Source organism: Anser anser, assembly GCF_964211835.1.
Source record: "Anser anser genome assembly, chromosome: Z".
NCBI classification, from domain to species: domain Eukaryota; kingdom Metazoa; phylum Chordata; class Aves; order Anseriformes; family Anatidae; genus Anser; species Anser anser.
Window position 1 is genome coordinate 68,947,535 of NC_139723.1, and position 124,049 is coordinate 69,071,583.

Sequence of the window (124,049 nt, forward strand, 5' to 3'; positions counted from 1 at the left end):
AACTAACATTAACCAACATTACTGGGGATAACAAAAAAGAAAAATCTGAGGGACGCCAACATCACAGAATATGATCAAGTCAGAGAAAGGATCTGGGGAAAATGTTGGTTTGGATTTTGAGTTTCTACTTTTTTAATAACATTTGATGTGGTGTTTCTGTAGTGAAATGCACTATATCACCTAACACATCGTCTATTTTAACACCAAAGTCAACTTTGGTCTAAGCCAGTAAAATGCCACAGTTCGAACATCAACCTTTCATTTTCTAGTGTCTATTCTTGGTAAAAGCAAATTGCCAGAAACATAGTTTAATAAGAATCCTTATCAGTTTGTATCAGTTCTGCTATATTTCATCTGCAGCAAAACCCTCGCAAAACTCATCTGCTGACAGACTTCGTCTAGCCTGATTTTCCAACCAGGAGTTGAACTCTGTGTTCTAGTGCTTGGAAAGGCAGAGACAATATTAGAAAAGTTTTTGAACTAAAGCTTTCACTCAGAGGTGGTGAGGCACTGGGGCAGAGAAGCTGTGGATGCCCCATCCCTGGAGGTGCTCAAGGCCAGGCTGGGTGGGGCTTTGGGCAACCTGGTCTGGTGGGAGGTGTCCCTGCTCAAGCAGGAGAGGTTGGAACCGGGTGATCTTTAAAGGTCTCTTCCAACCCAAACCATTCTCTGATTCTAGGATTCTAAAATTTTATTCTCAAATCAAATCTGTCTAATTGAACATTTTTTCAAATCTAGTGTCCAAATATTCTTATGTGGACCTGGCTGCTGGAACATGTCTGTTTGAACACCAATTACAATATTATATGAGAGCAAGTGTACGCACAGAAGTTATACTAAATCAGTCATTCTTTTAAATATGTAAAGAGCTTTTTTCAATCATTGCTTTCTTATTATTACATATCACTGAGAAATACTATTTCTTTTTTTTTTCTAGAAACTGGAGATCTACTGTGCATCTTATTATTTACAACTATTTTCTCACAATAATAGACTATCTTTTTCTTCCACAGGTAAAAACTTTCAACAGAAGTCCATAGGCCAACCCAAAATAAAAGATCTTTCTCCAGTACGGAACAGCCTAGCTCCTATATCTAACCACTGTGCTCAAAAAAGTAAGTACAACCAAGTCTCGTCTACGGTATCATACTGTGTGCCTCCATAAGTGGCAGCTGAGTGCTTGAGGGAGGTTTCTTGGAAGGCACCACGGGAGATTGTTCAGTCCAAGCCCCTGCCCACAGCAGGGCCACCTGCAGCAGGTTGCTCAGGACCACATAGGTTTTGAGTATCTCCAAAGATGGGACAGCACAACCACTCCAGGCAACTTGTTCCAGTGTTTGACTACCCCCAAAGTAAAAAGTTTCTTCTTATGTTGAAGTAGAAGTCCCTGTATTTCAGTTTGTGCCCACTGACTCTTTTGCCTTCATAGGTTACCTCTGAGAAGATCCTGGCCCCCCTCTTTACTTTCCCCAGTCAGGCATTTATATGTATTGGTGTAGGGTGTTACTCCTCCCCAGGTCCAGGATTTTGCATTTCCCTTTATTGAATATATCATGAGTCTTGTCAGTTCATTTCAACAGCCTTTCCAGGTCCCTCTGAATGGCAGCACTTCCATCCTCGGTATCAGCCACTCTCCCAGATTTTGACTGTTTGCAGAGTTGCTGTGCACGCACTCTGTGTCATCATCCAAGTCATTAATGAAGATGTTAAGCAGTACTGGCCGTGGTATCAGATCCAGGGGTATCTCAGTAGTAACTGGTCCACCTCCAGCTGGACTTTGTGCTGCTGATCTCAGCCCTTTTCTCCAGTGAGTTCCACAGAGCTGATCTAACAGATATGATCTAAATCAGCAGAGAGGAGAGTCTGGTGTTACATTTGTTTTCCAGAGCAGAGGCTGGAATTCTCATAGATATGGGATTTTTCACTCTCAGAAAGGTTTGTGGATGCTATTTCACAGGGGGTACGACATGATCTACCATGGTGACTTGCACTATGTAAGGAGTCACTGGAGATGGATGACAACATCCTCAAAACTGCACACCGGAGAAAGGCTGGATATGTGAGATGAAAGCCAGGATAAGGAATGACTCTTCTACAAACAGCATGAAAAATATCATAACAGACACTGATTTTTTCATCCTTTTGCTAATGAATATTAGAGGAAAGAGGATAAGATTGAGGTTATCAGGTTTCTGAAACAGATGATCCTTGATGATTTTCAAGACAGACCTCACTCTGTCCTAAGCACAGCAGCTGGACCAGCTCTTACACAAGGATGGGAACCATTCGCTTCTCTCATTCTAGCACGAACTGTTTTGGGAGCTAAAATAAAGGGACTAAGAGAGCATCAGCCTTTTTCTTCTGCACTATCAGCCAGGTCCTCATTCTCAAGGCAGTAAGAAGCAAGATCCCGAAGGGCAGGTAAAGCCTCACCCTGCTCCAACAGCCCAGGAGGATTGTCAAGACTTAGTGAGTGTCCCAGGCAGGATGCACATATAAATTTCACATACAAACACTACTCCTGGCAGTGTCCTGCCCTCACACTCTTGTGCTCCACTAAGTCCAAATCCCTCCATGTATTTTGAACAAGGATTTTCAGTTTGCTATTTGCCATCCTGCAGATCAGCCAGGTCCTAAAGCATTGAAATTTCAGAGCTAAAGATTCTTTGCCTCCTATGATCTGAGCTTCTGAAGCCATTCTGCAGCTATGAAAACATTACTAAAAATGAAACAGCAGAGGTAGCTTTATAGGGAACATCAGACTGGGTAGGGGAAATGCAGAATCCTCCACTGCTGCTGCACAGTAAGTGAGAAAGGAAGAAGAAGAATATGCAGAATACTGAGGTGGTATTGCCTGCCTCCTCAGGAGAAAGAAAATCTTCTAACTGCTTTGAAAACCCCAGCTCCAAATCTTCTTTTTGTTTTCAAGCTTTCTATTAACATTCCTTATGTTTTCTATTTAACATAGTTGTAAGCAAAATCCTAAAAAAAAAAAAAATAGATTTCATAATCACTGATGTTTTTGCAGAAATTCACACAGACAACAAGGATTTTAGTTCTAGTCTCATGCCAAAAAAAAAGAAAAAAAAAAAAGTACTCTACAAATGAGATATAACTATTATAGTTCATAATCATCTTGTAATGAACTAACATAGCACATTTATCCAGGTGTCATTACTGCTTGAACATCAGTTCGAGCTAATAAACGAAAAGGAAAGTTATTTGCAAAATAGATTACGTTTCTTCTTTGTTAATACAAATGACACATTTCATCCTGGAGCTTTCCAAGTAACTGTTTCAGAGCCAAGATTTCAGTCACCATCCAGCCCTAAAAATATTACTGTTCCAGACACAGCCGTTACTCAGGCATATGGTTCCAGCAAAGAAGTTTGAGTACAAACATTTTTGTTTTTCTAATATTTTCTTTTGTTACACTAGATGTGTGCTAAATACATGCAACAAAACCAGTGGAGAGAAAAAAAAAAAAAAAAAAAGGCAACCACGGAGTTGGAAAGATAAAATAAGCATAAATTAGAGAGAGAACTGAAACTTGTCAGAAATAAACAAAAAGAAGAAACATCTCCCAGAAAAGGAAGGGCAATGGAAAAAAAAAAAAAGGAAGAGATGCTTTCACCTCCAAGTAAAAATATTTAAAGATACAGGTTAGGAGGAAGATAATATGAATGATATGGTAGCTTAGGAAAAGAATACTTCAATAACTTTAAAACATAGTTTATAAACTCTCACACTCCAGATGTTCCCAGGGCCAAAGGGGTACATCAAATGTCTTCGTGAGTAGCCTTTTCATGACCTGGCATCTCTGTTATGCTGCGTGCTGCTGCTCCTCCACTCAAACACCCCTCCTACTTCATCGTGCAACTCTCCCAAGAACCCCTGGATAGCAAACTCACAGCCATCACACAACACTCACACAGTGCCAGAATCATTTTCCAAGCAAATATGGAAATTCGAGAGAACTCTCTGCTGTTCTCACTTCTTCATGTGGCACAGAAGGTCTGAAGCCACACTGGGGTTATTACTTGTTGAGCAAAACAAAAAAAAGATCTATTTCTGCAGGTCGTTTAACAACAATTTCTGGGGATCAATAGTCACTTTTGCCTTTATTTATCATGACTGGAAATTTCTCCTTTCCCAAGTTAACAGTAAAGGATTCCATGAAGCACCCTCCTCTCTGCAGAGGGTCACCATAATCCATGCATTAGGGATCCATGATCCATGTTAAGGGAGGGAGTCTAAGACCATCCCCTCTTCTGGGTTGCACATAATATTTTGGCAGTGCTTCCCTGACAGCAGTATTCTGGTCTCTGCAGTTTACAGCAACTGCTCAGGAGTCACTGCTGAGCGAAAAAGGCTCACTGAATTAGTAGGTCTTACAGCATCACTCTCTTTTGGGTAACCAACTCTGCCCTCTGAACACAAATATGAACACAAAGTGGTGCTTTTGTTTTATATAGCTCCTGGATGTAAAGCAACCTGCCTGAAGGGTTCTGTCTCTCACAGACGCCAGTGCTGCATCCAAACTCCTGTGTTTCAGTACAAATAATAATGTATTATTTCAAAGTCATCTTTGTCCCAGTCCTGAGATTCTTACAGAACATCCTAAACCAAAGGTCCTGAGTATAGTATGTGGGCAGTATGGATGTCTGGCTGATGTTTTTTCCTTCTTTCAAGGAGTACGGGTTTGTGATGGCATGGAGGTGAAATCAAGCTAAACTGCTTACACCCTACTTAAACCCACCATTAAGGGCTTATCTAGTACATAAAGTGTTCTGGAGATGTTTCACACAGGTGTAAACTTTGAATGCATGAACATATGCCTATGCCCCAAAGAGAGAAACAACTGGCCCTCTCAGTACGCTTTTGGCTTTCATGCCAAAATTTTGTGAACGCAAAGCTTTTTAATCATGTGCCAGAAAAGATATAGGCTAATATATTGTACTTACCCCTGATTCACACAAAAAAAAATATAAACTGAAGCAAATTATTAATGGTGTTTTTTTGTTGCTGTTGGAAGCAACAACTAAACCATTTCCTGAACTTCTGAACACAAATGAATCTTGAACATAATCAGTGAATTACATTAAATTGACAAGGGACAAGGAGGTCTGGTACAATACTGCCTGGTCTGGCCATCACAATTTGAATTGTACTGAAATCAGCCTGAAAAGAAAAAAATCTTCCAAATTTTTAAATCCTCTCTGTGAAGATTCTGCTCTGCCCCTGATAGACATCTGGTGAGTCTTAGAGAATTACCACCCCTGATAAGTAAATAAAGAAAGCTGAAATGCGTCTATGGCATGTAGTACAGAGGAAGATGGCAAGGAGAACTCCAGCCTCTGTCACAATGAATATAGTGAAAAAATACACATCTACAAAACTCATCTACGGCCCACTAAAGACATTAGAGAGGTTCATTTGTGTTCAACAGGACAAATTTCTGACTCCTTAATTATACACTAGGTAAATCTACTAGCACTGAAGCACTTGCATGACAAAACTGTTGTGCTTCTGCTTTACTGTGGCACAGAAGCTGTGGGGTTTCTGTTTGAAACTTTGCAGTTTTATTTCCGACTTGGGCACAGACTGTATCCCCAGTTAGCTGTACTACTGTTGCTGACCCAGCCAGCTATTTCCCATTTTTCATGTGTACTTTTGGTGGCTTGGGTTGTGTTGTTTTTTTTTCTTTCTTTCTTCATTTGTTTGTCCTAAGTATAGCAGTTTGCATGTTGTTTTGCTGAATTTCATTATCTAAATTTCTTACCATTTCTCCAATTTATCAAGGTCATTTTGCACTGTAAACCTGTTGTCCAGGAAATAATTACACCTCAAGTAACTCTTTTTGATGTTGTTTGATGAACAGTGAGAAGGTTGACTTCGTATGTTCAAAGACTCACTTCTGAGAAACACCAGCACAGACAGGTTTTTATGTATGAAAGTTAGGTTAATATATCTGAAATCCCGAAGACCTCTTTTTTTCTGTCTTTTTAATCTACAGCCTTCAAGACACTCTACCCACTATTCTGTCTATAAGTTCCTCAAGTGTGTTTAATGTTTAGTTTGTCTGGGGGGATTTTTTTTTTTTTTGAGATTAAAATTCACTTGCAAGGTCCAGCTTATTACAGACGCATTGACTGCAGTACTTACTCAGTTCATACCAATTGATTATTTGGCCTGTTATTTCTAATAAGAATGAGTTTATTTATCATGATATTCTCTATTCAAACAGTAAAAGTCTAGATTAGCTTCAGATGTTTTTCTGAAATTACACATGATTTTCATAGCATTAAGAGAGGATACTTTTCTCCATTCCTAATTTGTGTAGAATTTCTCTCAATTTGCACCAGGAAAATTTCTCACTATGAAAAAGGAATAATCAAAGGGTCTGCTGGGAACAATGCAAACAAGAATACTCAGGTTTTCAGTGAGGTTAACTAGGAAATGAAAGGATAACACCTGGCTGAGAAAGTCACCTTTTGAGCAAAATACTTTATAGCAGAATTCTTTCTGCATGCAAAGAACCAGGACACCAGCATGATACCAATCAGAGAATGGCTTTTAATACCTAACCACTAGGAAGCACTTGTGGCTAATTTCAAAGGAAGAGCTATCAAAATGGGCAGAAAATCCAAATAACCTTCTGGAGGCTGCCATGACTAGCAGCATGAAACATTTCAGACACAAATGTTGATACTGTATATTCATCGTGATAGGTGCAGATGGAAGGAAATTGCAGATGGATTGAGACTGCAACCAAGGAAAAACGAATGTGAAGAATAATGAGGAAGGATCTGTAACCAAAACAGATGTTAACTCTTGTTGGGAATCCCTGACATGGCTAGACTGAAAATAAATAAATAAATAAACAAATAAATTGCTAATAAAAAAAAGTTTGGCCAAGGCAAAGAGCGTGTGAATTAAATGGTGAATAAAATGAATAGAGTCTAATGTAATCCACAATAAAGTCTAAGGCAGAGATAAAGAGGTCTATAATTAAGGTTTTGAGTCCTCCTTTTAAAAACTTGTGTGATTAGTTAACGAGTTGCCTGACTGAAAGAGCTTGAGGACAAGCTTCTTTAGAGAAGGCACAGAACTGTACTAACCCTAAAGCACAAACACTGTTACACTGCTGGTTGTGAGGTGGAGGTTAAGGGTGCTCTAAATCCTCAGTTTCTCACAAGGCTGTTGACAAGCACAAGACATGCAACAGCTGTAGCTCTTGTGTTTCAGCGTGGGTCTTAAGTGTGCTGTAGGGTATTGGCCTGCTCTTGTGGCCTGTGACACGCAGAGCAGATGTTTGGACCTACCTTCATGATTGACTGTGCCTAGAGAAACCGAGACATTTTCCCAAGCTCTTCCATTTCATTTTCCTAATATTTTTACCAGAATTTACCCTGGATTATAGACCACCTACCACACACAAAAGTTGTGCTAAAATTAATATATTCCCATGGAGCATTTCTGTTTCAGTCAAGCCTATGTTTTCTGAAGAAAAAATGTCTTCTGGAAATCTCTCTGAACAGACCAAGTCTCGTTCAGACAAACTACAGATTCTGTGCTTATCAAAAGTAAACCTTTGAACTTGTTGGGTCTTATGGATCACCAAACATGAAGTAAATCTCTTGATACTGGAATTATTTTCTTCAGCTGAAGATTAGCCCTGACAGGCTTTAGGGATTTTTTACTCATATATTTATCACATCTTTCAAATGCGGGTTTATTTATACACAACACAACAAAAAAAAATGAACAGTTCAAAGAAAGCAACAAACATATCATTAGTAAAAATGTCATGCTTCTCATTCTTGTGCATTCTTTCTCTCTCTCTCTTTTTTTTTTTCTGTAGTTCAGCTACCATCTCAGGGTGATAAGAAGTTTAAGTCCCTGCCTTTAAATTCCATAAGGACTGGTGCAGTTATTCTCCCACCAGCCCCAACCTCCAGATCCCAGAAGAGGGGACATTCTCAGAGTCATATGCTGTATTCTTTCTTGCCTGGTCTGTCAGGAGAACCTCTGAAACCAAGCCGTGTCCTACCTGCAATCCCAAGCCAGAAGAAATCCAACCCTGCAGAAGAGCTTGAGAAATCCCTCACCAACCAAGACGATGAAAATTAACTCATTGCACTGGCATCAAACACATCAGCTGAAATACATCCAAGAGCTTGTTACAAGATAAGTATACAGTAAAATCTCATTAATTTGCACTACTGATGCTCTTGTGAACTCGAGTGTAAAAAAAAAAAAAAGAAAGAAAAGGGTAGCGCATCACAAAAGCTGCACTGTGTATTTATATAGGCATACTCATTATAGTTTTTGTTATGATGGAAATACTAAAGCTGTATTTAATGTTCTGTAAATCTATTTTGTGAATGGAGCCCTCATAACATGCAATCTTGTTGCAGCACTGTGCTGTTAAGCGTTCCGCAGAAAACAGGAAGAAAGAGTAAGATTTTCTGTGTGATTTAAGTCAGAATTAGAGAACTACAAATCAATGGGGATTCTCTGCAGATTGTAAATGCAAAGGTGCTGATTCTGAAGCTGTGTGCCATCAAAATATCTTTTTAAGATAAAAAATATAAGCTCAAAATAAAAGGCAGTTTTATCAAATGAGCTTTTTTTGGCTCTTTATTTTTCACATATTTTCTACATTGTAAGTGTGTGGATTTTTTCTTCTTTTCTTTCCTTCTACAAGCTAAAAAATTACAATGAAACACTAATCCTTGTGGGACAGGCAGGGTTATAGCACATGTTCAAAACCGTGCCTTACATTGAAAGATATATATCTCTTTCATTTATTATTTTATATTTCTCAGTGACAAAAATGGAGTTGTTCATTGACAATTTCATAAAACAAGGATTATATGGTCCTGAAAAGTTAGGCATTATTTTATCACTTTTAGCCACAAACTGAAGGAAATCTAACTAGACTGCTGTTTCATTAAGAGCCTTGGCAAGTGCTGCAGCCTCTGACTAAACATTTCGCAAGGCTCTCCTTTCCTAGAGGCTGACAAAGATGCCAGCCTCCTCTTGCTTCAGGATTCTTATCTAAATCTCACTGCTATTAGCCAGGAGGCGTTCCATGTCTGATTACAGGGGACGTTGTTAGGACTAACCAAAGACCACTGGGGAAAGCACACTGTGGGCAGCAAGAGGGGGAGGACAGCCCTCATTTATCGCCTCATCTGTATCACCATTAATGGTAAACCTGTCTTACATTAGTCCTACATCAAAAGCTCACCCAACGAGGATGTAATATTTCTGTCTGTCTCTAGAAAAAGGTTTTATTAGCTGTACAAATGTTTGTTTTGCTGTGTAACAGTAAAAGACAAACTTAGCATGAAAGAGAAGATAATCTTGTCCACAGAGCTGCAGTTTCCAATTGCCTTGTGGTAATGACTGTAAACAGAAGTATGGCTGGTGGTTGTCACAGACAGCCACTGAGAGCAAAAAGCACAGATATTCTAATCCAAATAGCAGGGTGTAAAGCTCAAGTTGAGTAAGCGCCATAAGCCCCCAGCTCCTTGCTGAAATCCATGACAGTAAAAAGTTCATGTGCTTCTGCCTGATAGGCAACCTAGTCCTCGAGGCTAGATGGAAGAAATACTGTACAACAGAAGCATGCTTGATCAAAGGAAAAATCAGTTCTGGTGTGCTCTGTCTTTGCACCTGACCGTTCCTACTCAGTCCAGATTCACTAAAAAGTCCAGAGTCCCTCCTGCAGACTTCACTCCACTGCACAGAGTCACTGCCTGAGCTGCACTGCTCTCCACAAGCCCTAGGCTTCCATGCCCAGGAAGCCAACCAGCTGCAACCCCCAGATTCTCTATTCTGATGCCAGCCTCTTGAAATATCCTCCAACTCACACAAAAGACAGGGGGTTCATAAATCACATTCAGATGTCATAGAATCATTCAAATTTCAGTGCGCCCCTTAAAACACTAGCAAAGCTGAAAAATCAGTTTTGCAAAACGGATGGTTTTGAGGTAATGACAAGGAGAAAATGGCTGCAATGATCAGAAGGAAAAGGTAGTTCGTGCAGCTTTGTCTGGCAGCAAATAGCCTCCATGTTAACTTTAAATGTCAGCATAGGCATTACCATTGTTAATGTACCAAGGGTGTACAAAACTGACTAGTGAACCATTTTTGATCAAAGATAATACTGTCTTTCAAACAAAATTCCTCAGAAAATGCAGAATTTCAGGTGCAGTCTCTTACCACTGTCTCCTCTCTACACAAACAATTTGTGTGAGCAGCTAGCAGAAGACATCTGTTGTCTGATCTTTTCTATCCTTTCCCCACCTTTTTTTCTTAGTCTTTTTCTAGGAATAAACAATTTTTTCTTCCCTGAGTCTTTAACCCAGGAAATAGGCTTTTTCAGAAAAGGAATGCAAAACTAATTGCCTGTTCAAAGGTAAATGTAGACTACAGTGTTTCCCAGAACAGAGACAGTCTTAAATACATGGTAATCTGAATGGAGATCCAGGTCTTTTTTCTAATGCATTTGTTACAGAATCATAGAACATCTGAGTTGGAAGGGACACATAAGGATCATTGAGTCCAACTCCTGGGTCTCCAAAGGACCACCCAAAAATCAGACCACATGTTTGAGAGCATTGTCCAAACCCTCCTTGAATTCCGGCAGCTCAGTGCCATGACCACTGCCCTGGGGCGCCTGTCCCAGTGCCCGACCCCCCTCTGGGTGCAGAACCTTTCCCTAACCCCCAGCCCGACCCTCCCCTGTCCCAGCTCCATGCCGTTCCCTCGGGTCCTGTCGCTGTCCCCAGAGAGCAGAGCTCAGCGCCTGCCCCTCCGCTCCCCTCGTGAGGGAGCTGCAGGCCGCCATGAGGCCTCCCCTCAGCCTGCTCTGCTCTGGGCTGAACAAACCAAGTGACTTCAGCTGTTCCACATACATCTTCCCCTCTAGACCCTCTACCATCTTTGTAGCCCTCCTCTGAACAATCTCTAACAGCTTTATTTTCTTCTTATAGTCTGGCACCCAAAACTGCACACAGTACTTGAGGTGAGGCCGCACCAGCGCAGAGCAGAGCAGGACAATCACTTCCCTCAACCAGCTAGCCATGCTGTGCCTGATGCACCCTAGGGCACAGTTGGCCCTCCTGGCCACCAAGGCACACTGCTGGCTCATGTTCAGTTTGCTGTCGATCAAAACTCCCAGATCCCTTTCTGCAGGGCTGCAGTCCAGCATCTCGTCCCCCAGTCTGTATGTATAGTCAGGGTTGCCCCTTCCCAGGAGCCAAATCCAGCACTTGCTCTTGTTAAACTTCATATTGTTGGAGATTGCCCAGCTCTCTAATTTGTCCACATCTCTCTGCAAGACCTCACCACCGTCAACGGAGTCAACAGCTTCACCCAATTTGGTATCATCCACAAACTTGCTCAAAAAACCTTCAAGTCCTTCATCCAAATCATTTAGGAAAACATTGAAGAGGACTGGTCCTAAAATTGTGCCCTGGGGAACCCCACTAGTGACAGGTCACCAGCCTGATGTAACCCCATTTACCAGAACCCTCTGGGGTTCACAATTTACCAAACATATATCTTAAAAAAAAAATAATGCTTATAGAAAGCACTGAATATTATTCTCAGAAATGTTCCCACCAGAAGCTATTTTTAACCTTGGGCTTTGATAGCCAAATTCTACAGTAAATAAACATGTCAAACAATGTTGAAGTCTTTCACCTTCAGAAGAGTGCAAAGTGTTCACTGCAGCACACTGCACTAAAGATAACAAATGAACCAGTACCTACTTAAACTACATTGACCTCTTGCTCAGACCTTTCCTGGAAGATAATGGCAGGATAGACAATACAAGGCTAAAACAGTTGATTAGCAGTTGCCAAGAAATGCCTGGTCAGTAGGTCATGACACAGATTTTCTCCCTCTGCCTAGGGATTAAACATCTCTGGCACATTCTCCTGTGGCACTAGCTGAGTGTTAATTCATACAGCGTTGCAGTACTCAGTTGTCTGGGGAGTTTGGCTTGGCACACAGAGCTAAGAAAATATATGTACATACAGGATACATTTTCTGAACAAAACACAATATACTTCCTTACTGGAACATGCTCTACTTACCATATATCATTCTTATAAGTAGAACTTGAAAATATATTTGAAAACAGTGTGGTCTTTAATCCAGTGGACTGTTTACTTATACGTTGATACTGTATTGCATGCTTCCAGTAAACTGTGCAGGAGGTTTGCATTGTTCTCTTATTTCAGAGAGAGAAAAACGTTCACATGTAAAACAAACAGTTGTAAATATTACGGGGATCTTTAAAAGGCTATTCTATTGATAAGCAGCGTATCTGATGAAAAAGCCTACTCTTCCAGTATGAATGCCTAAAGAGGAAGTTACATCCTCAAAAACTCGGTCCTATTAGGACATTTTTAAACCCTCTACCAGTGCCGAAGCTGGAGATCTCTACCTCTTCACCTCAAATATTGCATTCCTCTGTCATCACCAAAGGGAAATATGTACAATCTATATATACCTTTACTGCAAAACAACAGAAGCATCATAGTTACTACTTCAGGGCATAAAAGAATAGCGACTTTTCAAAAAAAAAAAAAAAGCTCTAAGAGCTTGTCTTATCACAGAATCACAGAACCATAGAATATCCTGATTTGGAAAGGACCCTCAAGGATCATTGCGTCCAACGCCTGGCTCCACACAGGACTACATAACAATCAGACCCTATGTCTGAGAGCATTGTCCAAGTACCTCTTGAACTCTGGCAGCTCAGTGCCATGACCACCTCCCTGGGCAGCCTGTCCCAGTGCCCAACCACCCTCTGGGTGCAGAACCTCTCCCTAACACCCAGCCTGACCCTCCCCTCTCCCAGCTCCATGCCGTTCCCTCCGGTCCTGTCGCTGTCCCCAGAGAGCAGAGCTCAGCGCCTGCCCCTCCGCTCCCCTCGTGAGGGAGCTGCAGGCCGCCATGAGGCCTCCCCTCAGCCTGCTCTGCTCTGGGCTGAACAAACCAAGGGACCTCAGCCACTCCTCATATGTCTTGCCCTCTACACCCTTCGCCAACTTTGTATTCCTCCTTTGGACACTCTGATAGTTTTATGTCCTTTTTATACTGCGGACCAAACCTGCACACAGTACTGGAGGCAGAGCAGAGCAGAACAATCCCTTCCATCACCTAGCTAGGAATGCTGTGCCTTGTGCATGCCACGGCACAGTTGGCCCTCCTAGCTTCCAGGGCACACTGCTGGCTCATGCTCAACTTGCTGTTAACGAAACCCCCAGATCCCTTTCTGTGGGGCTGCTCTCCATCCTCTCATCCCCCAGTCTGTACATGTAGCCAGGGTTGCCTCTTCTCAGGTGCAGAATCCAGCACTTGCTTTTGTTAAACTTCATGTTGTTGGCCATTGCCCAACCCTCTAATTGGTCAAGATCTCTCTGCAAAGCCTCTCTACCCTCGAGGGAGTCAACACCTCCTCCCAGTTTAGTGTCATCTCCAAAATCTCTTAGTATATCTTCAAGTCCTGCATTCAAGTCTTTTTTGAAAGCATTAAGTGAACTGGCCCTAAAATGGAGCCCTATGGAACCCCACTAGTGACCGGCTGCCAGCCTGATGTAACCCTATTTACAAAAAGCATTCGAGCCCAACCCATCAGCCAACTGTTGACCCATCATATTATGTACTTGTTGAGCTGCTTGGTGGGCTTTTTGTGCAGTAGGATACAGTGAGAAACAATATTGAAAACTTTGCTGAAATCCAAAAAATTACATCAGCCGGCTTCCCTTGGTCAACCAGGTGGGTAACATAGAATCACAGAATCATAGAATGTTTTTGTTTGGAAGGGAGTCTAGTTCCAAGCCCCCTGCCATGGGCACGGATACCTCCCACTAGGTCAAGTTGCTCAAAGCTCCCATCCAACCTGGCCTTGAACACTTTGAGGGATGGGGTATCCACAGCTTCTCTGGGCAGCCTGTGCCAGTGCCTCACCACATTCACAGTAAAGAACTTCTTCCTTATATCTAATCTAAATCTGCCCTTTTTTACTTTAAAGCCATTACTCCTTGTCCTATCACTACAATCCTTGATGAAGAGTCCCTCCCCAGCCTTCTTGTAGGCCCCCTTTAGGTACTGGAAGGCCCCTATAAGGTCTCCCTGGAGCCTTCTCTTCTCCAGAAGAGGACCCCAACTCCCTCAGCCTGTGTCCATAGGAGGGGTGCTCCAGCCCTCTGATCATCCTCACGGCCTTCCTCTGGATTTGCTCTAATAGATCTCTACCATTCTTGTGCTGGGGCCCCATAGCTGGGTGCAGGACTCCAGGTGGGGTCTCATAAATGGAGAGCAGAGGGTGAGAATCACCTCTCTTGATCTGCTGGCCATGCTTCTTTTGATGCAGCCCAGGACATGGTTGGCTTTCTGGACTGCAAGTGCACATTGCCAGCTCATGTTGACTCCTCATCAACCAACACCCCCACGTCCTTCTTCTCAGGGCTGCTCTCAATCTATTCTCTTCCTAGCCTATATCTGTGCTTGGAATTGCCCCAACCCAGGTGCAGGACCTAGTGTACTTGGCCTTGTTCAACTTCATGATGTTCACACAGGCCCAACTCTCAAGCCTGCCCACGTCCCTCTGGATGGCATCCCTTCCCTCCATCATGTCAACTGCACCACACAACTTGGTGTCATCAGCAGACTTGATGACGATGCACTCAATCCCACTGTTCATGTAATTGACAAAGATGGTAAACAGCACTGGTACCAATACTGAGCCCCGAGGAGCACACTCATTACTGATCTCCACTAGGACTTTGAGCCATTAACCGCAACTCTGGGTGTGACCATCCAGCCAATTCCTTATCCACTGAGTGGTGCATCCATCAAATCCGTGTCTCTCCAACTTAGAGACAAGGATATCATGGGGAACAATGTCAAACGCTTTGCACAAGTCCAAGTAGATGATGTCAGTTGTTCTTCCCTTATCTACCAATGCTGTAATCCTGTTGTAGAAGGCCACCAGATTTGCCAGGCACAATCTGCCCTTAGTGAAGCCATATTGGCTGTCACCAATCACCTCCTTATTCTCCATATGCCTTAGCAGTTTCCAGGAGGATCTACTCCATGATCTTGCAGAGGTGAAACTGACTGGCCTGTAGTTCCCCATCTCTTTCTTTTTTCCCTTTTTTTAAAATGGGGTTGTTTCATCTCCTTCAGTCAGTGGGAACTTCACCAGACTGCCATAACTTCTCAGATATGATGTACGGTGGCTTAGCAACTTCATCTGCCAGTTCCCTCAGAACCCATGGATGTATCTCTTGAGGTCTTATGGATTTGTGCACCTTCAGGTTCCTTAAACAGTGTTGAGCCTGATCTTCCCCAGAGTGGGCAATTCTTCATTTTCACAGTCCCTGCTTTTGCTTTCTAGGACTTGGGCCATGTGGCTATGGCTCTTGCCAGTGAAAATTGAGGCAAAAATATCTTTGGGTACCTCCCTCTCCATATCCCCGGTAACCAGGTTTCCTGTTTCCTTCCGGAGAGGGCCCATAATTTCCCTAGTCTTCCAAACCTAATCATAAAAGAAATTAGGTTAGTTAAACAGGACTGTCCCCTCATGAACCTGTGCTGGCTGTGATCAAAGACTGTGTAGTCTTTCAAGTATTTTTCAATAACTCCCAGAATAATCTCCATAATGTGATCACACTGTCACCATCAGTCATCAGATCTGCTACACGGCATCTGCGCCATAATAACAGTTTTGAAGAAGACAGAAGTATTGCAATGATACATTATTATGCTGTTGTGTTCTAAAGAGGATTTTTTCTCTCATTATATTTATAGTGTTTGCTTGTGTTCCTTGGTTTCAGAAAAAGCGAAGATTTTCCTGTGCTGTCCCTGTTGGTGGAAAAGCTCAACATCACCACAGAGACAGTTTAGACCAGAGTCTGTTAGGTGTCCAGTGTCAATGCAAGCTTTGGTAGTGAGCAGTACTTGATATGAAGCAGCTGTGACATGGAGCCAAGAAATAATCTCCAGGCACATCAGATAAGTGTTCCCTGCCTGCTAGCCTACATTGTCAAGGGCCTGTCTTCTATAGCTGCTGCTGAGTCTGGTATAGTCTGCAGAAACCTACATGCTACAGTTCCCATTCCCCATGTCACTGTTTGTGGTGCTCTAAGGGTACTTGGCATCATGTTCTGTGACCTTCTGTTGCACCACAAACACCAAACATAAACAAAAAATAAAAATAAAAATTAAAATTAAAAAATATATATTAGATGTAATGAGAAAGGCTATACTAATTATATACGTACTAAGTATACAGTTGTACAGACTGCATTTTCAGTTTCTAAAATTTGCCAATCATATACTGTTTCTAAAGTGACTATTTGTTGTAGACTCTGGGAAATAAGGTAGAGATCTACCGCTAAGAACAACTACACCAAACTCTTAAAATGATGAATTAACCCATAATGAGACTCTGTCTCCCATTCTGTCCAACTCCTAGCACCAGACAGCTGTACTTTGTTCTGATCCGAAAGTCTGGAGCTTCTTAAATGATCATTCATCCTCCAGCTGTTGACTGAAGACATCCTGTGTAGGGAATTTATCAGAAAGGGCTTGGATGGTTTTGAAAATTGTAATGCTTGAAACTCTAAAAATATTTTTGTGCTTTGGCCTTTCCTGTTACAGTGTCTAGTGTTTTTTCCACAGTTCATTATGTTGTGATCTTACTCACAGCAATTTTTCTTCCATTGTTGATTTAGGTGTTTTTTTACGATGTCCTAGAAACTACAGACTAAAGCCACTTGAAGTTTATCATTGTCCCTGCGGTCTTTGTCTCTCAGATAAACATTTTTAAAAGATTGATTTTCCTGTAAATGACATTGACATCTTATTTTCCTTGTGGGTTCCAGGACATATCTTACAAAAGCTGCTTTTGATTAGCCATTGCTTAGGTTTCTTCATGAGATGCACATTCATGGGTTCATGATAATTAATATGCATGAAAATTTCCACTCAGAAACGTAGGGACTCATCAGTGGCATAGGCTGTTAGGAGCAATGTGTGCCCTTGCTGTCATTCTACTGCTTTCTTTTCTGTTTGGTGATTTTTTTTTCTTTTTTTTTTTTTAATGCCCAATGAATTTACATTAGGATTTTATTGTTTTCATTTTTACATATATGCCTACTGTACACTTAACCAAATGTTGCAGTCGTAGGTACTTTAAAAGCAGAGGTGAAGCCAATCTCATACTGTTCCTCATGCAGAGCTTGACATACTTAGTTTCAGAAATAAAAAAATCAATGTGTCAGGACTTAGAGCTTGAGAATTCAGACATCACCTTCTTAACGACGGTAATTGTGAATTCTATCAATACTGTCAGATCTATCACCATCAGTTTTCAATGTTACTTTTGTAAATGTAAGATCAGCACCTGTCAGAAAAGTGTCAAAAGCAGACTCTAAAGTTGCAGCAGAAACTAGTGTAAATTCTTTATCTAAATGGAAAAAGCAAGCACCAGCTTTACATGCTTGTGGTGCTCCCTGGTAAGGTGGTAAACAGGAAGACAGTCTGCTCTCACAAAGGTTTTATTCTCCTCCGAGCTTTTATGTGAGGATAACATCTGATAACCAAAACTGTCAGTGAACTTGTAGCAAGCTGGGGTTGTGTGTTGGTTGTTTTTTGTTTGTTTGTTTGTTTGTTTTTTATAAATTCTGATGAAATTTTGCCCAGTAGGCTAGTAAATAATATCATCCTAATGTTACATATTAGGAAACTAAGACAGGAAAATTAGACACTAAGCTTGCAGTGGTGGCTTCTGAGGACTGCGGTAGTAAAGCCGTCTTTTAGTGCCCAGGTGTTAACCATCCAAAGCATGGCTTCTTTTATCCCGCCTTATGGGAACTTGTTTGTGAGTGTTCAGTATTTATGACAATCCAGGTGGAAAATTACAGGAAGCAAATTAAGGTCTGAAAAAATAAAGATTTTAAATGGCTCCCCTCAGGGCATAGTGCAGAGAGTCAGAGTCTGACAGTAGATCCTGGCCACTGGTCTGTGTTTGTTCTTGGCCAAAAGCCACCTTGGCTAGTCAGCCAAGGCAGCTCAGCTGCAAAGCTCCTGCTGGGGAGTGTATAGTAGTCACAGTGCTGTCACTGACAGCTTGAAAAGCATCATTAACCACATTTATGGATGGTTCACGCAGGATGCTGGGGATCCAAGCCAGGAACCACAGCCCCAGAGCGGTAGTATAGGACTAAGAAAGAGCCTTTATCTTCAGGAAAATTAAGTGACAGCCTTCTTCACAGCTGTTACTTTGTGTGATTACTGTCTGGTCTAGGAGAGACCTAGAGCTGCGTTGGGTAAGTTATCTGCCAGCTCAAATTAGCTCTTCTTACGTCTCCTTGATCTCTTTGGGGGATGGAAGAGCACAGGCAGACATTTTGGAGTCACAATTCAACTCTGCCATTCCAAATAACAGAAAAGAGATTAAACAAGTTAATATCTACCAGGCTTGTTCAGGCTGCTCTCCTGCCAGGTTTTGTGAACTCTGTCTGAACTCATCACATAACACCTACAGCAGCTTTCCTGCAATAGTCACTGAACAATGACTGTTAACCACACAGGAGACCTGTAACCATTCTCACAGAGAACAGCCCTGTTTCACATCCTCTAGCTGATCCAAACTGAAATGCTGCTGCCCTCTGGTACTGCCCATGGAGGGACACCAAATATAGTGCACGATGTCAGTGCAACCTCTTCTGGGCAGCATCACTCGGTAAGTATCTCTGGACATCATTTTCACCCAAACACAACGGTGGGCGACCAGCACTCAGCAATTCAGAGCTGTATTGACAGGTTAACCATAGGAAAGTGCTGGAGAGGAGGGGGCTGTCATGTTGTCGTTTCGTAACAAATGGAAAATTCCCACAGTGAAATCTAAATCACATGTTTCTTTGCAGTTTTCTTTGACTTGTCTTTAAAAGTTAAAAAGCCAGTTCTAATAATGCTTAAAATTGCCTTCTCTGAGCTGAACAAAAACCATCAACTCAAACAACTGAAAAGCTATAGGATGAGTTCAGTTCTTACTGACTCTCCATTTCAACCAGCAGTCGATTTTGAAAAGCTTCCTGTTTTACTGTGCCACCCAGATACATGCAGCCATGGAAACAAAATCCACATTAGTGTAACTCCCCTGTTTAATGTTCTAAAATCTATAATCCTAATTTAGTAATCCAAATGTTGGGCTAAATTCAACAGTTGGGTCAGTTAAAACTAACAAGTATGAATTGTTTCAAGTGATGACTTAACTTGCTCTAATTTAAAATATGAATAAAGCCTGTAGACTTTGCTCTCTGCACTAACCTTCATTTATTTATGGTCTTCTTTGAATATGCTATTAAATGAGTACAAGCGTTACTTATTTTCTGACCATTCTTCTCAACGCTGCCAGATTATGCAGCAAATTCTCACATTCATGTGCATTTTTTGAAGTTTAATATCTGCAGAAGCGTGACAGATTCTGCATTCCACACAACAAAGTGTTGTTGTTTGTTGTTTTGTGTTTTTTTTTTCTGTTGGTTGCTACATGTAACCACATTGTATTATGTAAGACAGTTAAGTATACTCTTCTATTCCAAATGTTCCTAAAGAAAAAAAAAATAATTCCTCAGCTGCCTACAGCTGAGAGATGTCAGATATATTTGTCAAAACATTCTCTTTATTTAGGACCTTCAAGAAGTGCTGCCACAGGTGTGAACTACTTCCTTTCGAGCACATCTAACAATCTCAACCCTAGAGATAGTCTGAGAAACAAACTCTGAAGCTATTTTTAAATATATTTTCAGAACAGAAATCATATCTCAGTTCAAGAGAGACTTTTTAGAGAGAAAAACACCCTAGTGACCTTTCTGATTTGGCAGTCATCTGGATTTCTTCAAGAGCCTGAATTCTCCTCGGGAGTATTCCATTTTTCGTGTTTATGGGAAGTCCTTGAGAGTAGTCAGCACTGATCCTCCAGCTGTTCAAATGTTACGCACACAGTCAAATGAACAGTGTTAACTCTTCAGCCATCAACACACATTAGCGTGATACATTATTGGAAATAATGCACATCTCATTTTATGGACTCTCAAACAGCTATGTCATCAAGCAACATCAAGTGGCTGCAATTAGTTCCAGTACATCTGGGTATGAGGTACTACCTCAGAGTAATGCCATATATTTGTCCAGGCATTATTTTTAAAACTGTCAGTCTCTCTGATGATCTTTAAGGTCCCTTCCAACCCGAGCCATTCTCATTTTTAAACCGATTACCCCTTCTTGATGGGCAGTTCTCCCAGGGTGTGTAGCCTTGTTTGTATACTAAGAAAACACTGAATAAGAATAGTTGGTGATGTGTTTGTGTTGTTTCTTGGTGTTTGTTTGAGTTTTTTTTTTAGGGGGGGGGGAGGACGGGGGTTGTTTGTTGTTTTGTTTTGTTTTGATTTTTTCTTTTGGTTGGTTGGTTTTTTGATTGTTTTGTTGTAGTTTGGGTTTTTTTATTGTTTTGTTTGTTTGTTGGTAAAGGAATGTCAGCAGTATGGGGACATACAAACTCTGGGAAAACAAGAACAGCTATATCAGATGTACTAGTTAAGTTCTGTTGTGTATTCTGAAAATTTTTCTTTACAAAAAATAGTATTTTACTTTCACTTATTTCAGTGAATTTCTCAGTGAATTAGTAGGTAAAATGAATTCTTTTTGAACCAGAACTTGCTTCCTGAGGCTTACACATGCCTCACCAAACCTCTGTGAAGAGGAAACAGTAGTGCCTAGTTCTACATAACAGAAGAGCATAGCAACAGAATGGAAAGAAAGATGAGGATGTGTTGAGGTCTGAGTACACACATGCCCCTAAGAGGCACTTTGGAAAGCTGTTGACAAGGAGGAAGAGAGGAACTGGGGAACAACCACAAGATAACATGTTTCCAAGGTGAAGCTTACTGTGGGGTTTTGAGCTAAACCAAGTGATCTGAGGAGGTTTTCACAGTAGCTGTGTAAGCAACTATTGTTACCAGATCCTAAGTAACTAGCAAATAAATCAAAATAAGATATTCACGAGAGAAACAGCATGGTCTCTGACTTCATCTGATTATTTTTCAAGAATATATGCAGGGTTGTTTTTTCTGTATGCAAAGAAACAAACACCATTCCAGCTTCTACATTCAAAAATGGGAACCTGCTTTCCAGACAGAGCTCGAGCAGTTCATTCCTTCTGTTTCCCAGTGTCCTTTTTCTTTTGGATCTCTGTTCACCTTGTTCATATCGCCAGTCCCCCTGAATCCCTGGCTCTTGTTTTTTAGTAACTCTGTAGGGACACTTTTCTTAGTCTTTGTGCTTAATGTTTGTGGTTAAGCCTTCTGGGACATGTTCTCTATTGTTTCAGCTCTTTACTCCATAAAATAGCTCTCTTTCTTCTCTATTTTCTACAAATGAAAGGTAAGGTCCATGTTTACAACTGTTCATACTGTCCAGCGCAACATGGCTGAGGTACTGCCTCAGGAATGTGGTCTATGTACCTGTGAACTGCCTAGCGTCATACAGCTTTGGCATATAGTGCCAGCACTGGGCTAACAGTTTCGACTTTCTGGGAATACTTATCTAATTTAAATTAAGATCTTACTGGCAAGTACTCTTAATAGCCTCTAGCAAGAATTTAAGAAAGTCACCAATAAATACGTTTATGAGAGAGTGGAATGTCACTGAGCAGCGGGGCACGTGACAGTAAGCTGCACTGGGATTTATAAAAGAGAAACCATTTAGGGTGTGATTTGTGTGGCTAGCTTAAACAGCAAAAAAAATGCAAATTCCATTATGCAAAATATTCTTTCACTTCACTGTCAGCATAACTGGAAGTACAGCTTGTGGCAAAAGTCAGCATTGCATCAGACTGCATCCGTCCTCTCCCAAGCTGCACAAAAATCTTTTGCTATTCATTCTTATTCCATTAGACTCTAACTGAACTAAAGCTCATCTGTTATATGTAAGATGTGACTACTTATTAAACTGTGTATAACTTGTTTACTCATATCAAAGTAGCACCTAGAAATTCCAGTGAAGATTTAAATCTCTTGCTTCCTACTGTGCTAATACACTACAAGAAATATACCCTGCAAACCCAAAATTTAGAATTGAAATAAACAGACTAGCAGACACAGAGTAGCAAGATTAAGAGCAGCATTGAAATGAACTAATTTGGTTAAGGTCATACGACAAAGATATCTTGGTTGATTTCTTAATTAAGCCACAAATTTTGTTACTATCTTTCTAAAACCAAAAATATAATGCCTGTTTGTATTTAATACCTGAAAATTATTGTATTCCCATGTCATTATCTTTTAGTATCAGCCGCTCTGGTAGTCAAAATGGCTCAGGAGGAAATGAAGCTTACAGAGTAGCAGGGAGTGGTTTTCCCTTTTATCTCCTTGTGTCAGCTCCTCAGCTGTAAAAGAAAGATATGTCATTTGGGCCTGACTCCGCCTAGTATGCACTGTCTCGCATTTTAGAAGGAGAAAGGAAGGCTAAGCTACCCATTTCTGATATCCATGAATTAGAAAGGACACTTACTGATGGCATGTAGTAAAATTTGCCCGTTTCTCCATGCAACTATGTCATGAAAACCATAAAAGTCACGAACTTCATCCCCCATTGTGTTTTCTTTATGTGAGCTCTGTGAAAAATCATTCAGGAATGAAATAAATGGTGCTTTAAAGGACGCTGATGAAACCACTCAAGCGAGAGGCCTGCTTTCTCTTTCTTACACCTCTTGTTGTTGTTTTCTCTTTAGCACTACTCTCTTGGGGCCTTTTACTTCTCAAGTAGACTGAAACCCTTTGTACCATTCTTTGCAATGCAATAGGTCTTCCAAATAAGACTAAAGTCCTTGCTATTTGATTTTTGTGAACCTATATTGTTATGTCCTCATTTTATTCTGAATTTGGGATTTTAGCAGGGTTTTCCATACATTGCACATACATTGCCTTTTCTTCCTAGTTATGTACTACACATGCAACCTCTATTAATACAGATCTATACAATCCTTGTACTGCCGGTAAACCCTTTTTAGCAGTCACTGTAGAAGGGACTGCATTGTAGCAGTAGATAAAATATAATCATCCTATAAGCATAATTCCTTAGGCTTTCTCTAAGTATTAGCTATTTTTAAATTAATGGTAATAGCCTGTGTCTCCCCAAACAAGTCAGCAATGTACATTAACTAAGAAACCAATGTCCTTTCTCATATATCCCAGTGTCTTGCCAGTCATGTTCTTGCAAAAGTTACATTGTACATTGTTCAAATAGGTTAACTCTTTCAAAGGACCTTTACAGAGTGCACTTTAATCCTCCTGCAGAGCCTCTCTTACCCCTTACCTCATTCTCATTACTATTTTTAGAAGCCAGAGATTTAAAGATGATCTCTAAAATGAAAGATCCCATTTGGTGTGGGACAGGCATGGTAAGGTCAGTAGAACACCACAGCTGTTTGGATTCTTCTGTAGGCTATTGTGAAATCACTGGAGATGCACATTGGGCCAGTCAGAACTGAGTAAATGACTTAGCTTCAGATGTCGCAGCCTATTAGAAAAGAACACCTGCAGAGCTCCTGGGACGCTGTTCTGTATTGACAGCAAACCATACCAGCCAACACGAGGGAGGGCTTTTCAGTACCCTTTTTATCTCATGTCACAAGAGCCTCAAGACCAATTTAATATAAATTTTTGACTTTTTTTTTAGTATTACAAAGCATTTTAAATGTTTTTTTCCTAAATATTTTTACTTTAGAACTTTAGAATTCTAAAACTTTTTTCTTTTTTTTTTTTTTAAGATCTCACCTATCCTCCTAAGGTGGAAAGGAATACAATGGTTTTGGTTTGGGTTTTTCTGGAGGACATATGCCTACTGCAGAGCAACTGCAAAACAAACCAGGCTCAGTTGTTCATAGAAGAGACCGCTTTACCAGGTCCCTTGGGTTAGGCTTTAATAACCACAAGAACCCTTCTATACTTCTTCTCTTGAGGTTTCCATGATCCCAACTGAGTCCAAAGGACTTCTTTCAGTGGCTCAAGGAGAGCTAGAAACAGGTCTATACTTAATTTGCCTCCTTTTATTTTTTCCCACTTAGGTGTCCTAAACAATAATTGTACACTTTTCAATTTATTTCTAGATGTGACACTAAGTCAAAGAGACCTTGGATTTCACTCTAATCTCTACAGCTCTAGGAAGCTTCAGTACTCATATATGTTATTAGGAAGATGAGATACAGACACAATTATAACCAAGTTTTACCGAGAGTTCCCTAAAAGCAGCATCAGTTATTTTCAGTTTTCAGAATTCATTTATATTACTATTCATTTAAGTTGCAACCTTTATAGCCTATGATTCAACAAGTATTTAATATTTTCAAGTGATTGATTAAATATTTTACATGAAGCTTTAAGCAAATGTTTAAATGCTTTGAGGAGTCCAGGAGCTGATGTCTACAGTCTTTTAAGCATTGTGCAGACCTAAGGAACTTCCCTGCTCTAATGACTAGACACAGTAATCCATAGGAAGAGGTTTCTCCGCCTGTGTGTCTCCAGGTACTGCCCTGAAACATTTGCCTGCATGGACTGAATTGCAGGACAAAGGTGTGAATACCTAAAAAAGGTGGATATAGAATAAATGCTGGAAAGTTAGTGTGAGTGTAGCCAGTCTGTGATTCTTTTTTAACATTTGGTCAGGTCTTAATCTCTTTTTCTTTCTGCCCTTCTCTCAGGAGTCTCTTCAGGAACACTTTTTTTTCAACTGTCAGAAACAGAAGAAGAAACTCCTTACTCCTACATGACTGATACATTTGCAGCAATGCTTACATGAGTGTTTGTATTAGAGAAGACTATTACAAGAAGGGAAGAGGAAACACTATAATCAGTACCAAAAATCTTTGAATGATTATTAATGTAGAAAGTGAAAATAGAAAGCCAAACATCTTTCAAATATCTTTTTCACCAAGTATTTTTCTTCCTCTTTAGGACAAACTCTAATTTGTATCTGAACAATATTTCCTATTTAGTGCAAGTGTTTATTTCAAATATATATACATGCATATATACACATATATTATATTCCCTGGTGCTTTCAGATAAAAAGTTTGTCTGTCACGCAGTTTGAGGCTTAAGGCCAAATAGAAAGTGTGGCAGCTGCTCCATGACTATTTGAGGTGACCTGTAGACAGAGGTACTTTTATACATGAAAATTCTCCCCTCCCTTTTCAAACCAGAAAAACAGGCAAGATGCCAGGAGCTACAGGCTAGGAGCATATTTGTGAAGGGGGAATACACCTGCCAAATCATGAGTTCCCTGAGGACTGCACAACCCTCCATACCCTCCATGCCCTCTCCTCCACTGTGCAGCATGAAACAGCTTCTGCCTGTGTTGAACCGGGAAATACTGAAAACAGTGACCTATTCCCAGGGTCCTTCCTTGGAGTTTCCCTGCTAATGTTATTTGAGCCTGTACTGTATCCTGCATAATAGTTCTCTATTCACGTACAGCTAGCATGTAGCTACACTACCACTGCCTCTCTTACCACAGATTTAAAAGGTTCAGAAACCCCTGTGAGAGTGTTATAAACTACAGCGACTTCAGCCTATTCAGAACTGATATAACACCCGATATGGATGAATTAGCTTACCAAAACAATAAATAATTAAAAAAAAAAAAAAAGGAAGGTGGAATTGCAACTACAGAATTATTGAACCACAAAGTTTAGATTAATGTTTCTATTTTTTTTCTTATCTGTACTTCCTAGGCTTGGAACAGAATTGTTTCACTGCAGTAGTAGTAATTTGGCTGCTGAGAAAACACTCTTTACAATAATTTCACCTAGGTACAACTCAAAAGTGGGCCATAAAATTTATAATAGAAAGCAAAAGTTTTACTTTTTCCTGAATTTACATTGCAAGAGTGAAGTACAGTGCCATCCTCAGCCCCCTTAAGAGCAAACTAATTCATTGTCAAAATTCAACGTAACTAGTAACAAAGGGCCTCTTGCCCCATGCAGCACAGCCCCAGTGAGATACTATGCTCTTAAAAATCTTGTCTTAACTGATTTCACAACATTGCCAACTGCACATGAAGTTTGTGCCTCTCAGCCTTCCAACGGTAATTATTAATATACTTAGAATATAAATCTTATACACTGTACCAGAGAGTGTGGAATCCTGATCATGGATAAAAAGCACTAGCTAAAACATAGTTAGTCTTTATAATTTAAAGCTTCTTAAACCCCCACAGCATGCAAATTTGGCATTCTGCCAAACCAAGAGAAGAACTAGGGATAGCGTTGTTTTGTTTCGTGTTTTTTTTTTTAACAATTCTTATTATCTTGGAGTTGAGCACTATTTAGTTCTTCTTGTAAGCTGAAGCAGTTGATTGTTTTCTAAATTGTTTTTGTCAGACATGGTTAACATGGCTTTCATGAATGCAGAACTGTATGAGGTAGTGGAGAAGACTTGGTGTATTTCAGCACAGACTGACGCTCCAAACTATACTTCTTTTATGGCATAGCTGAAACAAAACAAGGTAAGATGATGAATAGTGGCATCTAAGAGATCTCTGGGATCATCAAGAAGTGCAACCACCAAAGAAACCTATTATGAAACATACTATTCCAGTGGTATCTTGTTCCATTATAGCCCCCAAAAAAAGAAATCAGCATTCTTTAGAAATGTGCTGAATGTGAGGAAAATGGAACATTCCTCCTCATCTGCTGGAAATACTCTAAAGTAAATAAGGATGCTAAGAACTGGGCAGAAATACTGGAAGTAATTTTTTAAAATAACAAAAAAGCAATGCCAATGGAGGCCCCTAGTCATCCTGCTAGGCTTAGCCCTGGAAAGAAATTATAGTTCGGGAAACTATATCTACAGATAGCTGCCAGATGGTTAATCATGGTTAGTGGAGAACACAAAGGGCTTTGCTTGATGATCGGGCTTAGCGAAATAACATGTCCCCAAAAAACTGAAAATTTTACAGATTTTGAGAGTTCTGAAGCCAGTAAATTCATACAGTCTGGCTCACTAAGTCAAATCCTTCATTTTAATGTATGTCCGACCTCACTTAAATGTTGATTCTTGCCTGGTTGCCAGGAAAAGTCTTAACAGGCTTGTATCTGAGGGGAACAGTTCAGGGTTTGACTCTACTATCTGTATGCCATGACCAACATTAGACTAAGATGAGAAAACAATCAACTCTCCTTCTTGTTATTAGTTGCTGGGCTGGGAAGCATTTCCCATAGACAACATAATGTTGTTACCTGTGTTTACTATTGTCTTCTGGGGTCTTTAGATACTTTGCAAAAGTAGGAGAGTGTTACTATTTGCGAGAAGAATTCAAGTAAATGACCCAATAAATATAACACATAATAACAATAATTAGAGAAATGTGGGTGCTTTTGTCACAAGAGAGTGAGTTGCATACCCATTTTACAAATGTAATCATAAAATGACAGAAACCCCAGAGGTTTTAGTGCAAGAAACAGAGAAGACTGAAATGTTGAAATTTAGTGGAGTTTTTAAGCAATTTATTGCTTAAAGCAACTGATTTAAAACAGTTTATATCACTTTCCATGTAAGGTGGATAATAAAAAACATATTTTCCTTTTCTTACAGAAGCTGAAAGTTATACTCTACACAAATATGCTTGGCAGAGCCACATTGTTCTCCGTGTCTTTCCAATAATCTCTTGTTGCTTGCCTTTTCCTCCTCTTTACCTTGAGAATTTGCAGTCCTTTTCGGACAACTTACTTTGCTGTTATTATCTCTGGTTCTTTTTTTAGCACTATGGTTTGACTCAAATAGGAAGTGGATTTGCTGTATTTCCTTTCCTTTCAAGCTGTGTGAATGTCTGTCAGTTGAGCAGTAAGCATCCTGTCCTTGTTTTCTTGTTTTTCCATTTCACTTCACAATTATATTGGAAATCCATTTCACAAAGGAATTGACACTAGTGGTACCATCCATGTTCCAAAAAATAAAGATATGTTTCAAAAAACAGTAACTGAAAAAGCACTATAAAAAATAGTAGAAGATCATTATTACTGTGGTATTTTCTTATATTTTTGGTTAGATCTCACTCACCTGGGCAGCCTATTTTTTGGAAAATTGAAGATGAAAACTTAAAAAAAAAAAAAAAAGGAAAAAATCACATCCATGCAATCAGAATTTCCTTCTAGTCCTTCTTTTAAACATTAAGTTTTTCTGAGGAAACTATTTTTCAGTCTTCATTTGTACATGGGCAACTTTCACAAAATATTACATGGGCAGTACATATTTTGTGCACAACCAAATGAAATCCCCTTGCAGAAAATGAATCCTGTCTGCCAGAGGGAGTTCACTTTTTTGTCTGTATTTTAGATTCAGCTGCAACACATGAATCTACAGAACTATCACCTATATGTCAACCTCATGTAACACAGATAAACTGCACTAACAATATAAAATCTCATATAAGGTTGCTGCTCAAGTAAGGACTTCTCCCACCAGAAACACGTCTGATACATCCTAGGAAGCTTTTTCTTCTCAGTTAACTTTAATTGGGGTTGGGGGGAGGGGGAGGGGGGGAAAGGATGTTACTGCATCTTGAGAATAACTTCTCTTTTGATTAAGAGTATTTTATGAAGTTGCTGAACAGTTCAAAATACTTTCACAGTGATCCTCTATGTCTGCAGGTAATGCAAAATGTCTTTTCTGTTATAATCATAGATAAGCATTTAGTTCTTATTAATTTCCTAGACTCAATCTGTTTTAAGAGCATATTGACAAGTTTATTTCCACTCAGTCATGAGTCAGAGTTTAGTCCTCCATAAAGTTAGTGGAAGTCAGCAGAATCTTGCCACATTTGACAATGGGAACCCAATTCAATTACTGAATTCGACAACAAATTCCTATTAATTTAAATCAAATCAAAATTAAGATCAATACACCCTTATACTCATGCTTGCTTTTTTAACAGCGGCTGAAATTTTAATTCCTCAGAGAACACCTTCACCTTAAAGGGGTCAAAATAAAATACTCATTAGCCTTGCTAGTCTAGGATTTTATCAGTAAGTTTAATTTTACAGCTCAGGAACAGAATCACTTAGCCTTTGATATGACAGAAAATTGTGCTTCTTTGTTATATTCATGCCATCAAGATGAATATATGTTACTACCAGTAAGAACATTGACAACATACATGTGGAAAAAAAAATAGTTATAATATTATTACCAGTAGAACTTTTTTTTTTACAGTAATTATTGGAGCATTGTATCAGATTACATTCCTTTTTTCAAGAAAATCATAATTGATTAATGAGCAGGCAAAACATTGTTTCCTGAGCAGACTGGAAAAGTACCTTCTTACAGCACAGAACATACTCACAAATGATACAAAAACAAACAAACAAAAAAAGTAAATCAGTTACCACTTTAGAGCTATCGAGCTTACAATGTGTGAGCTAATAAGCCTAAACTTGTCGTGGATCCAGCTTTGGATAATTAACTTCTTCCTGCCTGCAAAATCCCCCTACATAATCAGCTGGATATAATTTAGGGCTTCACATTATTAAATAATTGTTACATTCATCCTAGACATGGCTGAATTCAGTCATCTGTAAAAAAGATTTCTTATGCATAGAAATGCGACTAAACTGTCTGTCCTCATCCCATTTTTTTTTTAATTTTATTTTTATTTTTTAAGGCTGTGGACAAAGAATTACTGCTTACAGGAAAAAAAAAAGGAAAAAAAAGAAAAAAAATGTGTGAACACTGAGAATAGTTTACTCTCATCCCTCAGATACAAGGGTCAGCAACTTGTCAAGGATTATATGTCAGATTGTATTTTTCTTTTCTAAACCAGTGGCTGAACTTTCTGGAAGGAACTCAGCAGGCGCCAGGAACTGCTGCTTCCCAAGGGGTAAGATCCCATCACCATACCGTCAATAGCCTGTCTGTATGTGAGGTACCAGTTTCCAGCTGACACCAAGTCCTAACTCTGGAGGCTGTAGGGGCAATAAATGCCTTGTTGTAAGTGCCACAGCTGCCAGCTTTGCATCCTGAGAGCGAGCTTGTTAATCACACATGCCTCTTCTTTCCATTTCATATCTGATCCTAGGTCACAGACCGTGATACCAGCCCACTCTACCAAATTTTCCTCCTGACACTGAGACGTGATCTGGAGGACACCAAGTAAAGCCAGAGGTGAAAGTTAGGAGATGGAAATGTGGCAGAGCAAGCAAGAAAATTAAAAATAAAAAGCTACAAAGGAAAATGAGGCAAGAAAGGAAAGCCTGACACCTAAACACCGCAGAAGAACAGAGACAGATACTTCAGGTTATTCCTGAGAGCACTGAAGGTTCTAAAAAACCTTAACCTACAGGTAAGCTTCAAAGCAACTTTAGACAATAATTTACACACCTGAGAACCTTTCACAGGGGCAGGAGTGGTTCACAAGACATAAGAATTTATATGCATTTCTGAGATACATGTATTCACACTGCTAAGGACTACGTATAAAACATGAGCACTGTGAAAATGTTAACACCTGTTGAATAAACCAGCACTACTCAATGAATTAGTCTTACACATATTGATTATCACAGTCATATAATAAAATTCAAATAATATGTTATGAAGTATAACTCTGGAGCAAATATTAGCACATTCTTTCTTACAGGATCTATTCAGAATAGCCACTAAAAGATGAAAAGCCTATGTGCTTCAGGATGTATTGATACTGACATGACTTGAACTTCACCTTGAGTACACACATATTTCCAAGAAGATTCACCTATTGCCTCCCAAAATATATACAAAGCATACTTCGGTCAGCATTGAATTGAGTCAGAATTGTCATTCAGCTGGCTGAATGGCAAGTAGTACCAGTCACAGAAGAAAGGAAAGGCAAAAGAAAAGTGACAGAAAAGTGAGAATGAAAGCAGTAGACAATGATATTGCAAAGACTGAGGGAATGTTAGTCTACGATTATCCTAACAATTTGGTTTGCGTGTTACATCTCTCACCAATAACATTTGTCTGTCATTTTCTTTAATCTTTTAGGAGCCTTGGTTCTGTGAGAAGGTCTGTATCTTACCACATGTTTATAAACCAGCAAGAAAATGAGCTCCTTGTCCAGACTGGGATGTTTGAGCACTGCAACAGAAGGAAAAAAAAAATCACAACAGTGATTAACTGGAAGTTGGAGTGTCAATTTCTGAACTGGGGACTTGCCTCTAGAAACAACGGTTTAAGGTTCAGTGTAGGAGATTCCTTTAGGCCATGATTCTTATCTCCCTGACTTACATCTTAATACAAGTTTTCACTGCTGTTGGTACTAGAGAGGATTTTCAGCACTGGGAAATTGGGCTTGATTTTTCTATGCCTTATGCATGACCACCATAATTATTGTTCGCTAAATTCTGACTGCAAAGCACTTGGTAATGCAGGTAGTGAGATGAGACCTAAAGGAATTCTCTGTAGCTTCAGATTTTTAGCAGAATTACAAGAAAAATCATGTTTTGCCACATACCTGAGTGTGAGGATAAATATGGCACACAAATGTTCAATTAACTTTCTCCCTACAATGACACTTTAAAAGGTGCTATTCTAAAGGAATGATTCTGAACAAGCTGTGAATATAACAGCTGTATAACAGCTGTATTTAAACTAATGTCAAAGAGAAGAGAGAAAACACGAAAGTAAGACTGGCAATGGAAGAGGAGAAAAAGAAAACACCAGAAGATAAATGAAAGAAAGAACTCTTAGTAAATTGTGAGTGCTAATGGTATAGCAGAGGAAGAAGAGAATATAGGTCAGAGAGATCAGAAAGGTAAACTGCAAAGTTGATTGTCAAAAGTAGTGAAGCATGTGGGACAAAAATGTTTTCCTCTTGACTTTATACCAGATATGCAGTTGCAGTATGAATGGGATAATACTGATCATTACTGTTTCTTATATTTTCCAAAAAAAAAAAAATGTTTCCTACGTACCTAAATATAGCTTTCACTTTAAATTGTTTAAGAGCTATAGCCGTCAGAAGCTATACCACAGTCTAGTATGTCTTAACAATGGGAAATTATTACCAAAAGCCTACTCCTTAGTTCCCTTTCATTCTGTTGCTTATTTCATTCTATACACAACCCTTTTGTGCTACAATATCGTGTACAAATTCCTACGCTCCTTCTTGAGTCTTTTATTTACACATTCACACACACCTGGTGTGCTGATTTTTATTTTTTTTTTAATAATTTCTTCAGTTGTTCCTATCCTCAATTCTTCTTTCCATTCCTTCATTACATGACATTCCTTCTCTCTCATGAATGCACTCCTTTCTGGTGACATTTCTCTAGCTGTAAAACACTTGCAGCTGAATATATTTTTCTACACACAGCCTTACCTGTTCTGAATAACACCAGTGTAACTGTAGGCAGCCATGAATGAGGGGCTCTCTAATACAGAACTTTACTTCAGTTTTATGGATGAGAATGTGTTTCCCCACAACTCTCAAAACCTTTGCTTGTAGCAACAAGCTCCATTCCCTTTGTGTTTTGTAACAGCTCAAGCAGAAAACTTCAAGCACAAAGCTGTCAAGATCCCTTTTTTAATGCTTCACTTTAAGGCAATTAACTGTATAACATTGCTGATGCCTTTCTTCCTGGAAATCAAGTGCTATCTCACTGTATTGATTTCTGTAGGTATAGCAAGGAAAAAGAGAAGAAGAATTGCCAGCAGTTTGCCCGTAGCAGATATCCCCTTTATAAGCTCCATATACCCTGCAGTATCAGGAAGCCAATCTTTCCAACCATAACAGCTTAATGCATACCCTGCATGCTACAACAGAATAGACCTTCAGCAGCTGGGTGTTACCCTGAAGTGTGAATTCATAGGAAGCAAATTTATGGTTGTTAAAGCAAGTCATGCTGCACTGCTTTCTACCGCATTCAGGTTCTTTCACCACAACAATCCTGCTAAGTGCTTTCCAGCAGGACGGAACATTGAGCAGCATGACTAGCAGTTACGAAACAGCACAACTTAAAGCACAAGGCTGTTGTTTGCTATAACATCTCTCCGTGCACAGGAAGGTACGTAGTAGGCGTCTTGTACTAGCTGGTACCTCATTGTCTTTTAGATGTGGTAGGCTTTTTTTGATGTTGTGTCGCTCTATTATCCTGCTTTCCCTGTGCAAAATAAGAAGTATTTCTTTCACCACCTTCTTCACTCAGAGGGCGGTGAGGCACTGCAGCAGGTTGCTCACAGAGGCTGTGGGTGCCTCATCCCTGGAGGTGTTCAAGGCCAAGCTGGACAAGGCCCTGAGCAGCCTGTCCTAGTGGGTGGCGTCCCTGCCTATGGCAGGGGAAGTGGATCTGGGTGATCTTTATGGTCCCTTCCAACCCAAGCCGTTCTGTGATTCTGTGATGTGCTAAGAAGTAGTGGGATTATCTTTCCTACTTGGCCACAAAGATTTACATGAGCAATACGGCCAACAAGAAGTATTCCAGGAAATGTAGGTCAGTTCTCCATTGTCAAAGCAATCTAGTATTCAGACATGGTAGGGTCATGTGTGAAGAACAATAAAATGAACCTAAATATCATAGAATTTCCTCCTAACATCTAATCTAAATCTCCCCTCTTTTAGTTTTAAACCATTCCCCCTTGTCCTGTTATTGTCTGCATGAGTAAAAAGTTTCTCTCCATCTTTCTTTTTTTTTTTTAAGCTCTGTGTAAGTATTGGAAAGCTGTAGTAAGGTCTCTTTGGATCATTCTCTTATATCTATCTCTGTCAGCCTGTATCCACAGGAGAGGTGCTCCGGCCCTCTGGTCATCTCTGTGGCCCTCCTCCCTCTGACCCACTCTAACCGCCCCACATCCTTCCTGTGCTGGGAGCCCCAGACCCGGATGCAGCACTCCAGACGGGTCTTCATAAGGGCACCATCCTCCCCTCTTTTATCATCTTCTGCTATTTCTAGTTAGGCTTTCTTGTCCACTAAGAGTTCTGCCCCAAGCAGAAGAACGCATCCAAGGACGCATCTAGACTTCGGTTTGTATATGCAGAATCACAACAAAGATTTTTAGTAGTTACCAAAAGCATTTTAAATTCAGGAGCAGCTCCCACATGCAGCAGAAGTGACTGCAGCATGTCATAACACCTTCAGCTCATCTCAGCTACCAGTCTGAGTCAGCACTTCCTTGCAGTGAACTGCAAGTTCGCTGTATTACTCATCCAAAGTTAAGCATTTTCTCTGTTTGATTAATTCCATCCTTTTCAGTATTTCTATCTTATCTGCTATTTCTTATTTGCTTTCTTTGATTTAGAAGCCTTTTCCTTTTTCTGTCTTCACTTCTGGCCAAGTTCCTCCAGAGAAGGTCGGGCCCCTTTTTTTTCTGACGGTCCTGCCCACTGTCTTTTGGGAAAAAACACAGCCTAGCAACATGTTCCACCAGTCAAAGCTTCCAGACTAGGTCTAAAACAACATTAGCTTTACAATTTCCATCCTAGAAAAACACGCGGATTGTTTGGTTCAGCACTAGTCTGTCATATGTGCCATTATTTTTCAGTGATCTATAACCAATCTTCTTCCTAATCCACATGCCCTGGTGCAGCTTCATGGTATTGCCATTCCTTTTCCTGAGCATCAAGGAGTAATTGCAACAAATTATTGCTCCAAGTTCACTTCAACAACCCTAAACTCCCCTGACAAGTTTATCACACGCAGAGGAGTCAGCTATTCCCATTTCCAACGTCTTCCAAAGATCACAAGTCTTTTCCTGAACTGCTGAAGCCTCATTACAGATCCCAATTAAATTTTGCAAGACTTTGTGCTGCGTCTCCTATTTCAGCAACCTACCGGGCATAAGGGTACTGAAGAATGGGACCAGCTCATTCACTGTGGCAAATCCTGATGCCACATGCAACATCCGCTCCTTGGAGTAACAAGTGTTATCCAGTGGAGGAGGCTGAACATACTTGGTTGGTTGCAACTGTGGCTGCTTGGCTCTGTGAACTTTTATCCCTTTGTCACAAAGTCTGCAAACACCTAATTATTCTAGGGAAAAAGCAGCATCCTCTAACCTCCCTCAAAAGCAAGTAATGAATTACTACAAAGGCTGTTTTTTGCTGCCACTAGGCAGCTCGTGCTTGTTAAGTTATGAAGCTGGGAAATGCTGTGACTCTCACTAAATCATTTCCTACAGTTACATCACCAGTTTTGCCTTGCTGTTGACTCTCAGCTTGCCTCCTCCCTCCTCCTTCAGGGGGCCTTACCCTGACTTCGTGACTTCGTGACCTACAAGACTATGTCTTCACCACAAGAGTCTGCTCTGTCTGGCCACCCAGGCCAAAGGACTGGTCACTTCACTCCTGGGGGAAGAAGTGGCTTCTCTTACAGCCAAACGATGTCAGAAGGCAGAGATCCATCTTGAGGGTAAGGACACTGAACACCCTACTTGCAAGTTCAAGTGCAGGACAGTGACACAAGCCGAGATAACACCATCACTTTAGCAAGAGGTCTGGATGTGTCACTGAACCTCCCAGATGAATAGTTTCACAGAGTGATTCAGCCCTCTCACAGAAAATGTCTTTGACAAGTTGTGGGTCAAAACACCACCATCAGGGGTGTTGTTGTTCATTATCTCATGACTTTGAAAATCACTCTCTAAATCCCAGTTTTGGCAGCAGCCCATCTACAACAAAACCAGACGTATCCAGGACGAAGGAGTCCTTTCACACCCCAGTGTATCTATGAGATGCTTCATGTCCTTATATCAAAATAACAAACAGATTTCAGAAAGACCTTTTCTTCCCTTGAATACATCTGTTGTAGGATTCAGTAGATTTTGCATTGACTGCAGACCTTGTCACAACCTGCCAAGAAATGGCTGAAACAATCCATTTTGAATGGTACAAGTTTGGTCCTAGGCTTTCTTTACAGCATCTCTAAAATTTGTTTACCCCCACAGTCAAGCAACTACGTAGAAACTTCTGCCAATCCCTGAATGTTCTTCAGGGGATATTGCCCATCTCCATACTACCAGTCTACCCCTTTCTCCCTGGGGCTGAAAAAAACAGGGTGTGAGTGCACGCGCCATCTATTTTCACCCTAGCTGTGAAGCATGCAAGCTTGGAAATGTCCTGCAGAGCCCTGATCTGAGCGATGTGTTGCAACACAAGCCGCGGTGTATATGAGCAGATGGACGGTTCATCCCAAAGACCTTCCTATTCCTGAAAATTAACTTCCTCTTATTCTTGCCTCATACATTTAGTAAATGTGATACATTAACTTGTTTCATAGAATGCTTAATTCAGTATCTAGATTAAAGTGCAGGTTTGCAGGAACTTTTTTTTTTTAATGGCAAAAAAAAATAGTAATAATTTCTCTGGGTATTTGAAACTTGAAATTAGAGGTGTTCATATTACCTATATATGAGCACTCTAGTACATACACAGCACAGTATACAGCAATGTATTGTGTATTAATAGGGAAGAATATAATGCAATATACTAAACTAAACTGAGTCTTTCAGGAAATCACCCATGTGCAGAAGAGGCCCTTCACAACACACTTGAAGGGCCTAAATGTTTTCTTTCCCTGAGATCCCAAATGTCCTGAGTCTATCAAATGCCACCCATAATGACATTAACCTGTTTTTACCTGTTTGCACCAGAAAGCATGCCTAATGAAGTCCTAAGAACAGCCAGTTTCTTTGTGTTAGAGAAAGCCAGCCGATATATTTTAAAAGGCTACAATCCCGAGAATTTATTTTATATTCCCAGCTACAGGGCCCTGTGCCAGCATTACAGTTCCTACAGACCATGTCGTTCACACCAGCAGGATCTCGGCACCCTGTGTAAGACCAGAGTCGCGAGTTTCATCTTCATCAACAAGATTTCAAAATGAGCATTTATTACTAGAGAGGATGCTGACACAGAACTAGAAATCACTGCAACGTGAACAACACCCACCCACCCCATTAGATTGAAAACTCAGGTTTCAGAAGAATAAAAGCAAAACTTCACCCATCCAGCGATGTAACGTAATTGCCCACAACATTCAGTCCTGCCCGTGAAAGAAGATTAATATGAACCACCTCTGGGGTAGATGGTAAACATTTAAGGAAAATATACATGTTACCACATTTAATTCCATTTACTTCCATTTGCAACACAGATGTCAAATTATTTCCTCTGAGTAGCAAAAAGTGAGTCAAACGGCAGCCCTGACCAAAAATTTCTGGGCTGAGAAGACAAAAAAAAACCTGATCAACAGAGGCAGTTGAGACTGTGTCCAGGGCACCCGTGAGGACAGTGGCTTACACCAGCATCCATGCCACAGCTGCAGTTACGGCTGGTGTTAAATAAAGGGCTGATTTGTGCCCACTGTCTGACACTGTAGAGAAATGGGACTCAGCCTGTTCATGAGACTATTTCCTTACAGTTTTATGGTATTTTTCTATACATCTAGAGTTGGCAGAAGGTTCTGAAGAGGAGATAAGGTATATAGGCGAGGATGCCATCATTAACTTTGAAACCTGTAGAAAATCTTTGGGAAAGCAAATCTTAAAAGAGATCACATAATACTGAATACCACTACTAACTTGTTACTCTATTAATCGCAATTTGTACCAATACAAAAAAAAAAAAAAGTACAATTACAAACAAATTGTTCGTCTGTGCAACTTCAACAATGTGGAAATCATTTCACACCAAGTCTATAAATCGCCTGTGAAATATACCAGTTCTTGCTTATTTGGGGAGTTACAATTTATGTCAAGTGAGGCCTGATACGGGATTGCATTTGAAGTGTGTGGGGGGTGTTGTTCTACAAGTTCTGGAAATAAATCAAGAGTTGCTTCAGGCTATCAGATTTCGGAATGGGAATGTCACAAGAGGCTTTCTGTTGGCTAGGGGAAAAGGGGAGACTTGAGCCTCTACTCCTGGAAAGTCTATTTACCAGCAGAACTGTAATGATCTTACAGGACAGAGGATATGCTGGAACAAGAAAGAAAAAAATACAGTATTATTGCTGTCCTTCTAATTTGAGTCTGTTTCCACTTAACCTTTTACTGCCAAACACAGATTTATTTGTTTTATTTTATTTTTGGAGTATTCTGAGGCAGGGATATCCATAAAGATACTAATTTAAATATCTACAAAGATACTAATACAGAACGCCTACTAATTACACATGATTCTCACATCACCACAAGCACAAACACATCTGGAACCACAACCTGAAGAGAAAGCAGAAAGTGACAAATCTTAACGCCAAAGTACTTTTCTTCATAATGAACAAACTGTGCAACGTTGTGCAGAGGTCACTTGTCCTGATACTTTAGGAAGGGTATGAACACCCAAAAGCCTGCATGAGGAGATGGAAATTCGGTTAAGTGCAAAGACAACCAACGGGAGAAACAGCGACACTACAGGTATATGAGGTTGCTAGAAAGTGTGCCAGCTGCGGATAGGGAGGTGAAGTAATCAGTTTAAACTGCGGGTTACATAAGTACCTATCAGAAATGACTTAAGGATAGCTGATTTTGTCTTGAGGAAAGGTGGAGGAGCTAAATGACCCCTTGAGCGCCCTTCCAGCTTTACTTTCTGCTGCATATGAAATGTACAACAGCCACAGCGTTAATAACAGTGATGTTCCTGCTGAGGGTAGTAAACCATTTCAGAACATAAAACTAAGACCGGTATTAAATCTGTTTAAAGTTTCAACCTGTGAGAACATGTGAACACGTCAGAAAAAGGTTATCTCCCGCTATCCTTCCTCAAAGTTCTTAATCTTTTCTCATTAGCAGCTCATGCCAGCCAGCATTTGAGACAAGGTATTGCTGTAGTTACCCTACTTGTCAGGCCAATCCGCATACTCCCCGAACGACGTGACTAAAAGCGTATTATAATCCACTCAGGCCCAAAAGTTGTCGAAGAAATACACAGGCACAAGGCTAGAGCCGTGTGGCAAGACGGAGCTCTGGCATGCATCATGGACGTCTGGTACGCTCCTGGGTAGAAATGGCTTAGTTTGAGGCTCTCGGCAAGGCGTAAAGTTGTGGCTGTGGCACTGAAAATCGTGGCTGCGGCATTTAAATGTCTTTTTTTCTCGCTTTGGAAGGGGAGAAGAATGACCCGGGCTCGGGATGGCAGCCCGCAGCCCCCGCCCGCCCCGCTGACGGGAGCCATTTTTGGATCCGCCGACCTGAGGAAAATCCCCGGGGTCACCCCGACGCTCCCCGGCCCCACACCGGCCGGAGGACCTCTTCCAACCACCCCAAGCAGCCGCCCGCACCGTTTACGGGGACCTTCACCGACCCACGGGCTCCCCGTGCCCGGCTGGGTGCCCGCGGCCCCTCGGGACGCCCCTCAGGGGCGCCCGCCCCTCTCAGCCCCCCCCTCCCCTCCGCCCTTCCCGGGCTCCTGGCAGCGGCGGGCGCGTTACGGGAAGCTCCGCCCCCTTGTCCCCCCCCCCCACACACACCCCCCCCTCCCCCCTCCCACCCCGCGGCGTCACGCGCCCCCCGCGCCAATGGCGGCGCGCGCCGGGGAGGGGCGGGGGCGCGCGCGCGCGCTCGCGCAGCGTAACGGGCGGCGGGGCCGCGCTCGCGCCGCGTAACGGGCGGCGGGGCGATGCCGGCGCGCGGCCGGGCCGTTATTTAGGGGCGCGCGGCGGGGCGGCGGCGGCCGGCGGCAGGTAACGGCTGGGCGGGGGGGGGGGGGGGAGGAGGAGGAGGAGCGGGCACCCACACACCGGGGCCGCGCCGCGCCGCGCCGCGGGGGCGGCCGGGCGAGGCTCCGGGCTGAGGCGCCGGGCTGAGGCGCCGCCGCCGCCGTCGTGGGGGTGCGGTGCGGTGCGGCGCGGCTGTTGTGGGGACGGGGAACGGCGGGGTGAGGGGGGCACGGGGGGCACAGCGCCCGCAGCCTGCCGCCGGGCCCCGCGGAGGGTCTGCTCTGCGGGAGCGGCGTGCCCGGCTGGTTGGGGGGGTGGGAGGGAGGCACAAAGGAGAGCGGCTCGGCAGGCGGGCTGGCGGCGGCGGGGAGAGGGGTTCGTCCCGTCACGGAGCGGGCGAGGCTGGGAGGGACCCCCCGGGGACCGCCTCAGGGACACCCCCGCCTCCCCCCCGGGGGCATCGCCTCGGGGACCCGTAGAAGGAGACTGCGCAGCCTCTCTGGGCGAGATCCGTGTTCCAGGCTGTCTGGGTGGCTGCTTGCTGCTGCTGAGGTCTCTCTGGAAGAGCAACCTGCTGGGGGAATGATGTGGCGCTGTGGTTTTGTCGCCGGGGAGGGGGAAAAATAAAGGTCTGCAAAGTGAAGAGGTCAGACGCGTTGGGAAGCGAAGAATTTTTTTTTTAATCCTCTTTGCCCTTATAGGACATAAAAGTAATTACGCTTCTCTTCCTAAACGCTGTTGCTTGCTGAGGAATAATGAAATATAAAAGGTATCATCTGTTGAAAGCGAGTGATTTCTGAATTTAACCAGCTTAATAATTTGAGTGTTGGTATATTGCAATAGGAAAGTGAGAGAGGGAGAGCACAGGAGGACATACACTCCACGAACCTCCTGGATTTCTTGTTGGTGATGGTAACCTCTTTCTCCAAGTGCTAGAGGAGCCAAGGAGGAGAAGTGCTCTATGGACCTCATACTCCTCAGCAGTGAGGAGCCTGTTGGGAACGTGAAGGTCAAAGGCAGCCTTGGCCGCAGTGCCCATGAGATGGTGAATTCAAGATCCCTGGGTCAGGAAGGAGGGTGGAAATCAACCTCCACACCTGGACTTCAGGAGGGCAGACTTGGGCCTCTTTAAGGATCTGCATGGAAAAATGCCTTTGGAAAAGGCACTGGAGGGAAGAGGGGCCCGAGAAGGCTGATTAATACTCAAGGATCACCTTCTCCAAGCTTAAGAGCAGCGTATTCCAATAAAGAGGAAGTCAAGCAAAAATGCCAGGAGGCCTGTGTGGATTAACAAGGAGTTCCTGGCAAATCTCAAACATTGTAAGGAGGCATACAGAGACTGGAAGAAAGGATGAGGAACCTGGGAGGAATATGGAGACATTGTTTAAGCATCAGGGTGTTGGGTTAGGAAAGCTAAAGCTCAAACGGAATTGAGTCTGGCCAGGGATGTCAGGACAGGGCTTATAGAGGCTAAAGGCTTCTGTAAGTACATTGGTGACAAAAGGAAGACTAGGGGAAATGTGGACCTTCACTTCACTGTGGCCTTTGGCGCTGACCCCATAAGATCCTTATAGGCAAGCTGTTGTATGGGCTGGATGGGCGGACAGTGAGGTGGGTTAAAAACCGGCAGAACAGCCAGCCCAGAGGGTAGTGTCAGCGCTACAAAGGTTGGTTGGATGCCACAGGTCGATATTGGGTCTGTATGCGTTTAACATCTTCATTAATGGCCTGGATGATGGGGCAGAGCGTAGCCTCAGCAAGCTTGCAGATGACCCAAAACTGGTAAACTGGCAGAAGTGGTAAATATGCCAGAGGGTCATCCTCTCTTCCAGAGGGATCTCAACAGGCTGGAAACGTGGGCTGACACAAACCTCATGCACTTCAATAGTAAGTGCAGAGTCCTGTGGGTGGGGAGGAGCAAGCCCAGGCACCAGGACATGCTGGTGGTCAACCAGCTGGAAAATTGCCTGTCAGGAAAGGACCTGGGGGTCCTGGTGGACGCCATGAGCCAGCACTGTGCCTTTGCCATGAAGTAGGATAGCAGTGTCCTGGGCTGTATCGGGCAGAGTGCTGCCAGCAGGCTGAGGGAGGTGATCCTTCATTCTGCTCAGCACTGGTGAGGCCATACCTGGAGCGCTTTGTCCCTTTCTGGGTTCCCCAGTCCAAGAGAGACCTGGAGCATCTGTCCCATGAGGAGAGGCTGAGTGAGTTGGGACTGTTCAGCCTGTAGGAGGTTCTGGGGAATCTCATCAGTGTTTCGTGAATGTATTGGGTGTATTAGAGCAACTCCAGAGGAGGGCCATGAGGATGGTCAGAAGGCTGGAGCACCTCTTTTGTGAAGACAGGCAGAGAGAGTTGGGGCTGTTCAGCCTGGAGAAGAGAAGGCTCCAGGGAGACCTTACAGCGGCCTGCCAGTACCTAAAGGGGGCCTACAGTATAGCTGGGGAGGGACTCTTTGTCAGGGGGTGGAGTGATAGGGCAAGAGGAATGGCTTTAAACTAAAAGAGGGTAGGTTTAGATTAGATACAAGGAAGAAATTATTTACTCTGAGGTTGTCAGGCAGTGAAACAGTTTGTGAGAATCTGTGGGTGGTGTCCCTGCCCATGGCAGGGGGTTGGAATTAAATGGTCTTTAACATCCCTTCCAACCCAAACCATTCTGTGAACGTGCATAAATACCTGAAGGGAGGATGCAAAAAAGACTGAGCCAGGCTCTTTCCTGTGGTGACCAGTGCCAGGGCACAAACTAGAACACAGGAGGTTCCGTCTGAATATCAGGTTCCGACTTCACTGTTCTTCACTGTGCAGGTGAGGGAGCCCTGGCACAGGCTGCCCAGACAGGCTGTGGGGTCTCCTCCTTGGAGATCTCCAAAAAAGCCCCTGGATGTGGTCCTGGGCAGCCTGCTCTGGGCGTCCCTGCGTGGGCAGGGGTTGGGCCAGATGGACCCAGAGGTCCCTGCCAAGCTAAATGGTTTTTCCATCCTGATAGGAGGTTACTCTATAGTGTTTGCATATAGGTGTCTTCAATATGAAGGTGAATTTCAGAATTGTCTGTGTCTATGAGGTTATGCAACATTTTCAAGTGATCGTCTTTGAAAATGTATGAGTCTCATAAATATTTCCAAGAAGGAAGTAAGCTTGAAGGAAGGAAGGAAGCTTGCAGATGAAAAGCTCTTGATTAGAAAGCAGTTACAGCTTGAGTAATCAAAATTACTTTAGGATAGGTACAGCTTTTGGATCAGTTCTAAGTATTGGCCTGTTACAAAACCTCAAGCAGTAGCAGCTATTTGCCGTATCACTCATATGTACAGTTTTCTTGCTCGATCTACCTGAGTTATGTGGCTCTGGATGAGAAATTACCACTTGAAGCTGCAAGCTTGGCTTTTAGTAATTATTTTGAGGAAATTTCAGAAGTCTGTTTGCCAGCAACCTTGAGTCTTTTGTGATTGACCTGGTGGTGAGCCTTAACCTAGACCTAACTCCTTCCTGTGATGGTCCTGATATTGTTTCTGCTCCCTGATTTGCAAGCTGGCTTTGCTGGCAAGAAAATTCCATTTTGCTGCAGTTTGTTTAACTGAAACTGTCATTTTTAGGTCACTCAAATGTCACATTTTTGATGTAGAGAGGGATAGCTCATCATATGACACATAACCTGTATTCATTTGACTGTTTTTTTTTTGTGACTTATGAAATAAGATTAAAATCACAAGTTTTCTGTTACTTGAGATAACTAGAGCCATCCCTTTCATATGAATGTGTGAGATATTTTTTCAAAAACTGATTTATCATGAACCCGTGATAACAGAATGCCGTTGTTACTTCATGCTTATATTGCTCGACTTCAGGGGTGTTTCTAGGTTTCCATAGAGCACTGTCTGAAGCATTGGTTTAAAGATGCAGGTGAAAAGGCTTAGTGATTTCCTATCAAAATGGAAGCGGGACATAAAAAATAACAAGTACTGTATGATTTGGAGTTTAAATTGGGTGGTCTCATGGCATACGTGTTTCACACATCTTTCTCTACTGAAGTAATCTCAGCATTTTAACAGGGTTTTTGTCCTCTTGAAGGTAACATATTCTGAGAGCTAAGGACTGTCACTAGCAGTAGTTCTAAATTGATCGTGTTGTTTTTACTGTGCAGTATTTTGACAGACTTTGATCCCTTGCCACTTTGGCAGACCCAGCCGTGAAAGTAGCCTGACAAACTTCCAACATCAGTTTTTTTTGTATCTCCCTTTCCTTTCACTTAGCATTGTACCTAACTAGGCTTGGCTTGGAAAAACTGTTGTACTTAGTGGTCCATGAGAAGTGCATAGTCTAGATAAATTGTTGATTCTGCTTTTTTTTTTCCTTTAAAAAAAAAAAAGCTTCTGAAATGACTGTCTTTGTCAATGTTAGTTCAGCATCAGCTTGAACTTTTACCTTACATTCCAAACAACCTGCGCTGGTTTGTAAAACAGAAGATTTCTGGCTGCGTTGTGTAATTGCTGAGGCTAACGAGTTTTCTTTTGTCCAGACTTGCAACTTGTCTCACTTAGTCATTGACAGTGAACAATTGGTGTTCAGCAGCATTTCTCTGGAATGATGGCACTGTCTTGTAAAGCTTCGGTATAGCTTATATGCAGGGTTTCTGTACCATCAAATCTTTGCATGCTTAGATTAGAAAACACAAGTTTCCATAGAAATCTCTTCCATGCTCTGATCTAAAGTATGGCTTCTTGTTTTGTTAGGTATTGGCTCCACCATTTATTTTACAACTTCTAGGCAGGATGGATGGAAGTGCTTAGTGTAATTCTGGTTCTTTCCTCTAGAGTTAATTTCCCGTAAGAATTAAATTTCCCTTAAGAATCAATCTCATAAAAGCTAGAGGAACTAATGTTGTTTTTGTTGTTTTTTTTTTTTTTCAAAAAAAAAAGCACGCATTAGAAGACATTGCAACAGCCCATTTGTGGATTCAGAGGTCTGTGCCTTAAATCTTGTAACTGCATTGATCAGTAGGGGGGGAAAAAGTAAGCTACATCAAAAGAGCCTAAAAGCAGATACATGCTGAACTGTGGTTTGATGTTTTTTTTTTTTTTTGAAGCTATAGTCACATCTGCTAGTGCCAGCAAGTGGTGTTTTCAGTTAATTCTTCCATTGCAGGTGATGGCGTCTCAGTTTTACTGCCTTTCAGGAGCTGAATACAGTGAAATACAACTTTAAACTGTGTAAGATTTTTTTTTTTTGCTCCCTCAAAACAGAAACTAAGTTCCCAAAAGTGCGAACTAGTAGAGAATTGGACCTCAGGTTTCTCATCTGTAAATCAGTTCAACTAAGGCTGGAAAACAGTTGAAGCATGTAGAAATGGCATTTGTTTAAAAACATGAAGTCATCTGATTTTATTTTAATTCAAAAATATTACACCTCAGCAAAGATGTGATATTCTACCATTGTTTGCTTCTGAGTTGGTTTTTTGCTTCTTAAGTTTTAGCTCTTGTGTTCCTTCAAGCAATTCAGAGTATGTTCCTTTTTCTGATCAACCTAAGCCATACTTAACATGACTTAATATGACTTAGAGTTTTTTGATTAGCTCTGTGGATTTATTTTCTAACCTGAAATAAGTCATTATTGAAAAGAAAACCAGTAAGTTTGTAATGATGCAATACTTAGCTTAGGTGACAGTGCAGCTATTCTAATGTGGCACCAATCATGATGGCAATTTTTTTTTCTGGGAGAGAAATGCTATGTGTATTCTTCTTGTTTTGGTTTGTTTTTCCTTTCTGCCTTTTTACTTCTGCTTCACTCTTCTTTCTTCAGCATAGAATTTGCGTCTGCTATTGTTCAGCAGCTTTTGGCAATTAGCAGGAAAGTGAAGCTGCTCCCTGCTTTCCACCTAGCTTATATCTGGCCACAGGGTTCTCAGGAGCTTCAAATCCTGCACCGCATTGTTCAAGTTTAATAGGTTTAAATGAATCTTGCTTAAAATAGCAAATTGTAAGGTCTATGCTTAGAGTGCAGCAAGCTTCAACAAGGTAGAAAGTGGTATTTCTGATAAATATTATGGTAAGTCAAGACACTGAAACAGAGCTTAGGACCTAAACCAACAGAATAATTCTCTGATGTTGGTCTCGTTCACCATGTGGATTTACTTAAATTTATGAAACCAGTTGGGATTTTAAAATGCAGAAAGGAGTGTGTGAATTATGTAAAGGTGTTGTATCTGTAGTGAGCAGAGGTCAGCTGGTTTAGTTCTTACTGTATACTTTCAATTAATTTATCTAAAGGTGTATTGACCGTAAACTATGTAATAGTTTGCACACCCAGTCCAGTTACAGCATATTATTAAAAAAAAAAAGATTCTGAAATCAATTCATCAAAACAAAGTCTGATTATAGATAACAGTACTGTTATTTAGTAGATAAATAAATCTCTAATGACAGTTGTAAGTGCTTGTTAACCTAATTGCGGAGTATTCTAATCAGCAATATTCCTAGTATAAAATTTTTCTGTAGTAAATTTTGGTGGGCTTTGAGTAATGAACTCTGAAGTATGGATGCAAGAAAAATTCTACTAAATGCCTCTAGCTGTTTAGTCCAAACTGAAAAACACTTATGTTGGTGAGCCTATAAAAGACACTGCTGTAAAGTTTTGAGATGGGCATTTGTTGGGTTGTTGGTTTAGGATTCCTGTGAAAATCAATTTTCTTTATATTATTTACCTTCATTTTCAAGTCAAAAAGCTTAGATGTGCTAATACCTAAGGAACGTGATTCTAGCTTGATATTGATACATTGGTGCTGAAATGACTTATCCAATCTAATCTTAGCATGACCTGTATGAAATGTGCTTTGCATCTTCATCGTCATTATAGAATAAACTACAAGCAGTCAAAACCAAGGAGCGTTTTCTGTCATAAGCTGCAGTTTCTTTTTTGTTTTGTAACAGTAAATTCTGTTTTAAAATTTTCTTTAAATTTGGAGAAATTTTAAAATTTAAGAAATTTTAAAATGTCTTTTCTGAACCTTATGTAAGGTGCTTATATCAGTGTCTTTAAAAGTGAAGCAGTACAGTAATCATGATTGAATTCTTAGAACTCTATTTTAAAACCCGAATAATGGTGTTACACTCCGTTTTAATTGCTAACCTTTTACAGAAATACCAGTGAATTTTGTTTTTATGCATGACATGAAAAACTTAAGCCGATGCGTTTCTTAAATTTGTAACCTAAGAGACTTTCAACTACATCATTTGTCTTAAACAGACATTGGAATTTGTTATAGCTGTAAGTAAAATGGAAAAAAAATGCCCATTCTTTTTCCAGAGTGAAAAGAGATTGTCAGGGGAAAAATAGCATACCTGAGAAATTGCCATAGAACAAATAGAAATTTGAATCTGTTAGTGATCTGAAGTGAAGACTAATAGCTAAAATGGAAAAAAAAAATCTTTGTCTATTACAGGAATTCTGAGCAGCATGTTTTCTGGGTGGAACTGGGTGGCCCGTTGCTTATACTTGTTTTGGAATATTTGTTCCCTTGAAGGTAAGGCTTCTGTTGCACACATGAGAGACTTGCAGGAAGTCTTTAATTTGATGCTTGAAGCACATACCTGCTTTTTGTCTAGGTAACTGTTGCAGGTGTGGGGCATAAAATAAGGTTTAGTATGATTAAGAGACCCGTGTTATGTTGTTAATCTTATGGTAAGGTAGCGCAGTGTTAAACCAGTACTCACCTCTGCTTCCATTCCTACAGAATTGTACAGAGCTAGTGAAGCTGACTTTAATCAGTGACAGGTTGCTTTGGTTCCACTGACATCACTGGAGCTAGTCGGCTGTAGCAGACTGCAGTGGTGAATTTGGTCTTACAGTGTGATTTCTTTAATAATAAAAAAAAAACTTTGAAGCAATATTATATGATTTAATTTTGCATATGCTAAATGATATCTCAATGAAAACCTAACTTGGTCAGACTAAACAGCTGTTAAAGCAGTAAGCTTCCAATGAATTAGTGTTGTAATCAGGGTGGAGCCATGGGCAACTTCACTTGTATAGGAAACAATCATCCTGAAGCTGTTTAGTATGGCTGTTGAATCAAGGCAGCATTTCAGTCTGCTGATGTTTGTATGCCTTGCTAGCAGTAATCACAATTTAATCATTGTGTTGATGTTCCTTTGTAAAAAGATTACTACCAAATACAGAGAGTTGGCCCTAATTCCCCAGTGCTCTTATAATATACATATTGAAGATTCTGAAGTGGATGACTCAAGTGTTTAACTGTCTGCATGTGGTTCTTCTAAAATTAGTCTTCCACAACAAAGGTGTATATGTCAGTATTTTGTTAGCTTTCTCAACAGAAAATACCTTTAACTGCAAGAGTAACCTCAGTTACTTCCCCCTTCAAAATATACATTCAGTCCTTGACTCTATTCTCACTTTCCCTAAAGACCTTTGGTTATTAGTTGAGCTTTACTGGCTTCATAAAATGTTTTTGCAAAGTCTGGGGAATATTACACTGGTTTTGTCCCTTAAATCTGTACTTTGTGATCCACTAACACACTCCAGTTTTGTAACAGACAAGTAAGTAATTTCCTGCTTAGGCATATTTTGTAATATTGTCAATAGTACAGTAATTTTGTACTAGCAATTATTGTGGAAAGCTCTGCTTTTTAAAAAGATGGTATTGTCTTTTTTCTTCCAGTTTCAGGTGGACTTGTACAGTCATGTGGTCACATCATCCCAGAGTCTCCTGTATTGGCCCTTGGTTCCAATTTCACAGCATTATGCATTTTGAATGAGAGTTGTCTTGACTTTGGCAATATATATGCTAATCAAATTATCTGGAAAATTAAGAATAGAGTGGTACCTAAAGAACAATACCGTGAAATAAACAGAACAGTTTCCAGTGTCACATTTAATGACACTTCTTCGCTAGCTACTCCTCTGACATGCAACGTTCTAGCAGATGGACAGATTGAGCAGAACATTTATGGAATTACGGTTACATTAGGCTGTAAGTACTGACTTTCTTGAGCTTTATTCTGGTTTAAACACTAAAAAAGTTGTTTGAGAAACAGGTACGGGAATGAAAACAATGAAAAGTGTGTATATCTTGAGATGTTCTTTTTCATTCTCTCAGCTCCTGCATAATTGCATAAAAATACTGTCAAATAGTATGTCATCAAAGCCAGTGAATATGCACAGAATAAAATATTCTAAAAAATAGAGAATACCCTGGACTATTTAACAGAAAAATGTTGAAGCAAGAAGACTTAAGTTTCCTAAAGAAGATGTGAACTTAGCTGAAAAAGATCGTAGCAAAAAAATCAAACTTTCCTTGGTTCTTTCTGCTGTGCAAGGAAATACAATAAGGTCATAAATCCTAGTTTCATAATAGAATTATAAGATTACTGTTTCCTTCATTAGCAGACTTAGAAATATCTAGTCCATCTGTACCACTAAATGAAAACTGAACTGCCTTAAGAAGAAAACATGCTATTTGGATTATTCAACACTTACATATAAGAAAATACCTCTAGTGATTTATAAACTTTCTTTTTCCAAGCAGGATAGCTTTTGCATAACTCTGAGCAAGTGCTCTTCGAGACAAGACTGAGGTCTTGAGAAAGTGTAATATGAATGACTCAATATATTACTGTTTAATTGGTGGACAGTTCATAAAATGATGAATGTGTCCTTCCTTCCTGAGTATAAATAGCTGGTGAAATACGTTGCCTCCTAATGTTGGTAAAAGGTACTGCAATTACTATCTGATTTATATGAAAGAAGCTGCTTTGGGTTTACCATCAAACTCATGTGACTCTATCATGAGTTACAAAACAATTTCATAGAAAAACGGTTATTTCAACTTGTGATGAGTAAATTTCTTTTCAGAAAAGATGGGATAGACAATACATGGAAAGGTGAATATGTAGAATATCCTATGATAACTTAAATGACCGTACAGATAGTGTTCTACAGTTGTAATTTACATGTGAATCTTGAGGTGCACTTGTATTTACAGCTGCTGTTTTCATTCTATCAATTAAAATGCTATAACAAGTGAGAGCAGCATGTTTCAGAACAGTACAGGTGTTTAGGAACAAAGCTATGAATCTGTTCATAAGTTGGTAGTTCTGTTTAAAATAGCATTTCTGCTCGAAAAGAAATAAGATGCTTTATATTACACTGATGTAAATAGTGATTATCCTAAAAGCTAGAAACAAACTCAATGCTATTTTTGTATGATATGATTTGAGTTTAAGAAGAAAGAAAGTTCAGTTGCTGTCTGAAAGTTTCTTACGTGCTGAAGTGTACTGATGAAGTTCCCTTACCCTTCTTGTAGATGTTTGTCTAAACCATCCCTCCTCCATAGATGGAGTGACGGAGTAGACCTATCACAATTGCTTCACATATCAGGTTGTTGGCAAAGTCAGTACATGCCATTGCAGTTGTGCTGCTCAGTAGCATTTCCCCCCCTCTGCCACGTGAGTTAAAATAGGTTTAGTACAGTAGATGAGAGGTGGCCAATACCCTTCTGTGCTGTTTCTTACTTTGTCAGGTGCTTGTTCCTTATACCGACTGCCTACTGTATCTCAGAGCAGCTGGTTAAGCTTACTGACTTCTGCTGCTGGATGGTCCCTAGTGCTTCATGCCTCCCTCATTTAAAAAGGCATGTAACTAAAAGTACTTCTGATGCTTGCTGAAATTGCTGTAATGGGACATCTCTCGTGATTCTTACTGAATTGAAAAGTGTATATCAATTAATTATCACTAACTTTTCTGTACAGTGCCCCCAGAGAAGCCCAAGAACTTAAGTTGTATTGTGCATCAGCTGTCAAAACTCACATATCCTATGACTTGTACCTGGAACCCTGGAAGACATACATTCCTGGACACTCATTTTAAGTTGAAATACAGGTGGTAAGTAGCTCTCTATAGAATATTTTAATCATTTTGAAGAATGTTTGTAGGCTAAGCCAAACTTCCTTGCAATTCTTTAATATTTTGGAAGAGTTTTTAAATTCAGTTTTCTGAAACATTGCTGCCCATTTTGGGAGGGAGGGAAAAGTTAAAGAAGTTCACATCCAAAGTAATTAAAACTAGGACTTGAAATTTAGTTACTATGTCTGTTTTACAGTAACAGCCATCTCAATTTTTCCATTTTCCAAATACATGACTAGCATGGTTAGGGTACAGTACACCTAATCATGATGTGGCTGGACCCCAAATATTTTGATTTTTGTGCTCATGGTTCTATCCCATTCTAAGCAAGTGAAGAAACCAACATATTTTTTGTGAGGTTTTGTGAGGTGGTGTTTGCTCTGTATTTCTTAAGTACTCAGTAGTTTGTTCACAATCTAATTCTAACGTGAAGCTGTCAGAAAAAGTTTTTCTCATATGAAATCAAATTGATGTATTTTTCAAACTCTTTAAATGGTCTTTTGTCATTTAAGGTCATTTAAGATCATTTAAGATAGAGTGGACAGAATTACTGCCACTCTCTGAAAACAGGAATAACTGCCAACAACTTCCTGTCTCCTCTTGTTCCTCTACAGTGTTTTGGTAATGACTATAGTAGAAAGTATGGGTAGCTAGAAAAAAACCAATTCTGTAAAGGAAACCAAGCTTACTGCTTTATTACCTTCTTTTTTTTATTCAGGCCACGGGAGAACTTTCCTGACTGCATACCAAAAGATGCAAATAATTCCTGTACCATCTCTGATGTTCAGTTCTTTGTTAACCTAGAGGTCTGGGTAGAAGTGGCAAATGCTCTTGGGAAGAATGAATCTGATCGTCTTGTTTTTGATCCCATTGAGATTGGTAACTATATGCCTCTTAATACAGTTCTAGTAGTACGTAGGACTGCTGCTCCTGTGCATATTACTGAATTGATATGCAAATTTTTTTCACTATAAAAATTAACATTTCCAGAGTGTTGTTGAGACTAGAATTTGAACTATGCTGGACAAAATTTATAGAAATTGAGAGATTTGATCACTGTTCAGACTGTGAGTTCTTGTTAAATAGTCTGCTTTAGACATTAGTGTGAGATAGCAGACATTTGTGCTCATGAAAAGCCTTCATGGCAGTGTTGCAGCACAGTGTGCCAACTGCTAGATGCATGGAAAAAACAATGCAGTTGCATAGTTGACTGTAACTTCTCTTCTAGTCAAACCACTGTCTCCACATAACTTATCAGTCAACTCGGGAATACTACCTACTGTTCTGAAGCTTTCCTGGGAGAACAGGATTTCAACAGCTGTGATGAAACTGAAATTCAATATTCGCTATAGGATCATTAATGAAACAAACTGGATGCAGGTAACACAAGTAATGTCTCCTGCCACTCTTCTGCTATAACCTGAACTTTTTGATCAGTGCCTCTACAATCTTCCTTCTCTTACAGGTTCCTTCTGAGGATACAGCTTCACCAAGAACTTCATTCAGTGTTCAAGGCCTCAGACCTTACACAGAGTATGTCTTTTCAATTCGATGCATGAAGGAAGATGGAGTGGGCTATTGGAGTGACTGGAGTGAAGAAAAAACAGGAGTCACAACTGAAGATAGTAAGTAATGTATGAAAGTTGGTCCCAGACTTCCAAAATAGCTGCGTGCTGAGCAGTTTGACAATAGCCAACTGAAATTGTACATCATCATTTGAACTGCTCGATCATACATGTGACTGCAACAGAAGTTATCCTATATGTATGAAAGTTTTCAGTAGGCAAAGAGTGCCTTATTTTTTAAACAATGCAGGGTTTAGGAGGCCATCGAATAAAGTCATCAAATAAAGCATTAGGTGAACCAACATCACTAAGTATGAACTAGAGATTTTTCTTTAAAACACTGATAGGAAAAAATATGCATATGGAAGTATAGTCTCTTGTTCACCGAAGCATCTAAGTAAAACACTCTTGTTTAGTCTTACTTTTCCTGAGACATTCTGCATCTGCAATGCTCTCTTGCTTGTCACATTATTACTTACAGACTGGTTTTCTAATGTCTTGCACCCATTGGTTTACAATATTCTGCCCCCAGTTACTAAGAGTCTCACTGCTCATCCATTAATATGGGAGGTATTAAGAAAACACCGTATATAAATCAAAATCACTGACTTTCCACAAGACTGAGCCTGTGTGGAAAATGGTTTGTCTATGTATAGTCATAAAAATTACTGCTTTGTTACAGTTTCCCTTCTTGATGATGGTCATTGGGATTGTTGCCATGTTACAGATGTGAACTTAAGGTATACCTTCCCTTTGCAAAAAAAAAAAAGTGAACACTGAATTGCTGCTATCATGACTTAATGAGGAATACTTTTTACCAGCAGCAGCTGTTTGAGGGCAGTGTTCAGGTCATGTTTAGTGTTGCGCAAAAGGACTTGTGAGCAGGATGTATACAACTTCCAAATATACACCAATCATTTCACAATTAACATATACAAAAGATAGGTTAGGACACAGTAGACCACTGGGCTGAGCTTTAAGTTCACAGCCATAGTAAAAAAAAAAAAAAAAAAATTTAAACTGTTGAAGAGCTTCAGTCAAGGGTCAGTCTCCAGTGCTTTGTGGAGCAAATCTTCAGCATTGTTCTTTCTTTTTTAAGTGTGCTTTAGCCTTTCCTACTTGCACTTTTCTTGGTCTCCTTTCTGCAGTATTCCATCTGTTCCTTAGTGCATTCCAAGGCACCTTCTTATTAAACAGTCTGTACAGTGTAATGTTTCAGTGCATCTGTCTCTAAGCAGAGTTAAACCACTAAAGGATTTTGCTGTCAAAGCACCACCCTGTGCTTAGAGCTCAATATGCTGGGTCAGAAGTCCTTTCTTATTTATCCTAATAGAGCTCCCAGTAAAGAAGTATTTTGAGTTTTTCTTATATTGTAGCAAAAAGAATGAGTGTAGATATAACCTACTTATTTAAGCAAAATGGAATTTGTGTACAAAATGGTATTGCTTCAGCTTTACTCAAAACTTATTTTCTCTGGGGAAGGTATTATAAAAATATTCTTTCAATGTTCTAACCACTTCTTTTCAATTCCTAATGACATTGTTTCTGCTTTCCGTGAGATGGAAGAGGCATGTGTTCTGTGGTTACTATCTCAACCAGAGCAATGAGGATTTCAGGACTTCCTGCTTACTAGATTGCATTGTTGTTCTGCTGTGGTGACTTGCTCTGCAAAAATAATGCCAAAAGTGATCAAGTATCAATGTCTTATTTTAGTCTCAGAACCAAGGTGTTATGATAGGGAAGGAACATGAGGCAGGTCATGTTGCATTTGTGACCTATATTAGGTGAGATGTACAACTGCTTCTGCTTCATACGAATCACAGGTACGTACTCAATGAGATTAAGAGCTCGCTTGGCCTCAATTCACAGTTCTTCCACTCTGTTGTAAAGCATAAGAGACAAGATGTACTCTCTGGGCTTGACATTGCTGCTTAGATGTTATACTGCTGTGCCTCTTTGTGATTAATGCTAAAAACACAAGAATTCCTATGGAAAACACAGTCTAGCAAGATTATAAATGTAAATACATTTTTAAGATCATCTTTCTTTCTGTTAAGGTTAAAGCCCTTGCAAAGAATTGGCCTTTTTTTTTTGCTTCATGCACAATAATAGATTAATTCATTTTATTTTGAAATTTGCAGTGGAAATACCACTTGAATCTTTAACAGTACTGACACCAAACAGTATTGCAGTGTTGTGCAAAAGTACCGTAGGTTTAATACCCTTTTTAGAATAAACTGTTTGGGAAATTTGGGAACTTTCTTACAGGTTTCCTCATTAACTCTTCTGCAGTTGTTTTTTTTTAGGTGACTTGATGTTGAGGGGTAGGATTACAAACCATAGCAAGAACAGCGGTATAAAGAAGTGCAGTACTGTGCTGCACGATGTAGATTTGACCATGCTTGGTGCTGTCAAGTTCAACACATTATCACTGATGCTCAGCGTGGTGGTGCTCAGTAACTTTGATATTGTGCATTAGAGCAGAACTGGTGTTTTGTTCATCCCATCAGGAAATCTTTCCATAGAGATGTTCCACTTAACATACCAAGCATTATTTCCTTCCAAGGAAATAAGGAAACAATTTTTGTATATGTCTTTTAAAAAAAAAAAAAAGGAAGAAAAAAGGGCATGCAGGTAATGATAGTCAAATGATGAATTCAAACATATGAAAAAATGTCTCTACTCTTAAGCATTGTTTCTTTCATCAGAACCGTCTAAAGGGCCATCTGTATGGAGAATCATTGATGCATCTTCACCAGCTTCTTGGACTGTACATCTGATGTGGAAGGTAAAGCAATCTGATAAACTGCATAAATTCAGCATTCTTTTAAAAACATGAGTTTAAGTGGGGGAAAAAAATTACCTCAACAAACTTTCCTAGATAACTGGGATAGAACATGTTTTAGTGATGCAAAAAGTGACTTTAATTTTTAATAACTACTTATAAGTGTACAAAAAGTACACATGTAAATGCCATGAGTTAACTGACAGAAGTCTGTAATGCAGAAGGTATAGAATCCCCTTTCGAGTTTGCAACTTGCTGTCCTTAAGGAGTCTGTGGAATTGGAAGCTCCCTTGAACAAAGTGAACATTCTTTATGCCTTCTGATGTGTGCTAAAACTTTTGTAACACTGACTGTACAGGAATTCTCCAGCTGCAAAATCCATTAAGCCTAGAGGCATTCCAGAGACCAGACTTATGAAATACAGCCCTGTGTCTGCATGCAGTAGATAGATCACTGTGCCTAGTTGACTGAAAAATCTGAAGCTGAGAATGTGAATACAGTTATGTCATTCCCCATCTCCTGATTTCTTCTGGTCTGTGAACTTTGTCACATTTGACCTAGCTGTCTTTTACTATTTTCCCATTATGTGGTGAAGTATTACTTGGTAAAGGCTTGGGTGAAGTTACCTGTATAGTGATCGTTTTCTGATGAAACTCATATGTCACATGCCACTCTGAAACTACTAGCTTAGTGTTGGAAAACTGCTGTTACTAAAGCTTACCCTTTTAAACAATTTTCTGTTCCCTAAATACTGATACTGTTACAGATAATATAGATAAGAGTATTTCTGCATGTGTAATAAAAGAAAATTGCTCATGCCGTGTTGCATTTAGGCTCAACCCAGGTTATGAGGGTTGAGATTCTTTTGGTGTTGTCGTGTTGTGAAGTTGCACAAAGTGTAGGCTTCTTCCACACATAGTTTACAGTCTTGATAGAGCATTTGCTAGACTACCATATAGGGTTGTAAGAAAAAGAGGATTTAAACAAGAAATAATTCTGGAGACAGTTTTACAGAAATGAGCTCTAAACTCATTTGCAGTTTTCTTACGTTGTTTAATCTACGTAATCTGTCTTGCTCTTAGACTTAAGACTTAAACTACGCTTCAAAGACAGTGAAGTTTAAGTCACTTTTGTTCAGTATCAGTCTAATAAAAGATGCGTTTCTGACAGGCACTGGAGCCATTTGAAGCCAATGGAGTAATCTTGCGGTATGAAGTGACTGTCCGAGCTAAACCACCTCCCTTCCATCCACCATTGAAGTACAACGTTAATACAACCAGCCTTACATTAAAGCTGCCGAATAGAACTTACGAAGTGACTGTGATTGCCCACAACAGAGTCGGTGCATCCCCCCCGTCAGTTCTACTTATCCCAACAAGTAATTCAAAAGGTTAGTGTCGTAGTAATGTCCCTAATTTACAAATGTGTGGAATAATAGAATCTGCATGGCTTTTCTTAGAAGAAATTTTAAGCATTGTAAAATTACACTTTTTACTCAAACACAATTATGCTGTTGAATGAATCTCCACTCTTACTCCTTTTAATTATGCCACCATTTGTATGTTGAGGAGCATGCAGACTTCTGTATTCATGGATTTATATGAAGCTGTGTGTGCTATTTCACTGTTCTTTTTGATTCTTAGAGCTACTGTGCACTGTATTCTCTATTATATTTTTCTTAGTATAGCAGATATTTTTATTTCCTTTTTTAAAAATAAAAGGGTGGGGGAAGCAAGTCGTTGTTCTAGTCATTGTTCTTCTTCCTTCTGCTTTCTCACATTTTTTTCTCTCCCACTTTCTTCTCTTGTCCCAGTGTTACCCTCCAACAATTCCAATATCTTACCTGGGTGCTTTCTCCTCTGCTTACACTGTTTCCATAGTGTTCTTTTATCATGTTCCTTTTATTGTGCAGTAGTAGTAACTACAGATTGATTTATCCTTATTTGCAACTTCTGATGAATCTAACCTCTTAGACAATCCAAACATTATCAGGACAGGTAGCAAAAATAAGTATACTGAGAGGTGTGATGGTTTTAGTATAAATGCTAAGTGAGAGTCACAAATTCTAAAGCTATTAGATGAGCTAACTAAGGGTATGTTTTAAACAGAGCAGCATTGCATCCAGAACAACTTGGTAAGCTACATGAGCATGTTCAGGATTAGAATGAATGTTTAGAAGTGTCTGAAAGTTTGATTTCACACTGAAACAGGCAACTTATGCAGCTTCTCTGTTAAACGTAGTATCACTTATGGCTTTTGAATAGCCTAGTATTTGGTAATTTGGATCTCTGATACAAATTCATATGTAAGCTTCCAAATTTAAGAAAATGGCTTTCACATTTTCTTAGTTTCTGTCAAATTGTTGCCATTGCAATTATCAAAATTATCCACATTTGACAAAATAAGCTACCATTATGAATATCTAGTGGAAGAAATGCCAACACTTAATACTCTATTTTCTTTCATCCCAGCTCCTGTGAAGAATATTAGAACACTACCTAAAGATGGCAAACTGTGGGTAGGGTGGACTGCTCCTAATGGTAATGTTCTTAAATATGTGATTGAATGGTGTCTGCTGTCCAACAGCTCAGACTGCATCATGGAATGGCAGAATGAACCAGGAAATATTCAAGGAACATACTTAAAAGGTACTTAACTCACAAGCTTGCAAATATGCAGAACACTAAGGACCTAATGAATATTCTCAAAAGGAAGAATATGCTAACTAGATTTTTTTTGTAGGATAGGAATCTGACATAATGCTGAGGCTTACTCTTACTTTATTATGAGTGCATAGAAAAGTCTGTATTTTTGCCAAACATAAAACTAATCTTGCATTTTGAAATTCATGTTATCTAGCAGCAAGGTTTTTATCTGAGTTTTGTTTTCATTCTTGGGAACTATTAAAATAGTGAAGAAGCTGAGTTCCTTCAAAATCAGATTCTCTCATCCACGTTTCAGTTCAAACAATGAAACTTGATCAGCTTTATGGTTCTTTTCAGATTATAATCAGTAGCTCAAATCTATAATTTTGAGGTTCATTGTTGCAGACAAAGATTTTATTTTAAATAAATAAGGAAAAAAGCCAAAGACTTCTTTGAAGTCTGATTATTACTTTATTGAACCATTTTGTTCCTTTTGTTACTTTTTTGGAGTAACATATCAGTGAGCTCTTTGGGGGGGGGGAGGGGGGGGAAGTCAACTGCATTAGGTATAAGTGCATCTAACAAAACAGCCAGTATCCTGTATCTGAAGTAAATGAGACAGATGGTGGGAATTTGATTCTTTGAAACAACGTATTTTGTAATTCCTTTTATTAGGTGATATAAAGCCGTTCAAGTGCTACTTGATAACTGTGTACCCTCTATATGCTGATGGTCAGGGAAGTGGACAGTCTGTGAAGGCTTATCTTCAGCAGGATCGTAAGTACAGAACTGTCACCTTGGAGCACATGAAGCAGCTGTCTTGGCTAAAATAATGAGGGCTTTGCATTCAAGTGGACTGCATAATAAAAAGTGGTCCTACACATAAAGGTCACTTGACATAACTGGTTTTGTCCCTTCCATTAACATCTGCTCTGCTAATATACAATGTTGAAGAAGTTAAACAGGCCTGTAGAGGACTTTTCCCTTTTCCAACTTTTATTGGATAATTTGGCATGGGATTTTGTTACATTATTTGTATGGTAATATTTCTGTGCTGATTTATTTTAAATTTCAAGTATGAAGTTGAAACTAATTAGCTTCACTTGAAGATTTCATGTAATCTGATCTGCTGATTACCGTTTTTCATATATTTTTCTAGCAATTTCTCTTAAAGTATCTTTGAAGTTGCCGTATTGCCTGAAAATAACTTTGTTAGATGAGTTAGTCCAGCTGTTCTACTGAAGTTTTTATGAAGTGACAGTTCAGTGCTCATCAATACACTGTTTCTGTGTATGTGAGAGTCCTCAACAGAAACTAATCTTCATCTCCCACTACAGGTCCTTCAAAAGGACCAACTGTTCAGACAAAAAAAGTAGGAAAAGCTGAAGCTGTTTTGACATGGAACCATCTCACAGTGGATGAGCAAAATGGATTTATCAGAAGTTACACAATATTTTACAAAACTATCGATGGAAATGAAACAGGTAACAGAAGGCAGAGATGTACTTTGTGGCATTGAAGTACTCGATCTTTTTCCTTTCTAATACCTATTCCTGAAAAACAAGATACAGACTCAAGTGTGTTTGACAGTTTTACACTGATACCAAGCTGATATCTGATACATTGTTCTCCTACATTGTGAATAGGAAATTCCCAAATAAAGAATTAAGAACGCTCAGTCTGTGTTACAGGGTACTGAGTCTGGTTTCTGCTTAAGCTAGTAGGGCAAGTTACTTATGCTTATCCTACTTGTCATTTCTAGTTAACCATGACACTTTGAGTTATTAACTAGTGTTTTCTAGCTAGCCATATATCTTGTCTATTAAAGACATTTAAGCCTCTGTTTTACTATCAGTTTAGTTTGTAGCTACTTTCTGAAAAACAGTAAATCCACATATGAACTATCGTCAAAGACTAAATTAATTAAAGCACTTGAACAGAAACAAGCGAATCTCAGCATTCCTTATACAAGTTTGTAGTCTTTCTGTGTCTGTATTTTCCATGCAGCCTCTCGTACTTCTCAAACCATCTTGTACTTCTTAAAATGTGATGTCTTAATGCTACTGAGTTTGTGGAGAACTAATAAGTTACTACAGAAAACTACTGTCTCTTTCCTTCCTTCAGCTGTGTCAGTGGATCCTTCCAAGACAGAGTATACCCTCTCTTCTCTAACCAGCGACACGCTATATACTGTGCGGATGATGGCATACACAGATGAAGGAGGCAGGAGTGGTCCCGATTTTACATTTACTACACAGAAATTCGGTGAGGAAGAGTGGCAAAACTAATAGAAGTAGGAAGTAATGTTGCAACAGTGTAGCAAGGCTCCATTTAGGATCTCATAGCAGAGGGCAGTGACATTATTTTAAAAGAAAAAGCATCTGTTACACTCTTATACTCACATGCAGCAAGACACATTATTCAGGTAGTCTGTCTCAAGCACCAGGAGGTATTTGTCCAGGTTCACTCAGGATTCTTCTCGATTGTACATGGGACAAGGGATACTAACTGTCCTCTGCACACTTCCTTAATTGTTTTCATGTTGGCAAACATGCAGGCTTGGGATCTGTTTCCTGTGCAATGATTTGCAAACAGTTAAATTTGGGTGTACAGCTTTAGAGAGCTTCCTGTTTGTAATGGTAAGAGTAGCAACATTAACTGAATTTTGTTGTGGAGAGCACTTTTTTAGGTATTTTTTTCCTATATGTTCCCTAAGCATTCTGTAAGATTTACTTTAAATCTTCGTATCATTTAGGAAGGAATGCATACCAATACTGCAGCTTTTAAGTGTTTGTGGGCAGAGCATATTTTCATCTGCAGAATAAACGGGCATATAACTAGTGACTTTGCTTACATTAGTCATTTGGCTGTGATGTTGATATGGCATCTGGCAGGCCACTGAAACACCTGGACCACAGTTGCCTTCATTTCGGTGTTGTGTTTGCCTAAATAAAAAAGGCATTAGATTGTTTGAACAGAGTTTTTCGTGTGTTTATCAAAAGACTATTTTCATACAGTGAAAAAGTTCTTTTGAAGGTGGATCTTAAGCTGTGTGTGTTCGGTTTCAGATTCTCCCTGTATCTGTGGGAATGTGTGCTGCTGCTGAGTTCATTAAATACCAGAGGGCTATAACTTCTTTGTTTCTTTTTTATTTCAGGGAGAGGAGAAATTGAAGCTATAGTAGTACCTGTGTGCTTAGCATTCCTATTGATTGTACTCCTTGGAGTACTGTTTTGCTTCAACAAACGTGACTTGTAAGTATAAATGAAGCTTCTCTCTTCTGCTCATAGTATTGCTTCTCCCTTCTGCTCATAGTATTTTTTGGCATAACATGAGACTTGGCAATAATCATTAAGTAAATGTTCTACAGTTAGATTGGAAAAGAAAGTAAAACACATGCACTGATAATAAACATACTTGTTTTCTTAAAAAATCGGGGGCTTTTTTGATACTGATTTCATTTCTTACTGTTAATGATTAGCACTGAAACTTAATGTCCTATGGATTGATCCTGCAAGGAAATTACTTGCTAGTCTTGGTTAGGATTAAGTTTGTTAGGTTTTGATGGGGGTATACTGTCTGTTTTCTGAGTCCTCTTATAAGAGGAGAATGATGGTTGTCATCTTGTGAAGATGACAGAAGAATGTTTTGTATTTGAGTTGTTCAGTTATGGTATTAGCAAACTTTAAGCACTGTAGCAAATAAATAATTGGTAGATATGTTATTTTTCTGCCTTGCATAACCTCAGTCATACTTGGTTCCTATTTACTATCTGCGGGAAAACATCCTGTCTTTCTCCTGTTCCTTCTACCCCAGGGCTCTTGTCTGTAGCTTTAGCTGAGAGCTTATTGCTGAAGTGTTTTCCCTGGCAAAGAGTAGCACCTTTTACATGTCCCCAGTTAACTACCTTTTCTTTCTGGTTAAAAAGAGCACTTTTTGCCCTGTTCCTTCTGACCTCCCTGCTGCTTCTAAGATCAGGTTTTAATGGGCTTCTGTTGAAGTTCATCTTGCAACATGCCCTGACTCATCCTATGGAGAATCTGTTCTTGGAGCCTGTTTGTGGAGTATAGAGCAAAGTAGATGTATAAACTTGAAAGTAAACTTAAGAGTATTTTGTTTTATCTACAGAAATTGCTAAACTCTTAATTAGCAGTTACTACATTTGTGGATTAAAGAGTTCAGGGCTGCAAAAGACCAAACAAGTTTTTGCTTTAAATATTTTAACTTTATTTTAAATTCTGAACTTTGCTGTGATATTCATAGTTATTTCAAAGCAGCAAGTGTATTTTTATACTAATGTAGATCATAGTTTCTACCTAATTGCTCTGTAGCTTCTAGAGTGGTATGAATTTGAAAATCCCTTACTACCTCTTACCATTTGTTTGTTTGCCATGTTTTATGGCTACATTTTGTGGGAGAGCTGCAAGTGCCTTGTTTTTCTCAGTAATACAGCTTCTTACAAAGACACAAGGAAGGGCAGGAAGTACTTCTGTTGGAAAATATACTCTTGCAAAGTTTCTGTGTAAGGGCCTGGTGTCCTGGATTATGCAAAACTTATCAATATAGGAATTTGGGAAGTGCATCTTGTAATCTTTTTTCTAATTCTCTGCAGAATTAAAAAGCATATTTGGCCTAATGTCCCTGATCCATCCAAGAGCAACATTGCTCAGTGGTCACCTCAAGTTCCAGCTAAGGTAATACTCGCCTTTCAGCATCTTTATTTTCCTAATCCGTAAGGTCTCTAATGAACTAACAGAGGGAGTCTTCTCCCTTCTCAAACACACAGATTTCAGGGGGGAAAAAAAGACTGGATATTAAATTCAATGATGTTATGATATGGCTAGAAGACTTTATTGTATCAGTTACAGTGTTAGAAATATGTGGTCCTTGGGCATAAACTCACAGTACAGAGATGGCTTTAGCACTGTAAATTATATTCAGTTTACTAGTTTGAAGTGTCAAGGCCTGATTGTTTGACTCATTCACAGGAAATCAGTATTAAGTAAACAGCATTCATGATTTGTAAAACCTTAAGTGACTTGTTTGTATAGTTAAGTGGTGCGTGAGAAAGCTCTAAAGATGGATGAGGTGAGTGGCAGCAGAATTTATGCCCCATGTGGGGTGGATAAATGACGTTCAATAAATTGTGGTTAACTTCTTGTTAGGCTCTGAACATGCTGTTGGGAGTAGTATGTATGGTCTCAGTACAAAATGTTCTGTGCTGCACAGTGAATGGCTTTCTGTTTACAGTTTTTCAGGGTAAGTAAAATTAGAGCAAAGCTTGCACGCCCCATTACAGTTAGAGTATTTATGGAATTAAGATTTTGTAGCGAAACAAAGCTATAGTCTTTATTTTGTAATGTACTTGGGAGATATTGCAACACTTAATGAGGAGGCAAACTGTGTGAAGAATCTTGATGAAATTAACAAAACAAATATTCAGATATTTAATGTTTTGTTTTTAACTTAACCTTCCTCTTAGGCAACATCCCTCTCTTTTTTTCAGCACAACTTTAATTCTAAAGATCAGATGTACCCAGAAGGCAGCTTTACAGATGTAAGCGTCGTAGAAATAGAAGCTGATGACAAGAAGTCTTTTTCAGAACAAGATCTAAAGCCTTTTGATTTGCTTAAAAAGGAAAAAAGTACTTCAGAAGGGCACAGCAGTGGTATTGGAGGATCCTCATGTATGTCTTCTCCTAGGCAAAGCGTCTCTGACAGCGACGAAGGTGAAACTACACAAAACACTTCAAGCACTGTACAGTATTCGACAGTAGTGCTCAATGGCTACAGAGACCAAACGCCTGTACAAGTCTTCTCAAGGTCTGAATCTACTCAGCCACTGCTAGATTCAGAAGAGAGATCAGAGGATCATGGTGGAGGGAGTGACAGTACAACACAGAGGCAGCAGTATTTTAAACAAAATTGTGGTCAGGATGAAAACACTGACAGGCCTTGCTTTGAAATAGCAAAGCAGATTATTCCTGCTAATGAGGAGGATCTCGCTGGATTTGCACAATTGCAGATCTCAGGGCAGAGTTCAGAGCCTCTGGGTCTTGGTCTAGAGAAAAGTACCCAGGAAGCTGCTCTGTCAGATGTTTTACAGACAAGTACTGAAGGACAAACTGTGAGATATGAAACAGTAGAAGGAAACCCACCATCAGTTGATGAAATGCCAAAAAGTTATCTCCCACAGACTGTGAGACAAGGGGGTTATATGCCTCAGTGAGAGAAGAGACTGGCTGTATTAGGCCTTCATTAGTGCCTGTTCACACTTCTTCCTGTGTTCCTGATGAATTAAGCTAGGTATTTTTATCTGAATGCAGATAGAAATATTAAAATTAGGTGAAGAATAATTTGACAAAATACAGTAAGGACTGTGTTTCTGTGGAAAATTTGCATTCCAGACCTTCTGGAGACTTACTTTTATGCACTACATGAAATCATATTTGTCTGAATAGCTGAACAAGCCTTTGTGCTACAGTGCTTTTTGTGTCTTGTCACATCAAATTTACACATGATTGAAAACAGCAAGTTTCAGTTAATCACATCAGCCAACAGACCTCCTAGAAGAAATACGTTGATTTGCAACAGTGTACAAGCCTAAAAAGCCAGCTTTGGTTGTTTGGAGCATATTTGTACTTAAATGAGACTGAGGTTTAGTACTCCAATGTGGGGAAAAATACTATGTCATACACTTTTCAGTAGCTTGATTGACTCTGAATTTTGATGTGGCCCAGTGTCACAGTTTCCAGCTTGTCAGACTTGGTGTGCAAATCATGCATCCACATTTAATAATTGCATAGAACTTTTGATGGTTTGCAAGTAACAAAATGCCCTTATTGCTTGACTGAGTGTTACTGTAATAATTGATATTATGCATATATTTAGATGTGTGCACATGAACTATACAATAATTTGGCCTAAGAATGTGCCTTGCAACTTGATGCACAGCAATTCAGTCTTCATGTTTAAAAGTTAAAAATCTGGATGAAAACACAGATAATTACTTATTTAAAGCTTTTGTACCCAAAACACTGTCTGATTATACCACACCTCTTTGGTCATATTAATAGCCTTTGTATATAATAAGTGCACCTTTGCAGTGCCTAGCTTGAGAGGCAAGTAATGAGCTAAAACTTTTCAAAGTTTTTATAACTACTTAGGAGAAAGGGGATGTCAGGGGATCTTCCTGAATGACTACAATGACTAGTGTGCTATAACTTTACTGCTAACACCACAGGACCTCCTTGAAACTGAACATAGTAAAAAGAAGCATTGAAGTCATTGAAGTGCTCAGGGAAAAAAAAAAAAGAAACTATACCCTGAACTTTCAAGTTCATGACTATATGTATCTATTATCTAGCATGAGCCACAATGTTTGTGGTGGCTAAAATTCTTTTTTTTCTTATGTCTCACTTCTATTCTGTATTTTATTTAGAAGGTACATATAATTGCATTAAAATTAACCTCTTCCCAAGTGATGAAATCTTATGACACTTGCAGATTTATTTTTTTTACCTTGACTCAGCCTAGTCAGCTTTTCTAATCTGACACTAATAAAACCTTGATTCAAAACACTACATGCTGTGTTGTGAGAATAAAACAAGGGTTTTATTTCTCCTTCAGCAAAAGAACTGAGACCTCCTGAAACTTTTTGTGATGTGTGGTGCTGCTGTTGTGCAAAGCACTTGGTAATGGCCCTTGAAGGACAGGTATAATTTTTGTGTCTTTTGCTTCTGCTATGAAGAAACTCAGTGCTAAAGTAAACTCAAAAGATTACCATTTGAAGTCTTTCTTGTTCAAAACAAAAACAAAAAAGAAAGAAAAATGCTGAATCTTTACTGTCTTATTCAGTGTTCTGCAGTTCCTTTCTCCTAACAGTATTTTTCATATGTGTGCTTTTTAAGACTAAAATGCTGTGTTGCAGGTTACTGTAACTATACCTTTTTTCAAACCAGACCTCCTCCTATCTTCCCTCAGCACCTTCAACCTCCCCCCCAGAGAGCAAAGGCATAATGAAAACTATACTGTCACCAGATGATAGAGGACATGTCTGTTTTTTCAGAGGTCAAAGGAGCTTTCCGTTTTCAGAACACATTCCTCTTAGAAAATAACAGCAGTGAGTTTACTGGGGGATGGGTATGTCTTCTGTATGCAAACTTCATAGTGACTGTGGAAACCACAAGTAAAAGGGAAAGTTTCTGGTGAGCAGTGTGCATGCCTATTAAAACTGCCCTGCTAGCCACATGCTCTCTAATCCAACCTCTGCTAATTGATGAAATAGTATGGGTCACAAGTTTCTGGCCACGATCTGGCTGCTGAGCTTGAACGTTGCTACAAAGTCCTGGATGTTTAATTAAAAAAAAAAAAAAAAGCTGATAATCTTTTATTTCCGATCCAGTAATACAAACTTGGTAGCATATGTCATGTTTGAGGGACAACTTCAGTTATTCTTAAAGTTACTGTTCTCCTTTCTGTTGTGTAAAGGGAAGGCATTTTGTTCTCAGTTGCTGTTAATCATGAACCATTTCCAAAGTTCAACTTTGAAGAGATTTCACCTGTTTAGGGGATCTGTGCTAACAAGAGCTTTGTCCTGTCACTCCTGGACTTTTACTTTATGGATCAGTGGTTGTAAAGTCACAGAATTGTGCAAGAGTATATAGTGGGAAGACTTCTATCTAGCATATATATTTGTTCTGTCTTTCTGTCTTGTGCTTGTAGCTAGGGCTAAAATAGTAAAGACTAAGCAGGGGATGCTTGTGGGTGAGCAGCTTATGGAAGCCACGGTAAATCTAAGTAACAGGCTTACAACTTGTTCATAAACCTCTGTGCCAAAATGCTACGTTGTACAGCGTTCAGCATTTAACTTGGTTTTGTACTTTGCATCACAATCTAGTTACATCAAAAAGTTGCACACAGGTTTTAGAGTGTATGTAATATAATACGTTTTAGCAATCCACTGAAATTTTCTGAACTTGGCCTTAACATCATAGTTACCCTCACCCCCAATAACTATGGTGCACTTTACAAAATAAAGGCATTAGCAAAATAAAATTACACTCTACTATTGATGCTTTCATGCCCGTTTTGATTACCTGGACTGGAATTTTACAGCAGGGTGTGGGAGGCTAGTTGTGAAGAGCTTGTTGGCTCTCTAGCAGAGAGGGGTGGCTAGTAGAAGTATTTTTCTTCACCCTTGAAGATGTTTTTAAGTGCAAGGCTAACTAATTTCTCCTCCGTTCACAAGAAAAGCATATATATTTATTTCTGTAGTGCTGTTAGAAGAGGGGGTTGGTTCTGGGGCTGTGTGGAGCCAGGTGCTCCCCTGGTTCTGTTCCCCTCCTGCCTCCCCAGGAAGAGGGGAGAGTTTGCACATGAGGGCTTGTGCCACTTCTCGGTGGCTAGAAAAGCCCTATTGCCTGCCATGGGTTTTGCAGTTTCAGCTTTGACTGCAAACTGTGAGCACCACCAGACGGTTAAAAATTACATTAGCGTGCTAAGGATGTAGGAGTCATTGTTCTGGTTTAACCTCAGTAAGTCAACTTATTTAATTAATGCCAGGTCTTGAATAACTAGGACCCATATCAATATATGCTGCTATAGTATTGACTTCACGGTAGGATCTGAAACTCCAGAGACACAGAACTCTTACAGTCAGCCTTGCTCCAGGACACACATGCTTTAGATTGTAATTTATATGCATTAAATTGGACTAAATATACCAGTTTACTTTCTGTCATTTTGATGCGTTCTTTTAAGTACCTTAAAAAGTTCACGTGATGGCTGGATCATAAAATGTCATTGCTCCTTTAATAAATGCCCATCTCTTTGCTAGGGTGGATACATATAGCCATTTTAAATTCCAATAGTTGTTTCTAATGTTATTCAGAAGCAGTTTAATAACAAACAAAAATGTTGAGCATCTTGTTATGAAATAGCCAGTTTGTAATTTCAGCCAGCTTCAGCTCGTGGTCCAGAAGACGGCAGTAAGGTGGGGAATTCAAGTGCAGAAGTCTGGAGAAATGTAGAATTAAATATCCTGCAGCTGATTCACCAATTCCCCTTCCTCTCTCTCTTTGTTAAAAATGAAAGTACCGGTTAGGAAAAGACGAAACTAGGATGCATGTGTTTGCTTTCTCTCTTGTTCCCTTTGTACTAGTTGTGCAATCTGAGCCATTCCTAGAAGTGAAAGCAGCGCTGACTCAAATGCACAAGGATGCATTTTAAGGCCACAGGATTTGTTACAGATTAGTGACTAAGGGGCAGATCTCGATGGTTATCCTCTCCCCCCACCTTGCCTTTAATGCAGAGCAAGAATAGGCAATAAATACCTCACAGCACGCAGACCGTAGTCAAGCATTGCGTTTATTTGAGAAGACAACCTTAGCAGTGGAGACGGGCAATAAAGTCGCTGCTACTCCTGCAGAAGCACATTCCTGTAACAACAGATGAGAACCAAGCGTGTGGCACGCCGTCTGCGGCCTGCTGGGAAGCTCAGCTTCCTCCTGCGTGGTGGTCTGCCGCGGCCGTGGTGGTGGACGCGCCCTCGCTGCAGGAACACCCATCACTGCTCCTCGTAGCAAAGCACATGCGCTGACGGATCCGCTCACCTTGCTGCGTGTGGCTTTTAATAAAGCAGACCTGTTCACGGCGTCACGTACAGCCTGGCGTTTTGATGCGGCGATGGGTTGTCTGGTAGCCAACTGCTTTTTATTTGGGGAGAGGGGCTACGGAGCTCATAATCAAGGCCACTCGTCAGCAAGCGTTACTGTGCCAATATATGCACCTAGGTAAGTGTAGTCATGGGACATGGGGACATATAACAAGGAAAGTGCCTTGATGCTGAATTGAATGCCTAGTGAATGTAAACATAAAATCAAGTTTTATTATGTACTTAAAGTAACTATGGCTGACTAAGCTACTGGTGATTTGTATGCCTGCTTTGAAGGGCTTGCATACTTCAGCCAGAGGTTAAATCTGCAAATTGCTGCATAAGCTGTCTCTATATGGAAATGTGTTTTAATACCAGTACATGATCTTCATTCTTTTGCAAGCTGCATGTTTATTGTCATATAAAATCTGCTTTATACAGTTTACTTTTTACTGTAAATTTTGAATGTCTTCCTCTTTGTTACCCAGCTGAGCCTGAATGTTGCATTTGTCTACTTCACAATATACAAAAAGAGAAGAAAAAATTCCATACTTACTTTGTGCGTCAGAGTGGATATTTTTGTTACCATAACTTCAGTGACCACAGAGCTGGGGCACTACCTCATAGGCAAGGAACAGAGAAATTCCCAGAGAGGTGACTGCGGCTTACCTGTCCGGGTATTATGGGGATTTCATGTGGAAGGTGAGCGATGGCTCATTCTCCCCTTTTAATCACGCTTGTGGTTGCAACTGGCTGAAGCTGCAGTGGCCAGGCGGGTCACGGGGACCAAGCCTGTGCCAATTTTCTTTGTTCCTGGGCCTCGCGCTGCCCCGTGCTGCTTGGAAGCGGTGGCTGTGTCTGGTGGTGGCTCTGCGCTCTGCAGATGTGCTAGTGGTGCTCCAGGCAGCCGCGATGGGAAGAGGTGTCCAAAAAAAAAAATCCCATTCCAAATAACCTTAATGGAGGAGCGGGGTGTAATGCCATCTATTTGCACAGCCTTGTTTCCAGAAAAGATGTAGTGGCTACCTCCAGCATTGCCCTTAGTCTCACCTGGATTTGGTTGTTTCGTAAGGATGGAGGACCCTCACAGCCCTTTGGGGAGCCGGATCTCTGTACTGAAATCACAGGGGGATCTTCAGAGACTGGTCAGCAAGGCCTCAGGGCAGCACCTGACAAAAGCTGGCTTCCCCTTCCTGCCTGGAGAGGGAAACCTGATGGTCCTGTAGGCTGCACAGCCCCCCCTTTAATGGGGGCAGACTCAGTCTGACATATACATACAGGGGTTGCGTTGTGTGCAAGCTGTGGCAGCAAAAATTACTGCTTTTGTTGCCACAGGGGAGCAATCCAGGCTTGCCAAGCCAGGTGCCACTTTGCTGTAAAAACGCGCAGAACTACACCTTTTTCATCAGTGAGTGCCAGCACACCGAGCTGTTAGCTCGCTCCACAGTTTTACTCGCCAGTTTCACACAAGGCCCCTCAGGTTTCCACGGGCTTTCAGTGCACCCTCCCTGCCTGGGCACGAAGCTGCAGGGCAGCAGTGCCGGCTTTGGGGCCGCAGGGCGAAGCAGTGCGCGAGAGGCGTCAGCGGCTTCACCTTTCTGCTGTCCGAGCCAGGCGGCTTCCTGTAACTGTGCAAGTAAACAAAGGAGAGGAGCGGGGACAGCGAATGACGGGAACGCCGTGCTTCCCACAGGAAGCACATACTTGTGCGGCTTACACATCGGCACGCCAGAAGCCGCCAGGTTCCTGGGGATGCAGGCGAGGCCGGGCGCTGCGCAGCCTCTTAGCAGCCAGCGGGCAGGAGGCACCCATGGGCGCCCTGTGCCCCTCGCGGCGGCATGGCCGGAGGGCTGCTGGGATGCCTGCCGCCTCGGTTTGCCTGCTGGTAAGGAGAGTAAAGCTGAACCACTCTGCAAAAGCACCTCACATCGGTTTTCCCAGGGGTTTGTGCTGTTCCTGGTACAGCCTCGGATTCCTGCCTCCCCACTGGTCTCCAGCTATCGTGAAACAACAAGCAGAGCCAAAAATCTCCCTCAGGCCCCCGCAAACCGCGAGGCTGCGCAAACGAGGAAAGGCCCGGCTCGGGCGGGGAGGCTCTGCTTTCACTCAGCCTGACACCCCCACACCCTGCAGCTGGACAGGAGGGACCAGCAGGGCTGGAAAACCTGGTGGGGATGAGCGAGGGGGTTCACGGCCATGCCGCTGCAGCTGGAGCCCCATCCACCCACCCGCCTCCTCATCTCGGAAGGGAATATCCATCTGAAGCCCTGCAGGGCCGTGCTGCTCTGCCTCTCCTGCAACGCAAGAAGCTACATGTGAAGGACCAGCCCGATTTGCCCTGCTGTGGCCATGGAGGGAGGGAGAGAGGAAGGGAGGCAGCAGGCACAGCCCAAGGGGAGGCAGGGAGCAAAGAGCAGAGCCTGCCAAGCTGCTGCTCTCAGCCTTGGGCCAAGCAGCTCTGTCTGGCCCCAGCCCAGCTTCAGCACCCACGGGAGCATTCGGCCACGCCGGGAGGCGGCAGCAGCACATCGCGTGCGGCTGCTCCAGCCCTACCCACAGCTCGCCTTACTTGTGCCTTCTTTTTTTTTTTTCGGTTTTGGATAATTCTTTTCTGAGGGTTTAGCAACACCCCTTGGCTTTTCTCCTCCCTCCCCCGTTGTCAGCAAAAGAGCTGAACCCGGCTGTGCAGTCCCATCGTGATACGGAGCAGACATTAAATCCAGACCCGACATTAAATCCAGACCCACAGGCGGGCTCAGTGCCCACATGCTCCGGGGCAGGTCAGTGTCTCAGCGCCTTCTGGCCCTTCTGGTGGGGCCATGGCACAGCTCATCCACACGCAACAGGCCCTGCCTCCCTGTCCCTGCGTGCTGACGAACACAGGGGGTTGCTAATAGGAAGCTGTTCTCATGCATTGCTCCAGCCTGAATCACGGCACTGCAGCATCCAGGATCAGAATTACCGCTGACCCTTGTTTGTTACCAATACACATTCCCACGCAAGCACTTTGGGAACAAACAGCTCTCAGTGACTGGTTCTGATCCAGACTTGGGCAGCAAGACTCTTCCTGCTTGAACGGATGCAGCTTTTTCCCGTTTTAAGGAAATTTATCACAGCAGAATGAGCATGCACCCAAGAGCCACAGGGACTGCCTCCCTGTGCGTGCATCGTCTCTCCTTCACCACCACAGGACCGGGTTATGGGTGAGACTAGGGTGCTATTTTGGTACCAAGACAGATTCTTTCCCGGAGGGGGGTACCATAACAAGCTCCAAAACCTACTCCAGCTGCTGTTTATGCTGGATCACATGTGGCTCACAGAGCCCCAAAAGCCCCCTGTGAGGGCTCCAGGCTGCCACCTGAGGAAGCAGCGGCAGGGAGGACAGGGCAGGGGCTGGCAGTGGCTGCCAGAAGGATTTGACCTTCAACGAGGCCGAGCAGCCACAGGCTGCCCTGCGACAGGGCCTGGCTCCATCAGAGCTCTGCCCCCACCACTCCCAAACTCCATTGGCAGCTGGGGGCCACCTCAGGGGATGGGGCTGTCCCCGTCCCCCTCCCCACTCCTCACCTGGCAGGCCCCACAAGCCAGGGACATCCTGCTGTGCACTCCGAGCCAGCAGCGCTTTTCCCTTGGCACCTCCGCAGCGCCTCACCTGGCTTTGTCACCTCGGGAGTCCCCCACCTCCTCCCCCAGGCGAGGTCTCTTCCAAGAAAAAGACAAAAAAAAAAAAGAGAACCACAAAGCCGGGCAGGCGAAAGTTGCAGGGCCAAGTGCCGTGACCTGGGCCCTGTTCCCAGGCTGGTGCCGGGCAGGGCTGGCCGTGAGCCCGCTGCCTCCTCCCCTGCACCAGGCCCACACCCCTGCCGCCCTGCCCGGCTTCCTCTTCCTCCTCCTGGCCTCAGCCCAGGGGGAAACGCTGGCTCTGGCCTCTCTTCCTGCACATTCAGTGATGCACAGGGCCCACCGTGGCGTTTCCTGCCCTGAAAAATCTTCAGGAGGTTTTGTGCCACGCTGCGAGACAGCACCAGCTGCTGCAGCGAGAGTCCCGGCCCTAAGACGCAGGTGTGCAAAGGCGCTCGCAAGTAGGCCAGGTGTTAGCAGAGGTTTATTGAGTGCTGGTCTAACTCCTGCAAGACCTGATATATGGAGTTTTGGTTTCCTAATTCAGGGTGATCTTTTGCTCATCTTTTTCCTGGATGTCTTCTTTTATAAACAGCAGCACTCACAGGCTGTAATATTTCTGTCTGGCAGAGAGCTTTTTCTTTCTATGCATTTATATAAATTAATGTCATTTCAGAACACGAGTTTGAAATTAGGCTATTACTCTTTTGAGAAAACAGAATAATCCCTTGTTACTGGAGTAGGTAGATGTCTGTACATGAAAGCAAATTGATTCATTACATTAGTATGAAAAATACTTGAAATCACTCCTTAAAACTAGCCTGTAGACATCGTAGGAAAAAATCAGACTCTGTCAACGTGCAACACGTGGAGTAATTTAAATAGAAACACCACAAATAAACCAACACTGCCACAGCACAAACTCCTTTAAAGGCAGGAAACCGAGACCCATCCGCAAGGGCTGGAGCAGGCAGAAGTACCTCATGGCACGAGCGTCTCTGCCCGCAGAGCTGCACTCGGCCCCGTCACTAAAGAAGAAATCCATCACCACGAGAGCCAACCTCGGCGGTGGGGGCAGAATGAAGACAAGCGAGAGCCGAGGCAACCAGCAGCCTACCTGCAGCACAAAATGGCTGCCCACAGCAAGCACAGCTGCTCCCATCCCATGCCTGTGCTCCTGTCCCTGCGGGGCCAGCACAGCCTGCCCACCTTCACAGGGAGCAAGCGACCTTAAACTCAGTGACGGAGAGCTAGCGGGACTTTATTGTTCACAGCAAAGAGGCAGTAGAAGCATTTTCCAGCTCCTGCTGGTTGGGGATGGTATTCTGAGGCAACTGTGGCCACGCAGGCACAGGGCAGTGGCAGGACGCGGTGCTGGGAGGGTGAAGTAGAGCACTGTGCTGGCACCTAGATCAACACAGCAGCAACGGTGCACGGCCCAGGGAAGGATGGGCAGCTTTTCTGTGCTGAGGGAGGAATGCAGGCAGAGGTTTCTTGGAAAAATGGGCTGACAAGAGACAGGTGAAGCTGTCTTTCCTGTAAATCATATTCTTGCTACCTACAACCATACCTTTTCTTTATAAAAAAAAAAGAAAAAAGCTCTCAGGGACTGTAAAGCAAAGTAGCCATTTTGGGAAAAGCACCCTAGAATGTATTTCATTGCATATCTGAGGGGAGGCCTCGTGGCGGCCTGCAGCGGACAGCAACAGGACCTGAAGGAACGGCATGGAGCTGGGACAGGGGAGGGTCGGGCTGGGGGTTAGGGAAAGGTTCTGCACCCAGAGGGTGGTCGGGCACTGGGACAGGCTCCCCAGGGCAGTGGTCACAGCACTGAGCTGCTGGAGTTCAAGGTGCGTTTGGGCAACGCTCTCAGACACACTTTCTGATTTTTGGGTGGTCCTGTGTGGAGCCAGGAGTTGGGCTTGGTGATCCTTGTGGGTCCCTCCCAGCTCAGGATGTTTGGTGGTTCTATTTTTTATACTCACGCCTGGACTTTGCTGCCTCCCCCCCAGACAAAACATGTTGCACATCAGCTGCTGGCACACACAGGGCAAAGGTTTCACTCACTTCCCAGCAGCAGGGAGAGGGGGCCATGCAGGAGCGAGGGGGACAGAGCCCTCATGGGCACAGAAATGGGAATGTGCAAGGAGAGGGTGAAGATGGCTGGGAGAGAAAGGACAGGGCCACCTCCATTGAAGACCAAACATCTCCCCTCCTCCACACCCCAGCAGGTCAGAGCAAACAGCACTCAGTTTGTATCCATGATATCCATGATCACCCTTTCCTTTAATAAGGACTGTACTTACAGACAAGAACTAGCTGCCTGTGCTGGAGGTGAAAATGAGCAAAAACTAAACCTGTGTGAGTCAATTTGCACCAGAAATGATTCACTGCTCTCCTACTTCTTGCCTCTCACAGCTCAGGCAGTGTGAAATCTCGTTAGGCTCATGAAGAGCCAACACCCTCCATCAGATGTATAAAAGCAATTAAGCCCTTCTGAGAAGAAAAGCAAAAGCAGAGAAGGGATGTACTCCCAAAGGACGAGTAAAATTTGGGGCTTATTCATGAACCAAACTATGTAGCTGCAAAGAATTCAATGGAGATCAAAGCAAAAGCAAGGGCTGTGTTTGGAGGAACCGTATGCCCATGGGAGAACGCAGCAGCCAGCAAAGGCAGCAAGCCACAAAAGCAGCTGGACGGATGAGTTTCTGGGGAGCATGCCAGGTACATAATTAGCTTTACATTAAAAACAAAGACACTGTCCCCTGCTGTTTAATTCTTCCTGTGTCCAAAGATTTTTTTAAAACATACTTTTTAATTAGAATAAATTCCTGCTCCTAAAGGGGAAGAAAAATAAATAAATAAAGAAAAAATAAATTAAAATCCAAAAGGAAAGCAAAACTAAAACCCTGTCTAAAACTAAAACTAAACTAAAAAGTAAAAACTGTCCCGCTCCCCCCCAGCCCATACATCCACTGCTTGAGTTAAAGGGAGCAACAGAAATACAACCTGGAGACCATGTCCAGACTTAGCAGACACTAATGAAAGGATTCATTCCAGAGCTGTGCTGGGCTCACTTGGTAGAAATAAGGGCAAAAAGAAACGTCTTGGATTTTGTTGCATTATGATGGAATCAACTACAGCATCATTTTGGGAAGCCTTTCAAGCTTTCTTTGGGCTGAAGTGCTGAGTTTGGTTCAGTTATGTCCTAAGTGGGCACTTACCCTGATTTTAATCTTATGCTCATTGTTTCTGACGTCCCTGAATGCTTCTGCATAATCCGTTCGTGGTTATGAAAAGGACGGTGCCGTGGGGGGCACTGGGGATGGGGAAGGCTCAAAGCAATCGGGGTCCCTGGTTCTCCAAGGAGCGGGGTGAGCAGGGTCCCCCATCCTGCAGGGACCTGGGGACGGGGACATTGCGGGCCCCAGAACCCCCAGGGATGGGGACAACATGGCTCCCCATACAGGAGACAATATATCTGCCCAAAAATGAGGCGGAGGCAGGGTGGAGGTCCCACATTTCCCAGGGGCTGAGGTCTTGAGGCTGTGGGGATCCCCGTGTCCCCAGGGACAGAGGCATGGGGGACGTCAGGGGTCCCCGTGTCCCACAGGCACTCAGTGTCCCCAGAGACAGGCATATTAAGAAGTGTTTGTAAAACACTCTCAGACATATGGTTTAATTTTTAGGTAATCGTGCGTGGAGCCATGAGCTGGAATTTGTGATTCTTCTGGGTCCCTTCCAGCTCGGGATATTCTGTGATTCTATATGTCATATTTCTTCATCAAACTCCACTGGACATACTGTTCCTAACATAATGCAGAAAATTCTGCAGATCTTATCCTTGGCTAGGGGAGCACGGCACTCTGAGGACAGCAGTGACAGACCCAAGAAATCTAAATAAGGCTGTTTTTCTGAGAAATGCATACTTGCTTCAAAACTGCAGTTCTGTTGAGTCAGACACTGCAATCTAGATAAATATAAAAGTTGACTTTTATATAAAAGCAGTGATAAAGTATTTGAAGCTCATCAGCTTGTGGCTACGCAATGCACGAGAAACAAGACAGTACATAAAACACTGGTGGCATAAATTCAGACTTGGAAGCATTGTCCTCATGGCTCTGCGTGACTCACCAACTTTGAAAGAGCACTTTGGAAATATGAAACGCCGGATTGCAGCAGTTCCTCTGCCTGCTTGGGGTGGGACACACGAGCTCACCACAAGCTCAGGGGGGTTACAGGAAGCTCGGTCCCTGTGCTTCACCCTACAGACCCTGTCCTGTCCCGCAGCAGGTGAGAGGCGTGGAACCCAGCGCCCACCCCACTGCCCACCCGGGGGGATCATCATCGTCATCATCATCTGCTGCTGCTGCTGGGCTCAGCACAGCCTGGGCCCTGGAGTGCCAGTGTGTCAGGCAAGCTTACACAAACTACTTTAGAGACTGGATTCCCCTTCTCCTTTTCTAGAAATGTGCTGTCTTTTTAAGAGCTGAAGAAAGTGAACAGCACTAGGGGATGGGCAGCATGAAATAATCCCTCTGTACTTACTTTTCAAGTAAGTCCTGCTTTAAACAAATTTAGAGAACAAATCCATGCTGTACATACACACATCTGTTTCAGTTCGTGTTCTGATATTCCACTAAAAAAAAATTAATTCCATGGAAGAACATTTTGGTCACACATTTGTGACAACTTCTGGATTGTGATTCTTCATTTTCCTGTTCTGATTTCTGAAAGAACTAGACAAAAATATAATTTGAATTAAATAGTGAGGTGGCAGTAAGAATGATTATTTTATCTTGGGAAGGACAGCAAGGTAAATAATCATAAGAAAGCCCATGAAAAGACCAGACAAAGTAATCCAAGGGACAAAAGTTCACTAGAATAATTTAGTATTTCGTCAAACACTAAAAAAAGAATTTCTCTTAAGTAGCAAAACTGTGAAGAAATTTGAATGAAAGGATTACAAAGTATTTTGTTCAGAGCCTCACTCCTAAGTTTGCATTTTGTAACAAATACACTCAATAAACATTATGATTAAGAACAGCTAGTATTACAAAAAGTATGCTTAGTGTTTATCTGTTTGCTCCTTTTACAAATGTCATCCTCTGTCTACAGGACAAAATATTTTAGACAAACAATTGCTTTAGACATGCTCTATTTTTAAGACGAGGATAGCACATTTTCTGATAAATGATGAATAGCTATAAGACAGACACAATACCAGAACTTATTTCTTCCTTACTTCCTTATTTCTCTCTTGCCAGAGGGCAAAAGACATTGCTATTAGCAACTACTTGAATTTAGAATAAGTCAATATACCTGTGGGCTCAAGACTTGCCTACCTTGAGGATGTGCCCTGCCTCCTGATACGAACACCACAAACGTCGACACAGAGAAGCAAAATGAGTCTTTGACTCTCTTTGCAGTGGATTCAGCACGTTAAAGATCAATTTTACATAGACACAAATCATATACATGTTATATAAACTCTGTGTGTTATTTCCAAGTAACATTTGGCAGAGTATCTTATCTGAATATTTCAGAATAGATCCTACCAAAGCATAAAGCCATTGAATAAAAATTCCCAGCTTACCTCTTGTAATAAGGAGCGTGGCATTTGTTTTTAAAACACTGTATTGTGTGTGTGATCACTGAGATTCAGAATTGCGTTGCTTGTTACACAAAAAACCTCCCACACATTGAGCTGTTGAATCTTCGCTGTTTTGTATTTTGACATTTTGGCTGGCAAAGTTAAAATGCTACCACCTAACACCTGAAACCCCATGGCTATCAAAACAAAGCCCTCTTACCCAAATCCATTGAGGGAGATTTCAAAATGAAAATCTGAGATTTCTTTGAAACAGAGCTTCAGAGTTGGCTTGTTATCTTTTCTTGTTGATATTTGTAATTTCTGACCACGTTCGGTAACTGCAAAAACTACCAGCTGAAACCTCACTCTCATGAGCACAGCACATTGCATGCACCATGGCTCGTGCCTGAGGCTGCGGACAGCGTGACCTCTCGCACATGTTCCTCCCCATCATTTTGAAACATACAAAATACAGCTAAATACTACTGCCCTAAGATCTTGGTTTGCAAAGATCTGCTGAGCTTAACCATGACAGTTGCCCATCACAGCTGCAGTCACCAAGCATTTAAAGTCATTATCTTGTTACTGACCACAGTAATAATCTGCGCGATGGAGGCACTGGACAATAACATCTATATTGTCACTGTAGCTCAGGACCTGAGCCTGCCCGTGCCTCAAGCTTCTTGATCATCTGTACTGCTAAGTGTTGGTTTGCACTCAGATGAGAAGGGAATGAGCCAGCCACCTTCCCATACGGGGAATGCAGATGTGCTGACAGAGAAGGGGGAGACAGCCTTGAACTAGGCAGAGTCTTCCTCCTCCTCCCTCCAGCATCGGGGGCTCAAGCCAAGGCACATACCAGTGTCAATCTAACAGCAGGGCAACAAGTACAGTAAATACATAGACACTAGATGGACATAGACCCACTAGAACAAGTCCAGAGGAGGGCCATGAGGATGATGCTCCAAGGGGCTGGAGCACCTCTCCTATGAAGACAGGCTGCGGGAGTTGGGGCTGTTCAGCCTGGAGAAGAGAAGGCTCCAGGGAGACCTTACAGCGGCCTTCCAGTACCTAAAGGGGGCCTGCAGGGAGGCTGGGGAGGGACTCTTTGTCAGGGGGTGGAGTGGTAGGACAAAGGGGAATGTCTTTAAACTAAAAGAGGGTAGATTTAGATTAGATTTTGTTGTTCTGATAACAAAATGTTTCTTTTTCCTTTTTTTTATACAAGCCTATCTGGTGAAGACAGGTATATATGCATAAAGCAGAATCTCTCTTTATGTATCTTCTTGGTCTGAAACTCAAATAACCACAAGGGAGATAAAAAGCGGGGAGGAGTAAAAATGTCCACACAAGTAATTTAAGGTGAGCTGTACCTGTAAGAAGCCTGTAACAGGATCAAATTTCAAATGGTATTAAATTCTCAGGTCCTGTCTGCCCTGAGGAATAATTACAGAATCACAGAATCGTCTAGGTTGGAAGAGACCTCCAAGTTCACCCAGTCCAACCTCTGACCTAACACTAACAAGTCCCCTACTAAACCATATCACTAAGGGCTACATCTGAACGTCTCTTAAAGACCTCCAGGGATGGTGACTCCACCACTTCCCTGGGCAGCCCATTCCAATGCCTAACAACCCTTTCAGTAAAGAAGTTCTTCCCAATATCCAACCTAAGCCTCCCCTGGCGCAACTTTAGTCCATTCTCGCTCGTCCTGTCACCAGGCACATGGGAGAACAGACCAACCCCCACCTCGCTACAGCCTCCTTTAAGGAATCTGCAGGGAGCAACAAGGTCGCCCCTGAGCCTCCTCTTCTCCAGGCTGAACAAGCCCAGCTCCCTCAGCCACTCCTCGTAAGACTTGTTCTCCAGACCCCTCACCAGCCTCGTTGCCCTTCTCTGGACTGTCTCGAGCACCTCCATGTCCTTCTTGTAGCAAGGTGCGGCCTCACCAGAGCCTAGTACAGGGGGACAATCACTTCCCTAGACCTGCTGGCCACACTGCTTCTTATACAAGCCAGGATGCTCTTGGCCTTCTTGGCCACCTGGGCACACTGCTGGCTCATATTCAGCCGACTATCAACCAGTACTCCCAGGTCCTTCTCTGCCAGGCAGCTTTCCAACCACTCATCTCCCAGCCTGTAGCTCTGCTTGGGGTTGTTGCACCCCAGGTGCAGGACCCGGCACTTGGCCTTGTTGATCTTCATACAGTTGGCCTCAGCCCATCGCTCCAGCCTATCCAGATCCTCCTGCAGAGCCTTCCTGCCCTCGAGCAGATCGACACACGCACCTAACTTGGTGTCATCTGCAAACTTACTGAGGGTGCACTCGATCCCCTCATCCAGGTCATTGATAAAGATATTAAAGAGAACTGGCCTTGGTACTGAGCCCTGGGGGACTCCACTAGTGACCGGCCTCCAACTGGATTTGACTCCATTCACCACAACTCTCTGGGCCCAGCTGCCCAGCCAGTTTTTAACCCAACGAAGCGTACACCAGTCCAAGCCATGAGCAGCCAGTTTTTTGAGGAGAATGTTGTGGGAAACGGTGTCAAAAGCCTTACTGAGGTCAAGGTAGACCACATCCACTGCCTTTCCCTCATCCCCCAAGCGTGTCACTTGGTCATAGGAGGAGATCAGGTTCGTCAAGCAGGACCTGCCTTTCATAAACCCATGCTGACTGGGCCTGATTGCCTGGTTGCCCTGTAAGTGCCGCGTGATGACACTCAAGATAATCTGCTCCATGAGCTTCCCTGGCACTGAGGTCAAGCTAACAGGCCTATAGTTCCCCGGGTCTGCCCTGCGGCCCTTCTTGTAGATGGGCGTCACATTGGCTAGCCGCCAGTCGACTGGGACCTCCCCGATAGCCAGGACTGCTGATAAATGATGGAAAGCAGCTTGGCCAGCTCCTCCGCCTGTTCTCTCAGCACCCTCGGGTGGATCCCATCCGGCCCCATCGACTTGTGTACATCCAAGTGCTGTAGCAGGTCGCCAAGCATTTCCTCGTAGATTGTGAGGGCCACATCCTGCTCCCCATCCCCTTCCACCAGCTCAGGGTACTGGGTATCCAGAGAACAACTGGTTTTGCCGCTAAAGGCTGAGGCAAAGAAGGCATTAAGCACCTCAGCTTTTTCCTCATCCCTTGTAACTAAGTTTCCCCCCGCATCCAGTAAAGGATGGAGATTCTCCTTAGTCCTCCTTTTGGTGTTGATGTATTTGTAAAAGGATTTTTTGTTGTCTTTAACAGCAGTAGCCAGATTTAGCTCCAGATGAGCTTTGGCCTTTCTAATTTTGTCCCTGCACAGCCTCGCAACAGCCTTATAGTCCTCGTGAGTGGCCCGCCCTCTTTTCCAAAGACTATAAACCCTCTTTTTTCTCCTAAGCTCGAGCCACAACTCTCTGTTGAGCCAGGCTGGTCTTCTTCCGCGCCGGCTTGTCTTTGGGCACGTGGGGACGGACCGCTCCTGTGCCATCACGATTTCCTTCTTGAAGAGTGCCCAGTCTTCCTGGACTCCTCTGCCCTTCAGAACCACCTCCCAAGGGACTCTGCCAACCAGTGTCCTGAGCAGCTCAAAGTCAGCCCTCCGGAAGTCCAAGACAGCGGTTTTACTGGTCCCCTTCCTGACTTCGCCAAGAATAGAGAACTGAACCATTTCATGGTCACTCTGCCCAAGACAGCTCCCGACCACCACATCTCCCACCAGTCCGTCACTGTTTGTGAACAGAAGGTCTAGCGGGGCACCTCCCCTGGTAGGCTCACTGACCAGCTGCGTCAGGAAGCTATCTTCCACGCTCTCCAGAAACCTCCTAGACTGCTTCCTCTGGGCTGTGTTGTGCTTCCAGGATATGTCTGGGAAGTTGAAGTCCCCCACAAGAACAAGCGCTGACGATTTTGCAACTTCTGCCAGCTGCCTGTAGAACTCCTCATCCATCTCCTCATCCTGGTTCGGCGGTCTGTAACAGACCCCCACCAGGATGCTTGCCTTGTTGGCCTTCCTGCTGATCCTAACCCACAGAGACTCAACCTTATCAGTCCCAGCCTCAAGTTCCACAACATCAAAACTCTCTCTAATATAGAGAGCCACACCACTACCCCTTCTGTGCTGCCTGTCTCTTCTGAAGAGCCTATAGCCAGACATTGCAGCACTCCAGTCATGAGAGTGATCCCACCACGTTTCCGTGATGGCAACCAAGTCATAGCCTGCCTGCTGCATGACGGCTTCCAGCTCCTCTTGTTTGTTACCCATGCTGCGTGCATTAGTGTAGACGCACTTCAGCTGGGCCATTGCCTTCTCCCCAGGCCTTGCCATTGTTCCCGCTGGCACAGCTCCAACAAGCCTTATTTCAGCCCCGTCCCCCTTCTTACCCAGTTTAAAGCCCTCTCAATGAGCCCTGCCAGCTCCTGGGCTAGGATCCGTTTTCCCCTTAGAGATAGGGACCAGTCTGTGGCCATCAGGCCGGGTGCCGAGTAAAGCGCCCCATGGTCAAAAAAAAACAAAATTTCTGTGTTGGCACCAGCCTCTGAGCCACGTGTTAATCAGGTGGGCTTTCCGTGTCCACTCTACCCCTCCCTGCTACTGTAGGGATGGACGAAAACACCACCTGTACTAACATCAGTAGGGTGGATTATAAGTAGAGTGCATCTTACAGTGTTAAACCTTAAAGCTACATACAAGCATGGAGCCTAATGGCATCCCTGTGCAAAAAATGGGGAAAAGAAAGAAAGCAGGAAATTGTTGAAATGACTGTGCAAGGGTGACATGAACTCATTTGCTGAGCCAGGGACAGAAGCTGTGAGCCCCCCACATACACTGTGCTCGTGTTAGGGCTCTGTCACACGCAAGCATTTACCTCTGCTGCAGGAGATACCAAACTTGGACTAGCAATAAAATGCTTCTGAACGACTTGCGAACTCGTGTCCTCACTTGTGAACACAAGTTGAAACATCTACCTCAAGAGGTCATCAGCTATCTCAGAAAGAGAAATCTATTCGTAATAAATTCATTTTTCAGGAATAGTAAAAGATACTATGTTATTTGTAATGAAATATACATTGTGGCAAGAAAAACACAATCTTAACAGCATTATCTGGGACAGACCACTTGCTGATTACCTGCAGTAGCTCTTCAGCAGCAATCACATCATCTGTGGAGGAGCAGGCACCAAACAGGAGTGCTGACTGGAGGAAGAAAGATTCCTTTGCTCCCCTGCATTAACTACCAGTGCACTTTTTTTCCCCCTATTTAGGGGATTTTAAACATGAGGAACACGGAAATATCATTGGTTATGGAATGTGATAATTTTATCTATTAATCTATTTAAGTTTGTGGGATTTCTATTCAAAGAATTTTAAAGACTGGGGAGGTAAAGGTTAACTATACTAACAAAACACAGAATGTTTAATTTAGCTAAAAAGCCAGTAAGTGAAGATACACCTATTAATAATTTGCAAGGCATAAGCCTCCCACTCCTCTTCCTACACAGGGAAGGCTTTCTATGCCTACTCTCATTTGTCTCCTTTTTCTATCACCACTACTCCTGTTCTTTTTCTCCCCTAAAGAAGTCCATAGTTATGCACAAGAGTGATAATGCCAAGCCTTTAAATGCTTCCAAAATAGTTTAGAGTCTTGGAGTGACTACATTTGCCACAAATGTCACACCAAACACATTTTAAACACTTTATTTTATCTTTTCTTTTTTACCTATCATTTCACAGAGTATTTTAGTAAGAACTTTACAGTGATAGTCTCTTTCCTGCTGAAAACAAATAACTTGGAGTTTCCTGCCTAATACTTTTGCTGCCTATATAAGTTCAAAACTGTAAGTGGTTTTGACTTATCAGAATCATAAAACAAAAGACAGAAGTTACAGCCTGCTTGTAGGAATCTCTAAACTTAAATCAGTTGTCAGAGGATATTTATGTATATCTTGTAGATTTGGTGATTTTTCCAATACCTCTCAGAAAAACACTTTCCTAAATATAAATTCAGTGCTTATTCTAACAGAAGATGCAATATTTAGGCGATTTTTTTTTTCCAGATTGAAATTCCAAAACTTCAGATGGGAAAAACAGTTTTAGAAAGGAGAAATTAAGAGCACAGTAACAAGAAGATAAGAAGACATCTTGCAGTAAACAGTAAAAAAAAAAAAAAAAAAAAAAAGGCAGAGAATAAGCAGGAAACACAGAAGTAGCAAAAAATATGGAGTGTGACTGGAAACAAGAGAAAGGGAAGGCAGCAAGCCAACATAACCCTATCTTTTTCAAAATGCTGATAAATCAATAGCATATACACAACATATCCCCTCATTAAAGACAGGGAAACTATGAGCCAAACTGCTGATTCAAGAGTCAGGATGCAAAAAGATGATTACTGAAGACTGCCAACTACTTGCAAAACAGGAGGAACACTACACATAAAACCAGATAAAAAACAAGGGGGGGAAATAAAAATAGTAAAGTAGTTCTACTTCATGTAACTTAAGGAAGTATTTGGCAAATGCTGGCTCTCCTCAAGTTTGTGCACGTTGCCCTAACAGTGCTCAGTCATTGCAACTGGTTGCCTGGGGGGAAATCAATGAGCAATTTGCACTGTTGGATGTTGTCACAGTGGAAATCAAAATTAAGAACTAAGAAAACAAGTTACCTTACCTCCTTTGCCTCACTACTGACACATCTACGTGGTTAAAAAATAAAAATTAAAAAAAACACCACAACACTAAAACCTCAGCAGGTATAAACACAGTGCACTGATTACTTCACAGCTGTTCAAAGAAATGGGGTAATTTCATCCGAAGTAACCATGATCGTCCAGGTTAGAACATACGAATATATAAAAGCAGCACTACCAAGATGGGACTGTACAAGGGAAGTTTTCTCCTGCTAATGAGCTGTGGCCAGCCCAACAATGTCCAGTGTTATATAGGATTGTCCTACAGCATTTTGTTGAAAAGCAGGTAAAACAGTTGGCTGTTTCTTGGGTTCATTCTTGCTATGTTCTGGCAAGTTCTCAGAAATGAGAAATTCCCTTGTTTTAACAGAATTTCTAAGGTATGGGTTGAACAATGTTTTTTCACTGGAATCTTCCAGCTTTAAAGCTTCTTCATTATCACTTTTTTCATTTTTAACTGAAATCTGTTGGGTTTCACGTAAATCGTCTTCCAGCATTTCTATGGGTTGGATTTTCTTGGCTGGTATCAAAGCTGAATGCATTTGACTTCTGAAATCTTCACCAGTAATTACATAAGGCATGGATGGTGAAAGGCATTTAGCTACTTCATGTTCTTCGTTATACAGTATCTTTTTGTTTCCATTTAACAGAGTTATTTTGTGTTCGGAGATATTTTGTACGCCGTTTACATTACTATCAGTACACTCAGAAACATGTTTTTCACAGTTCATTAGCAATAATCCTTCATGATCTTCTTCAGGAAAGCAATCTTCCAAAACACTTACATCCTCCAGGCCTACGGTTTTATCCTCATACGTCACTCCCTTCAAAAATGAATTATTCTGTCAGTACAAGAGATGAATTTGAAAGTTACATAAAGATAGAGAATGTATCAGGAGATCTTTTAATATATAAGATATTGCCACTTGAACTGTGTTTGACTTTTAAAATTAAAAGCATATTAATAAAGAGTTAATGTGCATTTCAGCTGTGATGCATTTACGTTTAAATGAGTATTAAAAAATGACATTGTTATTCTATCCATTTGTTAAACACTTTCATACCACGGAACCTGGACTATTTCCATTTTTTCCACTCTAAATAACCCTTTTACAGACAAAATTTTAAATCCCATTCTCCACAGATTATGCTTTCTACAGAGCCCGGTTCATTCAAATAATCATAAGAACTTCAATAAGCATAAATATCAATAAACTAAAAACATGTAAATGTTAGTACAACAGTATACCTCAGGATTACCAAATCTGATTATTTGATGCACTAGATTTTTTTTGTGGAGAAGGGAGGAAATATCCAGATGTGGTGATTTGAGTCAATAGACTCAATAACCTGTGAAAAATTGACTGTATTTAATGAGCCATGTACACCAATAACTTTATAATTCAAAAACATTATTTCTTATTATCATGTAAGTAAGAATTAAATTAATATACTTTATAAAGATGCATACTTTCTACTTGTTTGAAATATAACTAAGAGCATTTTATAATACTTAAAAGAATGAAATCAAATACTCTGTTTCTTTCAGTTAGTCATAAAATTAATGTTAGAGAAGGAGTTGTCTTCTGTCCCTTTGATCCCTTCTTTAATAAATAAAATGGCAGCTATTACCATGGGTGCATCAAGAGGCCATTCCACAGCAACGCTCCCTGCAGGATTGGGTATATCAGGCCAGCAAACCTTTTTAAACCTAGTATTGAGAAAGAATGTTTAGTCAACTGATGAAAAATAGATTATTAAAAACTAAAGGAATAAAAATCAAAGAGGTCAAAATACCAAACTTTCACAAAGGAATTTTTTCTTACGCTAACACAGTATTTTTCATTAAAATCATTTTCCGTCACATCAGTTTTTATTAGAAAAGATCTCAAGTAAAAATCTCGTTCTACAGAGACATTGCAGAAAAATTGTTAATGCATAGTCAACTTTCTGATTATGTGGTAGTTTAAATAATAGTATGCCAAAAAAAGGCTGTATATAAAAACTGCTGTGATCATGTTTCTGGTAGTTCTTCAGTGAAAAGCCACCTTTGCTCTAGTGAAAATGTCCCTAACATTACACCACACTAAATTTACACTTAGTTCTTATTTCATCAGCAGATAAAACACCATAGATGAAGCTGTAGCGTGTATCTCTCTGATGGAGTAGTAAACAGGAAACAAAATGAATCATTCATTCATATTAGGTTTAGCAAGTGAATGAAAACCTGGCCATAGTTTGACTTTTTACATTGCAATTCAATCAACACAAGAATATTAACACTAAAGTACATCTCAAAGTGTTCTCCAGGATCAAAGTATCATTTCTTACTTTTAGGAAAATCAGAATATACAATACAGATGAAGATGTACACCTGTTGGAAATGACACATCACATCAACTATACTTATATATCAACTTATCAGTTTTGGTAGCTAAGAACCTCCCCAAATATTTAAAATTATTAAGCTTATGATTAAGCTTCAGCCCAACAACCCAGTCATTCTTCATGCTAAAAAAACACACATTTTTAACTTTAACAAATCATCACAGCTATCTTTGGGATCTTGCAGTGTCCCCAGGCTCCAAGAAAGCAATTTAAAATCTGGCAGGGGACATCTGTGACAGTAGATGAAAGAATTACATTTCATACAGAGATATGGATTCAAACTCATGGATCTACCATCCAAATGCTTCACATGATGAAATTTTTAGTTTCTTAATTACTCCTTTACAGTCACAAACTAATGAAAATAATATTAATGTAACTAAGCAATACAGGCTACATGAAACGTGTCCTAGTGGTATACTTGCAGATATATTAGGAAAGTATAGGAAGCTTTCTGTCAGCTTTATTTGGCATTATTATTTCAGTATCTGACTTAAACTGCACTCCCCTCACCTGATTGAACACAGAATTGCAACTAGCATGTAACATTTTCCATAAACTGATACAGATAATAAGTAAATCGATTTCTCCTTTATCTTCTCCGTCTACTGCACTTTCTAAAATTCATATTTATTTTTGGACTACAGCACATTAAGTACAATTACAAGATATGTAGGCTTTTTTATTTGTTACTCCATTAACTCTATTTTCTTAATTTGACATTGGTTTGAAACCCAGCCCAGAAGCATTTTGAAAATAAATTTAAAAACGGGCTTTTTACACTTAAAGACTAAATACAGTTTTAGAAGATGAAAAAATGTACTCACGTGTGTTTTTTCAAAATGCATGTTATCCAAAGGCCTAATAGAAAGAACATGCTTAATCCAACGGGTATAGCAATGAAAATAATGTCTTCTTTATCTTTAGAGAAAAGAAAAAAAGAAAAAAAAACAGATGTTTATCATTTCTTTATGTATTCCATTAAGACAGCTGATTTTCAACATCAGTCACCTAATTAGCACCATTTCAAAAGCTTTGCCAAAAATAGTTAAAATTACTCAGAATACTGCAATACATTATACAATGTGTCAAAAGATGAGTATTTTGCATCCAACAAGTCACAGTTACTAAGCCAGAAAAGCGGCCTATGCTGGACCTTCTCAAAATATCTCAGGAACAGATGTATCACATTTTAAAATTTACTTTATTTAATAGAATCACACAATAACTCAGATGGGAGGCGACACATGCAGTACACCATATCCAACTTAGAAATTAGAATCAGGTTGTTTAGTGTCCGTGTTAGTACCAAACCAATCTTTGAGTATCAACCAGGTTGAAAAGTCTAATACCTCTCTGGGCAGTTGTTTTAGAGTCACCTAAAACTGCTGTATAGTGCCACTTCTATCTGTTAGTACGAAATAGATTTTAAATTCAATGCCAGAGGTAGGCTTTAAATATAAATAAAATACAGTTAACTCTCATGACTGAAACACACTGTTCTGATTTCCGAAGTACCACCCAGTGTAGGTCCTAATAACAATAAAGACCAAAACTCAGCACAGCCTAACCTATCTTGCGTCTGAATGGCAAACTAGAAGACGAATTTACAGGCCGAAAAAAAATGAATTAGCTTCATGTCTCAAGGCCTGTTCAAGGACTTTCATGTACTTTTACATATTTCAGTTCAGCCAACACTGTGAATATTAATAAATATGAAAAACATTCTTTCAGAAGCAGGAAAGAGAAAGTTTGTGAACTACCAGCACGCAATCATCATACCAATCTCCACACTAAAAATCTGACTTAATGCACAGCCATTCTAAATCTAGTAACTCAAAAACATCTGCTTTTTGAAAAACTCTAAGGCACTCTATCTCATAATTGATGGCACACGAAGAATACGTTGATCCCACAAAGATCCACAGTGTTCCATGGTTTTACTGACAGCAAGAAGATTTGGCATTTTGATCTCTTATCCTGAGGTTTTAGTCTGTAAAGATGTTCAGTGAGATTGAGTTAAACTCAGTAAGTGTTGGTTAATCTTCCTTGTCTTAACATCCATTAAAAATAAATAAATAAATAAAATAAATAAATAAAAATAAAATAAATAAATAAAATAAAAAATAAATAAAATAAAATAAATAAAATAAAAATAAAATAAAATAAAATAAAATAAAATAAAATAAAATAAAATAAAATAAAATAAAATAAAATAAATAAATAAATAAAAATAACTCTTACAGATGCCTAAACAGAGAAATTTTGTATTTTTGTATTTCTTACCTCAAAACTCCTTTTCAAAATAATAGTAACTAACCTGGAATGTTACTTACTGAATTTCAAAGTCTTGAAGGTTTTTGGCTCTCCACTGGTTCCACCAGCTCTATTGCTTGCCATGATATGGACAGTATATTGTGTATTAGCCTGTAAGGATGTCAATCTGTGGTGCAGAACATCAGAGTTCACCGTTTCATCTTTTTAGGAAAAGATTTATGTAAAAACAAACAAACAAAAAAAAAATAGTGTTATATCAGAACTGTACAAGTATTTATCATCTTTCACAAAGATAAATCACAGAGTGGTTTTAAAGATGACTGGACAACTTGACAAAGTGACCCTATCAGTCTTTTGTGGTAGAATGCTTAAGTTATCAAACAATGTTTGGCGATGCTATTTAAATAAATAAACCATTGTGTAGTTAATTTTAAAAATAAACACACAAATTGTTTGCTAAATTTAAAATATGTTAAGTATTTTATCACAAAAAAAAAAAAAAGGGGCTTCTGAAATTTATTTCTACAACCCGTGGAATCTAAGCTCAGAACTTAAAACAGTTGGTGAAATTTGTGTTTCTGCAGCTCATAAAATTTAACTATATTTTTAGTACATCAATCATCCAAAAGGATGCAACCTACCAGCACTGCAATATCACTCCAATAAAATCAGAGGAGGTTAGCCAAAACCAACACAATCTTTCCAGTTTCCAAATGCTTTTCTGAATAGAACTCAAAGTTTTGAATACCTTGTCCATTACTGGAATTGGTATGATATGTTTTACTTTCTTTTTTTTTTTAAGCAGGACGTATGTTGTAACATTCTATGTCTGCCAACAGAATTAATAACGTTTATGTATTATGAAATTAATGCATTTTCTGATAAATCAAGTCAAAGCTAACACATCACCACTCAGCTCAGCCAAGAAATGCTCAGGAAATAGATACACTGCAACATACCCTGAGATTAAGCAAAGTTTCTCTTAAATCAAGGTTTGAAAAGTACAGTTCTGGAGTTAAAAGACCATCAATGAAATCACCTTTGCACAAACTCAAAGCTCTATCTTAGATGTGACAAAAAGATGTGATATCAAGGAAGCCTCAAAAAACGACAGTACAGTTGGGTTTTGCCATTTAAGACTAACTCCCATGAGTTGCTATTTAGTAATATTTTCCTTAAGAATCTAATCTGATGTCCTAAAATGGGCACGGTGTTTCACGTGAGAAGCTTTGCAATGCTTTACAAATTTTGCTTTGTTTGAGGCTGTGTGTCTTAAGGATGACCCTGCACAAAACATTCAGCATTAACACATTCAGAAACTAACACGGCAAGAAAGATTATATGTAGGAGACTAATCTGACACAAATTGTCATAGCTTCATCTTTCTAACTTACAAATTACCAAAAATATTCTTGCCCTGGCTCTGAACTGGTTATCCAGAAGCAACTGAAGACATATCAAGGTTTGTAAATTTGAGATTGTTTAAAGAAAGATGTTAGGTTTCTGCTAACAGTGATGTCTAAAACGAAGAAGGAAAAAGAACAGTTAATAAGGCATTGAATGATCCAACAGTACTCTTGATAAACTATTCAGGAAGAAGAAATTTAGATCACTGAAGCACTTCTCATAAAAGATTCTGCTGAGATTTATGCTAGACGTTCTGAATAGATAGGATTATACTGATTATTGACAATTTGCATGGATACTATTTTTGATATAGGGGATTAACATACTCAAAAAGGTATGCTACCAGCCTACAGAGCAGGAAAGCAATATCAGACACAAAACATTAAGCTCATCTGAAGAAATTAATCTAAAAAACTATGTCCACAGAAATTATTTCCTGGCAGGCTGTTTTTGCTTCTTGGCTATTGTTTGCTACTTTGCTTTTATTATTAATTGACTGTAAAAATAGTTCTACCAGTAAATTTCTACCATACTGTTCTAGAAGTTCAGGACTTGGGACAGGCATCCTTCCAAGGACAAACATGGAACTTATAAACTTACTGAACCCTCAAGTGCTTCAAATTCTTGAACTGGTATAGAATCTATGCCTCACCAATTTATTCTAGCCACAATGTAACTCCTCTGTCTCTACTATGATTTTTTTCAACTGGCTTCAAATGTGTGTCTTGACAGAGAGATCTGAAGATGGAGAGAGACTAATACTTATGTAAAAGTGGAAAACTACAAATATCTGACAAATAATACTTTCTAATTTGGCATACACTTGCAATTTTATTTTATTTTTTAACATTACGGAGAACAGGCTGTAAAAATTCTCTCATATATGAGCTGCCATCCTAGTCTAGGAAAAAGAAGAGGAATGGTAATGCTGTCACACACTAAGTTTAACACTTGGAGATCCAACAGATCTGGATCCCGTCAAAGAAGCAGAAGTGATTCACTATTAAGATTCACTAACAGAAAGCTGTGCTGTACAAAATAAATTCAAAACAAATAAAGAAACTGAGCAAGAATTAACATGCAGTATTAAAGCAAGGACTGTTCACTAGAATTCTCCAACATCTCGGCTAAATCTAAAAAAGGTCCTTAATCTTTATGTAAGCCACATTTCAGTACCAGTATTTTCAGACGTATTTATGGTATACAATAACAAAGTATGCTAATAGCTACAAAAATAGTAATTATAATCAGACAGCAGATTGTCATAGCCCTGTTGTAATCTTTGATGTTTAATGTATACTTACTCAATTCTTTTCCACCTTCAGGTTTATAAAATATTGTATAGTTAGTGATAAAGCCATTTCTTTTATCTTTTGAAATCTCCTCCCATTTTATTACAACTTCATTTTTGCCTAGAACATCTGTATCAGCCACAGGACCTTCTGACGGCTCTGCACAGAAGCATCATAAATTAGAAAAACTGTCTACATGTCGCAACATTATCCATATGTTACTGCACACATACCAGGAACATTAAGAAAGCAAATGTACAAGTAAATGTCTTATTAGTGCTCTGACATAAACCCAAACTTTTATCATCCTCTCTAATGTGTAATTTCTTCTGATAATACTTCCCCTCATCTATTTTGTTATTTGCATATTTCAGTGTTATGAGAATCCACATATCTTAAGATTATTAAATGTCTCAATCCTCACAACATCATAGAGAGGTAACTCATAACTCTGAAGCAGAGGCTTGCTGTGCTTCAGTTTTGAAACAAGCATCCTCTTTCCCATTCTCTGTCAACTTTTAATACTGTCACAGCTCACTATGACCAGGAAAGCATTCAAAACCGAGTTGTGCTAGTATTACCCTATCAAACAACAGTCAATTACCTCTTTCAAGTAACTAACACTTAATATATTGTGATATGCGTTGTGCACATTTACACAGATCTAAAGGCACAGACATTAAAATTTTCACCTAAAATCTTAAAATTGTCAGTAAATTAGATTCTTGCAGCTGCCTGTACAAATCACTGCATTCACATTAAACTTCTACAAAGAAATATTCCCTCCCTGCCTCTGAAACACTATTTCATCTACAGTTTCTGTTCAACCATAAACCTTTATGGCTCCTTACCATTTTTTATATGCAGGACAGCACATATTCACTAATATTATACAATGTGACAAAAAGCAAGCTTTTCAAACTATTAATTTTATTCTGTGAGTAGAATCTATCTTTTATTAGAAGCACAACTAGCTCAGTCAACTGCATCATTGAAATCAAGTGTAATTACATATCTAAATGAAGCTGCAACATTTAAGAGATGCCAGTTGAAAAAAAGTCTTTGTAGCTATACTCTTTCCAAGTGTGTTGTATACTGTACGTAAGCATTACAACCAATGGATGACTTTCAAGCAGAGCTGTACCTGAACCTTCTTCAGCATCTGCGTCTGTCCTTCAGCAATGCCAGTACCTAATTTCTCAAAGAAAATACAATCTAAGAGACAGACTACAGCACACCTTTCACAACATCATGAAATACATACCTTTTTCTTGAACATAAGCTTGTATGGAATATGGAGCTGCTACTTTATTGCCATAAAGAGGATACACTGACATGTTATAGCATACAAATGGTTTAAAGATTTCTGAAAAAATAAAAATAAAAAAAAGAATAATTTCACAGTTCTCCACATAAAACATATAGATAGAATATGGCTTACAGTTTTGCCTTTGTACATATCACATGGACTCTGCACACTGATTTTTCATGGAAACTACATACACACAGCCAAATCATTACTATTTAGAGTTTATCAATTAAAAAAAAAAAAAAGTCAGCCCCTACTAGACAATGGTGAGCAGTTTCTCACCTATTTATCAGTGCATTATAAGGCCACTGAAACCTCTGAGCAATGCTTTAGGTTATAACACAAATATGATTATATATCATAGAATTATAGAATGGCTTGGTTTGGAGGGGACCTTAAAGATCACTCAGCTCCAACTCCCCCTGCCACTGGCAGTGACATCTCCCACTAGATCAGGTTGCTCAAAGCCCCATCCAGCCTGGCCTTGAACATCTCCAGGGACAGGAAAGATTATATGATTATATATAACATGCCAAGTTGATAAATCACTCCATTTACTTATTTTAATGAAAAATTCTCTCTGAAATCCTCTTGTAGGTTTCTTGTTCTCTAAAACATGTGAAGACACAATCTTCTCCCTTGAATTCAGTTTTTTGGATCTAGATTTTTCTATTAGAATAGATACTGCAAATTTCATGCAACACCACCAAGCTACCAAATTGCTTAAATATGAAATCTGTAGCCTAATCTAATATGGAAACAAACACCATCTTGCATGTTTTGTGAAAATCTGAGAGTTAAAAATGCTATTAAATTACTTGTGGAATTTCAATATAGCATGAAATAAGGCTGTTATTTTTTTAATGGTCTGAGGAAAGCTGCATGAGTTCAAATCCTTTAATATTAAACTGCATGCAATCTTTCAAATATCAATAATATTACATTTTGTGCATAATGTGATACAATTTACAGTATGGTGTTCCAGATCAGGATCAAGGGGGAGAGTTTCACAGGTGGGTGATATGAATGCAGATGCTCAATTCCTGTTAACGTTAGGTATCTTGTTCCCTTTGCTCCTTCAAGCACATATGTTAAATCAGGTATGAAAGTGATCTATTTGACATAAAGCAGAACAATAATGCAAATGTTATTTTTAAAACAGTTGCTTGCAAGTTCATCCTCCTTTGTTCTTTCTGGTCTACTTATAAATAAATATACATAAATACCTATGTATCTGTACATTGTTACAACCATAACTTGTAAATGAACATACTTTTGTTAGCTTTCCACTTTGTAGAATTTGATATATACTGCCATGATCTAATAAAAGGATCTGTCTCCAGCTCCTCATACCACTCAACTACATATTCAGTTACTTCTGGTTCAGAGGATATCCATTCCACAATCATTTCTTCATTTGTTGTATAGGTCCTCACTGTTTCAATAATCTCAGGAGCTAAAAATTTAACAGAAAATGTCAGCAATTCTATCTTTGTAAAAACTGCAGCAAGAAAAAAATTCAGTTAAAGCAAGCTGAAGTTGCTTCTTTAGAAAGTATGATGTTTAGCTAAGGTTAAACAAAAAGTGACTTTATAGATACATTCACATAAATGTACTCAAAATGCCTTAAAATGAAGCATGTAAGAATTTTAACAATTAAAAGAGGGTGAGGGGGACAAAAAAAAAAATCGAGGTGATGATACCTATAGAGATTTACACATACAGAATCAACGACAAGTCCCTCTTTTTGAATGCAAATTTCACAGTTTGTTGGCTGCAGCTAGTGCAGATAAGCAAGCTTTGACTGGGGCATCAAAAGGCAAGAGGAAAACAATAAAACATGTAAGCAGCATCATGACTGACAGTGAAGCAAAAGTGAACTATCAGCCTGTAAAACAGAGGTAATAGAAACCTGACTGCAATTCTAGCAAAGCAGAGAGAAAAAAGACCTAGCAACATCAAGTTTAATAATAAAAAAAAATAATAATAATAATAATAATAATAATAATAATGTAGTTTAAAAAAAAAAAACAAAACGTCACAGCATGGGAAAAAAAAAAAGAAGATACATTTATTGAGGAATACAAGAGTGGACAGAGAGGCAGTCAGCAACCTCCAGGACAAGATGACATCACATCTACATATCCAATTTTCTGATTAGACTGGAATTTAATTGAGCAATTCCAGAGGGGCACTTGTACTTTTTTCACAAGCAACTGATGTAGAAATGATTCAACAGTGTGTCAAATGCAACTTTTCTCACAGATCATGGGTAGGCAGCAGGATGTGGCAATACAAGGCTAACAGAAGATAACAGAATTAAGCATAAAAGCCAAAGAACAAAGCTGCTGTGCTACAGCAGTGCAGCTTTCTGTCCATGTCAGTGGGCAGAGTGGTTGCTTTGGGAATATATACAAATGACAATGTTTCTCTCTGCTTCTGTTAAGGCATCTTATGGACTTCTATCAAACACATCTTTGTTTAAATGACATTATTAGAGGTAGTGCAGTAACCAATTTTATGGTGGTGTAGACAGGTGAGGTATAGTTTGTTGAGAATATAATTTTATTTGGGAGGTTCAGGATTAAAACATACCAACAAAACAGAAAGTAATGTAACAGAAATTTTAATAACACATCAGCAAATGCTGGTCTTTTAACAGTGATAAGTTAAAACAAAAGCCACAACCATAATCTTCTATAAGGAAACAATATCTGATAGCAAAATATGACAACCAGTGAGATAATATTGTTCTAGTAAAGAGTAATGGACTATACACATCTTCATACATCATACGACTCTCTATATGGTTCTAAGACAAAAGTCCTTAAAACCATTTTGCTTCCACTATAAAAGAAACTTAAGCAGACATCAAGAAGATAATTTCTTTATAAAGAGAAAAATCTATCACGATACTTAGAAATCTTACGTTTTTCGTCAGTGGATGGAATCCTCAAAATAGCTGCAGGAGAATTTCCAGCAGAATTATAGGCAGTAACAGATATTATATATGCCTCTTCATTTAAAGGTAATACAATTTTCTTATTGGCGGTGATGTTTGTCATTTGAAGTGCAGCATTGTTTTCTGGAAAATACTGTATTTTGTAGCCTAGAATTCTCCCAGGGGGTGGAATGTTGCTTAGTAGCTATTAAAAAAAATGTATTAGTAAGTGTTTCACAGCATTATTTGTATTATCAAAACTATATATTGTATTAAAGACCACTGAATCTCTATAAATTAAAAATACATATGCTACAAAGATATGGTGGGAGGACGGGGGGAATGTCTGAGTTGTTTGAATGAAGACATATTCTAGCTTACAAGAAAGTCCACTATTTTGTTTCTCAATATGGATTCCTCAGAACATCTCACTACTTCAGAATAGCAGTCTGGGAAACAATTAGATAGCACGTTTTATTTCCAGATTGTTATTAATGTTATTTTTAAAAACATTTCACAATGCTATATTTTATTCTAAGAAGATATGTTATGAGATCATAGAAGAGAGTAACTCTTAAAAGGCTTTTCAGTTCTGATTTAGTTCAGTGAGGTGTTTTTTTCCTGACAACAAACCCCCCTGGTGGTTATATGTCCTACAACACTAAAATGCTCCAGTTAACCACCAGCTGCAGGATACTAGTATAATTATCAATTCATAAAAACTATATATACCTTCCATATAAGATGTACAGATCTATTTCCAGCTGGGTGTGAAAATTCAATTATCCTCCACAAATCCACTTTTTCTGAGGGCGCTATTCAAAAACAAACAAAATCTTGAAATTTGTTGTTATTATTACAAAGATAGCATGATGTGGTAAAAAACAACCAAAGAATTTCAAAAATAGTCTGGGAGCAACTTACTAAAAAGAATTTCTCCTATTTCTAATCTTGTGCCTTTTTTCTCTAACTAGTACAGCTTTTCTCTTTTTATGCAGCTAGCAACTTCCCTCTTCAAAATACATCTATTTTTTTCAGATTTCTGACACCACTTAACACTCAAAAGAATATTTATTTCATCTTTTTGTTGTTGTTGTTAATTGCTGTATTTTACCAAAGACATTTTACTGAGATCAAGGAAAAAAAAAAAAGAGCAAGTACTATCTTCTTAGATGACTATGGTACATACACTGACCACATTATATAAAATAGCAATTAAATTTTTTTTTTGTTGTTCTTAGAATACGTGATAGACTCTAATAGCTCAGTTCATTTTGGAGTAAACAGTGCTAGAAAGAGGAGCTGAGAAAGGTTCCTTGTGTGTGTATAAATACTTGATTTATAAAATAATTTCAAATTTATCAATGGTCTAGTCACTTAGTTCTCTCTTTTTTTTTTTAAGATTTTTGGCATTAAAAAGTTTTCTCTAAACCTATGTACAATCTCTCATATAATTTTTTCTTGTTCTTTCCATATGTTTCCTTCTAGTTTGTTTTGTTAAGTCCTAGAGACGACTTTCGAGTCTTATGTCCTGGTTTTGACTGGAATAGAGTTAATTTTCTTCACAAAGGCTCAGATGATGCTGTATTTCACATTTATGATGAAAATAAAGTTGCTAACACACCAACATTTTAGTTGTTGCTGTGTAGTGCTTACACAGAGCCAGGGACTTTTTTGCTTCTCTCATGCTGCCCTGCCAGCGAGCAAACTGGGGGTGCACAAGAAGCTGGGAAGGAACACAGCCAGGAGAGCTGACCCAAATGGATCAAAGAAATATTCCATGCCATATGGCATTGTGCTCAGCAATAAAGGCTAGGGAGAAAAGAAGGAAAGGGGGAACATTTGGAGTGATGGCATAGTCTTCCCAAAAAGCTGTTACACGTTACGAGCCCTGCAGTTCTGGAAGCTGATGAACAGCTTCGATGGAAAGTCATGAATGACTTCCTTGTTTTGCCTGCCTGCATGCAGAGCTTTTGCTTTACCTAGCCTTTGTCTCATGCCACAGGCTTTCCTGCTTTTACCTTCCTGATTCTCCCCTGCATCCCACTGAAGGGTAAGTAAGCAAGCAGCTGTGTGGTGCTTAGCTGCCTACCAGGGTTAAAACACATTATCTTGTTTTACAACTGGTAATTTAATTTCTCTGATTCATGTTACTGGACATACTTGCTACACTGCTTTTCTGCTACTATGCTACTTTGCACATGTTCATTCTCCATGTACACCCTAATTCTTCCTCTCTTCCTATTTACTCATTTTCTTCTTTAGCCCTGTATTGTTTGCATTTAAATTACCTTTCAGACCTCTTCCTCTCCTTATCTGTCTTGCAGTTTTCCTTCTTCTGTATTTAAATAAAATACACACTTGTTTTTCTTAAACAGAATTATAAATTCAATAGATTGAATATGGTGAAAATACAGTTTGCTATTATTAAATCCTAATTCCTCAAAGAATACCCAAAGAAAAGCACACTATTTAGTTACCCCACCTTTCTCCTCTGTGCTTGCTGTTTTCTCTCTAGACCATTCACTCCAGAATTTTGATTCAACACCAATACACCGAACGTCAACTGAATACTCTGTGGAGTCCCACAGACCCGTGAGATTAAGCGATACTACTTTCTCTTCAGAAGTCACTGCGACAGTGTCAATTTCCTGAAAGCAGATGCATGAACAAAAATGATTTGCTACAAAATTGAAAACAGACACGTGATCTGGTTTAAAAAAAAGGACGCAGTTTTCTCATTTTGCATCTCACTCCCGTAAAACTCAATCACTTTTTTTTATTTACTTATTTCATTTTTCTTCATAACGCCTTCATTCTTCTTGTAAAACTTCAGAATAAGAAATTTCAGCCAAAGGTCTGGGCTGACTGACCTTGTGGTTTGAACTGCGTGCAGCTCACAAGCAACAACAGAGCAGCTGTGCTGGTACAGGAGGTCCTGGCTAACTGTAGTTCCCAGCAACAGGGAGCTGTAGTTCTCAGCAGCAGGCCTACAGCTTCCTCACGGGGGGCAGTGGAGGGGCAGGCGCCGATCTATTCCCTTTAGTGACCAGTGACAGGACCCGAGGGAATGGAGTCAAGCTGCGACAGGGGAGGTTCAGGCTGGACATCAGGAAAAGGTTCTTCTCCGAGAGGGCTGTCACGCACTAGAACAGGGATGTAGTCATGGCACCAAGCCTGTCGGAGTTTAAGAAGTGTTTGGACTGTGCCCTTAGTCACATGGTCTGAATTTTTGGGTAGACCCATGTGGAGCCAGGGGTTGGACTCGATGATCCTTATGGGTCCCTTCCAATTCAGGATATTCTGTGATTCTATGAACTGGGAAGTAACTGAGTACTGGTAAAGCCAATGATCACCACAGGTAATTTGCACCTTGCAGCAGATGCATCCCTGGGGAGGCAGTGATCACCTGAGCTTGTGAGCCAGCGGGGTATTTATTTCTTCTGTTTTTCAAGTTACAGGGTCTTCTAGCTCTTAGCCCTGTAACAATGTTGGCTGTGACCCCAAACACCATCAGCATGAGATTAAAACAAAAAGAAGAATTAGAAAACAGAAAATGAAGGGAAGGGAAGGGAAGGGAAGGGAAGGGAAGGGAAGGGAAGGGAAGGGAAGGGAAGGGAAGGGAAGGGAAGGGAAGGGAAGGGAAGGGAAGGGAAGGGAAGGGAAGGGAAGGGAAGGGAAGGGAAGGGAAGGGAAGGGAAGGGAAGGGAAGGGAAGGGAAGGGAAGGGAAGGGAAGGGAAGGGAAGGGAAGGGAAGGGAAGGGAAGGGAAGGGAAGGGAAGGGAAGGGAAGGGAAGGGAAGGGAAGGGAAGGGAAGGGAAGGGAAGGGAAGGGAAGGGAAGGGAAGGGAAGGGAAGGGAAGGGAAGGGAAGGGAAGGGAAGGGAAGGGAAGGGAAGGGAAGGGAAGGGAAGGGAAGGGAAGGGAAGGGAAGGGAAGGGAAGGGAAGGGAAGGGAAGGGAAGGGAAGGGAAGGGAAGGGAAGGGAAAATGGAGCCTTTAAATGGTGAAGGAAGACAAAAGCATGAGGAGTAACTGATGTAACGTCTTCTTGGAAAAGTAAGAACAAGGTGAGTAACTTCCTCTTGTCTTAAAAAGGTCCCACTGAAGAAAATCTAACTAATGGCAGTTGGAAACTAGATCATTGTTCCAAAACAAAAAGTGAAAGGAGACATGAAAAGGAAATATTAGATCTGATGTATCAACCCATCTGGATTGACAACACAAAGTAGAAGCAAACAATAGGCACTACAGAAAGATTTAAGTGTTCCTGTACAGAACAAGGGATAGAATCACTACAGTAACATCAGTGTTTTCTTCTCCAAATTGGAAAAAAAAAATCAATAAATTCTCCAATTTCAAACTGAAACAGAAACATGCTACAATTAATTTTCAAGCTGGCTTAAATTCTGCAATGTCAGCAAAGGTAAATAAGCTTTGGAATAAGGGAGATTCCTTCTTGGGCGCCAATTTTAAACAGTAATGTCATGTAAGCGTACAATACTGCCAAAAATTTGTGAAAAAAATTATTGCCTTCTACCAGTTGAATGAAAAGTGAATCATGCTATAACAAAATGTAAGCACCGCTCCCTTAAACACCAGAATAAGAAGCACTCTGCTTAATAAAACAACCTCTAACATATGAAATTTTTAGTCCAACCTGATCACAAGAAACTCACTGTCAGAAATGGGAAATTCATGGACCTACAATACTCTGGTAGATAACAAGACTCCTTAGCCAACCTATAGCAAAAAGAACTTCAAAATTATTATTAATCTCCTGAACAACTTGAAGTAGAACTGCAAATATCCCAGTCTAGCTTTTTGTTACTCGCCAAATGGCTGTGAACAATATTTAATTACAAACTTAGTGCATGCAAGTAGAAAAACTGGTGATCATTTTTTCACTCAATAATTACAGTCCACAGCAAAGTATTTTTATTTTTTTTTGGTAGGAAGGCTTAAAAGATTAAGAAAACAGCTGTCATTTGCTCAGTCTTTCTTTTCTATACTTGTTCCAACAGACAGAAAAATGGCTTCTATATCCAACTGATTGTTTGATGCTGTCTTCATCAGCCATTGCCATTGGATTGACTACAGACAAAACTATGAATCGTGCTTGCCTAAGATCTACAAAAGTAAACTAATTGAAATTTTTGGCTTTACTGATTATGGCTACTGTTTTTTTTTTTCTCTAACACACCTAAGGGAAAAAGCAGATGCAAGTTTTGAAGAAGAAAATATATGTAGACTGTATTTGATAATGAAAAGTAGACAGGTTATTTCTCATGGAAGTGGTGACAAATAGACACAACATACAATAAGCACGTAACGTAGCAAAAAACATGAACGTTTTCAACATGTGTGAAGAATCCCACGTGAATGTAAGCATCACAAGGACAGGTGTGTCTGGGTTTTAAAGGGATGAACGTCTTGAATAGATCTTTTAAATAAATTTTAATTTAGTTTCTAACATCCACTGTAAACCTAAGACATTCTGCCCATCAGATCATCCAGGATATTATATTCTCAGTCCAGCAACTAATGTGTCATATCTACAGAAAAATGTTTTCCATAAGAACATGGGGAGGATGCTAATTAAAAAGCATTTTAGCATCAGGAACTATAGGTCTGACAACTACAATTAGTTACCCTGGTGATTTCTTCTCCTCTCCCAGAATTAAACGTATAATATGTTAAAAATAAATTAATAAACAAGGCCAAGAAAGGCACCTCAGTTTAACGAGCTTAAAAAAAAAGTCAAAGAACCTGACCTATTCTTAAATTTGAAATAGGAAATAGTATGACTGCAAATGGATTCACTTCCATACTGAGAAGGATTGGAATAATCCATCTGAAAGAAGCCATAGTCTAAATAAAATTATGTTTTCTTACAACACTCCTTCATTTAAGTGTCAGAAAGGTAGATTCAGAAAAATAACTTCCCTCATTTTCTATCTTGCAAAACTTATACTTGAATTTACTTGAAAATTAATATATAATTAGTCCCTCTTAATCTGATTCAACTACTATAGCTGGGAGTAAATGCTGTTTTCATCATCAGGATGAAACAGGAAAATAAAATAATTTCTCCAATTGTGTTTAACAGGTCATACCTTAGCCTTTCACAGAAATATTCAGAAGTATGGTGTGTACCAAAACAGACATTGACCAAAAGGAGAGAAAATTAAGATAGATAACAAAACAATAAACCTAAGATCTTGTATATCTAATTATGCTCCACTGAAATGACAAGCTTTTATCATCATATCCAATTACTTCTTCCCTCTTTTACAAATAGCTTTTTATAACATTAAGAAATTAGGCACAAACAAGTCCACATTCAGAAGAAAATGTAAGCAGCTTACCGAAGAGTTTGAATACAAGTTTCTATATCGAACCTGGCAATTTAAATATTGTGCAGGTATAATATCCTCAGGTATTTTCCAGGTTACTGTAAGCAACTGTTTTATACCAGCAACTTTCTTTATGGAAAGTATTTCAGGAGGTTCAAATTTCTCTAGAATTAAGAAAGAAAAGTATTAACAGGTGAAAATGGTTATATACAAGTTCAGAATTGGTCTACATGCATTCCAAGAAGTTTAACTACTTTTCCAGTAATGTACATTCCAGCAGAGAATTCACATGATATTCACATATTGATTTCACATATTCACATATGATTCTATAGACTTAACTCTACATATGGGAAGTTATCTATAAGCGAGACTGCACACAACTAATTTCATGCTGACAAACTCACTCTCAAATAGATGCGCAGATTTCTTCTGTCTGTATCAGTGCTGAAGAACACTACCAGAGTCTCTTCTCAAAGACAACAGCAGGGAGAAGAAAAGAAGTGGGGCTGGAATGCTAAGGTCATGCCCTAATTGCAGATGAGGGAAGAGTTCAGCTGAAAAGGATTTGAAGATGCAGTAATGTGAAGGAGACGATGGGAAAAGGATTAGCACTGAGAAAAGAGATGGCTGGTACAGAGGATATGGAAAGTGACAGGAAGCCACAGCAGGCTTGAACAGGGCTGGAGAGCTGACAGAGTGCTGCACCAAAAATACTCAATTGAAAGCGTTTTACTGGCTTCATCTGAAAGAGCACTACTAAGCCTTTTGAGCTCTTTGCACTGATTCTAGGATAACTGGCTCTTCTTTACACTTCAATATAGTTAAAACTTGCGCCTCATACAACTTCTTGTGCAGTACACACAGCTGTTTCATGGATACCTGTAAAGCACTGAGGAGCTGAATGTAACATACAGGGTCCAAGCAGAAGCATAGTATTGTTACTGTGCTTATATTATACACCGTACAGCTCAGGAAAAGCCTTCTAGCTGGGAGTCAGCCTTGATACCAATGTCTCACATGAGCCAGCAAATCAAATGCAACTCCACAACCTGCTACATGCATCGGGAAAAGAAAGATTTTAGAGGGATGTGCATTGTTGCAGGGACGAGTGACGATGCTGACCTTACCCGTCTGATATCAAAATCTCAGTTAACTCTACCAAAATGAATAGAAGAAAATGCAGCAAAGCACAGAGGGAGAAGAGGTAGACAAAATAGTACCATTGCTTCCAGGAATTACAGAATAGAATCATAGGCGATTTATTTATTTTTCCTAACCAGAAAGTAGAACAGCAGAATAAATGATGGGCAGATCTGCAAATAGGATATGATTCATTTACAGCCAAATACTGCACTGACATCTAGTACCACTCAAAAATACACACAGTCCAAATACCACTTATTTGACAAAGAATTTTAGTAAAAAGCCTTTACTTCTTAATAATTTAAAAACTTTGTAATTTACAATGGCTACTGCAGACATTAGCTAAAACATTGTTGAGGTACCTACTCCATGCTATGACTACAACTGTATCATTTTGATCACCTCTTGGTAAGTCCAAGAAACTGCTGAAAATTGCTGCCTGTTCTAAGCAGTTCAAAGAATCTTACATATTAAATGCAAACAGTTAAAATATAATGGGAGATTTGCTTCACTAAATTGGAAGCACTCAGATTTTAACAAAATAAAAACTGGGAGGAATAAAACATTTTATGTACTTAATAATGCACTTAATTTCAGAAACTTTGTAATTTTATGGTTTAATTTTTTAGGTAGTCCTGGGTGGAGCCAGGAGTTGGACTTGATTATTCATGTGTCTCTTCCAACCTCAGATATGCTATGATTCTATGAATTTTAACTAGCAATTAAAATGAGATGGTACTTTAAAAGCAAACCGATTTAAAAACAAATGAAACCTAAATAATTGTTTCAAAACTTAAATTGAAAAAAAAAATATTTTCATATTTTTGTTCTACAAAAACTAACTTTACATACAGAATTTGTCCCAGAGACCTTTAGGCCATGTTTTACAGAAAGGGAAAATGAATTGTGAAGGTGCCATCAGTTCAACATAATCTGTGATGTTATCTTTACTTAACGCTTTTTTAATTACCTATGTTTTCCATAGCTATAGGAACACACTCTGATGAAGCTTCACCCAAAACATTTTGAGCTTTCACTTGAAAACAAAAAGAATTACTAAACGGAGTATTTGGGTGACGAAATGAGCATGACTCGGTTTTGCTTCGGCAGCTGGAGAGCTCTGAGTCCGGCATAATCAGACCTTGCTTATTCTTACTAAAATTAAGAGAGAAAAATAGCAGGAGTTAGCCATTAGAAGATTTTCTCGGAATAAACCTGATTTTTAGGTTAGGAATTAATTATTATACGTTTTTGAGGCTGCAGGACTTTAATACTAAAAACCTCCCTAGGTAATGCATGTGTGCAAACAAATGCTCTTTCCTAACTGCACCGCTCCTGCATTCACTCTATAAAAACTAAACTCAATAAATAATGCATATGTATAGCCCACAAGGACTCAGCTTTAATTGTCATTAGTAAGACAAATTCCAGCAAGCAGTAATGAAAAGTAAAAATGACTTAATGGGGGATTCATAGGTTGTTATTATTGTAGATTAAAATCAAAGAGCAGTGAAATAATCAAGTCACTCCACACAAGACCTCCTTTAATAATACGTATGTAGATACAGCTAGGAACACATGCCTCATGATACAGCTATGAGATAGCATGCAGACCTGCTGCTGGCCAGAGACGAGCCGTGAGTGACACTGCTTGGGCCTCTGGGAGGGAAGATCAAAGAAAGTGGAGCAGGGGGGATCAACAAAACCAAAAACTGCTGTGCAACAGCATCTGGGAGAGAGGGATGAGAAATGTGAGAGAACCAGAGAAGCAGCCCTGCAGACCCGCAGGTGAGTGCAGCAGGAGGGCAGGAGGTGCTCCAGGCAGGCAGCAGCAGTTCCCCTGCGGCCTGTGGAGAGGCCCCTGGTGCAGCAGGCTGTCCCCCTGCAGCCCACGGGTCCCACACGGAGCAGATCTCCACGCTGCAGCCCGTGGAGGAGCCCCCGGTGGAGCAGGTGGATGTGGCCTGGAGGAGGCTGCGGCCCATGGAGAGCCCCCGCAGGAGCAGGCCCCGGGCCGGAGCTGCAGCCCGTGGAGAGGAGCCCACGCAGGAGCAGGGGGTCTGGGGGGAGCTGCCGCCCGTGGGGGACCCGTGCTGGAGCAGTTTGCTCCTGGGGGATGGACCCCGTGGTACGGAGCCGTGTGGGAGCAGGTCTTGAAGAGCTGCTGCCTGTGGGCAGCCCCCGCAGGCTCAGTTCGGGAAGGACGGCATCCCGTGGGAGGGAGCCCGCGTGGAGCAGAGGCAGAGAGGGACGGTGACCAGAGAGACGAAGCCTCAGGGACTGACCGCAGCCCCCATTCCCTGTTCCCCTGCGCTGCTTGGGGGGAGAAAGTGGAAAAGGGTGGATAGGGAAGGGCATTTATGGTTTGCTTTTAGTTCCTCAATGCTTCCTCTTGTTTGTTAGTAATAGGTAGTAAGTCAGTCTCCCTGTGCTGAGTCTGTTTTGCCCATGATGATAACTGTTAAGTGATCTCCCTGTCCTTATCTCAACCCCTGATCCACTTCTCATCATATTTTTACCCCCTTTCCTTTTGAGGAGGGGGAGTGAGAGGGCGCTTGTGGTGGAGTTTAGCTGCCGAGCTGGGTAAAACCACCACAGTAGTCATATAGTAAAACAAACAGGGAAATAGATCTAGATTAAAATTAATGGTTAGATTTTACTGGAAATAGATCTGCAATTCACTGTGTGGTTGAAGAAAAAATTGTGCCGGTACAGGAAGGAACTGTATCAATACTTCTTTTCAACAGCTGGCACAGTTTATGGTTTCACATGTTCAACTGTTACAAAACATAGAAACACTAGAAGCAGTAAGAAGTTCTACCTAACGAAGGTGGACTAAAATGTCGAGCCTGAAGTAGAGACAAAACTAAAGATATTTTCCTGTCCTTCCATTTGCATAAAAAAGATGCAATATGCTAATATAACTTACAATAAGAAAGTATTTCCTTTGGAGTCTACATTCCTTCCATTTCTCAAGGACATCTTACGCATTTTAGAAAACTATTCATGCAAACATATTATCTACAGCCTCAAGCAGCAGTATTATGAAAAACACATTGACAAGTATATTTGATAAAATCTGTGCTGTCACCTTCAAAACTGAGATTTGCCTTGAAACAACAGTGATTTCACTATTTTCACAGTAACTTACAAAAAAGTAAGCTACTAAGCAAAATCTAAAATTTCACTAAAACTGAAAGAATCAAATAACTCCTCCTATAATGGGGTTGTGAAGATACTAAAAAGCACAAGACTGCATAACTTGTATTTGTAAATGCAAATCCCCAGATATGAGCAAACCAAAAAGGACAATTCTTGATTCTTTCACTGAGACGGTATGACTCCGAAGACTACTAGGTTAAAGCCTAATGCCATCAAACACTATTGCTGTTGCTTGTCATTATACTTGCATAGTTCTGATTTTTTTCCCTACCCTAAAACAGCCTTCAGATGAGAAGTATGGTTGTCAATCACTATATTTTAGAGTACTATACTACACAAAATGCTTCGAATTAGAAAAGCACCTTGAAAACTTATTTAATCTAAAACAAATAAATAAATCCTAAAATATCCCTACATGCAACACCTTAGTACAAACTGTTGTATATGTTATTACTAGACAGAACAACAGGGGCTTTAATGGTTTTAAGTGGGAATTGTTTAAAGTAGGGGAAGAAGGCATCCTTCCCCATTCAAAGCAAGGACTGTTAGGAAGTTTCTCGGTTACAGTCCAACTAAGTGCCTCCATTCTGACTCAGCAGTAGAATATCCTAAAAGATTATATTTGTACCTAGGCTTACCCAGTTTGACCTAATTAATAATGGTACTTCAAGGAAACAAGGGAACGTCAATTCAAACAAATATTTTTGTACTGAGTATTGAGCTAAAAATGTTCATTATGTTTATACAGAGCACTAGAACAGTATCAGGTTGTAATTTTTTTAACCATTATCAATACAAAATTAATTGTGCTTACTGAGGAATGCCGCGACACTGAACTAGATGATGCTTCCAGGTTTACTTTAAACAGAAGTGAGGATATGATGGGGAGGGAGCTAGCAGTCTTACCCCAGCATCCCAGTTCCTGATACATCCAATACTTACATTTTTCTGTAAAGAGTATAGATTGTTGTAAGATTTGTTTCTCTTCCTGAAGTCCAGTTGCAGGTAAGTTCAACATTAAAGTAATAAATGCAGGAAATATTTCCTGGTGTGTCTGGTGGAACTACAATGACCAAGGAGAAAAAATTATTCTTATAAATATAAACAACTTTAATATATAAAACTTCCTATATTAGTCAGAAGGCAAATCTTCACTATGTGGCTTCCACAGAACTCCATTTTTTTTCTTATTGCCCTCAAAACTCTTCACAAAACCAAAACCATTCCTTCCTTCCTCAGGGAGGCAGGGAGACTGGCTCCAACTAATTCTCAGAAGTACTTGACTGAATGGGCCTGGTAACTCATAGTATAGTTTATAGTAACTCATTAAACATCTTATATCAAACCAAAATATGTTTTGTCCTGAACATCTAAGTACACTCCCTGTAAAGTGTCTGTAGCTAAGCACCAGTCCAGCCAGTAGCAGGAAAACAAAGAAACAGCAAAAATGTACAAGCGTTGTCTGAAAGATAAAGCTCCTCTTGGTTCCTTCCTAGAATACCTAGCCACATACCTTATTAAAAATGCTAAACTGAGAAGCCTGCATGGCCTCAGACTGCAGAAGACAACTTCCTGGGAAATGTATCTATGTGACACTGAAGCAACCACTAATTTCACTTATAAGCAAGATGGCACAAAGGAAACAATCCATAAAAATGTAACACCCTCAAAGATACCTGCGTTAAACACAGACTTCTTCACTCACTAGAAGAAATGGGAGTTGAAAGGAAGAGAACTGCTCCCACTGAAATAAACTGATTGAAGAAGCCATTTCTGTAAAATAATACTTTTCTGTTCTACCTAGCACATTTCTTAAAAAGATCTTCCTTTTGCTGACAAGCTTACAGCACACTTCACTTTGCAAACAGGTAATATTTTCTGCTGTTCTTTATTCTGGGGGTTTATTTCTCTGCATTTACTGCTTCGTTACTAGAATGGGATCCCCATGCAGGCATTAGTATAACACGGACTTAACCTGCTCAATAAAATAGAAAAGTAGTATTTATATTTATCCTGCAACTTTCTCCAGATGAGACTATGATTATAATTTTTCTGGAACAGAGGATTAGAAAGGAAATCATCCCTTGAGAAAGCTTAAGTTGGCTAGGCTAGACATGAGAAATAACCAAAGAGAAGGATCTAGTAGTCTCTGAATTCAACAGAAAACGCCCACTGCTTTAGCTGGTCAAGTCAGGGTCAGAGAGGTCATGGACTAGCATCAATAAGGATTGCCAGAAATCTTCATGCTTTAGTTTAGGGGAAAAAAAAAAAAAAAAAAGATACTTGAATACAGGTCTTGTAATGCCCCAAGCTAAAAAACAAGCAAACAAACAAAACTAGTTCTAAAAAAAAAGATCTGACAGTAAGTTACTCAAGAATATTAAAAATTTTGTCCCATATTTCTACTTACAGCCAGATTTAACTTCAGTGTGAACCAAAAGTTGTTCTTTGCCTAGGTACTTGATGAAACATTTCACATGTGCTTTGTTGTAAGTGAAATTATGGATGATTACACTAGATACAGTCTCATTCACAATGTTATAGTTTTCCTGAGCAATCAATTCACGATTCAATTTCCAGATTATGTGGCTTGCATTTCTTTGAGGCGTATAGTGTTTTCCAAGAACACAGAATAGTTTCAGGGTGGATCCTCTTTCAATTTCAGGAGATGAAGGAAAAATGTCAGCATCTCTGATAGAGATTTCATCTAAAAGCAAAATCAAAGACATCACATTACCTAGACTCTTTCAAAATACCTGTGGAAAAATGCTACCTTATTTTGCCATCAACATATATGTCTACACGTCATTTAATTAGATTTCCATACTTTCCCAGATAGAGTGGAGAAATTTCAACTCATATGTCCTTTAGTAGAAGTAAATGAAGAAAAGAGGCTGTTGCCATTTAAATGTTTTTAAAAAACATTCCTATATAAAAAGTACACCTGCAATTTCATTATATCATTACTAATAAGTATGTCAGAAAGTACATCAAACTGTTAAGTTTAAAATCTGTAAGCAGGCTGCAGTATATTTCAATGTTTCATTAGGACTTTACCCTTCACAGAATTTAAAATCTCAAACACAGTGCAGGAATTGTACGCAAAATATACATAAAAGGAAAACACAGAAGGAGGGTGAATGAATGAACTCAAAGTTCTCAAAGAGAACTCAAAGAACGTAAGAATCACCCAAAGGAATCCTGCAAGGAGCTATTTTAGATATTTTACTGATGCTACTTATTTCTTGGAGCCAAATTTCATAAATAAATCTGTTATATAAAAACAAAAAAACATCTTTCAGAGATAGTTTTTTGTTTTGTTTTGTTTTTTTCTGGAATTAAGAAATTAAAGGGAACCAAATATTAAACTTTCTTCCTTGTTTTCTGTTAATTCTCTCCTGGTGTATTTTAACCCTTATGTGACTTGATTTCTGTCTGTTGTTTTGCTGTCTTTTTGGTTCAAAGTAAATTATTTTAATTTCAAATTAATTAAATAAAACATGATTGTTTATTTTGCATACTGCTACACAGTTTCCTGTCTATCACATGTAAGCGTTCAGCTGCCCTGCTTCATATAGTTCAAGCTTCTACAAACATATGAATCCCCTCTTCCATGTAATCCCCAAACAATTTGAGATGCCATTATGTAATACACTACTGTTGTGTGTTAAATTGTATGTGACAAATTGCATTGAATTGTCAATTACCGTCAAACAGTCGTTTTTTCAGTCTGGCCCTGTGATTTCCTTTTCTAACCTATACTATTCAACTTAATCAGTATAAAGTGCCACTGTTGTCACAAGCAGCATTGTTAATCCCCATGTCACCTATTCACTCTGGTGTTACTCCCTTCCCACATCAGAAAGCATAACTGTGTAAGAGAACTATAGGGAAACTGAAACAAACGAAAAATAAGAGCTTGGCAAAAACATATGTAGTTTTCCATGCAGATCAGTTTTGTAACCACTTCGAAACCAGCCCTACAAACAAGCACTGCAATGGAAGGAGATGGAGATCCAGAGGTAGAAGGTGAGCAGGGCTGCCGTGTTTCCCCTGGCTTCAGCAGTTATGCAAGCTTAAATTGACCATGGAGCTGCCAAATTTATTTTAAAAATGACATTCACATACCGTTAAGTAACTTGTAAAATTAGGGATAATATAAGAATGTTAGTAGTCATTGCATGAACTTATGAAAAAATAATGTGTGACCCAAACCTGTCCCGAGGCAGCACACATTAACTGCTCTTTTAGTTCTCACGTGTTACATAAATATTAATTTGTTCCATTTACGGATCTCCAAAGTTAACAGTCTTGACAACCCAACAAGAACTGACCTATGCACGGTATGATTTTCTTATGCAGTCTCCTCCTATATCCTGTGCAGCAGAGAAACAGCTACCCAGGTAAGCTTTAAAATATTCTTTTTTAAAAACACAAAAGAAAACAAATCCAGGCTGCAACAATCATAATTTACATTCCACAAAGAGATCAAGAATGCTAAAAATTAATTTTTCACATTATACTGTATGCTATTTAATGTGTACAGTATGGTTCTATTTTTTTTTCGTTTTAATAATGCTTGGAAATTTTACTTGGTGAAAGACACCTTTTCGAAAATTTTCTTATGGCAAGACAAGTGCTAATAATAAAGAAACACACCTGCTACAGAACTTCCGCAGAGCAAGATGAACATCCAAATCCAACAGCTGAACATTTCCTTTTCATAAACTATGGGCAGGAAACACTGTCATAAAAAATAAGAAATACATACATAAAAATAATATACTTCAAGTAAAGGTGTCCCCATAACTTTAATACTTTGCAAACATTTGTGTAAGAGTTAATGATGACTCACTTGGATTCAAGTTTGCTTTATCTAAGTGTAGGTTCCTGCACAATGAGAGAAATTTGATGCAGTTTTCCTAAGGTAAGTGCTTGAGTTTTCCATGAAGAAGAGAGAGGTAAGCACACCTGAAATCCTTCTGGGGGTGATCCAGTCTGCCTTCCAATGGCAGTGTAAAGAATGGTTGAGAAATGCCTTTATGTCTGTTTGAAATTCAGCCTGCCTAGCTATCTTCTGTGGAGAGACATTTAGCAAGGCTAATTTTTTTAAAATGTCTACAAGAAAACTACATTCCATTCAAAAATAAAGGAAAATCATAATGGTCAGATGACTCCAAAAAAGGCTTTACCAAATTCATAGGAACATGAACCAAAGATTACCGTACCTTTGTGGTAAACAGTGATGCAGTCGGTACTTTATGAGCTAGACCAGTGGTTGCAGAGAAACTAACACTTCAGAAATGATTAGTGATATCAACAAAACTGAGCAAAATAGTCAAGAGCCGTACAAGATGTGCCTAACCAAAGCTATGACAGAGTAGGAAGGGTAAGCCCAAGAGAAATCAACTTCACACAATAATGGGTTACAGATGCTGCACTGGCATAAGTACTTTTTTCTGCTTCAAGAAGTACATCATCTTATTAGGTAGTTAAATAAAATGTTTTGTAGCAGCTCCATGAATATGGCTTTAATCTTGGAGGAAATGCTCATTCATGAGAACACCAAATCCTGTGTGTGGCATGCGAAGATAAGCATGTATAACTGTTCACAGGAAAGAGCTTATGGCATTTAACATAATAAAGCTCTATTATTCTTTTTTGTAGTCTTAACTACTAGCAACCTGCGACAAAAGCTCAACATGTATTCTATGTTGTAAAGACTTCATGAAATAAAACCAACAGTTCAAAACATTTTTTTCCTAAGAAAGAATCAAGAAAAAAGAGAGGATACAATTGTCACCACAAAGCAACTGTCTAGACTGAACGTGAATTCACTGCTCTATGCAAGAAATGGTCATAGGTTTTCTTATCTGTGGCCTACTCAAAATATATTTCAGCTAATGCCAAGACCAAAACAAATATCTTGATTCTCCCCAAAAGGGGCATGCAAACATTAGTAAATTAAACATTTTTAATTGTTTAGTTGTAATTTTTAATTGTTTAACTTACTTAAACAAGTAAACAAAACAATTAGTAAAGTATTACAGAATACCATCCCTTCCAATTTAGGAAAGGAACGATTTACGAGAAGTTTTTAATAAAATTAACAGTCCATTTCAATAGAAGATGGTGCAAAAAAAGCAACCGTAAGTTGACATGGACACTTGACTTTATCTGGGAGCACCAACTGACTCTTCTTCTGGAAGTTACTGGACCATGTCCAGACGTTTTGTGATAAAAATGAAAAGACAGTATGAGCAAAAGGACCAACTTGGTAAAAACATAAAACAATTCAAAGGGTTCAAAAACTCTTGCAAGGAGATGCCGAACAATCTGACATATTAAAAAAATGGGGAAAAAAGAAAAAGCTTCGTAAGTCTGTCACACACTTCCCACTCTAAAAACCTATTTTATTTCCTTAAAATTTCACAATAACCTAACAGTTTCTGCTGAAATCTTACATGCTGGTTCTCTGTTTTTGAAGAGACAAGATAGAAGAGGCAGCCTTTCAACCAGAATAATTCAGCTATTTCCAATAATAGGGAAAACACTTTTTGACCAGTCTTTTGACTTGCTCCAGCAATCCCATACTTTTTTAGCTAGGAATCAGAACGCAAAAGCATAGGAAAGTCAAAACCATTTCTGAGTTACGCTTGTTCCAAAAACATCCCATACCACCAAATACTCCACTACAGTGGAGGGCAGCACTAAGAAGCCCAGGCATAGCAAATCTAGCCACAAGCCTAGTAACAAGCCTTCAAAAAACTCTGGTTCCATGTGCCTACCCAAAAGCTTAAACAAAGATCAAATATCCCATCCATTCTCAGTGACCTCCTTGTCCTCTACCCTCAACAGTTTTTCTCTTCTTTCCTAGTGGTTTCTACACAGTCATTTCCACTTAGTAAAAGAGAAAAAAATATATATATATGTATATACACATACGTTTTTGCTAAGGTAGCAAATGTGACTTACCATATGACCTGAAGAGCATCTGATTTGCTTAAATAGAGAACTGCATGGGGCCTAGGGAGAGAGATCTCCAAGGCATTTCTTCCATTTTCTTCTTCTGTTAATTTGGTTCAGTCCTGATGCTACCCTTCCACCTTCTCGAGTACCACTGGCAGCCAGTTATTCGACGTGCAAGTCGCTAACTACTGCACGCCAGAAACCAGAAGGTGACTCAGCAGGTTACATCTCTTCCCATCTTATGTGGCAATCATACATGACTAAATAGGTCTTTAGCTGTTTACTTGTTTAAGAAATTGCACACGTAAAAGTGTACTAAGAAGGGTCTGGTGATGGAAAAGTCACACCATAAATTCAGAAGTGCTGAAAGCACGTGACACAAAACTGGGAGGAGGGGCTGATAGAGCGGAGTCGTGCACCATCCAGAGAGACCCTGACAGGCGGTCAGGTAGGCTGACAAAAATCTCGTGAAGTTCAACAAGGAGGAGCGCAGAGTCCTGCACCTGGGGAGTAGCAACCCCAGGCACCCACACGGGCTGGGGGCCTCCCAGCTGGGAAGCAGCTCTGTAGGAAGGGACCCGGGGGTCCCGGTGGACACCAAGCTGAACGTAAGCCAGCAAGGTGCCACAAAGACGGCTGACAGTAACTTGGCTCACACTAGGCAAAGTATTGCCAGCAGGTCAAGGGAGGTGATCCCTCCACTATGTTCAGCACTGGGCAGCCACCCCAGAGGAGTACTGTGTCCAGTTCTGGGCTCCCCAGTGCAAGGGAAACACAGAAATACTGGAAGGGGTGTAACAAAAGGCCATGAAGATGATGAAGGGACTGAGCATCTCTTTTACAGCTGGGACTGCTTCGCTTGGAGAAGAGGAGGCTCAGAGGGATCTCATCAATATACATAAACGCTTGAAGGGAGGGTGCAAAGAGAATGGGTCCAGGCTCTTTTCAGTGGTGCCCAGTGCCAGGACAAGAGGCAAGGGGCACAAACTTCAATGCAAGAGGTTCCTTCCAAACATCAGGCAGCACCTCCTCCCACGCTGTGCGGGTGAGGGAGCCCTGGCACAGGCTGCCCAGACAGGCTGTGGGGTCTCCTCCTTGGAGATCTCCAAAAGCCACTTGGACTTGGCCCTGGGAGAGCCTGCTCTGGGTGTCTCTGCTTCGACAGGGGTTGGGACAGATGGGCCCAGAGATCCCTGCCATCCTCAGCCATTCAGTAGGTCTGTGAAAGACATCTAGAGAAGCTAAAATCAGATGAGTAAAACTGCATGAGCAGAACCATTTTCTTCAACAAGAGCTATTTAAAAACTCGATTAATCAAAACAAGATTTCTTACAGGAAGGGGAAATCATAATGAAGATATTTTTTAAAAAGGTAATATTATTGATGAAAAAAGGCTGCCTCAACACCAAAACAACTGTTCTTCCATTTTTCATTTTGAAATTTAAGTTATTTGGAATTATTATGGTTTAAAAATATAAATAAGTCAGAAGAAAAAATGACCCTAACCAACTTCTCATTACATTTTCTATGTAAAGCTGTTTCTCGATCAACTTTCATAGAATCATAGAATATCCCGAGTTGGAAGGGACCCATAAGGATCATCAAGTCCAACTCCTGGCACCACACAGGTCTGCCCAAAATTTTAGACCACGTGACTCAGTGCACAGTCCAATCTCTTCTTAAATTCAGACAGGCTTGGTGCAGTGACTACTTCCCCGGGGAGCCTGTTCCAGTGTGCAACCACCCCCTCGGTGAAGAACCTCTTCCTGATGTGCAGCCTAAACTTCCCCTGCCTCAGCTTGACACCATTCCTGCGGGTCCTGTCACTGGTGATAACGGAGCATAGGTCACCTGCCTCTCCACTGCCTCTCGCGAGGAAGTTGTAGACTGCGATGAGGTCCCCCCTCAGCCTCCTCTTCTCCTGCTGAACAGGCCCAGTGACCTCAGCCGCTCCTCATATGTCTTCCCCTCTAGGCCCTTCACCATCTTTCCTCCTCCTCTTTCCCATTTTTCAGGATGGGAAAGTTTCTTCCACTTAAACCTAATTCTGAGATCATTTTTAACTACACAAACACATACTTCTGTATGCAATGTAGCTGCTGCACCATGCATAAAGAACATGGTACATTTACAAGTGGAACCAGCAGTATTTCTTTAGCCTGCATAAAACGTAAGCCCAGTAATCTTCAAGATTTTCTAACGTTTTTGTTGGAACCTAACAGGGTGTCCTTTCCCACTAGGTATAAATACAGCACTCTTAGCAACTGACAACAAAAACTGAATAGTTAGTGTAGTCTTTTATTCAGTCTTTAGCAGCAATCGCAGGAGCTCTACCATGCAAAGAGACAGAATTTGGTCTATCAGCCAATGCTGATTGCCCCGAGCCCTAGCGTGAGCTACCCCAGTGAATTCATTTGGAATTAATACAGAAAAAAGAAACAGATTCATTTGGAAAAGGTGTAAGCATCAGTGTCCTGAACTCTACTATTCAAATCTACTAGTGTTTACACAAATCCTGGAGGGAAGGAGGGCATTTTGAGGCAAATAAACCCAATGTGAACTTCTGCATTGTTCCCAGAAAACAGGCTGCAGAAGCATCAGCTTCCATGACCAGTTCCAAGGGTGAGTACCAGTGGGTATCAGAAGAGGAAAAGCATAGATTTCTCTACACAGGTCAGAGGAGAGAATGACACACAAGCATACTGGAGGAAGCAGCAGCAGTGAGGGACAGTCAATTTCCTCTCTGAATTCTCTAATCCCTACAAATCATACCTTGGCAAGCCCGTTCATGGGGAAAATGTCAAACACTGTAGTAAATGATCCTGAGCACACTGGTTTTGTAACCTGCAGTACTCAACTGAGCTAAAAATAGTTAGCTGAACCTTAGTCCAGGAAAAATAAAACTTACAACTTTGACATTTAAATAAAATTTCACTTGAACAGTAATTAAGCACATTTTCTGATGAAAAACAAACCTATTTAATTTGAAATGATGGCAACTTGCCTTAAAACCCAAAACTATCATCACCATTAAAATTACTACTTATTACTAAAATAAACACAGAGTATTATTCAAACAACACAGATTTATTGAGAAAATAGAAACCAGTAAGTTTCCAGAGACATCTGAAGAAGCAACATGGAGAAGAGCCTCTTGAAGCTCAGCGCCAACTTCTGACCACAAAAACTTGTTCTACATATGTCATAGTGGAAAAAAAAAGAACAGAAACAAAGGCTGTAATCATTAAGTTCAATGACTTGTTAATTTACAAACTGCAAGTTAACTAGAAACTGAAAAAGCAGGAAAGACGTTTTCCTCTTTCAGCCTCTAAATAATGATAATAAAGAACAAAAAGGCACAACAGGATAAGATACTTTTGTTCTAAAATCCTGAAGGACATAGTGACAAGGAAAGGTCAGTTCATCTAAAAACTCCTGATAACATTTATTTTGTTTACTATACATTGAAGTTACAGATGCAAAACTTGTTTGATAAACCCTTTCCTTTTGTATGGAACATTACTTAGCAGAGTATTAAATATTAACACATTCTGATATACAATGCTATACGTTATCTTTAAATTCCAAAATTCGCCTAAATACAGCTTGACACTAATAAAAAAAAAAGTATGTGTCTAGTAAGTAGAACACAATTCACTGTTCTCTAAACAAATACAAATATAACAGATAGGCCTTTAAATATATCTTTAGGTACAGATGCCGAGCTAAATAAAACAGATGCAGAACAAATATCTGTTTGTCAATATATTAATATATAAAACCTCATAATAAAGACTTTAATTTTAGGGGAAAAGCTTAAAGCTACAAACAAAAAACAAGATTTAATTCCTGTATTTTACATATAAGGGCACTTTTTTTTTTCATTTTAAGTACATAATCATATCTGATTTGATAACGCTTACTAAAAGAAAGGCCGAGACATCAATACTACCAGTACTGAATGTTGGCCATTACTAGAGACAACTGCAGATCTAGTAGATGCACAGTCATTCCTTGTTTTTGTTTTACCTGTGAGAAAGAAGAAACAGTCGAGCAAGGGCTTAAATAGGATTCATACCCGGGTCTGACCCTGGACTTTTCTTCTTAGCATGAGTTTTTTGGGATCCACAAATGTTAGAGTATACTTTGAAACATGATTTTGTGTCACACCTTGGTAAGACATTATTAGGTAGGGTGGTTACCTCTGTGTCCCTTCCTTGAGAAAAGAAGGATGACCCAAAGAAAAACAGAGAACAAGACAGACTGAGATGCCTGTGCCATAGTAAGCAACCAGACGAGAAATCTGGATGGTCCCTGCAGAAGGATCCATGCACTGTGCTTTAAAGGAAGGTATAACTCTCCTTAAGAGAGGATTGTGTTTTTTTTCCCACTTATTCCAGAACCAAAACCCTTCCTTACCTCCCAAATCTGGCAATTGTTTTAACCTCAAGTTCATAAGGAATATGTGCCTGTCAGAAAATGAGGGAAGATTTCCTGTACTTCTTCAGAGCACTTGTACCCCTGTCCAGCTTCGCCTTATAAACTAAGATCAGTTCCAGATGCTCCAGAGTAAAACCCACATCCACTTAAGTAATGTTAGCAACTGTTTTGCAAAAAAGACAAAATTTTCCTGGAACGTGCAGAGGATCAGCTACAGGCGCAAGTTGCAGATCCTACCACAGTGCTGCCGGTGTTAAAAGAATAGGGGTAACAATGCAGGTAATCCTGGTCTCCCAGACACAAGAATCAGAGGAAACAAAATGAACGCAAAATATCACTATCAGTCAGAAAAGATGACTGTGACCATGCATGTTTACATGCCCACATACAACAGCCACTCTGAAAAAGAGACTTAATCATATATTCTGGAACACATTAAAAAGCCATCTTACAGACACAGCTGGTAATGAGTTTTGCACTTACACAACTATTGTAATACTTATTCTTGGTTTTAGTTGTTAATTGGTAATACTGGCAATTACTGTGCATTATTTTGTCTCGTATCTTTCTGAGCGATTAAGAAGGTTACTCTGCCTGGCCTGAATATCCTCGTGCAAACATGCAAACACCTAGATGTACTCATCTCAAGTTTATGCAAATGAAAGTATTATACTCTAAGTCCTCTTCAACAGGTTTGTTTTCCATTTCCTTTGATTATTTTTCTATATCCTCTTTTGGAGGTTCGCCATTGCTTCATACCCTTCCTAATGTGTGGACACAATATCCGAATAGTTAGCGCTGGATTTACAGGAGTGGGCTACAGCTTCATTGCATTAATGCAGTTAACGTGTAACATTACAGGGAAGCCTCTACACATCCCACCTTAACCAATTCCTTCATTTTTCACTGCGAGATGCCAGACAGGTGCCTTCCTCACTTAGGTTGTTAAAGGAACTTAAGATCACTACCAGGACTCCTACCTGCTAATTCCTGCTACTGTACGTCTAAGCACAGCATTAGCCCTTTTTCCCCAACAGAGGAGGCAGTCTATCCAAGACAGTTTTTTGTCCTGTTGAGCATGGTCTGTATTCTTTGATTCCAAATGTATTTATCTCATTATAAGCCTGCGTGAGACAACTGAATGGTGACCATTTCACCCCGTTAATACTGATCATCTCGTAGAGAATGCATGTCCAGTCTTCCATTTACTGCCCATAGCGTAAACTCATACTAGCAATATTTTTATACCTCAGTCAAAACTGCTGGCTGAAACAGAACTGTGGTGTGAAACTAATTGCAATGGGACCTACTTAAAAAAACAGATTTTGAGATCTGCCAGCATGACATTTTTTAATTAAAAATGTTCCCTACAAGTCCCAAATCATGCAAATAAATAAATAAATACCAGATCCACATCATCACTGTACATAAATCAACACTGTAACGTTCAGTACATCATGATACAAACCTCCTCTTTCCCCCCTCCCCCTTTTGAAGTCTGTTGTTACTGGTTAGTCTCTGACAGAGGGACCTAAACTGACCACTCCATTCTTTCGCCTGACACACGAAGCTTTCTTCGAGCACAAAACCATCCTTTTGCCCAGTGTCTCAGTTCTCAGGGATCAAAAGGTTGGTTTCAACTGTTTTAGACACCCATCCTCAAAAGACAGCGCTCACACAGCCCTGTAAAGACGCGAAGCCCCATGCAGCCGCCCCAGCTTAAGCACAAGCGCGTGCCGGCGATACCTGTGGCAGATGCGTAACGCACAACTATCACTTCACCTCCCACGAGGCAGAAACTGTGCACGTACAGAAGAGGCACGGGGCCGCAGCATTTAATCCGATACGCCTCTCTGGAGAACAACCGAGCGCAAACACACAGTTTAAGCAGCCAGCAGCCGGCAAAGAGCTTACGCTACCTTTGACAACTCACAGAAACAAAACCACCGCCAAGCACGCGAACTCTTCCCAAAAGACACCAGCGCGAGCTGCCAAGCCGGGAAATTTCAATCCTTGCCGGCGCGTGGGCTCCGAAGAAACCAGGATCGCGTCGAAGCCCTCGTCGTGAGCGGTTCCACCGCGGCCGCAGTCAGTGCCGGGGCTGCCCCGGCCCGAGCCGCCCCGCGATGAAGAGGGCACGGCCGCAGGGATGCGGCAGAATAGGAAGTCGTCGGGCGCGGCGCGAGCAACGCTGTTTTTTCCTGTAAAAAAAAAAAAAAAAAGAAAAGAAAAGAAAAGAAAAAAGCCGCGTCCCGGCGCCGGCCGCGGGGCTGCCGGGGAGCGGCGTCGAGCCCCGGCCGGTGCGAGGAGCCCGCCCGGTACCCGGCGCCCGCCCGCCCCGGCACGCCCCGAGCGCGGAGGCCCGGCCCCGCCGCCCGCCCCGTGCCCCCGCTCCGGCCCCGGGGCCGCCTCTCCGCCGCCCGGCCCGGCCCGGCCCGGCCGCCCCACCTGCGGGACGGGCAGGGCTGGGACGGGGGGAGCCGTGCCGGGGGGGCCGCGTCCCGGCCCGTCACGGTCCGCCCGGGGAGCGCGGCCCGCCGCCCGCCGGCCATCTTCTGGGCCAGGCCGCGGCCTGAGCAGGGCGGGCGTAGCGGGGTGCGGGTCAGTCAGAAGGGGCACGGCTGCGGCCCCCGGGCCCCAAGAGCGGCTTGGGAGAGGGGCCTCGCCCGCTGGGGGCACGCAGAGTCTCATCTGGTGTTGTTCTACGAGTCCTGAATACCGGCACCCATCTCCCACTGCTTCCCGAGGGGTTTGGGTCCATCCCCTCCATAACGATGTGTACCACAGCGTTTTGGTACAGCCGAGGTGACTCAACAGTGCCTTTAAGTGGCACAGACCTCTGCAATGGAACAAGTGGATTAGGTTAATAGCCATCACTGATGAACGCTCAGAGCAACACGCTTCATTCATTATTCAGGTCATCAGCACCATCAGGAACAGCTGAAGTTATGATCCCTTTTAAAGCTAGCGCATGTGTTCCAACTAATGACAGCCATCAGCAACAAAGAACAGAATAAAAGGAAGAAGTATCAGGAGGAATATTGCAATTAAGAGGGATACTGTGAAGTCAGCAAACAGAAATCCAAAGTCCCCAGCAATATGCCTCTTAAGCACCAACAAGACCTTTCTAAGCAGACAATCTCTGAGAACAGATAACGCACTTCAGTGTCTTAATACAGATATCATCCAGGTGTCTTGTCCCTGATCCAGCAAGAAATCCACACTGGTTCAGTGTGTTTATGCTACGCTATCATCACAGGGAAGAATAACCAACAACAAGCTGTAGTAAATGTGAAAAACCTCTGGTAAAACCAGTGAGATTAGAGCTGTCACCCCTAATCAATTATCTCACCACTCACTCAGGCCCATCACCTCTTCCACTGGGGAGATGGGTGCTGGTGGGGAAGGTCGTGCTGCCTCTCTGCTCCACAACTGCCCACTGTTACCAGCCAAGGTCCCCAGGCTCCTCCAGCGTGTCTCCATTGCATCTCTCCCACCTCCAGAATCTGTCTTCACTGACAGTGCTCACCTTCTTTGCATTCCTCAAGCTCTGTTTTTCCCAATCCAATCGCCTACATGCGTAAGTGCAAAGTGTGAACAGCCTACTGATCGGCTCATACCTGTTTACTTACGGGAGGATTCAAGAAATGCCCTTTTTGTTTAGTTTGAGTGTTTCGAGAAGACACAACCAGCCCAAACAGCTGTCGTGAACAAGCAGCAGGCCCGTGCTCAAGAGTTCCAAAGAGCAGTTTCAGACATTTACCCTACACATGCACCCACAATTTGCTACCTGACCGCACTCACAATTTGAACTGCTTTCTGCCTACAACTACGCAATCCCACTGCTCCCTGCTGATCCTAGTTTGTAAATGAGCAGGCTGGCTGAGAGACCAGAATGCCCCAAGCACAAACCCTACCCCTCAGGCCAAGCTGGCGCTGCGCTTGTACACTTTGCATTTGGAGCCATCAATTCAGACACCCGCTCATTGACTGGTTTCTCCTGCCTGTACTTGTCCAGCTCCTGCCTGCTTGCCTCTTTCCCACAGAGCAGCCCTTTACACCCACCACCTCAGCATCCACTCCAACTTTCAGAGCACTCTTGAGTCCTCACCTCTTTAGCTAACCCCCCTCCCTTCCCCAACTAATTCAGCCAGGTAGCCTGCTGATCCCCTTTTTATTTTTCAAACAATGTTGCAACCTCCCCATGATCTATGCTGTCAGTATAAGGCTGCATTGCACTGATGTTTCTCAATTCTCTCTGCTATTTAGAGGTATTTCATTATGTTAGTATGTGTAGCAGTATTTTGAAAACTTCCATTTATTACTAGATAATTTCCATTTATTTTATTATTAGACAACAAAAAACAGAAATGTGATTAAAGAAACGGACCCAAACTGTAAACTAAGCTTTCCTTGATACACTAGACTTTCTTCTTAAACATTGAAGAAATGGTCAGGACTTTGTTGTTGTTGGCAGCTGTATGCTGGACTTGATCTATTGCTACGTGTAACAACAGATTAATACAGTACATTGTTTTAATAAACTTGATGAAAGATGTCTCAAACTTTCAAAGTGATGAAAACTATTTTTGTTAGGTCTGATATAACTTAAGCACTTGCTTAACTTTTTAAAATCTCGAGTCATCCCTCTAACTGCCTCAGGACTAGGTACAAGCTCTAATTAAAGCTCCCATAGTTGTAAATGCTTTGGTGGACTAGGCTTGTTGCACTTAAACCACTCCAGGATGCAGAGGACACTTAAGGAAAGCAGAAATAACTGTTCCACTTACCACCATCTGTAGTGATTAGTAGGAAAGGAAAAACCATCTTACAATAAATGGTTATATGATTCACCAAAAATGATTTACCATACAAGACTGGAAACCCTTAGGGTGTAATAGAAATCATGCCAAAAATACGACATCACATCCACACTTATGGGTGCTTATACCCACTTTGCACTAGAATGCTCTAAAAGGACAAAACTTCTACTTTGAGTGGCAAAGAGTGAAGCAGTTCTTGGAACTTCAGGGAAGAAAATACCCTCGAAAGGAAGACTCTTTTCATTGCCATCTTCTGTACCTATGATCTTGTGGGTGGTGATTCATGGATGGCTGCCTAAGGGACCTGAACGATCTCACATGCTACTCCTTGAAGGAAGGAACTTGTGCTCTCCCTGCGGGTAGGATGAGGCAGGACACCGAAGGACTATTGCTAAAATCTGAGAAGATAATTCTTCTGAGAAGAATTTATCTTCTGTATTATCTATGACCACACGTTATAAAGTTAATAATCACTGCACAATTACAGTGAATCGGTATAAATTAACACTTTGGCAGGGAACAGAGAATTGTATAATGAAGTGGAAAAACGAGATGCATTTTCACTGGTCAGTCTGTAATTTGACCTTGCAAAATTTAATTGTGCAGTCTTGATGAAAGCAGTTTTGATGAGAAACAGAACTTTGGCAAAGTTGTTTTTTTTTTTTTTTTAACTGTGAAATGGTTGAAGACTCGGTGATATCTTAAGAGAAGTGTGTGAGACAGGGTGACAACTGAAACATAACATTTTCTGAAAATAACCCAAATATACAGGAAACCCTCAAGCATTCAGAAGTCTAATTCTGAGAAGCACTCAACCTACCTCCCACCAAGTTGCATGCACACCTTTGTTTGATCCATCCAGTCAGGATGCAAAACTTGTAAAATCAAAGACACTTTAGTGCTGAGCTGCTTACGAAGAGAACCAAAACATTTCAAAATTTCAGAAAGAACTATATCAATGGGCAGAACAGATAGTAATGACCAGGAAAAGCAGAATGGCCATGGCCATGTTAGCTTCTTCACCAATATCCAGAGAAAAAGCCATTGCTCACTGCTGTTAGCAAGGGAAAAGTCAAAGTGCACATGGCAGCAAAATATTTTAAGAAGACAGCACTAAGTTGCTACTCTGCCTCACAAATCTCTAGCAAAAGCAATCCTAACTCTCCTCTTAACTCTGTCCTTTCCATATACTCCCACTCTGCCCAGTCCTTCCAGCAATACTTTCTTATACTGCTATGAAAGCATCCATAAAATCTCGATGAGCCATTCTCTTGAAAACCACACTTTCCCAACACTTGGGGCAAAGTGTGGGCTAATTCAAATACCAAAGCCATAACTTTATTTCCCTATGAAATTGTAATTATGTAATTATAATTTCATTGCAGAA

At 40.6% G+C, this 124,049-nt stretch overlaps 3 protein-coding genes and 1 long non-coding RNA gene across 9 annotated transcripts in view; 2 read left to right on the forward strand and 2 right to left on the reverse strand.

Annotated features, from left to right (window-relative positions):
- The window catches only part of ANKRD55 (ankyrin repeat domain 55), a 52,728-nt gene extending 43,692 nt beyond the window's left edge, over positions 1-9,036 (forward strand). For both annotated transcript variants that reach the window (XM_083816651.1, XM_083816652.1), the window contains exons 10-11: positions 1,014-1,115; positions 7,865-9,036. In XM_083816651.1, coding sequence (XP_083672777.1) covers positions 1,014-1,115; positions 7,865-8,133 — 371 coding nt within the window. In that variant the 3' untranslated portion in view covers positions 8,134-9,036. The remainder of the gene's footprint in view (positions 1-1,013; positions 1,116-7,864) is intronic.
- A 19,575-nt stretch (positions 9,037-28,611) lies between these two features.
- On the reverse strand, positions 28,612-39,503 carry LOC310889336. Its single transcript, XR_014576528.1, has 2 exons — positions 34,898-39,503; positions 28,612-31,205 (listed from the first exon to the last, which is right to left on the reverse strand). It is a non-coding gene; the product is annotated as an uncharacterized lncRNA (long non-coding RNA).
- An 86-nt stretch (positions 39,504-39,589) lies between these two features.
- IL6ST (interleukin 6 cytokine family signal transducer) lies at positions 39,590-68,831 on the forward strand. 2 transcript variants are annotated; one of them, XM_083816983.1, is made up of 17 exons: positions 39,627-39,739; positions 44,857-44,921; positions 47,150-47,230; positions 48,386-48,697; positions 50,475-50,607; positions 51,347-51,507; positions 51,857-52,008; positions 52,094-52,253; positions 54,902-54,981; positions 56,149-56,368; positions 57,450-57,626; positions 58,299-58,400; positions 58,961-59,107; positions 59,748-59,888; positions 60,781-60,877; positions 62,236-62,317; positions 63,130-68,831. In XM_083816983.1, exons 3-17 carry the CDS (start codon positions 47,164-47,166, stop codon positions 63,850-63,852), a joined length of 2,754 nt encoding a protein of 917 aa, XP_083673109.1. In that variant the 5' UTR covers positions 39,627-39,739; positions 44,857-44,921; positions 47,150-47,163; the 3' UTR covers positions 63,853-68,831. The 2 variants fall into 2 exon arrangements, with proteins under 2 accessions (XP_083673108.1, XP_083673109.1); XM_083816982.1 differs by lacking the exon at positions 44,857-44,921 and having other exon boundaries at positions 39,590-39,739.
- Positions 68,832-76,773: 7,942 nt separating this feature from the next.
- Positions 76,774-120,186, reverse strand: IL31RA (interleukin 31 receptor A). Of its 4 annotated transcripts, XM_083816984.1 has the most exons (18): positions 119,773-120,186; positions 117,323-119,692; positions 113,406-116,592; positions 111,090-111,174; positions 108,841-109,137; positions 107,373-107,493; positions 104,239-104,423; positions 102,135-102,286; positions 98,255-98,420; positions 96,502-96,584; positions 95,758-95,974; positions 94,102-94,284; positions 92,784-92,885; positions 91,532-91,678; positions 88,880-89,020; positions 87,371-87,464; positions 85,788-85,866; positions 76,774-84,997 (listed from the first exon to the last, which is right to left on the reverse strand). In XM_083816984.1, exons 3-18 carry the CDS (start codon positions 113,406-113,408, stop codon positions 84,368-84,370), a joined length of 2,685 nt encoding a protein of 894 aa, XP_083673110.1. In that variant the 5' UTR covers positions 113,409-116,592; positions 117,323-119,692; positions 119,773-120,186; the 3' UTR covers positions 76,774-84,367. The 4 variants fall into 4 exon arrangements, with proteins under 4 accessions (XP_083673110.1, XP_083673111.1, XP_083673113.1 ...); XM_083816985.1 differs by lacking the exon at positions 117,323-119,692; XM_083816987.1 differs by lacking the exons at positions 113,406-116,592; positions 117,323-119,692.
- Between the last annotated feature and the right edge of the window lie 3,863 nt (positions 120,187-124,049).

Bases quoted from the DNA above. Each gene is read 5' to 3' on its own strand.
- IL6ST (XM_083816982.1), top strand. From the start codon at position 47,164: ATGTTTTCTGGGTGGAACTGGGTGGCCCGTTGCTTATACTTGTTTTGG. The intron at 50,608-51,346 runs GTAAGTAGCTCT...TTTTTTATTCAG, and splicing joins TTTAAGTTGAAATACAGGTG to GCCACGGGAGAACTTTCCTG. The intron at 57,627-58,298 runs GTACTTAACTCA...TCCTTTTATTAG, and splicing joins TCAAGGAACATACTTAAAAG to GTGATATAAAGCCGTTCAAG.
- IL31RA (XM_083816985.1), bottom strand. The intron at 96,585-98,254 runs GTGGGGTAACTA...GTTTTTGAATAG, and splicing joins AGCAAGCACAGAGGAGAAAG to CGCCCTCAGAAAAAGTGGAT. The intron at 89,021-91,531 runs GTAAGTATACAT...TTTCCTAAAAAG, and splicing joins TGAAGGTGGAAAAGAATTGA to ATGAAACGGTGAACTCTGAT.